Source organism: Babylonia areolata, chromosome 33 (assembly GCF_041734735.1).
Source record: "Babylonia areolata isolate BAREFJ2019XMU chromosome 33, ASM4173473v1, whole genome shotgun sequence".
Classification (NCBI taxonomy): domain Eukaryota; kingdom Metazoa; phylum Mollusca; class Gastropoda; order Neogastropoda; family Buccinidae; genus Babylonia; species Babylonia areolata.
In genome coordinates this window covers 2242763-2386941 of record NC_134908.1, presented here as the reverse complement: position 1 = coordinate 2386941, position 144179 = coordinate 2242763, and positions in this window count along the sequence as shown.

The window sequence follows — 144179 nt, the reverse complement described above, 5'->3', positions numbered from 1 at the left end:
GTCAGTCGTAATGATCCAATAAATTGTGGCTGTATTTACTGTCAGATGCAGCACTGGTTATCACGTCCATTATCTGTTGTGGGCTTCATACCAACGCTGAACTATTCACTGTATGCACAAAAGATACACCTCCAGGATATGTCCCTACAGGTGGACATCTGTGCAACGTCACTGTTCAGTTCTTCAGGACCTTCAGTTTTACGGCTTGAGAAATTTTTGCTATTTAATTGTATTAAATTAACCTCATTCCATACACGAGCTCTTATGTCCCGTATCCTATATGTACTTGTTATCACATCCGTCTGTCACCTGTCCCTGCAGCTGTATCTGTGCAACTTCACCCTGAATAGAGAAATCACATGTTGGCATATTCTTCATGTCAGATACAACATTGGTTATCACGCCCATCAACTGTCAGTTGCACGCTTCATACCAATGCTGAACTGTTCACTGTGTGCACATTGTGTCACCTGCAGGATCTGTCCTTACACGTGCTACTCCTGTACAACTTCACCCTGCACTGGTCCTGATCTCCCCTCCTCCAGACCCCAAAGCCCCCTCATCTGTCTGTGCGCTTCACACCCTTGCAAAACTATTCACTGCATGCACAGGATATACACCTGGCAGGATCTGTCCCCACAGGTGACAACTGCAACTTCACCCTTGGTCCTGCTCTTCTGATACACAGCTGATTTCAATCTCTGGGCAATTCTATCAAATACTAATTAGCAAGTATACGTATCAAAACAGTATGGTGGTTAAGTCTTCAATGCATGATCCACACTTTTCATGTACCATAGTAGTACCATTCCAGTCAGAATGTTTTGAAAGCCAAACGGCAACAATGTTTTCAGTTGTCCGTTTTACCCATCCCTAGAAGCACATTTCTATGTATTCCTAATGCCCCAAAATACAGAAATACACATGACCGATGTTTACGGAATGCACAGTATTTGTCCTGCAGGGTCTGTCCGTACAGGTGGTTCCTCTGAACACCCTGCACTGGTCCTGCTATGCTGAGCTCTCATGGGTATGTCCATGATTAGTAGTCATGTCTAAACCTTTCATGTGTCAGTACAACTCTCTGCCATACTTAGTGCATGCTCTGTTTCACGATATATTCTCAAACGTCAGATACCACATGTGGCTATTAATTTTATAATGTCAGACAGCACTGGTTATCACTGAGCTATCCGTTGTGCGCTTCACACCAATGCTGAACTGTTCACTGTATGCACATGCCGTAAACCTCCAGGATCTGTCCCTGCAGGTGTTCTTTTGTGGAACATGCACTGATAGAGTCCTTAGTGTAAATGTCTTGATTCAGACTCCACTCTACACAAATATACACAAAAGTCAAATACATAGTCGAACCTATTGTATATCATCTGGTAACTAGCAAGAAAATTTGTTATTTAATAAGGTTTTGAAGTTCTTTTTAAAGTAAGTATTCTCTGTAGATCTGTGCATTTCCTACTTTGTTTTCTGTCATGCTCACTGGTTATAACGCCCATCTATCAATGGTGCGCTTCATAGCAGTGCTGAACTATTCGCCGTGTGAACACGTGCTTTACCTCAAGAACACATCCCTGCAGGTGCCATTTCTGTGCAGCTACACCCTTTCATCTGATTAAAGTTAAAATCAGAATCCTCACACATAGCACAGTCTTCCACATGCAAATTTACTGTTATTCCTTGTGTACACCGTGTTCCCTACAAATCTACTTATAATCATCTTTCTGAAGCCAGAGAAATATTTTCAAATGTTCCCGATATTTTCAAATGACAGATACAGCACTGGTAACCACGCCCATAATCATACCGATGCTGAACTATTCATTGTAAGCACAGCTGGGCTACCTACAAGGTTTGTCGCTACAGGTGCTTTGTTATGAATATTGAAGTTAAAAAAAAATACAGCACTGGAGATACCCATCCTCCTCCACTCCATGTATCTGGCAAATTCAAACCGCACTCACCTGTGTGCTGGTCACGTGGTGTGATGACTGCTGAAAGGCTGACGAAGGGAGGTCACTCCACTTTCTCTTCCTCATTCTGGGTCTTGCCTCTTAACCTGCATTCAAAATAATCATACGAAACAAACTGCATATGATTAAATGATGCAACACAAAACATTTGGCTCAGTTGAAACGCACGCATGCTCATACCTACTCATTCCACGAGAAACCAAGCAGGAGCAGTAAAGAGATAAGTCAATACATTGTGAGTATAGAAAATAGATAAATAACCTCAAATGAAAATTGATAACCTCGTACAAGTGCATTCTAGCTAGACTATTATCATTATCATCTATAACTAGCCACGTGTAAGCGTTCTAACCAGTGTTAAAATATGCAGTATTCTGGTAGGGTTATATAAAGATACAGGCAATCATTTTGCAATTTTCTTGGTGTCAGATACAGCACTGGTCACCATGCCCATCATCTATCAGTTGAGCGCTTCACACCAATGCTGAACTATTCACTGTACGCACAGGACATTCACTTGTAGAATCTGTCCCTACATGTGTATAGTTTGTGCACCTTCACCCTGTACTGCTCAGTACAAATCAGCCAGTTAATCGTGCAGTAGTCTTTTTCCCCAGTCATCGTTAGATCTCGTTTTTCATACATTACAGTACAACAAACTTCGTTCTACGTACTCCCGATGCCTGTTTACACTTATCTTCAGTCTTAAGGCTTGAGAAATTGCTGTTATCTAATGACGTTAGCACATGTTAAAAGCAGCACTGGATATCATGCCCATCTGTCAGTTGTGCGCTTCACACCAATGCTGAACTGTTCACTGTGTGCACAGATCTCACACCTCCAGGATCTGTCCCTACAGGAGCTGATTCTGTGCAACGTCACTGTCCTTTCTCTTCACTGAGCTTATGTCAGTCTTTGGAGGGATGGGATTGCACACACACACACACACACACACACACACACACACACACACTCAGTGCACAGATGATAGACCTCCAGGATCTTTCCTTACAGGTGGTGGTATGTGCAACTTCACCTGTACAATGACGAACGCACATTACATATGCATCTGACGACCTGAAGTACAAAATGACGAACGCACATTACATATGCATCCGACGACCTAAAGTACACACTGCGTGCAGTGATCGTTTTTCATGTCTTGCGATATAAAGAAGCTTCCTATTACATAGTCAAGGCCTGTTCACATTTTCAAACGTGAATCATAATAGAGAAATCACATGTTGGCATATTCTTCATGTCGGATACAACATTGGTTATCACGCCCATCAACTGTCAGTTGCACGCTTCATACCAATGTTGAACTGTTCACTGTGTGCACAGTTTACACACCTGCAGGATCTGTCCCTACAGGTGTTCATTCTGTGCAAATTCACTCTGTCCAGTACTTTCTGTTCACTAAGCTTATTTCAGTCTTTGGAGGGACGGACACACACACACACACACACCCCACGTCCACAGAGTAAAGACAGATTCAGACTTCCCTCCACACAATACACAATAGTCAACATAATTGAACCTCATATCTGGTAACTAGCAAATAAGGTTTCAAACCGAAGTAAGTATTTTGAAAATGTTATTCCCTTTCATGTTGCATTTGCTACTTTATTTTCCGCTATAACACCCATCTGTCAGTGGTGCGCTTCATACAATGCCGAGCTATTCACCGTGTGAACACGTGGTCCACCTCAGTATGTCAAGGTGCTATTTCTGTGCAGCTACACCCTGCATTAGCCAGGGTGAAAAGTACTTCAAAGGGTTTAAATCAACAGTGAATATAGCATTTAGCACTGTCAGCACCGACAGCTTTTGTCCCAGTAGATAAGTGTCTTGTCAAATGAACCTCTTTTCTTCGCCGTTTACATTTAATTGATATCGTCCTCTGTAGAAAATGCTAGTAATTATTTAAACTATAGAAAACTATCCCTTTCATCCATTTGATGCAAATCATACATTCTATTAAGTATGCAACTGACGAATTCAAGTTCAGTGTAAACCCGTGCAGCAGCTTTTGTTCTGTGTTTGGCTGTCTTAAAAAAATCGCGGTGCAGCCATAATTCTACATACACTGAGGACTGTTCACAACTGTCATTGTCAGTCCATAGGTTTTGAGATTTAACATTCCTATTTGATAATGTCAAATAGAAAATATGTTCGTTAAAGTCATCATGCCGAAACATCAGACCTATTCATAAACTTCAGAGACGTCAGACATTTAGACAAAGAATTGGAATGGATAATTTCCTGTCAGATGCAGCACTGGTTATCACGCCCATCATCTGTCAGCTGTACGCTTCACACCAATGCTGAACTGTTCACTGTATGCACAGTGTATACACCTCCAGGATCTGTCCCTGCAGATGCTATTTCTGTGCAACGTCACTGAGTTGATAGACATCCAGGATCTTTCCTTACAGGTGGTGGTATGTGCATCTGTTGACCTAAAGTACACACTGCATTCAGTGTCCGTTTTTCATGTCTTGTGATATAAAGAAGCTTCCTTTTACATAGTCAACATTTTCAAACGTCAATCATAATGATCCAATAAATTGTGGCTGTATTTACTGTCAGATACAGCACTGGTTATCACGCCCATCATCTGTCAGTTGTGCGCTTCACACCAATGCTGAACTGTTCACTGTATGCACAGTCCGGACACCTCCAGGATCTGTCCCTTCAGGTGCAACACTGTAACTTCCTGCATTTTTCCTGCATTTTTTTTCCTTCTGGTCAGTTCTAATATGTCAAAGTATGAAGGGATTCTCTCTCCCTTGTTTTCCCTCCCTCCCTCCCTCCCCCTCTCATTGTGCACTGTCAGCACTCCCGGCCTCTGCCTTCATCCCGTTATCTGTCATGCGTGTTTTTCTGTGCCGTTTACGTTTAAGCGTTCTATGCAACATCAATGAAAAATGAGCCATTCATTAGCTTATTATTTGTCTTCAGTGGAAAACAAGTATAAAGCAAATGCCTGTCCTTAGTTATCAGAAGTTTTCACTGGTGGACAAAATCCAAAACGTAATACTGTTCTCTAACAGATACAAATTCTCCCTCCCATGTCTATGACAAATTCCAACAAAGTATCGAAATCATGTCTATGGTTAACATCGAGCCTAAAGCAGTGTTTCATGTTTCGCGGTACTTCATCCTTTCACACACATGCTCTGATGTACTGTACTGTACAAATTCAACGTTGATAAAAAAAAAATAAAATACAAGAAATCATTTCTGGTCTAATGTCAGATAGAGCACTGGTTACACATCCATCATCTGTCAGATGTGTGCTTCACACCAATACCGAACTATTCACTGCATGCACAGTCTATACACCTCCAGGTGCTTTTTCTGTGCAACGTCAATGTCCTGTTCTTTCTGTTTATGTCAGTCTGGAGGGATGGGATCACACACACACACACACACACACACACACACACACACACACACACACACACACACACACACACCCACCCCAGCCCTACCCCCACCCCCCTCATGTCTTGCGATATGAAGAAGCTTCCTTTTACATAGTCAAGGCCTGTTCACATTTTCAAACGTCAATCATAATGATCCGAAAAACTGGCTGTATTTACTGTCAGATGCAGCACTGGTTATCACGCCCATCATCTGTCAGCTGCACGCTTCATACCAACGCTGTACTGTTCACTGTATGCACAGTTGCGTCACCTGCAGGATCTGTCCCTACAGTTGGAAGAAGTGTGCAACATCACCCTGCACTGGTCATCCTCTACACCGATACACCAGTACAACCATACACGTACTATTATGCCCTGTGTCATATGGTGCTGTTATCACGCCCATCTGACCTGTGTCATACCAGGTTCTGTGCAACTACACCCTGTACACGTCCAAGCACAATAGTCATGATACGTGTTAAGTTGTCCCGTATAAACATTCTGACCATGTACCTAAGTGTGTTCTGGAAGTGCAACACGATTCGTGAAATCAATTGCTATCTTGAGATGCAGCACAGGTTATCACGCCCACCTGTCAGTTGTGCGCTTCATATACAGATGTTCTGTCTGCATCAGCCAACACCGCTGACACTGCCCTCTAGAGGGTCGTGAATCGGACCAGTTTAAAAGAAAACGAATGATTACACACCTACATTGTTACTTCTTACCTTCAAACTTAAAGCTGTTTACGTTCAAGCGTTCTATGCAACTTCAATGGAAAAAGGAGCCATTCATTAGCCTTTAATTCGTCTTCAATGGAAAACGATAAGCATAAAGCAAATGCCTTTCCTTATCAGAACTTCACTGGTGGACAAAATGCAGTGTTTTTCATGTTTCGGGGTACTTCATCCTTTCACACATGCTCTGATGTACTGTACTGTGCAAATTCAACGTTGATCAAAAAGATAAAAGAAATCACTTCTGGTTCAACTAATGTCAGATGCAGCACTGGTTACACATCCATCTATCAGATGTGTGCTTCACACCAATGCCGACTATTCACTGTATCCACAACACACCTCCAGGATCTGTACCTACAGGTGCCGATTCTGTGCAACATCATTGTCCTGTTTTTTCTGTTTATGTCAGTCTTTGGAGGGATGGGATCACACACTCACTCTCGCATTCACTCACACACACGAACACAGTCCAAATGAGAAATGTAACTCGTACAGAATAGACAAAATCAAAGGTTGGTTTTTAAATGTCAGATACAGCACTGGTTATCACGCCCATCATCTGTCAGATGTACGCTTCATACCAATGCTGAACTGTTCACTGTATGCACAACAGATACACCTCCAGGATCTGTCCCTAAAGGTGCCAGAATGTGCAACTTCATGCATCACTGATAATTATGCAGACAATTCTTTTCAATGACCTATCACGTCATTTGCAAATGATTACTTAATTTCGAATGATATCTTGTACTTAGATTTTTATGGTCCTTAATATCCCAGTTTTTTTTAATCATGTATTTATACATTTGCGAAAGAAAAAAAACATTTAAATGTGATATACAGCGCTGGTTACCACGCCCATCATCTGTCAGTTGTGCGATTCACACCAATGCTGAACTATTCACGGTATGCACAGCGTGAAACCTCCAGGATCTGTCCGTACAGGTGTACATCTGTGCAACTATCTGCACTGCGCTGCTCTTTCTGTTCACTAAGCCAATATCTGCGGGCAAGGACAGGACCACCCACCCCTAAGAATAAAAGTCACATGCAAACTTTCTAATCAGAATTCAAAATACAAATGTTCCCAAGGCCGATATAGATGCTACACCTGTGCAACTTCACCCTACACTGCTTGTGTTCTACAGTGATAATACAAAAAATGCACATTACTTGTGCATTTGACGCCTTTGAGTACATGACACCATGCAGAGGTCTGTTGATACCCTCCTTCCGATTTGTTTTGGTTTCTGGAAATTTTTTCATACAACCTTCACACATTTATTCTCCGTATTCCTCACACGGGTTACCACCACCATCTGTCAGTTGCACGCTTCATACCAGTGCTGAACTGTCACTGATTGCACAGTATAAACATCTCCAGGATCTGTCCCAGCAGGATCCAGTTCTGTGTAACTACACCTGTATTAGTCCTCTCCTGATACAGATCACAAAGTAAAACTGGCATGTCTAGAATTCTACACCTGTAGAACCTGTCACTACAAGCACATTTCACATTGCTATACCTATCTCAGGACACAGTCTGGTACACATGACGCTCATCGACAATTTTCAGATTCGGGTGATGACTTATCCGATGCTTCTGTTAGCTTCAGCAGTGGACGTTACGCCCATGGTCAGAAAGTATGTACACGTTTTCCTTGACATGTAACACGTTACATGTGACTTCAGGACGGTCAGAGCCAGGATTTCAGGCTGTTACATTATCATGCAGATGTCGGTCATAGTCCTCACGCCCAAACTGTCAATATATTTCATGTATTGCACTATAAACAGTATTCCTACATACTCGTCCTGTTCACATTCTCAAACAGTCATAAGGATACAAGAAATTACATGTGGCTATGTTTTAAATGTCAGATACAGCACTGGTTATCACGCCCATCATCTGTCAGTTGTGCGCTTCACACCAATGCTGAACTGTTCACTGTATGCACAGTGTAGACACCTCCAGGATCTGTCCCTACAGGTGGATGATCTGTGCAACTTCTGTTCATTAGGCCAATATTAGTGTGGAGGCTTAGGATATATCTCCCACCCTCCCCCCCACACACACCAAACGTAAGTCGAACAAATACAAGTAGTAACATGTGGCTTGTTTTTACTGTCAGATAGCACTGGTTAACACGCCTATCATCTGTCAGTTGTGCACTTCACACCAATGCTGAACTTTTCACTGTATGCACAGTCCATTACATCTGCAGAATCTGTCCATACAGTTGGCCTTTCTGTACAACTCCACCTGCACTGTTCCTGCTCTCCAGTGTTAACAGAGGAACCCCTCCCCACCCCACACCACCGTGGACATCTATACACAGACACCAGGACATGCACTGTTTATTGTAAGATCTGTCCCTACAGGTGCGCAACTTGCACTGGTTACCCCCTACACTGACATGTTCAACTACAAAGATACAGACAATACCCTCCACTGAGTTTCAGTTTCAGTTTCAGTAGCTCAAGGAGGCGTCACTGCGTTGGGACAAATCCATATACGCTACACCACATCTGCCAAGCAGATGCCTGACCAGCAGCGTAACCCAACGCGCTTAGTCAGGCCTTGAGAAACAAAACAAAAAGAAAGAAAAAATGAAAAAAAAGTGAATAAATAATAGATACGCTTACATAAATAAATAAATAAATAAATAAATAAATAATAATTATGATATAAAAAGGTAGTAGTAATGGTAATAATAATAATAAAAAAAAAGAAAAAAAAAGACAACAATGATGATAAATAAGCAAATAAATGAGAAGAGGAAGAAGGAGGAGGAGGAGGAGGAGGAGCAGGAGGAGAAGAAGAAGAAGAAGAAGAAAAAGAAGAAGAAGAAGAAGAAGAAGAAGAGTTTCAGTTTCAGTAGCTCAAGGAGGCGTCACTGCGTTCGGACAAAACCATATACGCTACACCACATCTGCCAAGCAGATGCCTGACCAGCAGCGTAACCCAACGCGCTTAGTCAGGCCTTGGGAAAAAAAAAAAAAAAAAAAAAAAAAAAAAAAAAAAAACACACACAACCACACACACAAAACAAAAAAAACAAACAAAAAAACAACAACAAAAAAAACAAACAAAAAAAACAAACAAACGGGGGAATAAATAATAGATAAGCTTGCATAAATAAATAAATAAATAAATAAATAAATAATAATTATAATATAGAAAAAGGTAGTAGTAATAATATTAGTAATACTAATAAAATGATAATAATAAAACATAACTAAATAAATAAATAAGACAACAATGGTGATAAATAAGCAAATAAATGTAAAAAATGAAGACACACATTCACACATACACCCACACATGCATAACAGAAATGCACCAGACATGCAGTTTCACATATATGAAAGCACAGTCAAATACATATAAACGTACATGAGCTCCAACACACACACACACACACGCATTACCGTGCACCTCCTCTACCCCCCTCCTCCACACACTTATTTCTAGTCTAAGTATCGCAGCTTCCACGGCACACACACACACACACACAAACACAAACACACACTCACAGAGATGAACACTTACTTGTACAAGCACATATGAAAGCACAGTCAAATACATATAAACGTACATGAGCTCCAACACACACACACACACACACACACATTACCTTGCACCTCCTCTACCCCCTCCTCCACACACTCATTTCTAGTCTACGTATCGCAGCTTCCACGGCACACACACACACACACAAACACACACTCACAGAGATGAACACTTACTTGTACAAGCACACACACATACGCCCATATCTCCCACCCCCAACTCCACACACGTACATACAAAGATATATATATATATATATATATATATATATATATATATATATATATATATATATATATATATATATATATATACACGTTCCAATATCCTGTTGCTCCCACAGTGTAGGCATGCATACACTCACATACCTCATCCTCTACCCCACCTCCCCCCGCACTCCCACCTCCCCTCACACACACACACACACACACACACACACACACACACACACACACACACGTACACATATCTCTCCTGACACTTGTGTACAGTTTCACTCTCGCGCATTCACAAACGCACTCAAAAGCACACATACACACAAACACACACAGCCGCCACTGACTGGCCGCAAGAGGGATGGGAAAAGATCTCTGATGCCAAGAACGTGGCGTCTAGTGTGTTGCTCGGTCTATTGTGTTTGGAAAGGCCCACAGAGACTCTGTTCCGTTTTGAAGAAATTTGCGCAATGTTGGTTTGGAAATGATGCCGATATTTGTTTGATTTGCAAAGCATCGTGCTCTACCTTTCATGTTAGATTTGCGGCCGCTCCCTCTCTCTGCTTCTATTTCTTTGAGGCGATCGATGGTGTGATGGCCTTGTACCTGTTCTTTTTGGTATTCTTTGACTTTTCTGAGGATTTCCGATTTTCCTAGATGTAGGCCGCTCGTTGGTGTTGCGTTACCAGCAAGTCTGTCAGCTCGCTCATTTCCCTTAACACCTGCATGTCCCGGGCAGTATGACCATGTGAGTTTTTTAATCTGAATACCAAATAACACGCATCACCTCAAACTGGTTTGTAGAAAAACTTATAAAAATCAGGATTCCATACGGAAACCAATCATGGAGATGGGTTATGTTCACTAAAGTCGCAACGCTTCATTTATCGCAGTATCCTCTTTTCATGTAGATTGCTCTTATGACCTGATCACATAACTCAGTTTCCAGAAAAACATGTCACTATCATACAGCACCAAATCATGGAGATTAACACTTATAGTCCTCATGCCAAAACCTTTATGTATGGCGGTACCTTCCATGTGTGCCCGTATGTCCTATTCACATTATTCTAAAACACTCACACAATAAATCAAAGGTTGATTTTTTAAAAATGTCAGATAGCACTGGTTATCACGCCCATCTGTCAGTTTGCGCTTTATACCAATGCTGAACTGTTCACTGTATGCACAGCTGGAACACCTCCAGGATCTGTCCCTGGGTGTGCAACATGTGCAGCGTCACCTGTACATGACCCACTCTCCTCACACACACACACACACTCTCTCTCTCTCTCTCTCTCTCTCTCCAAACGACAAATGTAACTCGTAAAGAACAGACAAAATCAAAGGTACGTTTTTAAATGTCAGATACAGCACTGGTTATCACGCCCATCATCTGTCAGTTGTGCGCTTCACACCAATGCTAAACTGTTCACTGTATGCACAGTCGAAACACCTCCATGATCTGTCCCTACAGGTGATGCATCTGTGCAACTTCACCCTACACTGGTTGTGTTCTACAGTGATAATACAAAAAATGCACATTACTTGTGCATTTGACGCCTTTGAGTACATGACACCATGCAGAGGTCTGTTGAAACCCTCCTTCCGATTCGTTTTGTTTTTTTGAAAATAATTTTTCATACAACCTTCATACAATTATTCTCTGTAATCCTCACACGGGTTATCACCACCATCTGTCAGTTGCACGCTTCATACCAGTGCTGAACTGTCACTGTATGCACAGTATAATCATCTCCAGGATCTGTCCCAGCAGGATCCAGTTCGGTGTAATTACACCCGTATTGGTCCTGTTCTGATACAGATCACAAAGTGAAACTGGCATGTCTAGAATTCTACACATGTAGAACCTCTCACTACAAGCACATTTCACATTGCTATACCTATCTCAGGACAGTCTGGTACACATAACGCTTAACAATTTTCAGATTCGGGTGATGACTTATCCGATGTTTCTGTTAGCTTCAGCAGTGGACGTTACGCCCATGGTCAGAAAATACGCTGTACTGGTCCTGCTCTATGACCCATCACAGCACACGGGCACACACATCCACACACCCACCCACCCACAGTATTTCTGTGCAAACCTGATCGTTTTCACTTCATATGAGTCAACAGATGTTGGTCACTGGTGACATTTGTCCATTATCAAACTGCCTTAAACTGCAGTTATCAAAGCCTTCTGCATGCCCTGAAATCACATTCAATGTTGTTGCCGTCAGATACAGCACTGGTTATCACGCCCATCATCTGTCAGTTGTGCGCTTCATGCTAAACTGTTCACTGTATGCACAGTCGAAACACCTCCAGGATCTGTCCCTACAGGTGATGCATCTGTGCAACTTCACCCTACACTGGTTGTGTTCTACAGTGATAAATACAAAAAATGCACATTACTTGTGCATTTGACGCCTTTTGAGTACATGACACCATGCAGAGGTCCATTTGTTGAAACCCTCGATTCGTTTTTTTTTTTTTTTTTTTTTTTAAACAGCTGCTTAGAAAAGAAAATCACGGTACAAAGAACACAATCATGCCAATGGTTTATAAAGTCCTCATGTCTGTTCTAAATACGTTTGTGAAAGGCGTCAACATGTCAGATGCAGCACTGGTTATCACGCCCATCATCTGTCAGTTGTACGCTTCATACCAATGCTGAACTGTTCACTGTATGCACAGTCAATACACCTCCAGGATCTGTCCCTACAGGTGCTCATTCTGTGCAACGTCCTGTTCGGTTCACTAAGCCAGTAGTGGAGGGATGGTATCTCACAAATACACAACAGCACCCCCCCACACACACACACACACACACACACACCCTGTGTGCTGGTCACGTATGGTGTGGTGAATGCTCAGTGGCTGAAGGAATGTCACTCCACTTTCCACTTTCTGGATCACCACGATTTTAACCTGCAGTGCAATAAATCCAGACAGAATTAACCAAAGAGACATGATCTAAAGAAACTGCCCCTACAAAACAAACCTGAAAACATTGCCTACAACAAGTAAACTGGTTTAAACAAAACCTAACCTTAAAAACAAGGATTGCATACAGATAGAAAATTATATTCGTTAAAGCCATCATGCCGAAACAGACCTATTCATAAACTTGAGACGTCAGACATTTAGACTTTAGATAAACAGTTGGAATGGATAATTTCCTGTCAGATACAGCACTGGTTATCACGCCCATCATCTGTCAGTTGTGCGCTTCATACCAATGCTGAACTGTTCACTGTATGCACAGTGAGAACACCTCAGGATCTGTTCCTAGGTGTCGTATCCTGTGCAACTTAACCCGTCATTTTAAACTTCAGTGAATAAATTCGAATAAGTTTAACCAAAGAAATAAATGGCTGTTTATTCAGTTCAGGTCTGTAGAAAGTGTCCCTACAAATCTTGTCCGTATTTCTCTCAGGTTTCACTGATACACAAAGACCATGACGAATAACAACGGCATCGCCTTCGCTAAAATTCAACAGTATCATAAATTTACATGCTATATATTTTCTTATGTCAGATGTAGCACTGGCTGTTACGCCCATCTGTCAGCTGTGCGTACCACACCAATGCTGAACTGTTCACTGTATGCACAGTACTGACACCTGCAGGATCTGTCCCTAGGTGTGAACTCTTGTGCAACTTCATACTGCGCTTTTCGTCCTGTTGTAACATGTCAAAGTATTAAGGGTCCTCTCTCCATCCCTCTCAGCCTCTGCCTTGTCCCGTTATCTATCATGCGAGATTTCTGTGCTGTTTACGTTTAAGCGTTCTATGCATTATCAGTGGGAAGTATAGATAAAAGAAATGGGAAATATAAATAAACGATGATAAAGCATGCTTCGGGACATCACTTATCACCAACCACCAGAATGCAAGACAGGAACCTGACATTCACCATCAAGTGATGTGTCCATCTGTCTTCCTCCCCTCCATGTCTATGGTAACAAACATGTCATAGTACAACTCCTGCCATATCTAATGCACGCTCTTATTTCCCGATATTCTAAAAGATACCACATGTGGCCATTAATTTTCTGTCAGATGCAGCACTGGTTATCACGCCATCAACTGTCAGATGAGCGCTTTCCACAACGCCCCCCCAAAAAAACAGATTGTGCGCTTCATACCAATGCTGAACTGTTCACTGTATGCACAGCTTGTACACATGCAGGATCTGTCCCTACATGTGGAGATTCTGTGCAATCACACCTGCACTGGTCCTGTTCTGACCATTTCAATCTGTGGGTAATTTTAGATCAAAGTATCAAAGTAGTCTTTACGCCAAACCAGTTTTGTTGTACATTTCCCATACATGCTCACGTTTACATTTTGAAGAGTCATTCATAAAGATTCAAAATCACATTCTGTATTTTTTCGAATGTCAGATACAGCACTAGTTATTACGCCATCACCTGTCAAAAAAATTTGCACTTCATACTATTTACTGTGCACAGTCAGAACACGTGCAGGATATGACCAACACGTGCACAACACGTGCAACACCTTCACTGGTCCTACTCCACACTCGGGATAGAATGTAACAAAACAGGTTAGGATCCCTCTGTTCACATGCACACAGTCTATTAAACAATCACACATTTAGCCACATTTAAATGATCCCATCACAGTGAAAAGTATTGAAAACTGTTTTCGATTTCCAACAACCTACTTAGATGCGGGTCACTGCAGACGTCATTCATGCTATAACTTAAAATGTCATGCACTGCACTATTACAGCAATCTTACAGGTTGTCTTACAGACCTAACCGCCATCATTGCTGTCATTTCAAGTTCTGTTTACACAGAATTTGAACCTACAGATGGCATTTATATAGGTTGATATTCAAAGTACACTGTTCCATTCAAATTAACAGCATGGGAAATGAAACGCTAAGCATACGCTGAAAATATTTGTACACGCACAGTCATGTAATTTGCTCATAAAGTTATGTTTAGGCTCAAAACATTGCAATAATTTGTGTTGGCTTATACTATATTATTAGTAGACAATATTCCATTTTCACAGCTGAACTTACAGCCATACTAGTGAAATTCATTATGTGTAGACTAAAGTCTGAATTTGGAGATTCTATAGCTTGTAATACTAAGAAGCGAATTGAGATGACAATGGAAATAAAACATTCACCAACTGGCAAAAGAGGGCATTAAAAACTTTCTGTTGGGTACCTTCCAACTGTGGAATATCTTCAACTATGTGGGTAGACCAAGCAGCTAGAAGAGCAGCACGTAATTTCGAAGGCACAATACAACTTGACATCCAGTTAGATCTACACGAATGCATTAGTTGTATAGAAAATGTATCTAGAAATCGATTAAAAAAAATTACTTATAGATTCAAATAATATTACCAATGTTGTGTAAACAAAGAATGCAGCTAATCCCAAACATTTTCTAAATTCTACACCAGCAGCACATTCAAGACAAATTACAAGTCTGATGTATAGACTTGTGCCTTTCGTACAAAATTTTCTAAAAATATAAAATGTATATGGGGTAAGCAAATAACTAAGCCATCTACTCATTCATTGTCCGAGATTAAGACAGTTAAGATAAAAAAAAACTTCTCCAACTGGAGAAATTTGGTCGGGTGCATTATCACAACAGACAAGTGAACAACATGGGGACCATAACTGTAAGTCAGCTTTTACGAATATTACGAAGATACAAATGTAAAAAAAAAATATCACATATACCGTTTCATACACTGCAGGTAATAACTAGTATTACTAATGTAAACAAATTAGGAAACATTTGAATTATAAACATAGCCTACTATTAATCAGTTAATTCCAATAGATGTCATTAGCCACTGAAAAGATCGAGTCACTATTCATTGCTTAGAATGGTTTCAGAAATTTTAACTCCAGTCAAGTTGGTATCCTACTTTGATGTATTATAATTAATGCTGTTATTTATATTGACGTTGTTGTAGGTTAATACTTATGCATGTACATATTCTTCCAATGACACCTCATTCAATACACACCACAATCTCTTAAGACTTCCTTATACTTTTTCTCTGATACATAACATGGAACACTTTTACACAAATATTCACATGCATTCCCTTTCCTTTATCCACTACTTCCTTTCCGTCTAAAAAGACAGTGAATAGACGTTAAACTGAACAAAACACACACACACACACACACACACACACACACACACACACACACACACACACACACACAAGCCAGGGTGGAAACATTCAAAGGGTTTATAGGTCTACACGACGGTATAACCCATCCCTACAAGCACATTTCTATGTCTTCCTAAGGCCCCGAAATACAGAACACACATGACCGACGTTTTCTGAATGCACAGTATTTGTCCTGCAGGGTCTGTCCGTACAGGTGGTTCCTCTGAACACCCTGCACTGGCCCTGCTATGCTGAGCTCTCATGGATATGTCCATGATTAGTAGTCATGTCTAAACCTTTCTTCATGTATCACAGTACAACAACTCCGTCATTTAATGCACGCTCTTATTTCCTGATAATATTCTAAAACGTCAACATGGGGCTATTAATTTTCTAATGTCAGATGCAGCACTGGTTATCACGCCATCAACTGTCAGATGTGCGCTTTCCACAACCAAAAAACAAAAAACGAAACAAGTTGGACGCTTCATACCAGTGCTGAACTGTTCACTGTATGCGCAAGAAACACCTCCAGGATCTGTCCCTACAGGTGGAAATGTGTGCAATGACACCCTGCATCGGTCCTGTTCACCTCACACGGACAGACACACACGGACGGACACACAAGCTGCTTACTGATGACGTTGTCCAACTACCTTATGTAGTGCACTGTCATTCTAGTTTCGGTGTGTTTCAAAATCAAACAGCAATGTTTGTAGTTTACACGTCTACGCAATTGCTTCCTATAAGCACATTTCTGTGTATTCATTCGTCCGTTAAGAACTGACCTCACATTACCAACAGCTGCTTAGAGAAAAAAATCAGGGTATAAAGAACACCAGAATCATGCCGATGGTTTATAAAGTCATGTCGTTTCTAAATACAAAAGCATTAAAAATGTCAGATGCAGCACTGGTTATCACGCCCATCATCTGTCAGTTGTGCGCTTCACACCAATGCTGAACTGTTCACTGTGTGCACAATACAAACACCCCCGGAATCTGTCCCTAAAGATGCCTCTTCTGTGCAACTTCACCTGTACTGGTAGTCCAACTATCATACATGAAAAGAGAAAGAGGGGGGTTGCGGGGGGGTGGGGGAGTATGTCCCCATTAGCACATTAACGTACACTGCTATTCTAGACATAGAAGACGTTACTTCTAACTGGCTTCAGGACGGTCAGCGTCAGGATTTCACAGCAATAACCTCATTCACATGTCTGTGCTTGTTAAAGACCATCCCTTGTGTAAACCAGCTTTCATACATTACAGAACACAACCTACGTGCTCTCAGGCCAGTTTACATAGTTGTGAAACGTCTGAGTTGATAAATCATATATCGCTATCTAATGTACCAGTGTCAGATACAGCACTGGTTATCCCGCCCACCATCTGCCAGTTGTGCGTTTCAAACCAATGCTAAACTATTTACTGTGTGCACAGCCACCATTCCTCCAGGATCTGTCCCTACAGGTGTTTTCACTGTGCAACCACCCTGCACTTTTCTTTCCACACACAAAACCACCAGGGTGGAAAAGTATTTCAAAGGGTTTACACCATCAACACTGTTCAGAATTCAGCACTGCGTGGACTACTGGCCTTCGTCCTAGTAAGTCACGTGTCTTGTCAAAGAACCGCTTTTCTTCGCCGTTTACGTTTCAATGTTTTGGTTTGTCCATGGGAAAATGCTAGTATGTAGCATAGAAAATGACTCACGTTCTCAAAATGAATTATCCTGCAGCAAGAACAGAGCTCCTTGCATGTCATCCTGTACTTCGCCACGGTATGTAGCAAAAATAAAAACGAAAATATTTGTATATCTACACAATTTGCAGAATAGCTACGTGTTTGTAGAATATGTCCCATCAACAAATCACAACATATCGTTTTGAATAAACAATTATTGCTTAAAAGCAGACGTAACTTTTGTCTATTAAAAAAAACAGCCACAAAGCCATGATGCTCTATACTTAAGCCAGTCCTTATGCCAAACCACTGTCAACGTTTTCAATAAATTAATGTTCACTTTCACGTCATTATACTGTCATTCATTATTATTCAGATATCACGTGCTTTCTCACTTTTCATGTACCATAGTAGTAACATTATGTCCTGTTCACATAATTACATGCTAAATATTTTCTAATGTCAGATGCAGCACTGGTTATTACGCCCATCAACTGTCAGTTGCATGCTTCATACCAATGCTGAACTATTCACTGTATGCACAACAAACCTCCACGATCTGTAGGTACCCATATTGTGCAAATACAACTGTACTGGTCCTGCTCTCCTTTAACGTATCTCTCTCCCTTCACACACATGGGTTTTATTATGTGCAACTACATCCTGCACTGGTCATCCTCTACATCTATATACCATGTTGAAATGAAAAGTTTACAGGTAATTCCCTCACCCATGTGTTGTGTAATAACCTTTGCTGTACATGCTTTCCATCACAACATTGTCACGCTGCTGTGAAAGATTCGAGAGATCACTTTAAATGTTAATGTCAGATACAGCACTGGTTATCACGCCCGTCATCTGCCATATGTGCGCTTCACACCAATGCTGAACTGTTCACTGTATGCACAGTCTTCTTACCTGCAGGACCTGTTCATACAGATACTGTGCAACAACACCCTGCACTGGCCGTCGGACGCACGCACGCGCATATAGATGAATAGATCCATATGTATAGATAAACATATATATAGATACAGATACATTGATATATTTTACCTAGCGATGGTTGATACCTTTTATACAATCCATACATTGTATTCATGTGCTGAAATAAAACGAAACCAGTTTTTTTATTATGTAATAACATATCCTGGAGGCTCCACTTGATATCTTCCACTAAAAATGAAGTGCTGCAACTGCGTAATGAAGTGCTGCAACTGCGTAATGAAGTGCTGCAACTGCGTAATGAAGTGCTGCAACTGCGTAGTGAAGTGTTACAACTGCACAGTTGTGTTCTTATATCCTGATCACATCAAAGGTCAATTCAATAGAATCACAATTTACTACGTAATTTTCTAATGTCAGAATCGGCACTGATCACGCACATCATCTGTGAGTCATGTGCTTCATACCAATGCTGAACTGTTCACTGTATGCACAACCCTGACACCTTGTCCCTACAGGTGGTGTTTTGTGCAACTTTACCCTGCACTATCCCTGTTTTCCTCGACCCATCACAAAGCAACATGCAGATTTCACTCATTAAATTTGTTTAAGAATATTAACTTGGTTTAAAATCCAAACGTACTCTCAAGACCTGTTCATAGCTGACTTAATTCACCATGGTAAAAGCACACATCCCTGTCTCACTCCAATGGGACACGCACAGACGTGTAGATACTGGTCACAATGCGAAGCATTTTCCCACCAATACTTGCCTGACGTAGATTCTTCCACAATGTTGCTATGTTTACACGGTTAAAAGCTTTAAAATCTACGAAACAGACTTTTCCTGACCTTTCAGATATTGCACGAAAACCGCCCTGTACCTCAATCTTTTGGTTAGCGTCAGCCCAGCTAGATAAACGTTTATTCAAAATATGAGAAAACATCTTTCCCAAAATGCTCAAGAGCGAAACTCCCCGGTAATTATCTGGGTTATCTGGCTCAGCCCCTTTGTGAATTGGCACAATGGCGCCTGACCAAGCCCTTCGGCAAGTTCCAGAGTCAAAAATATGGTTAAACTGGACAATGAATGGGAGTGCACCTGTTACAGACACAGTGTCCCCAAAAGCTACTTTCCGTACACTGCTTTTCTAGACATGGAACACGTTACTTATCTTCAGACGGTCAGCGAAAGGAATTCAAACAGCTATAACCTCATTCAAATGTCTCTACTTTTTAAATACCTTTCCGTATGGTACTCATGGCTGAGACAAAACAGTCGAGAAAACGGCGATCCCGATATGAGGGCACCAGCTGGTCCCAAAACCAAACAGGCACAACCTTCCTCAAAGACGGGATTCAAAGCCTGGAGATTGTAATGACAGAGACATGAACCTCTGCAAAAACCATGACTCAACGACTGCACGTGAAAAACGTACCCGGGAGCTACAATAAATGTGATTGGGAAAAGGCACGCTCCAAACTTCTCACTGTCATGAGCTAAATATATATACATATATAGTGTTTATTTTATACATATATATATAAGTTTTTATTTAATTTTTTTATTACTTTTTTTTTTGGGGGGGGGGGTCATGAAAAAAAATTGGAAAATGTGTCCCTGGATCAGGCTGGTCTTTACTGACGGACAGAATACAGAAAAACTCGTTCACCTACACTAGAGATACCTATCCTACCCTCCAGGTCTATGGCCAGGTAAAATTTTTTTTTATGTGGAAAAACGATCCCTGTATGACTTCACTGGTCACGTGCTGTTTGTCGGGTGGCATCTGGAAACCCTTACCCCCTCGTGTTTTTTTCTGTCAGAAATCATGATTTACCTGTCTGCCAAGTTTGAATCATGGTATAAATGCGGGGGTTAAATATAGGACATTTTCCCATTAAAAAAAAAAGGACTTCATGGAAATGCATCACCTAAAACACTGAATTACACACTTGCTGCTTACCAGTGACGTTGTCAAACTGCCTTGCACTGCAGTTATAACACTGCCTGTCCATTTCCAGTACCAGTCAAAGTATGTAACAAACATCAAACGGTGATGTTTGCTGGCCTACAAGTCCTAAGAACATGTCCCAATGAACACATTCTATGTATTCCCCAGGCCACATGGTAACACACAAACTGTTTTGAAGAACTGATGGTCAGAATCAGGATTCCATACAGAAAATATGAAGATACCTGTAGTTTAGTCCTCATGCCTGAAGCACTAACTTTTCATGTATCATAGTAACCTATCCTGTTCACATAAATCATGAGCATGGAATAAAATGCCATCACTTATTTTACTGTAAAATCTATTCACTGCTTTTCCTCACAAATTCAGATGTTGGTCACTGGTGACGCTGCCCATTATCTAACTGCCCGCCCTCTACTGCTTTCTCCCATATATGTTACGAACTCTTCAAATAATTTTCAAATCTTGGTCATAAAAATACAGCACTGGTTATCACCTGTCTGTTGTACGCTTCATACAGATGCTGAACTGTTCACTCTAACCACAGTATAAACACCTCCAGGATCTGTCCCAGCTGAATCCTGTTCTGTGCAACTACACCTGTACTGGTCCTGCTCTCCTCTGGACACACACACACACACACACACATACACACACACACACACACAAATGTTAAATTAAAATGATACGCAAGTGCTAATACAACACTGGTTATCACGCCCATATCTGTCAGTTATGTGCTCCATACCAATGCCAAACTATATGTTCTGAAGCAGCAGCATCATTCCTGTCTTCACTGCAGTATTGAGGTAGAGCATTGTCCTTTACCCAGTAACGGCACGTTGTAAAAAAATAAACAATGAAATTCTGCTTGATGTATAAGCTGTTACTACAAGCACATTATGGATTCATAGACCCCAAAATACTGAACACATTACCGAGAAGAATAATCTCCTGAATCATTTGTTTCCTGTAATTTTTCATTCCATATTATATGCAGTACTACCTCTGTCCATACATGTGCTCTCATGTCCTGTTTTCATCATTCGCATAAAAATCATTGGTTGAGTTATGTCAGACACAGCACTGGTTATCACGCCCATCACCTGTCAGATGTGCGCTTCATACCAATGCTGAACTGTTCACTGTATGCACAGTGTAGACACCTCCAGGGATCTGTCCAACAGGTGCTGATACCTGTGCAACTTCACCTGTACTGGAATTTGTTCACTGATCCACAATGGTCAGTGTGAAGGGATGGGATCTCACTGAATTATGAACTATTCACTGTATGCACAGTCAATACACCTCCAGTATCTGTCCCTACATGTGCTAATTCTGTGCAGCTTCACCCTGCACTGGTTATGCTCTACACTGGTAATACAATGAAAAGGCACATTAATGACATCTGCATTTGACAACTAAGTACATATCAATACCGTACAGACGTCCATGTTAAAACCCTTATTCCGATTCGGTTTTTTTTTTTCCATACATTCTTCAGACAATTGTTCTCCCCATTCACTTGACCTGTTCTCACAATTGTCAAACATTTCAGAAATTGATTACACCCGTTTCATGCCATATGCAGCACTGCTCATCACGCCCATCTTTGCTGTCTGCTTCATTCTGAACAATTCACTGCATGCTCATATACACCTGCAACATCTGTATCGATATAGGTACTAAGTTTGTGGAATCAATTGCTATCTTGATGTCAGATGCAGCACTGGTTCTCACGCCCATCATCTGTCAGTTGTGCGCTTTATACCAATGCTGAACTATTCACTGTATGCACAGTCCACACACCTGCAGGATCTGTCCCTACAGGTGAGACAATGTGCAACGACACCCTGTACTGTCCTGCCGTCCTCTACACATAACATAATTTAGATATGTGGGTAATGTTCTGTTGAAAGTACATAGCAAATATTGTACATAGATTATCACAAATACAGGAAAACGATTTCACCCTAGAAATTGAATATCCTGGGAATCACCGGAATCTCCGCCTCCCTCCCCCACCCCAACACACGCAGCTTCACACCGATGCTGAACTGTTTACTGCATGCACAGTATGAACACCTCCAGGGTCTAGTAAGTGCAACTGCACCCTGTCCTGGTCCAGCTCTATGAACACACGCGCACACACACACACCACACACCACACCACACCCCACACCGTCCACAGAATAAAGACAGATTCAGACTTCCCTCTACACAAATACACAATAGTCAAAAACATAATTGAACCTCATATATCATCTGGTAACTAGCAAATAAGGTTTCAAACCTAAGTATTTTGAAAATGTAGTTATCCCCCTTCATGTCTGTGCATTTGCTACTTTGTTTTCTGCTATAACACCCATCTGTCAGTGGCGCGCTTCATACAATGCCGAGCTATTCACCGTGTGAACACGTGGTCCACCTCAGTATGTCAAGGTGCTATTTCTGTGCAGCTACACCCTGCATTAGCCAGGGTGAAAAGTACTGAAAAGGGTTTAAATCAACAGTGAATATAGCAATTAACACTGTCAGCACTACTGACATCAGCTTTTGTCCCAGTAGATAACGTGTCTTGTCAAATGAACCTCTTCGTCACTGATTTCGTCCTCTGTAGAAAATGCTAGTAATTATTTAAACTATAGAAAACTCATCCATTTGATGCAAATCATACATTCTATTAAGTATGCGACTGACGAATTTAAGTTCAGTGTAAACTCGTGCAGCAGCTTTTGTTTTCTGTCTTTTAAAAAAAAATCGCGGTACAGCCATAATTCTACGTACACTGAGGACTGTTCACAACTCATCAGTCCATAGGTTTTAAGATTTAACATTCCTATTTGATAATGTCAGATACAGCACTGGTTATCACGCCCATCACCTGTCAGTTGTACGCTTCACACCAATGCTGAACTGTTCACTGTATGCACAGTGTACACACCTCCAGGATCTGTCCCTACAGGTGAGTATTCTGTGCAACTTCACCCTGCACTGTCCTGCTCTCCCTGGTGGGTGGGGTGCATCTGACGACCTAATGTACACAATGACGAACGCACATTACATATGCATCTAACGACCTAAAGTACACAATGACGAACGCACATTACATATGCATCTGACGACCTAAAGTACACAATGACGAACGCACATTACATATGCATCTGACGACCTAAAGTACACAATGACGAACGCACATTACATATGCAGCTGACGACCTTAAGCACTGTCATTCTAGTTTTGATGCGTTTCAAAATCAAACAGCAACGTTTGTAGTTCTACATGTCCATGCAATTACTTCCTATAAGCACATTTATGTATTCATTCGTCCGCTAAGAACACTTCACATTACCAACAGCTGCTTCGAAGAGAAAATACTATCAGGGTATAAAGAACACCAGAATCATGCTGATGGTTTAGAAAGTCTTTTTTTTCTAAATACATCTGTGGCAATTTAATGTCAGATGCAGCACTGGTTATCACGCCCATCATCTGTCAGTTGTACGCTTTATACCAATGCTGAACTGTTCACTATATGCACAGTTTGTACACCTCCAGGATCTGTTCCTAGGTACCATATCCTGTGCAACTTCACCCGTCATTTTAAACCGCAGTGAATAAATTCGAATAAGTTTAACCAAAGAAATAAATGGCTGTTTATTCAGTTCAGGTCTGTAGAAACTGTCCCTACAAATCCTGTCCGTATTTCTCTCAGGTTTCACTGATACACAAAGACCATGACGAATAACACCAACGGCATCACCTTGGCTAAAATTCAACAGTATCAAATTTACATGCTGTGTATTTTCATATGTCAGATGTAGCATTGACTTACGCTCATCATCTGTCAGCTGTGCGTACCACACCAATGCTGAACTGTTCACTGTATGCACAGTATTGACACCTTCAGGATCTGTCCCAACAGGTGGTGGTATGTGAAACTTCAACTGTACAATGACGAACGCACATTACTTATGCATCTGACGACCTAAAGTACACAATGACGAACGCACATTACATATGCATCTGACGACCTAAAGTACACACTGCGTGCAGTGTGTTTTTCATGTCTTGCGATATGAAGAAGCGTCCTTTTACATAGTCAAGGCCTGTTCATTTTCAAACGTCAATCGTAATGATCCGAAAAACTGGCTGTATTTGTCAGATGCAGCATTGGTTATCACGCCCATCATCTGTCAATTGCACGCTTCACACCAATGCTGAACTGTTCACTGTATGCACAGTCGTGACTCCTACAGGATCTGTCCCCACAGGTGGTGAATCTGTGCAAAGTCTGTCCTGTTTTACTATACAATGAGCCAATATTGAAGTCTGGAAGGATGGGAACACACACACACACACACACACACACACACACACACACACACACACACGCACGCACACGCACACACACTAATGCACAGTTGATCCTCCAGGATCTTTACAGGTGGTGGTATGTGCAACTTTACCTGTACAATGACGAACGCACATATACATCTATTGACCTAAAGTACACAATGACGAACACACATCTGACGACCTAAATTACAGTGACGAACGCACATTACTTATGCATCTGACGACCTAAAGTACACACTGCGTGCAGTGTTCGTATTACACACACACAGTCAAATCTTTCAATGGTTTACAGCATCAGCACTGTCAGCACTTACGGCCTCAGCCCTCGTCCCTTTATTTAACAGACTCGCGTTGCGTGTAAATACACATGTGAGCGAAAATCCAACTGACCTCACTGACCTGTGTGCTGGTCACGTGTGGTGTGCTGACTGACAGTCTGACGAAGGGAGATCACACAGCTCTCCCTCATTCTGGGTCACCTTCCTTCCAACCTACAATCACAATGAAAAGTGGAAATGAATTAAGAGCACTCTGCCTCTCCCTTTCCAATACCAGTCATGGAACGTTTTGAAAGCCAAACGACAATGTTTATAGTTGTACATGTCCGTATAACCCCTCCCTAGAGGCACATCCTAAGGCCCTGAAATACAGAATACACATGACTGATGTTTACGGAATACACAGTATTTGTCCTGCAGGGTCTGTCCGTACAGGTGGTTCCTCTGAACACCGTGCACTGGTCCTGCTATGCCGAGCTCTCATGGGTATGTCCATGATTAGTAGGTCATGTCTAAACCTTTCTTCATGTCATAGTACAACTCCCTGCCATACTTAGTGCACGCTCTATTTCACGATATTCTCAAACGTTAAAGATACCACATGTGGCTATTAATTTTCTAATGTCAGATACAGCACTGGTTATCACTCGGCTATCCGTTGTGCGTTTCACACCAATGCTGAACTGTTCGCTGTATGCACATGTCGTACACCTCCAGGATCTGTCCCTACAGGTGGTCGTTTGTGCAACATGCACTGATGAGTCCTTAGGGCAACTGTCTTGATTCAGACATCACTCCACACAAATATACACAATAGTCAAATACATAGTCGAACCTATTGTATATCTGGTAACTAGCAACAAATAAGGTTATGAAGTTATTTTTAAAGTAATTATTCTCTGTAGATCTGTGCATTGTCTTCTGTCACACGTTCACTGGTTATAACACCCATCTATCAATGGTGCGCTTCAAAGCAGTGCAGAACTATTCGCCGTGTGAACATGTGCTTTACCTCAAGAATACATCCCTGCAGGTGCCATTTCTGTGCAGCTACACCCTTCATCTGATTAAGTTAACAAAAATCAGAATCCTGACACATAGCACACAGTCTTCCACATGCAAATTACTGTTATTCCCTTGTATTATAACGCCGTGTTCCCTACAAATCTACTATCTTTCTGAAGCCAGAGAGATTTCAAATGTTCCTGTTATTTTCAAATCACAGATACAGCACTGGTAACCACGCCCATAATCTGTCAGTCCGCTTCGTAACGATGATGAACTATTCATTGTATGCACAGCTGAGCTACCTACATGGTCTGTCGCAACAGGTGTTTTGTCATGAATATTGAACAAACTGGTTTTAATTATTTTCAACATCCAAAAAAGCAAACATACATTTTTTTTTTAATTAAGTAAACACCTAAAGCTCGCCCTGATACCTCAGAAGTTGTCACTCATGACCAAGTTCAAAACACGAATATTTCAACAGCACTGGAGATACCTATCCTCCTCCACTCCATATCTCTGGCAAATTCAACGCACTCACCTGTGTGCTGGTCACGTGGTGTGATGACTGCTGAAAGGATGACGAAGGGAGGTCACTCCACTTTCCCCTCATTCTGGGTCTTGCTTCTAACCTGCATTCAAAATAATCATACGAAACAAATTGCATATGAAAACAAAACATATTTTGCTCAGTTGAAACGCATGCACGCTGATACCTACTCATTCCACAAGAAACAGAAAAGACATCTAAATACATTGCCAGTATACAAAATGGATTAATAACCTCGAATACACAAGACGAAACAAAAAGTTGATATTTTGTTTTAATGTCAGATGCAGCACTGGTTATCACGCCCATCATCTGTCAGTTGAGCGCTTCACACCAATGCTTAACTGTTCACTGTATGCACAGTACAAACACCTCTAGGATCTGTTCCAACAGGTGGTGATTCTGTGCAACGTCACATAATTCTAGAACGTTACTCATACACAATAGATAAATCAAAGGTTGATTTTTTTAAATGTCAGATACAGCACTGGTTATCACGCCCATCATCTGTCAGTTGAGCGCTTCACACCAATGCTTAACTGTTCACTGTATGCACAGCAACAACACCTCCATGATCTGTCCCTAGGTGTGAAACATGTGCAACGTCACCTGTACTTGACCCACTCTGATCTCTCTCTCTCTCTCTCTCTCTCTCTCTCTCTCTCTCTCTCTCTCACACACACACACACACACACACACACACACACACACACACACACACACACACACACACACACACACACACAGCAGTAAGGAAAGGGACAGCTGTGTACCAACAGTTACATTTGTAAAATACAGAAAACGTATCAAGAAAGATTAGCTTGGAAAAGCGAACTTTATAGGAAAATACCTCTACAACATTGTGGAGGTGTTGCTTTTTGTGAATCTTCCACGTGCAAATTTACTGTTAATCCCTTGTATTGTGTTCCCTACCAATCTACTTATAATAATCTTTCTGAGGCCACAGTTTTTATTTTCTAATGATTTCAAATGACAGATACAGCACTGATAACCACGCCTATAATCTGTCAGTTCGTTTCGTACCGATGCTGAACTATTCATTGTATGCACAGCTGAGCTCCAGGTGCTATGTCATGAATGTTGAATAAACTGGTGTTGAAATCATTTAACGTCCAAAATAGGCAAAAACATACAATTAAAAAAAAACCCAAAAAAAACAGCCAAAGCTCGCCGTAAGACCTCAGAAGTTGTCACTCATGACCAAGTTCAAAACACGAACATTTCAACAGCACTGGAGATACCTATCCTCCTCCACTCCATGTCTGGCAAATTCAAACCGCACTCACCTGTGTGCTGGTCACGTGGTGTGATGACTGCTGAAAGGCTGACGAAGGGAGGTCACTCCACTTTCTCTTCCTCATTCTGGGTCTTGCCTCTAACCTGCATTCGAAATAATCATACGAAACAAATTGCTTATGAATAAATGATGCAACACAAAAAATCCGTTTTGCTCAGTTGAAACGCACGCATGCTCATACCTACTCATTCCACGAGAAACAAAGCAGGAGCAGTAAAGAGACATGTAAATACATTGCTAGTATACAAAAATGGATTACTAACCTCGAATGAAAATTAATAACCTCGTACAAGTGCATTCTAGCCAGACTATAACTAGCCACGTGTAAGCGTTCTAACCAGTGTTAAAATATGCAGTATTCTGGTAGGGTTATATAAAGATACAGGCAATCATTTTGCAATTTTCTTGGTGTCAGATACAGCACTGGTTATCACGCACATCATCTGTAAGATGTGCGCTTCATACCAATGCTGAACTGTTCGCTGTATGCACAATACACACACCTACAGGATCTGTCCCTACAGGTGGTTGACTTGTGCAGCTTCACACTGAACTGGTCCTGCTCTCCTCTGACCCATCTCACGAGAAATCACGTGTCAGATACAGCACTGGTTTCCATGCCCATCATCTATCAGTTGAGCGCTTCACACCAATGCTGAACTATTCACTGTATGCACAGGACATTCACTTATAGGATCTGTCCCTACATGTGTATAGTTTGTGCACCTTCACCCTGTACTGCTCAGTACAAATCAGCCAGTTAATCGTACAGTAGTCTTTTTTCCCCAGTCATCGTTAGATTTCGTTTTTCATACATTACAACAAACTTCGTTCTACATACTCCCGATGCCTGTTTACACTAATCTTCAGTCTTAAGGCTTGAGAAATTGCTGTTATCTAATGACGTTAGCACATGTTAAAAGCAGCACTGGATATGTGATCTGTCAGTGCGCTTCACACCAATGCTGAACTGTTCACTGTGTGCACAGATTTCACACCTCAAGGATCTGTCCCTACAGGAGCTGAGTCTGTGCAACGTCACTGTCCTTTCTCTTCACTGAGGTTATGTCAGTCTTTGGAGGGATGGGATTGCACCTCAGTGCACAGATGATAGACCTCCAGGATCTTTCCTTACAGGTGGTGGTATGTGCAACTTCACCTGTACAATGACGGACGCACATTACATATGCATCTGACGACCTAAAATACACTGTTCGTTTTTCATGTCTTGCGATATAAAGCAGCTCTCTTTTGCATAGTCAAGGCCTGTTCACATTTTCAAACGTGAATCATAATGATCCGATTACTCATAAGGAATAGAGAAATCACATGTTGGCATATTTTAAATGTCAGATCGTTGATCACGCCCATCTGTCAGTGGCACGCTTCATACCAACGCTGTACTGTTCACTGTATGCACAGTTGCGTCACCTGCAGGATCTGTCCCTACAGATGAAGGTATGTGCAGCTTCACCCTGTACTGGTCATCCTCTACACTGATACACCAGTACAACCTCATTCCATACACAAGCTCTTATGCCCTGTGTCATATGGTACTTGTCATCACGTCCATCTGTCACCTGTGTGCTTCACACCAATGCTGGCTACTGCTCTACTTTCATGTACAGGCTGGCTGTTCATGTTCATGTAATAAACTTTAGTCCAAAGAATACAAGGAATCACGTGCTTTTGATATGCAAGTGTCAGATGCAGCAGTGATTATCACACCCTTCATCTGCCAGTGGCACGCTTCATACCAATGCTGAACCACTAGTGTGCGCACCTGCAGGGTCTGTCCCTACAGGTGGTTTCTCTGTACAACTTCACCTGTACTGCTCATTTTCATTAGGACAATATTAGTGTGGAGGCTAAGGATTCTCTCTCACACACCAACGTACGTAACTGGTGTCCATCGTATAACTACCTTACACTGCATTATTAACGTAGAGCACTGTCATTCTAGTTTCGGTTAAAATCTAACAGCTACGTTTGTTCTACACGTCTATGCAATTATTTCCTATAAGCACATTAAAATTTTTATACGTATTCATTTGTCCGCTAACTGAGCTCACATTACCAACAGCTGCTTAGAAAAATAAAAGCAGGGTATACACACCAGAATCATGCCGAGAGAGAGAGAGAGAGCATACCTCCACACACACAAGCATGGAGATGTCTACGTTTAAAAGTCATGCCTAAACCACTCATTGTTCATGTATTGCAGTACCGCCTTCTGCCATAATTCTCAAATGTTAGTCATAAGAAATAAATATCAATGACTGGTATTCTTAAAATGTCAGATGCAGCACTGATTATCACGCCCATCTGTCAGTTGTGCGCTTTATACCAATACTGAACTGTTCACTCTATGCACAGTTCTGAAACCTCCAGGGTCTGTCCCTAGGTGTAGACATCTGTGCAACTTCATCCTGCACTTTCCTTCTGTTCAGTTCTAATATGTCAAAGTATGAAGGGATTCTCTCCCTCTTTTACCTCCCTCCCTCCCCCTCCATCATTGTGCACTGTCAGCACTCCCGGCCTCTGCCTTCATCCCGTTATCTTTCATACGTGTTTCTGTTTAAGCGTTCTATGCAACAATGGGAATGAGCCATTACTTTTTAATTCGTCTTCAATGGTAAGTATAAAGCAAATGCCTTTCCTTAGTTATCAGAAGTTTTCACTGATGGACAAAATGCAAAACGATTTACCGTTCTCTAACAGATACAAATCCTCCCATGTCTATGACAAATTCCAACAAAAGTATCAATCATTATGTCTATGGTTAACATCGAGCCTAAAGCAGTGTTTTTCATGTTTCGCGGAACTTCATTCACACACATGCTCTGATGTACTGTACAAATAATTCAACGTTGATAAAAAATACAAGAAATCATTTCTGGTTTGTTAACTAATGTCAGATATAGCACTGGTTACACATCCATCTGTCAGATGTGAGCTTCATAGCAATGCTGACCTATTCACTGTATGAACAGGTATCACACCTCCAGGATCTGTCCCTACAGGTGCTGATTCTGTGCAACGTCACTGTCCTGTTCTTTCTGTTTATGTCAGTCTTTGGAGGGATGGGATCACACACACACATATACACACACACATACACACACACACATACACACACACACCCCATCCCCGCCCTACACACCACACACCACACACCCCCAACACCACACACCACCTGTCCCTATAGTCAAGGACACTGAGCAACGTCACCTGTTCGTCAGAGATACGCAATTTTCTAATGTCAGATACAGCACTGGTTATCACGCCCATCCTCTGTCAGTTGTGCGCTTCACACCAATGCTGAACTGTTCACTGTATGCACAGTAAACACACCTCCAGGATCTGTTCCTACAGGTGGCGAGTTGTGCAACCACACCCTGTAATGGTCCAGCTCTCCTATGTACAACAATAACAACAACACACCCACCGGTTACTGGTGACGTTGCCCATCGTTTGGACATCGTGGAAATATATGCAACTGCATCGGTCCCTCTCTGACACACACACACACACACACATGCACTGGTTACTGGTGACGTTGTCCATCGTTTACCTTACACGCATTATTAACGTAGAACACTGTCATTCTTGTTTCGGAGTGTTTCAAAATCAAACAGCAACGTTTGTAGTTCTACATGTGTATGCAATTACTTCCTATAAGCACATTTATATGTATTCATTCGTCCGCTAAGAACTGACCTCACATTACCAACAGCTGCTTAGAAGAGAAAATACAATCAGGGTATAAAGAACACCAGAATCATGCCGATGGTTTTATAAAGTCATATTTTTCCTAAATACATTTGTGAAAAGCATTTAAAATGTCAGATGCAGCACTGGTTATCACGCCCATCACCTGTCAGTTGTGCGCTTCATACCAATGCTGAACTGTTCACTATATGCACAGTTGTCTCCTGCAGGATCTGTCCCTACAGGTGGCTTAGTGTGCATCTAACACCTGTACTGGTGCTGCTCTTAATTCTGTCATATTAAGCACTGGTTATCACGCCCATCATCTGTCAGATGTGCGCTTCACACCAATGCTGAACTGTTCACTGTATGCACAATGGGAACACCTGCAGGATCTGTCCCTACAGGTGAATGCTTTGTGCAACGTCACCCTGCACTGGTCCTGATCCAACCCGACACAGACAAGAGTGGAAAAAAAAAATCACATCTACACACAAACACCCAATCAGTCAAGCATATAAACTGCAAGCAGTGTATCGAGAGTAACGATTCTAAACACAGTATCAATTCTCATTCCTCCCAGTTGACCGTGTAACTCAAATTAAACCCAACATGACTTGTCAATTCAGGATTTTATACAACAAAATCCTGGACACGTCCATGCTTGCTGAGGTACTCTTGCCTTAATAACCTCGAATCAAAATAACCTCGTACAAGTGCATTATAGCCAGACTATTATTTTTAACTAGCCACGTGTAAGCGTTCTAGCCAGAGTGTTAAATATGCAATATTCTGGTAGGGTTACATAAAGATACATGCAATCATTTTGCAATTTTCTTAGTGTCAGATACAGCACTGGTTATCACGCCCATCATCTGTCAGTTGCACGCTTCATACCAATGCTGAACTGTTCACTGTATGCACAGCTTGAATACCTCCAGGATCTGTCCCTACAGGTGGACACTTGTGCAACTTCACCCTGAACTGGTCCTCATCCACCCCGACACAAACCAGAGTATAAAAGAAAAAAAAAATCACATCACCTTCACACAGATCTTCACTCCAGGATCTGTGCCAACAGGTGTTGATGCTGTGTAGCTACACCCTGCACTGGTCATCCTCTACACTGACACATCGTGTCGAAGTGCAAAGACAGACACAGGGAACGCCATCACACTTCACGTGAATTGAATCAAACTCAAAGACAAAATACCACACACTATCACCTGAAACTGGCTTAAGAAAAAGTCGGGATTCCATGTGGAAACACTTGTTAAGTCATCCTTATACCGAAACTGCTTTTTCCAAGTACTGCCTCCTTTCATATACATGGTCTTTGTTACATGTTTTGAATTATTGAGTTGTGTGCTTCATACCAATGCTGAACTGTTACTGTATACCCAATACGTACACCTGCAGGATCTGTCCCTTCAGGTGGCACTATGTTCAACTTCACCCTGCACTGGTCCTGCTCTCCTGACCCATCTCACGAAGTCTCATGTCAGATACAGCACTGGTTATCACGTCCATCTGTCAGTTGTGCGCTTCACACAGATGCTGAACTGTTTACTGTATGCACAGCCGGTTCACCTCCAGGATCTGTCCATACAGGTGGTATCTGTGTGCAACTTCTGTGCTCTTCTTTTAATTCACCAAGTCAGTGTGTGGAGGGTTGGGTCCCTGTCTGTCTCCCTCCCTCTCCGCGCTGGTAACACAAGCAAACACACACGCTCAAGCAAACATACACGCACACACAAGCCTACTTATTACACTGCAGCAATAGTTCTGCACATGTCATCCAGTGTCAGTCACAGTACAGACCAATATTCATGTCGACATTTGCAGATCTACATATCTGCAGAAAGCCCCCTCCAGCACTATCCCATGCACTGCTACTGTAGACATGGAGCACGTCACTTACAACTGGCTTCAGAACGGTCATTGTCACCATACGTCGTTCCGCTTGACTGTCAAAATCGCCATACCCAAACTATAACAGCTTTTTCATGTGTTGCAGAAAAATCAACTTTCAATTTCAACCATACTTTCATGGCATTTCAGTTTTACTGGTGATCATTATCACATGTGGCTATGTTTTTATTGTCACAGAGCACTGGTTATCACGCCAACCATCTGTCAGTTGTGCGCTTCACACCAATACTGAACTGTTCACTGTGTGCACAGTTCAAACACCTCCAGGATCTGTCCCTAGGTGTAGCTGTTGTGCAGTTTCATCCTGCACTTTTCCTTCTGTTCAGTTCTAATGTCAAATATGAAGGGATCCTCTCGTTTTCCCTCCCACCCTTCATTGTGCACTGTCAGCACTCCCGGCCTCTGCCTTCATCCCGTTATCCGTCATGCGTGTTTTTCTGTGCTGTTTACGTTTAAGCATTCTATGCAACATCAATGAAAAATGAGCCATTCATTAGCTTTTAATTCGTCTTCAATGGAAAACAGTATAAAGCAAATGCCTTTCCTTAGTTATTAGAAGTTTTCACTGGTGGACAAAATCCAAAACGTAATACTGTTCTCTGACAGATACAAATCCTCCCATGTCTATGACAAATTCCAACAAAGTATCAAAATCAGTATGTCTATGGTTAACATCTCGAGCCAAAAGCAGTGTTTTTCATGTTTCGCGGTACTTCATCCTTTCACACACATGCTCTGATGTACTGAACTGTGCAAATAATTTAACGTTGATCAAAAAGATCACTTCTGGTTTAACTAATGTAAGATGCAGCACTGGTTACCACGCCCATCAACTGTCAGCTGTGCGCTTCATACCAATGCTGAACTATTCACTGTATGCACAGTGTCTACACCTCCAGGATCTGTCCCTACAGGTACTCATTCTGTGCAACATCGCTGTCCTGTTCTTTCTGTTTATGTCAGTCTTTGGAGGGATGGGATTACACACACACACGATCTGTCCCCACAGGCAAGGACACTGAGCAACGTCACTTGTTTCTGTTCAACATGTCAGAGAAATGCAGTTTTCTGATGTCAGATACAGTACTGGTTATCACGCCTATCATCTGGTGCACGCTTCATACTAATGCTGGACTGTTCACTGTATGCACAGTTTATTCACCTGCAGGATCTGTCCCAACAGATGGAAGATGTGTGCAGCTTCATCCTGCACTGGTCATCCTCTACACTGATAAACCAGTACAACCTCATTCCATACACGTACCATTATGCCCTGTGTCATATGGTGCTTGTTATCACGCCCATCTGTCACCTGTGTGCTTCATACCAACGCTGAATACTGTGTGCACATGTACACCTCAAGGTGATGTCTACAGGTTGTATTTCTCTGCAGCTACACCCTGCACTGGTACAACAGATCAGAGTAAAACGATTCACAATCCTTACACATCCAAGCACAATAGTCCCAATACATAATTGTACACGATACTTGTTAAGTAGTCCCGTATAAACATTCTGACCTAAGTAAACATATCTGACAGTGCAACACGATTGGTGAAATCGCTTTTCATTATTTTCTTTGTCAGATACAGCACTGGTTATCACGCCCACCATCTGTCAGCTGTGCGCTTCACACCAATACTGAACTGTTCACTGTATGCACTTACCATACACCTCCAGGATCTGTCCCTACAGGTGGTTGCTTGTGCATCTACACCCAAACCGGTCCTGATCACCTCTGACGCGCGCGCGTCCCTTCGAAATGGTACAAAAATGAAATGAAATTATGGTGCTTAGAGCCTCGCCGACCACTAAGGCCATCTCAAGGCTATCGCCGCGTCAATTACTACTACAAGGCTAAAAAAACAACCAATTAAAACGAGTCACCACTTCAAACTTTCCACTCCAAAGTTAAAAAAAAACTTCCATAGTTTAAAACCTTCAAATCTGGTTAAAAAGGTTCACTTCTTTTAAGAAGTCCATCAGCGCCCACGGAGGGACATCACGAAACAGTCTTCAAAGAAACCGCCGTGTAATGTCTGCGTCTAACGTCATGCAGATCCCAACAGTCAAGGAGCACGTGTTTCACGGTGAGAGGCTCGTCACAGGGAACGCATCGAGGGGCCTCCTCCCCCTTCAACAAGAAAGAATGAGTAAAAAAAAAAAGTGCCCCGTACGCAGTCTGCACAGCACAGATTCCTCCTTTCTGTTCTTCACCCCCGAAGGGAGGGTCTCCCCCAGGTCCGGACGGATCTGGAAGAGCTTGTTGTCCATCTGGGTGTTCCACTTCTCTTGCCAAAGATCCTTAACGTAAGTATTGACCTTCCGCTTCATGTCTGGCCAGCAGGTCCGCCCTTTCGTTACCACGAATGCCAACATGTCCGGGAACCCAGGCCAACACAACCTCGTATCCTTTCTTCGTTGCGAGAGTAAAAGTTTCATAAAATTCCAGCAGTTTGGGATGAGTGATATTCCTGCAGGCGATCGCCTCCAGGGCTGATAAGGAGTCGGAAAAGATCATGAATCTCTTCTGTTTGGAAGAGAGAACCATTTTTAACCCCAGGACCAGTGCGGTCAGTTCCGCGGTGTATACCGAGCTGTCAGACAGGATGTGTTCCGTTGAGGGCCGGTCAGGAAAGGCGGGACAGAACGCAGATGCGGCGACTCCGTCCTCTGACTTGGAACCGTCAGTGAAGATGCCTTGAAAGGTGGGGAATTTGTGGCACAGTTCCGAAAAGTAGGTTCTGTAGGCCAGAGAACTGGTGGTGTCCTTACGGTACGAGGCCAGATCGAATCGGACCTCAGGTGTTGTAAAGGTCCACGGGGGGCTGTCAGGGAACTTAGAGAAATCTGAGATGCCACCGACATCCAGATCGGCATTTTCCAAGTGCGGCTGAATGCGGAGTCCGAGAGGAGGTATGCAGTTTGGGTTGTCTGTAAATTTCTTATCGAAAGGGTTGTTGAATACAGCATCGTAAGCAGGGTTTGTAGGTTCCGAAAACAATTTCAAATAATAGTTCAGGGTCAGCTTCAGTCTGCGGTTGGAAAGAGGTGGTTCCCCCGCCTCTGCGTACAGGCTGTGCACAGGGGTGGTGCGGAAAGCACCTAAGCTGAGACGGAGCCCTTGGTGGTGTACAGGGTCCAACAGTTTCAGGTAGGACGGTCTGGCCGAGCCGTATACAACACTTCCATAATCCAGTTTGGACCGGACCAGGGCTCTGTAGAGGTGCAAGAGAGTTCTCTTATCAGCACCCCAGTTCGTGTGTGCCACAACTCGGATGATGTTCAGGGCTTTTAGGCAAGATATTTTCAGCTGTTTAATGTGGCTGAGAAAATTCAGCTTCTGATCGAAGACGACCCCTAGAAATCTGGCTTCCTTGACCGCCGGGATGGTGGATGTTCCCAGACGGATTTCAGGGTCCTGATAGAATTGGCGAAAATTATGAAAGTGGATGCATTCAGTTTTGGAGGACGAAAATGTGAAGCCATTCTCCTCTGCCCAACACTGGATTTTGTTGACGCAGAGCTGAAGCCGTCGCTGGATGCTGGCGTACGTGCTGCCGGTTGCATATAAGGCAAAATCATCCACGAACAGCGAGCTGTCCGATCCTTTCTGAACGGATTGAACGATGTCATTAATTTTGATGCTGAACAGAGCCGGCGACAGGATGCTCCCCTGCGGGACACCCAGCTCCTGCTCGTGAATGTCGGACAGGGTGGTGCCGACTCTCACCTGGAATTGTCTGTCTTGTAAAAAAATTGTGGATAAACTGAGGCAGGTGTCCTCGGAAGCCGAGCTTGTGCAAGTCGGAAAGAATACCAAATTTCCACGTGGTATCGTAAGCTTTCTCCAGGTCAAAAAATATGGCCACCACATGTTTGTTGACGAAAGCATTTCTTATCGTGGTTTCCAGACGAACCAGATGGTCAACGGTAGAGCGATGCTTGCGGAAACCGCATTGTTCCTTCGCCAGAAGGCCGTCGGTCTCTAGTTTCCACATCAGTCTACCGTTGACCATCTTCTCCATCAGTTTGCAGACGCAGCTGGTCAGTGCAATTGGGCGGTAGTTGGAGGGGTTCGAGGGGTCTTTTCCCGGTTTCGGCAGTGGGATTATGAGGGCTTTCCGCCAGGAGGGTGGAAAGAAACCTGTGACCCAGATGTGGTTATAAACTTTAAGCAGGGTGTCCAGACAGGTTTGGGGAAGGTGCTTTAGGAGTTTATAATGGACTTCATCCATTCCTGGACAGGAATCCGTACAGGTCTGAAGGGCAGATTTAAGTTCGTTCATTGTGAAAGGAAGGTTGTAATTCTCTGTGTTGTCGGAAAAGAAGTTACATGGTGTTTTTTCTGACAGGTTTTTGGTTTTAAGAAAGCGAGCAGATTTGTTAGCAGATCTCGAGTTCTGTTCTATTGTGGAGGCAAGCAAATTGGCAACTGCTTTCTTCTCTGTGACCAGAGCGTCTGAAAGTTTAAGATGGTGGAAGGTCGGGCATGCGTTTTTGCCCTTAATTCTTTTTAAAACCCTCCACACTTTCTTCTTGGGTGTGTTGGAGGTTAAGGAAGAGCAGAAATCTCTCCAAGACTTCCTCTTGCTCTTTTTAAAAACATACCTGGCTTTCGCCCTCAGCTGTTGATGGGTTCGAACGCTACCGGACTCCGGTCTCCGAAAGACGCGTCGCTGCGCTCTCTTCCGAGACTTGCGGGCTTCCCGACATTCCGCGTTGAACCAGGGCGTTCTAGGGACCTGAGGCTTGGAGGTAGACGATGGGACTGCTGCTTTGGCGCAATCTAAAACGATCCGAGTCAGAGCGTCAGCAGGGTCCTTGCTTTTCAATACTGTTTCTTCCTGCAGCTCCACTCTTATCTTGGTGGTAAAAAAACTCCAGTCTGCTTTGTCGTAGTACAGGCGGTCAGGCAGAGAGTCACCTTCTCCATCTGTGGGGCGGAGGACGACAGGAAAGTGGTCACTCCCGTGCAGATCGTCGTGCACTTTCCACTCGTAGTCCAGGACCAACGATGGATCGCAGACCGACAGATCTAAACACGAGAGCTTTCCAGAGGACAGATGCAGGTAAGTGGGAGACTTGTCATTAAGACAGCACAAGTCCATGTCAGAGAGAAGGTTTTCTAAGAGAAGACCTCGGGCTGATGTCATCTCACTTCCCCAGAGCGGGGAGTGTCCGTTGAAGTCGCCCAACAGTAAAAACGGACGTGGGAGCTGGTCGACCAGGTTCATGAGGTCCTGCCTCAGAACACGGACGGAAGGGGGAAGGTAGAGAGAGCAGACAGTGATGGTTTTCTCGAGCGTGACTCTGACTGCCACCGCCTGTAAAGGGGTGCTTAAAAGAACTGTACTGTATAAAAGGGACTTTCGAATAACAAGAGCGACACCTCCCGTCAACCCCTCTTGCTTCGGTTGAGCGGGTTTAAAAACGGAGTTAAAACCAGAGAGATAAAACCTTGCCATCTCTTTGCAGAGTCTCCTGCAGTGCCAGCACTGAAGGTTTCAAAGCACGACAAAGCAGCTGGAGTTCCTGGAAGTTGGCATAGAATCCCCGGATATTCCAGTGGATCACTGCCATTAAAAAGGTTGTTTTTTTTTTTAAATAAAGCAGCAGCCTATTCCATCGCTACCCCCTGCTCCTCCACTTGCGGTGGCTCAAGGTCCGCCAGGATGGAATATTTGTTCTTTGACATAAATTTTTCGGGTTCCGACCGGGTCGGAATATCCACCACCTCGGCCCCTCCCGATCCCGCCGTGGCCGCAGCCCTCCCCTCCTTGAGTTTTGGAGGTGCGGGGGGCTTCCGGCCACTTCCGCCAGCCCGAGGGCCAGGCAGACGAGAGGCGGGGCGAGGGGGGCCGGGGGGTGGGGTGGGGCGGGAGGCGGACAACGTGCCTCCGCCCGAGGCTTTTCTCTCCCGCCCAGCAGCCCCCGAGGACTGCCGCGCAGGATGGGAAGGGGTGGACACAGCGCCTCCACCCAAGGCCAACGGTTCCGACGAGGCGGTTAAGTCGTCCGTCTGCGTTCCTGTGGACGTCGTCTGGACTGCGACGTCCACCGTCCCGGATCTGACGACAGAGGCATACGACGTCCTAGGCGACGCGGCCTCAACCTGTTTCCTTGCCTCAAAGAAGGAAATTCTGTTCTGTCTTGACTTTCTGAATTTGTTTTTCTTTCTTCCAGGCGGGGCAGTCCTTCGATGAGGACGGGTGGCCACCTCCGCAGTTCGCACACAGAGCTGCACTGACGCAATCGCCCTGGTGCGCCGCCTTCGAACAGGTGCCACACGCCTCTTCCTCCTTACATCTGTCTCTCACGTGTCCGAATTTCTGACACTTAAAGCATCTCAGAGGGGACGGTACGTACAGGCTGACATTAACTAGCAGGTATCCGACCCGAATGTCCTTGGGGACATCCGGGCAGCAGAAGGTGAGGAAGAAAGTGTTGGTCGGGACTCTGTCCGACCCCTTCCTCACCGTCACCCTGTACACATCGGTCACTCCCTGAGAGGACAGTTCGCTCTTGATCTCGGCCTCAGACACCTTTCAACTCCGGGCATCTGATGACTCCCTTTGAGCAGTTGAGACCTTTGTGAGGGGAAATCTTCACTGCCCTATCCACGAAAGTGGTCGCCTTCAGAAGGAGCTGTGTCTGTCTTTTGGATTCTGTCTGTACTAAAAACGCCCCGCTCCTCAGCCTCTTGATGGATCTGAGCGATCCTGCCAGACACTGAAAGCCCTTCTGGACAGCGAAGGGGCTGAGAGCCGACAAGGGCTTGTCATCAGCGCCCTCCATCACTAGCCATGATGGCCAAAAACCAGAGGTCTCGACGACCTCCGACTCAGAGTCTGAGTCGTCCGTTCCCTGTCGTCGTCTTTTTCCGAGTTTGGGGGGGTGTATTTGTTTAGGATTCATGTTGAAAGAAAAATGTGAATTCATCCCTCCCTTACCCACCCACCATGGGGTCCAACTTAGGGGCCAGGGTCAAGGGAACACCAGCTTGACCCCTTCCAGGTTTCGGGAGGGATATACAACCAGCAGCCCAGCTCCAACGTGCTCCCCCCCGATCATGCCCAGCTCCCGGGGACAGAGAGCCGAGCACTACGGGGGTTACCTTCGTCAGCCACTAAACTGCCAGTCTTGACCCAGCCCCACGAAGGGGTAGCCGATTGACACACACGGGCCAATGTGTGCCGCCTGTCTTAGGAGAGGTCCGAGCCAAAGGGATGTGTTGAGAGCAGCATGCTCTCTCAATCCCCAGGATCTCATTCCCCTCCATCACAGGTCACGCCGCACGGCAAACACGGCGGGCCTAAAGGCCGCAGAGAAAAAAAGAATGTGGAAAAGAAGGCTTGATGGGGAGCTGAGGACAGAAAAGAGGCGGTAAAAAGAATAGCGAAAGGGACAGTGGGTCACATTTAGTTTGGGCCTCACTCACGACCTGTTCGGCATGGGAAGCCCTATCAGGGGCATCAGTACAAAACCACCACTTATTCAGCCCTAACAGCTACGATGGCTATGTAGGCTGTCAATTAAGACCTGGGACCAGAGCACCAAACCCCAAGAAGCACTGATGCCCCCGCCGACATAGCTCGCTCGATCACTGGCCACTAAGCCTCCCGACCACGACAAGGTAGTGACCCTCCCGGGAGTGGGTCAGGAGAACACCAGCCTGACCCCCTCCAGGTTTCGGGAGGGAAATGGTACAAATGCACAAACGCCATATACAATAGTTTTAACAAATTCAGCTCTCCACTGATGTCAAAGTGAGGTAAAAGACAAAGTCCCAATACAGAATCCGACTGACCAGTATCAAAAGAAATCAACGGATAATTACACACCTACATAGACACTTCCTTCTGTCCAACTTTAGGCACTGGTTCAGTCTGTTCAAGCACACTGGTGTTTGTTTTTTTCTTCAGATGTTGAATGCAGGTATGTACAATGTGAGAAAACAAAGGTTACAGAACTTTTCTGAAAGACAAAGTCCCTGATCTAATGAGAATTGAAATAACCTCGTACAAATACATTCTGGCTAGAGTTAAAATCACCAATATCAATTTACTAGCCACGTCTGAGCGATCTAACCAAGGTGTTATACAGCTATTCTTGTAGTAAGGTCTATCTTGAGGACACGTGAATTCACATCGTAATTTTCTTAGATACAGCACTGGTTATCACGCCCATCACCTCTCAGTTGCGGCTGCCTTCACCTCACTCCATCTCACTACGATCGGCTTCGGATCCACTCGCATACCCAGATTCAAACACTCGACTGTTGGCCGCTGTTCTTTGTCTCTGGACTTTGCGATTGACATGTGGCTGTTTTTATATGTCAGATACAGCATTGGTTATCACGCCCATCATCTGTCAGTTGTGCGCTTCACACCAATGCTGAACTGTTCACTGTATGCACAGGTCTTACACCTCCAGGATCTGTCCCTACAGGTGGACCGCTGTGCAACTTTGTATTTGTATTTATTTTTATCACAACAGATTTCTCTGTGCGAAATTCGGGCTGCTCTTCCCAGGGAAGAACCCTTCACCTGTACTGCTCCTGTTCATTAGGTCAGTATTAGTGAGGATCTCTCACACTCTACATACACACACACTCGCCATTCTATTGTAGCAATAGCTTTGCGCATGTCATCCAGGAATTGTCCCTACAGGTAAACCGTCTATGCATCTTCACCTTGCACTGGTCATCCTATCCCGGAGTGTAAAGATTAAAGGAATCCCCCCCCCCCCAACACCTCCTCCCAACAACACACATTCCCCCGAGCTGCTTTTGTTCAAAATATTTCTTCTCCAAAACCACTGTTTTATATCCGAACATTGTAGAACCACCATGTTCCTTACAAATTCCCTGTGTGCACACCTGCAGGATCTGTCCTTACACGCGACTCCGGTACAACTTCACCCTGCACTGGTCCTTTTGTTCACAGAGCCAGAGTGTAAAACGTGTGGAGGGATGGGATCTCACTCTTCACACATGCACAAACCACACAAACACACCACAAAACTGTCGTAACGTTAAATCAACAAATTAAATACTTAAGTGCTAATACAGCACTGATTATCACACCATTCATCTGCCAGTGGCACGCTTCATACCAACGCTGAACTGTCCATACACGTGCAAAGTGTGACTGGTCACATTAATCTCAAACGTTACTCATAAGGAATAGAGGAATCACATGTTGGCATATGTCAATGTCAGATACAGCATTGGTTATCACGCCCATCAACTGTCAGTTGTGCGCTTCGTACCAATGCTGAACTGTTTACTGTATGCACTGTGTCTACCTCCAGGATCTGTCCCTACAGGTGCTCATTCTGTGCATCTTTACCAGTACTGCTCTTTCTGTTCACTGTCAATATTTGTGTTGAAGGTAAGAACACACACACACACACACACACACACACACACACACACACACACACACACACACACACACACACCCATGTCCTATTCATTCTCAAACTTTATACAGATTCAGTAAATAATGCTGCTCTTAATTCTACTGTCAGATACAGCACTGTCATCACGCTGTTCATCTATGCACTTAATCCAATGCTGAACCGTTCACAGTATGCACAGTCAAGTTCACTTCCAGGATCTGTGCCTACACAGGTCCTGTCTGTGCAACCATACCTGTACTGGTCCTGCCCTCCTGACCCTGCGCGCGCGCACACACACATACAGTTGCTATGACATACGTACACGCACGGACGCACACACCAAATCACATTACACTGCAGTAATAGTCCTGTGCATGTCCTCCAATACCAGTCACGGTATACACCAACATTCACATGGCGACAACATAGATGTACACAACTGTAGAATCTGTCCCCACCAGCACATGTCCACACACTGCTACTGTAGACATGGAACACGTTACTTATAACTGGCTTCAGGACGGTCAGCGCCAGGATTTCAGGCTGTTACATTATCATGCAGATGTCGGTCAAGGTCCTCATGCTCAAACTGTCAATATATTTCATCTATTGCACTAACAGTATTCTTTCTACATACTCGAGGCCTGTTCACATTCTCAAACGTTAGTCATTGGGAGACAAATCACACGTGGCTGTGTTTTTACCGTCAGACACAGCACTGGTTATCACGCCCATCTGTCAGTTATGTGCTTCACACCAGTGCTGAACTGTTCACTGTATGCACAACAGGTTCACCTCCAGGATCTGTCCCTGCAGGTGGAGTCGTGTGCAACTACTCCCTGCACTGGTCCTGCTCACCACACACACAAGTAGTACAGCCACCTTAGCTAGAATTCAACAGTATCATAAATTTACATGCTGTATATTTTGCTATATGTCAGCTGTAGCACTGGTGGTCACGCCCATCATCTGTCAGTTGTGCGCTTCATACCAATGCTGAACTGTTCACTGTGTGCACAATAAGAACCTGCAGGATCTGTCCCCACAGGTAAGACGATGTGCAACGACACCCTGTACTGTCCTGCCGTCCTCTACGCATCACATAGAATTTAGATCTGTGGGTAATGTTCTGTTGAAAGTACACAGCAAATATTGTACATGAATTGTCACAGAAATACAAGAAAACGATTTCACCCTAGAAATTGAATATCCTGGGAATCACCGGAATCTCCGCCTCCCTCCCCCACCCCAACACACGCAGCTTCACACCGATGCTGAACTGTTTACTGCATGCACAGTATGAACACCTCCAGGGTCTACTATGTGCAACTGCACCCTGTCCTGGTCCAGCTCTATGAACACACACCACACCACACCACACCACACCCCGTCCACAGAGTAAAGACAGATTCAGACTTCCCTCTACACAAATACACAATAGTCAAAAACATAATTGAACCTCATATCTGGTAACTAGCAAATAGGTTTCAAACCGATGTAAGTATTTTGAAAATATTATTCCATTCATGTCTCTGCATTTGCTACTTTGTTTTCTGCTATAACACCCACCTGTCAGTGGCGCGCTTCATACAATGCCGAGCTATTCACCGTGTGAACACGTAATCCACCTCAGTATGTCAAGGTGCTATTTCTGTGCAGCTACACCCTGCATTAGCCAGAGTGAAAAGTACTTCAAAAGGTTTAAATCAACCGTGAATATAGCATTTAACACTGTCAGCACTACTGACATCAGCTTTTGTCCCAGTAGATAACGTGTCTTGTCAAATGAACCTCTTCTTCGCCGTTTACATTTCACTGATTTCGTCCTCTGTAGAAAATGCTAGTAATTATTTAAACTATAGAAAACTTTCATCCATTTGATGCAAATCATGCATTCTATTAAGTGTGCAACTGACGAATTCAAGTTCAGTGTAAACTCGTGCAGCAGCTTTTGTTCAGTCATTTAGTTTTGTCTTTTTAAAAAAAAAATCGCGGTGCAGCCATAATTCTACCTACACTGAGGACTGTTCACAACTGTCATTGTCAGTCCATAGGTTTTGAAATTTAATATTCCTATTTGGTAATGTCAGATGCAGCACTGGTTACCACGCCCATATCTGTCAGATGCACGCTTCACACCAATGCTGAACTGTTCACTGTATGCACAGTTTTGACACCTGCAGGATCTGTCCCTAGGTGCAAATGCTTGTGCAACTTCATCCTGCACTTTTCCTTCTGTTCACAGTTCATATGTCAAAGTATGAAGGGATCCTCTCCTTTACCCTCCCTCCCTCCCCCTCTATCATTGTGCACTGTCAGCACTCCCGGCCTCTGCCTTCGTCCCGTTATCTTCCATACGTGTTTTTCTGCGCTGTTTAAACGTTCTAAGCAACATCAATGGAAAATGAGCCATTCATTAGCTTTTAATTCGTCTTCAATGGAGAATAGTAAGTATAAAGCAAATGCCTTTCCTTAGTTATCAGAAGTTTTCACTGGTGGACAAAATGCAAAACGAATTACCGTTCTCTAACATACAAATCCTTCCAACAAAAATATCAAAATCATGTCTATGGTAGTAAACATCGAGCCTAAAGCAGTGTTTTTCATGTTTCGGGGTACTTCCTTTCACACACATGCTCTGATGTACTGTACAGCACAAATAATTCAAGGTTGATCAAAAAGAAAGAAATCACTTCGGGTTTGTTAAATATCAGATACAGCACTGGTTATCACGCCCGTTATCTGTCAGTTGCGCGCTTCACACCAATGGTGAACTGTTCACTGTATGCACAGTCAATACACCTCCAGGAGCTGTCCCTACAGGTGCAGCATCTATGCAAAGGTCGCTCTCCAGTTCTTTCTGTTCACTAAACTTGTGTCAGTCTTTGGAGGGATGGGATTATACACACACACACACACACACACACACACACACACACACACACACACACACACACACACACCTGTTAAGTTACTCATGGCTGTGATCACTCATGTCTCTTATCATGGCCTGCGACATCTTTTCACGTACCACAGTCATTTCTTTCCTGTTTGTAGTCTTTGGTCGTGTTCTCATACTTCTCAAAAGCCGACTTGTGAAATTACATGTTACTATTTACTTTCATGCCAGATGCAGCACTGGTTTTGATGCCCACCATCTGTCAGTTATGCGTTTCACACCAATGCTGAACTATTCACAGTATGCAGTGCTGACACTGGCAGGATCTGTCCCTAAAGGTGGGTGTGTGAAACTACACGCTGTACAGGTCCTGAAGCCAGTTGCATTGCTCAGACGAAAGAGCCTAGTATGTCGTAACCTGCTACTAACTGCGTGCAGTATGGAACTGACCAATGGCGTAGTTCGGTAGGCATTTAGTCACGTGTCACTGTCAAAAAGTTAGAACCAAGCAGTGCAACTGGCACCTGGTCTCCTTTGGCCCATCACAGCACATAAGGACACCGCACGCACACAATTTATGTGCAATGAAACCCGATCGTTTTCACTTCATGTGGGTCGACACATATTGGTCACTGGTGACATTTGTCCATTACCAAACTGCCATAAACTGCAGTAATATAGCACTCTGCCTGTCCCTGAATCACATTTAATGTTACTGTCAGATACAGCACTGGTTATCACGGCCATCTGTCAGTTGTACGCTTCATACCAATGCTGAACTGTTCACTGTATGCACAGTGTATACACCTCCAGTATATGTCCCTACAGGTGGTGTTTGCTCTCTGTGCAACTTCCTGTGCTGTCCAGTTCACCAAGACAAGTGTCCTGTTGGAGGATTCTACCCCCCCCCCCCCCCCAACAGTCACACACAGGAAATGGTACAAACACACTAACAAATGATCCTTTGTTTTTCTTTGTCAGATACAGCACTGGGTATCACGCCCACCATCTGTCAGCTGTGCGCTTCACACCAATACTGAACTGTTCACTGTGTGCACAGTAGTCACACCTCCAGGATCTGTCCCTACAGGTGTCACCGTCTGTGCAACTTTACCCTGTACTGGTCATCCTTATTTGAGTGCCCAAGATTCAGGAATTCACCCTACACACCAACATACACCCAAAATAAAAGAAAAAAATCAAGGAGTGACCTTGCCTGTGTGCACAAAATCAGTATATGCATCAACACCAGATTGTTTTACCATCTGAAATAACCACACGGCCGCTAATCACTGGTGACGTTGTCCATCGTCAAACTACCTCACACTGCACTAACAAAAAGCGCTATGTCACTAGTATTGATACGTTTTAAAAACCAATTGGCAATGTTTGTAATTCTACACATCGGTTCCTACAAGTACTGAACACTGAGCATACATCACAAACACCTAGTTTGAAGAGAAAACCCGTGGTGAAAATCAACACCATGTCTATGGTTCTTGATGCTGTCATGTCTCCTTCCATGTTCATGCTCTTAAGTACTGTTCACATAATTCACGAAGTTCCGAGAAATCATGGGTTACTATTTCGTAATGTCAGATACAGCACTGGTTATCACGCCCATCACCTGTCAGTTGCACGCTCCATACCAATGCTGAACTGTTCACTGTATGCACAGAAGTCACACCTCCAGGATCTGTCCCTACAGGTGTTTGAATGTGCAACTGCACCATGCACTATTGATAATGATAATTATTTTTATTAGTGTGTGTGCGCCAGCATGCGTGTAATAGGGGGGTTACCTCATTTGATAGAACTGTGAAGCATGAGTTTGCTGGTCACGTGGTGTGATGACTGCTGACAGGCTGACGAAGGGAGAGCTGAGTTATCTGCGTCACTGATTCAAATCTGAAGCCAACACAAAAATCACTGCAATTAACATGAATGACCACTGGAAATAATGACAAACTGGAGGTGAAGAAAAAACACCACACATGCTTTTATGAACTGATGCCATTCTTCAACTGCTGTTACAAGGATTCCAGAAATCACTTGTGGCAATTTAGCAAATGTCAGATGCAGCACTGGTTATCACGCCCATCTGTCAGTTGTGCGCTTCTAACCAATGCTGAACTGTTCACTATACACATACCATACACCTGCAGGATCTGTCCCTACAGATGGAAGATGTGTGCAGCTTCACCCTGCACTGGTCATCCTCTACACTGATACACCAGTACAACCTCATTCCATACACGTACCATTATGCCCTGTGTCATATGGTGCTTGTTATCACGCCCATCTGTCACCTGTGTGCTTCATACCAACGCTGAATACTGTGTGCACACATGGTACACCTCAAGGTGATGTCTCCACAGGTATTTCTGTGCAGCTACACCCTGCACTGATACACCAGATCATAGAGTACAAAGATTCACAATCCTCTACACATCCAAGCACAATAGTCTAATACATAATCGTACGCGATACCTGTTAAGTAGTCCCGTATAAACATTCTGACCAAAGCATATCTGACAGTGCAACACGATTCGTGAAATCACTTCATTTATTTTCTATGTCAGATACAGCACTGGTTATCACGCCCGTCATCTGTCAGTTGTGCGCTTCACACCAATGCTGAACTGTTCACTGTTGCACTGGTCATCCTCTACATCCTAAGAGATGTAGACAACTTCACTGGTCATCCTCTATACACACACACAACCGAATCAACATACATACAGCAACAAAAGCAGGGAGATGTCTACGTTTAAAACTCATGCCTAAACCACTCATTGTTCATATATTGCAGTACCGCCTTCTGCCATAATTCTCAAATGTTAGTCATATGGAACATAAATATCAATGGCTGGTATTCTTAAAATGTCAGATACAGCACTGGTTATCACGCCCATCACCTGTCAATTGTGCGCTTCACACCAATGCTGAACTGTTCACTGTATGCACACCGTCTACACCTCCAGGATCTGTTCCTACAGGTGGGAAAATGTGCAACGACACCCTGCATCGGTCCTGTTCACCTCACACACAGGTTACTGGTTACGACGTCCATCGTTTACCTTACACTGCGTTATTAACGTTTAACACTAATTCTAGTTTCGGTGTGTTTCAAAATCAATTGTAGTTCTACACGTCTATGCAATTCTTACAGCACATTTATATGTATTCATTCGTCCGTTAAGACCTGAGCTCACATTACCAACAGCTGCTTAGAAAAAAAAAAAGAAAATCAGGGTATAAGCACCAGAATCATGCCAATGGTTTATACAGTCCTGTTTCTAAATACATTTGTGAAAAGCATTTTATATGTCAGATGCAGCACTGGTTATCACGCCCATTATCTGTCAGTTGTGCGCTTCACACCAATGCTGAACTGTTCACTGTATGCACAGGGGAATCACCTGCAGGATCTGTCCCTACAGGTGTTTATTCTGTGCAACGTCACTGTCCAGTTCTTTCTGTTCACTAAGCTTCAGTCTTTGGAAGGATGGGATGACACACCCACACACCCACCCACCCACCCACCCACCCGCCCGGACACACGCACGTACACCCACACCACACACCCCCACACCCACATGCACGCACACAAAATCCCACACATCACGCACACGCTCTGTCCCTGCAAGCAAGGACACCGAGCAACGTCACTTTCTTTTCAACATGTCAGAGACATGCAATTTTCTGATGTCAGATGCAGCACTGGTTATCACGCCCGTCATCTGTCAGTTGTGCGCTTTACACCAATGCCGAACTATTCACTGTATGCACAGTTCAAACACCTCCAGGATCTGTCCCTACAGGTGGTTATCTGTGCAACATGCACTGATAGAGTCCTTAGGGTAATTGCCTTGATTCAGACTCCACTCCACACACACACAAATACACAATAGTCAAATACATTGTCGAACCTATTGTATGTCATCTGGTAACTAGCAACAAATAAGGTTTGGAAGTTATTTTGAAAGTAATTATTCTCTGTAGATCTGTACATTTGCTACTTTGTTTTCTGTCATGCTCACTGGTTATAACACTCATCTATCAATGGTGCGCTTCATAGAAATGCTGAACTATTCGCCGTGTGAACATGTGCTTTACCGCAAGAATGCATCCCTACAGGTGCCATTTCTGTGCCGCTACACCCTTTCATCTGATTTAAGTTAAAATCAGAATCCTCACACATAGCACAGTCTTCCACATGCAAATTTACTGTTATTCCCTTGTATTGTAACACTGTTCCTTATAAATCTATAATCTTTCTGAAGCCAGGAGATATTTTCAAATGTTCCTGATATTTTCAAATGACAGATACAGCACTGGTAACTATTCATTGTATGCACAGCTGAGCTACCTACAAGGTTTGTCGCTACAGGTGTTTTGTCATGAATATTGAACAGGTGTTTTAATCATTTTCAAGTTAAAAAAGCCAACATATAAAATTTTAAAAAAAGTGAACCAAAGCTCGCCGTGAGACCTCAGAAGTTGTCACTCATGACCAAGTTCAAAACCTGAACATTTCAACAGCACTGGAGATACCTATCCTCCTCCACTCCATGTCTCTGGCAAATTCAAACCGCACTCACCTGTGTGCTGGTCACGTGGTGTGATGACTGCTGAAAGGCTGACGAAGGGAGGTCACTCCACTTTCTCTTTGACATTCTGGGTCTTGCCTCTAACCTGCATTCAAAATCATACGAAACAAATTGCATATGAATAAATGATGCAACACAAAACATCTCTTTTGCTCAGTTGAAACGCACGCATGCTCATACCTACTCATTCCACGAGAAACAAAGCAGGAGCAGTAAAGAGACATGTAAATACATTGCGAGTATAGAAAATAGATAAATAACCTCGAATGAAAATTGATAACCTCGTACAAGTGCATTGTAGCCAGACTTATCTATAACTATCCACTTGTAAGCGTTCTAACCAGTGTTAAAATATGCAGTATTCTGGTAGGGTTATATAAAGATACAGGCAATCATTTTGCAATTTTCTTGATGTCAGATACAGCACTGGTTATCACGCCCATCATCTGTCAAATGTGCGCTTCATACCAATGCTGAACTGTTCACTGTATGCACAGTTAAGAACCCTCCAGGATCTGTCCCTACAGGTGGATGCTTGTGCAACTTCACACTGAACTGGTCCTGCTCTCCTCTGACCCATCTCACGAGGAAATCACATGTCAGATACAGCACTGGTTACCACACCCATCATCTGCCAGATGTGCGCTTCACACCAATGCTGAACTGTTTTCTGTATGCACAAAACAGACACCTCCAGGATCTGTCCCTACAGGTGGTTTCCTGTGCAACTTCGCCTGTACTGCTCCTGTTCCTCAGGCCAATATTAGTGTGGAGGCTAAGGATCTCTCACTCACTCACACTCACACACTCACACACACGCACACACACACGCAACTGGTTACTGGTGACGTAGCGTAGAGCACTGTCATTCTAGTTTTGGTAGGTTTCAAAATCCAACAGCTACGTTTGTAGTTCTAGACGTGTATGCAATTACTTCCTATAAGCACATTAAAAAATGTATACGTATTCATTCGTACTGAGCTCATTACCAACAGCTGCTAAGAAAAGAAAAGCAGGGTATAAACACCAGAATCATGCCGAGAGAGAGAGAGACAGAGAGGGAGAGGGAGAGAGAGCATACCTCCACACAAAAGCAGGGAGATGTCTCCGTTTAAAAGTCATCATGCCTAAACCATTCATTGTTCATGTATTGCAGTACCGCTTTCTACCATAATTCTTAAATGTTAGTCATAAGAGAAATAAATGACTGGTATTCTTAAAATGTCAGATAGCACTGGTTATCACGCCCATCATCTGTCAGTTGTGCGCTTCATACCAATGCTGAACTGTTCACTGTATGCACAGTTCTGACACCTCCAGGATCTGTCCCTAGGTGTAGCTCTTGTGCAGTTTCATCCTGCATTTTTCCATCTGTTCAGTTCTAATATGTCAAAGTATGAAGGGATTCTCTCCCTCTCTTCCAGTGCGTGCGTGCATCCATACGCGTGTTTGACGTGCTCCTGTGTCCCGTTCATAAACGTCACACCCGAAAAATCTAGATAAATGGTTGATATGAATAATTTTCTGTCAGTTGTGCGCTTCATACCGATGCCGTACTGTGTGCACAAACACACCTGCAGGATTTGTCTCTACAGGTGCGAAGTTGTGTGAATTTCGTAATGTCAGATGCAGCACTGGTTATCACACCCATTTGTTGGGCGCTCCATACCAGTGATGACCTTCAGTTTTACGGCTTGAGAAAGTTTTGCTGTTATTTAATTGTATTAAATTAACCTCATTCCATACACGAGCTCTTATGTCCCGTATCATATGTACTTGTTATCACATCCGTCTGTCACCTGTCCCAGCAACTGTATCTGTGCAACTTCACCCTGAATAGAGAAATCACATGTTGGGATATTCATGTCAGATACAACATTGGTTATCACGCCCATCATCTGTCAGTTGCACGCTTCATACCAATGCTGAACTGTTCACTGTGTGCACATTGTGTCACCTGCAGGATCTGTCCCTACAGGTGCAGCATCTGTGCAGTTCTGTTCACTAAGCTTATTTCAGTCTTTGGAGGGATGCACACACACACGCGCGCGCACACACACACACACACACACACACACACACACACACACACACACACACACACACACCCACAGCTGTCAAATACTCATGGCTGTGACCCCTCACGTCTATGTATCATGGCCTGCGACATCTTTTCACGTACCACAGTCATGTCATTCCTGTTCGCAGTCTTTGATCGTGTTCTCATACTTCTCAAAAGCTGACTTGTGAAATTACATGTTACTATTTACTTTCATGTCAGATGCAGCACTGGTTTTGATGCCTACATCTGTCAGTTGTGTGCTGCATAGCATTGATGAACTATTTACTGTATACGCAGGTGTTACACCTCCAGGAATTGTCCCTACAAGTGATCCATCTATACAACGTCACCTATCCTTCAGTGTCCAAGATTCAGGGAATCCTCCCCCCCCTCCCCCACTAAACATACCTGCAAGCTGCTTTTCAAAATATTCTTCATCCAAGACCACAAAAATTCCCTATGTGCACACCTGCAGGATCTGTCCTTACACGTGCTCCTCCTGTACAACTTCACCCTGCACTGGTCCTGATCTCCCCTCCTCCAGACCCCAAAGCCCTCATCTGTCAGTTGTGCGCTTCACACCCTTGCAAAACTATTCACTGTATGCACAGGATATACACCTGGCAGGCTCTGTCCCCACAGGTGACAACTGTGCAACTTCACCCTTGGTCCTGCTCTGATACACAGCTGATTTCAATCTCTGGGTAATTCTATCAAATACTAATTAGCAAGTATATACGTATCAAAACAGTATGGTGGTTTAAGTCTTCAATGCATGATCCACACTTTTCATGTACCATAGTAGTATTCAAGTCATAGAATGTTTTGAAAGCCAAATGTGTGCAAGACACCCTGCATCGGTCCTGTTCACCTCACACACACGGACACACGGACACACAAGCTGCTTACTGATGACGTTGTCCAACTACCTTACACTGCATTATTAACGTAGTGCACTGTCATTCTAGTTTCGGTGTGTTTCAAAATCAAACAGCAATGTTTGTACTTCTACACGTCTACGCAATTGCTTCCTATAAGCACATTTATGTGTATTCATTCGTCCGTTAAGAACTGACCTCACATTACCAACAGCTGCTTAGAAGAGAAAAAATCAGGGTATAAAGAACACCAGAATCATGCCGATGGTTTATCAAGTCATGTTTCTAAATACAAAAGCATTAAAAATGTCAGATGCAGCACTGGTTATCACGCCCATCATCTGTCAGTTGTGCGCTTCACACCAATGCCGAACTGTTCACTGTGTGCACAATACAAACACCCCCGAAATCTGTCCCTACAGATGCCTCTTCTGTGCAACTTCACCTGTACTGGTAGTCCAACCATCATACATGAAAAGAGAAAGAGAGGGGGGGTTGCGGGGGGGTGGGGGGTATGTCCCCATTAGCACATTAACGTACACTGCTATTCCAGACATAGAACACGTAACTTATAACTGGCTTCAGGACGGTCAGCGTCAGGATTTCACAGCAATACCCTCATTCACATGTCTGTGCTTGTTAAAGACCATCCCTTGTGTAAACCAGTTTTCATACATTACAGAACACAACCTACGTGCTCTCAGGCCAGTTTACATAGTTGTGAAACGTCTGAGTTGATAAATCATATATCGCTATCTAATGTACCAGTGTCAGATACAGCACTGGTTATCACGCCCATCGTCTGCCAGATGTGCGCTTCACACCAATGCTGAACTGTTCACTGTACGCACAGTCTTTACCTGCAGGATCTGTCCCTGCAGATGTTTTCTCTGTGCAGCTTCACCCTGCACTTGTCTTTCCACACACAAAACCAGCCAGGGTGGAAAAATATTTCTAAGGGTTTACACCATCAACACTGTTTAGAATTCAGCACTGTGTGGACTACTGGCCTTCGTCCTAGTAAGTCACGTGTCTTGTCAATGAACTGCTTTTCTTCGCCGTTTACGTTTCAATGTTTTGGTTTGTCCATGGGAAAATGCTAGTATGTAGCATAGAAATTTTTTAAACATACAATGAAAATTGCATATGCTAATAACTGCATTTGCCGAATTAAAGTGCAGTTTTCAATCATGCAGTGGTGTGTTCGCAGGCAATCTTGTGGCTTTATAACCTATCACTGTATGATAAGTATTCCGAAAATATTTGCATATCTACACAATTTGCAGAATAGCCACGTGTTTGTAGAATATGTTCCATCAACAAATCACAACATATCGTTTTGAATATTCAGATATCACATGTTTTTTTTCTTTTCATGTACCATAGTTGTGACCTTATTCTAATGTATTTCTAAATATAAGTGTTCCTAGGCCGCAAAAAAGCAAAAATATACAATTTAAAAAAAAAAAAAAAAGTAAACAGCCAAAGCACGCCGTGAAACCTCAGTTGTCACTCATGACCAAGTTAACACGAACATTTCAACAGTACTGGAGATACCTATCCTCCTCCACTCCATGTCTGCAGCAAATTCAAACCGCACTCACCTGTGTGCTGGTCACGTGGTGTGATGACTGCTGAAAGGCTGACGAAGGGAGGTCACTCCACTTTCTCTTCCTCATTCTGGGTCTTGCCTCTAACCTGCATTCGAAATAATCACACGAAACAAATTGCATATGAATAAATGCAACACGAAACAATCTCTTTTGCTCAGTTGAAACGCACGCATGCTCATACCTACTCATTCCACGAGAAACAGAAAGCAGGAGCAGTAAAGTGACATGTAAATACATTGCTAGTATACACAAATAGATTACTAACCTCGAATGAAAATTAATAACCTCGTACAAGTGCATTCTAGCCAGACTATAACTAGCCACGTGTAAGCGTTCTAACCAGAGTGTTAAAATATGCAGTATTCTGGTAGGGTTATATAAAGATACAGGCAATCATTTTGCAATTTTCTTGGCCTCAGATACAGCACTGGTTATCACGCCCATCTGTCAGATGCGCGCTTCACACCAATGCTGAACTATTTACTGTATGCACAGTAGAAACACCTCCAGGATCTGTCCCTACAGGTGGAAGCTTGTGCAATTTCAAAACTGGTCCTGTTCTGCTCTGACCCATCTCACGAGAAATCACATGTCAGATACAGCACTGGTTTCCATGCCCATCATCTATCAGTTGAGCGCTTCACACCAACGCTGAACTATTCACTGTATGCACAGGACATTCACTTGTAGGATCTGTCCCTACATGTGTATAGTTTGTGCACTTTCACCCTGTACTGCTCAGTACAAATCAGCCAGTTAATCGTACAGTAGTCTTTTTTTCCCAGTCATCGTTAGATTTCGTTTTTCATACATTACACTACAACAAACTTCGTTCTACGTACTCCCGATGCCTGTTTACACTTATCTTCAGTCTTAAGGCTTGAGAAATTGCTGTTATCTAATGACGTTAGCACATGTTAAAAGCAGCACTGGATATCATGCGCATCTGTCAGTAGTGCGCTTCACACCAATGCTGAACTGTTCACTGTGTGCACAGATCTCACACCAATGCTGAACTGTTCACTGTGTGCACAGATCTCACACCTCCAGGATCTGTCCCTACTGGAGCCGATTCTGTGCAACGTCACTGTCCTTTCTCTTCACTGAGCTTATGTCTGTCTTTGGAGGGATGGGATTGCACACACACACACACACACAACACACACACACAACACACAACACACACACAACACAACACACACCCCTCAGTGCACAGATGATAGGATCTTTCATTACAGGTGGTGGTATGTGCAACTTCACCTGTACAATGACGAACTCACATTACATATGCATCTGACGACCTAAAGCACACAATGACGAACGCACATTACATATGCATCCGACGACCTGTAGTACACAATGACGAACGCACATTACAAATGCATCTGACGACCTAAAGTACACACTGCGTGCAGTGTTCGTTCTTCATGTCTTGCGATATAAAGAAGCTTCCTTTTACATAGTCAAGGCCTGTTCACATTTTCAAACGTGAATCATAATGATCCGATTACTCATAATAGAGAAATCACATGTTGGCATATTTTAAATTTCAGATCGTTGGTTATCACGCCCATCATCCGTCAGTTGCACGCTTCATACCAACGCTGCACTGTTCACTGTATGCAGTTGCGTCACCTACACTGTATACATATACCATACACCTGCAGGATCTGTCCCTACAGATGGAAGATGCTTCACCCTGCTATGGTCATCCTCTGCACCGATAAACCAGTACAACCTCATTCCATACACAACCTCTTATGCCCTGTGTCATATGGTACTTGTTATCACGTCCATCTGTCACCTGTGTGCTTCACACCAATGCTGGCTACTGCTCTACTTTCATGTACAGGCTGGCTGTTCATGTTCATGTTCACGTAATAAACTTTAGTCCAAAGAATACAAGGAATCACGTGCTTTTCGATATGCAAGTGTCAGATGCAGCAGTGATTATCACACCCTTCATCTGCCAGGGACACGCTTCATACCAATGCTGAACCACTAGTGTGCGCACCTGCAGGGTCTGTCCCTACAGGGGGTTTCTCTCTGCAACTTCACCTGTACTGTTCGTTTTCATTAGGACAATATTAGTGTGGAGGCTAAGGATTCTTTTCTCTCTCTCTCTCTCTCACACTCACACACACACACACACACACACACACACACACACACACACACACACACACACGCTACTGGTGTTGTCCATCGTATAACTACTTTACACTGCATTATCAACGTAGAGCACTGGCATACTAGTTTCGGTAAAAAATCTAACAGCTACGTTTGTTCTACACACATCTATGCAATTACTTCCTATAAGCACATTAAAATTTTTATACGCATTCATTCGTCCGCTAACTGAGCTCACATTACCAACAGCTGCTTAGAATAAAAGCAGGGTATACACACCAGAATCATGCCGAGAGAGAGAAAGAGAGCAAGCATACCTCCACACACACAAGCAGGGAGATGTCTACGTTTAAAAGTCATGCCTAAACCACTCATTGTTCATGTATTGCAGTACCGCCTTCTGCCATAATTCTCAAATGTTAGTCATAAGAGAAATATCAATGACTGGTATTCTTAAATGTCAGATGCAGCACTGGTTATCACGCCCATCATCTGTCAGTTGTGCGCTTTATACCAATACTGAACTGTTCACTGTATGCACAGTTCTGAAACCTCCAGGGTCAGTCGCTAGGTGTAGACATCTGTGCAACTTCATCCTGCATTTTTCCATCTGTTCACAGTTCTAATATGTCAAAGTATGAAGGGATTCTCTCCCGTTTTCACTCCCTCCCTCCCCCTCTATCACTGTGCACTGTCAGCACTCCCGGCCTCTGCCGTCATCCCGTTATCTCTCATACATCTTCCACACGTGTTTTTCTGTGCTGTTTACGTTGAAGCGTTCTATGCAACAATGGAAAATGAGCCATTGATTAGCTTTTAATTCGTCTTCAATGGAAAAACGATAAGCATAAAGCAAATGCCTTTCCTTAGTTATCAGAAGTTTTCACTGGTGGACAAAATGCGAAACGAATTACCGTTCTCCAACAGATACAAATCCTCCCATGTCTATGGCAAATTCCAACAAAAGTATCAAAATCACATGTCTATGGTTAACATCTCGAGCCTAAAGTAGTGTTCATGTTTCGGAATACATCCTTTCACACACATGCTCTGATGTACTGTACTGTACAAATATTTCAACGTTGATCAAAAAAATACAAGAAATCATTTCTGGTTAACTGTCAGATGCAGCACTGGTTACACATTCATCTGTCAGATGTGCGATTGACACCAATGCTGAACTATTCACTGTATGCACAGTCAGTATACCTCCAGGATCTGTCCCTGCAGGTGAACCTCTGTGCAACTTCACCTGTACAGCTCCTGTTCATTAGGTCAATATTAGTGTGGAGGCTAAGGATATTTCCACACACACACACACACACACACACACAACGCAAGTCAAATACAAGAACATGCGGCTTGTTTTTACTGTCAGATAGCACTGGTTAGCACGCCTATCATCTGTCAGTTGTGCACTTCACACCAATGCTGAACTGTTCATTTTTATGCACAGTCCATTACATCTGTAGAATCTGTCCATACAGTTGGCCTTTCTGTACAACTCCACCTGCACTGGTCCTGCTCTCCAGTGTTAACAGAGGAACTCTCCCCACCCCACACCACCATGGACATCTCTACACCAGGACATGCAGACTGGCTGAATTCATACGGAAACAAAATCATGGTGATGTCTACACTTGTTTAAATCATCATACCGATACCGTTTTTGTTGGTTTTTTGTACCTCCAGGATCTGTCCTCTACATTCACAAATCGTGTCGAAGTGCAAACACCTACACATGGAATGCCTCTTCACATCAACTGAATCAAAATTATCTAATGAAAGACTAAATACTACACAAGTATCACCTCAATGGTTTGAAGAAAAAGTCAAGACTCCATGCGTAAACAAAATACACGTGTTAAGTCATGCCTTTACTTTGTTCAAGTACGACCTCCTTTCACATATTTGAATTACTGAGTAAACGACTTGAGATTTCAGCTACAGCATCGTACACATGTCTGTACTTGTTAAAGACCCCATGCCCAACATTTGTTTTTAAATTCTGAGGAATTACAGCGTGACAAGTTTTCTCCACTGGCCTTATCAGAAATGATCATCAGGATACGATAAATCACATGTGGCCATACTCCAGATACACCACTGGCTATCACGCTCATCTCAGTTGTGTGCTTCATACGATGCTGAACTATTCACTGTATGCGCAGTGCGTTTTACTGCAGAAACTGTCCCTACATGTGGAGATTGTGCAACTTCACCCTGCACTGGTCATCCTCTACACTGATACACCAGAACATCAATACACGTTGACATGATTCCGTCATATGACAAACAGCACTGGTTACGCCATCATCTCAGTTGTGTGCTACCAATGACTGAATTAGTCATTGTATGCACAGTGGCTACATCAGCAGGATCTGCCCTGTAAGGAGGTACTGGGCAACTGAACCATACACTATAATAACTTAATAGTGAGTGAGTGAGTGAGTGAGTGTTATTGTCAAAGGGGCTGCCTGGTTTGCATGTATTCCATGAAACACGACTTTGCTGTGGTTCTTTCTGTAATGCTTCACATTATTCAAAACTTCCCCACTGACGTGTGTACTAAACACTTGTGGTCTGATGACTGACAGGCTGACGAAGGGAGATAACTCTACTCTTCCTCAGTCTGGGGATTCTAACCTGCAGCCAAAATCCAAATCACTGGAAATTTATATGAATGACCACTGGAAAGACAATGCATTAAGAAAAATAACACGCTTGAGAACGGTAAAATTGACATTTTTCCAACGGTTCTCAGAATCCGATGAATAACTTGTGGCAATTTAATGTCAGATACAGCACTGGTTGTCACGCCCATCATCTGTCAGTTGTGCGCTTCATACCAATGTTGAACTGTTCACTGTATGCACCGTCAAGTTCACCTGCAGGATCTGTCCCTACAGACGTCCGTTCTGTGCAACCACACCTATACTGGTCCTACACACCCACACACAAAATCACACTGCACTGCAGTAAAAGTGCCCTGTGCATATCCTCCAGTCCCGGTCCAAGAATATACCAACAATCACATGGTGACATTTGCAGATCTACACATCTGTGGGATCTGTCCACCACCACATGTCCACACACTGCTACTGACCATGGAACACGTTACATATAACTGGCTTCAGGACGGTCAGTGTCAGGATTTCACACGGCTACATCATCGTGCACACAAGTCCTCATACCCAGGGGTCGTCATTTTATTGTTTTCATTCATTGCAGTATGATGACTTTCCTTTCACTGTTCTCATGGCCTGTTCACACCATCACCTTCAGTCATAAGGTTTAGGGAAGTCACATGTGGGTGTGTTTCATGTATCGCAGTAATACATTTTCCATATGTGCCCTTACATTTTGTTTATGCGATTCTCGAACGTTACACATAAGGAACAGATAGGTCAAATGATATTTTCCTGTCAGATACAGCACTGGTTATCACGCCCATCATCTGTCAGTTGTGCGCTTTATACCAATGCTGAACTGTTCACTGTATGCACAGCCAGTGCACCTCCAGGATCTGTCCCTACAGGTGGCTTTTTGTGCAACTACATCCTGTACTGGTCCTGCTCTTCTCTGACCTATCACTCATGTACATGCACATTTTCACTGATTTTTCTACTGTTTGGCAGAGAAAAAAAAAACGTTCAAGACATGTCCCCATAGAGTTGACATCACGATGAAATAAGAAATCACATGTGGCTATGTTTTAGTGTCAGATACAGCACTGGTCCCTTCATTTGTCTATGCGCATCATTCTAATGTTGAACTGTTCACTGTATGCACAGTCAAGTTCACTTCCAGGTTCTGTCTCTACAGAGGTCCTGTCTGTACAACCACACCTGTACTGGTCCTGCCCTCCTGACCCCGAGCGCGCGCACACACGCACGTTGCTATGACATGCGTACATTCACGGACGCACACACCAAATCACATTACACTGCAGTAATAGACATCCTGTGCATGTCCTCCAATACCAGTCACGGTATATACCAACATTCACATGGTGACAACATAGATGTACACAACTGTAGAATCTGTCCCCACCAGCACATGTCTACACACTGCTACTGTAGACATGGAACACGTTACTTATAACTGGCTTCAGGACGGTCAGCGTCAATTTCAGACGGCTACATCATTGTGCACAGGTATCAAATACACTGACCAAAAACATGGTCATGTCCGGTCCACGTTTAATGTAGTCATGCTGAACTGTTCACTGTATGCACAGTCAACAAACCTCCAGGATCTGTTCCTACAGGTAGCTCGTTGTGCAACCACACCCTGTAATGGTCCAGCTCTCCTATGTACAACCACCACCACACACGGGTTACTGGTGACGTTGCCCATCGTTTGGACATCGTGGAAATATATGCAACTGCATCGGTCCCTCTCTGACACACACACACACACACACACACACACCTTGTTACTAGTGACGTCCATCGACTACCTTACACTGCTTTATTAACGTAGAACACTGTCATTCTTGTTTCGGTGTGTTTCAAAATCAAACAGCAATGTTTGTAGTTCTACACGTCTATGCAATTACTTCCTATAAGCACATTTATATGTATTCATTCGTCCGCAAAGAACTGACCTCACATTACCAACAGCTGCTTAGAAGCGAAAATACAATCAGGGTATAAAGAACACCAGAATAATGTCGATGGTTTATAAAGTCATTTTTTTCTAAATACATTTGTGAAAAGCATTTAAAATGTCAGATGCAGCACTGGTTATCACGCCCATCACCTGTCAGTTGTGCGCTTCATACCAGTGCTGAACTGTTCACTATATGCACAGTTTCCTGCAGGATCTGTCCCTACAGGTGTCCTTTCTGTGCAACTTCACCCTGCACTGTTCATCTTCACTGGGTGGGGGTGTGGAGATTCAGGAGGCAACACTCAAACACAGTCACTAAGACAGTCACACACAAATACAGTCTGATGGCGTCAGTGTAAAATTGTAACTTTGATTTTGTGTGGTGTCGATTACTTAGACACACATCTTTTAAACGCATATTTAAATAGCATGAGCAACACGACCACAGGTGGGTTTTTATTCGGAGATAAAGTTGACTGACCATAAACATCGTGTTATTACATAGAAACGCTGTGTTGAAACATACGTGTGAGAAAGTCCACCTGACCTCACTGACCTGTGTGCTGGTCACGTGTGGTGTGATGACTGACTGACGAAGGGAGATGACTCAGCTCTTCCTCATTCTGCCCCACCTTGCTTCATCTGCAGTCAGTGAAAATCATTGGAAATAAATTCAGATGAACGAACACGCAAATAAAAAATCTAGTAAAATAGACACCGTGCGAAATGAAAATCGAAGTGCACTGCTTGATTGTTTCCAGCACAACATATCGTTCGAAAAATACCAGTTTTTGATGGTTAGCTGAAATATTTGGATCTATACACCAGTACTGCTTCTGCTACTCCTGTAGTGTTTTTCATTTTGTTGATCTACACAAAACAAAAAACATGAGCCAGGACACAGTGCAACCACCTTTTCTGAAAATGCTATCAAAAGAAATTGAGAAATCACATACTATTTAATTACCAGTGTCAGATACAGCACTGGTTATCACGCCCATCATCTGTCAGTTGCGCGCTTCATACCAATGCTGAACTGTTCACTGTATGCACAGTCAATACACCTCCAGGATCTGTCCCTACAGGTGTTCATTCTGTGCAACTACATGTTGTACTTTAGTGGTGTGTTCAGTCGTGTATGATCGATTCAACATACCGATGCATAGTGAAAACATCTCCAGAGTCTGTCCCTGCAGGGCTATGTCTATGCTGCCTCACCCTGCTCTAGTGATCCTCATTCATACATCACATTACAGAGTAAAACACGATTCAGAAACCTGTATCCACAGAATAGTCTAATACGTAACCGTATATATTTGCTATCCGATAACTCGTATCAGATACCTCCTAAATTCTGACGTCCTATGTTCATGTAATTCTCAAATGTCTGATTTTGACTGTCAATAGTTGCAACAGCTGCTCTAACGTCAGATGTAGCACTGGTCACGCCCATCTGTCACGTGTGCACTTCAAATACAGATGTTCTGTCTGTGCATCATATACAGATGTTCTGTCTGTGCATCAGCCAACACCACTAACACTGCCCTGTACAGGGTCGTGAATCCGACTGACTGGTATTAACACACCTTGCCAAGACCACCCTCCGTTTTCTTGTAAAGTGGCACAAACCCCAACGTCTACTGGTCCTGCTCTTCTGAGGCCTATCTCTTAGTTTTCAATTTTTCATACATTGCACTACAACATCCTGAATTCTACGTTCTCTCTAGGTCGTTTCACAACTGTCATGTTGCAAATACACAGAACCTAAATCATGTTCAAACAGAAAATGCATGATTCATTGCACCATCACTCTTGAAATGCTGGCATACTATCACTCTTTACTATCTGCTCTGGTATTCGCGCTTTTATATCCTCCATATGTCAGTACTCGAGTCATCAGGAAGTGTGAAATCATGTTGCTTGTGAATTTGTCAGATGTCTGCTTTCTAAATCCCAGGAACCAAACCACTCATGCTTCATAGAATCCAGTCCCGTGTGTGTCGCGTCCTTTCCACAATTTTCTAATGTTGGTCAAAATACATAGATCATGTGCTGAATATTTTAATGTCAGATACAGCACTGGTTATCACGCCCATCATCTGTCAAATGTGCGCTTCATACCAATGCTGAACTGTTCACTTTATGCACAGCCTTGTCACCTCCAGGATCTGTCCCTACAGGTCGTCATTCTGTGCACCTTCATCCTGCATTGGTCATGCTCTCCCTTATGGGTGGGGCTACAAAGCTACACCCCCCACCCTCTCCTCCTCCCCTCTCCCCTCTCCCCTCACCTCCCTCTTCCCCCTCTCCACCCCCACCCTCACACATTCCCGTTCCAAAAGAACGGTGTCAGTGTACAGAGATGTCAACATATCACGCACACTTCATACGGAATTAGAGCAATACGACATTCTCATTACGTGACTTCAGAGAATGGAAAATCTTTAAAACATTATTGGTATATTAAAAAATCCCTTCATTTGGTTTCATTTCTAAGCTCAGGACTAAAATCTTTGCCATTTTCCATGTCGATCAACATTTTCTTCTGCGAGTGTTGAACGTAAAAATCTGCTTATGCTTTTTATGTACATGTATATACTGGCAGAAAGATGTTAAGCTTTTATGTTTGTATTCCTTTTACCTCTTATTTTCTGTCTTTTCCTCACCTGTTTTGACTTTGAAACCCCACCACCTACGACTGGTTACTCCTTCAAGACCGGAAGACGGACCAGGTCTTTTCACCAACTATATTTTTCCCCCGTCTGTTATTTCCCTATGTCTTCCCTTCTACATGTAATCATCGCTAAAAATAAAAAAAAATAAAAATCGTACATGATACCTGGTAAATATTCCCGTATATACGTCCTGACCACAGTACAACCTCATTCCATACACGTACAATTATGCCCTGTGTCATATGGTGCTTGTTATCACGCCCATCTGTCACCTGTGTGCTTCACACCAACGCTGAATACTGTGTGCACACATGGTACACCAAGGATATGTCTACAGGTTTATTTCTCTTCATCTGCTCCCTGCACTGATACACCAGATCAGAGTAAAAAGATTCAGAATCCTCCACACATCCAAGCACAATAATCCAATACCAAATCGTACATGATACCTGGTAAATATTCCCGTATATACGTCCTGACCACAGTATTTTAAGTATTCTGAAAGTACTTCACGACTGGTGAAATCACATGGTGCTATTCATTTTCTTTGATGTCAGATGCAGCACTGGTTATCACGCCCATCATCTGCTAGTTGAGCGTTTCGTACCATTGCTGACCTATTTACTGTATGCACAGTGAAAACATCTCCAGGATCTGTCCCTACAGACGACAGTTCTGTGCTACTACACCCTGCACAGTCATCCTCTGTACGGATACATCACTGGTGACGTTGTCCATTATCTGACAAACTGCATTACACAGCAATCATGACATCCAGCACTCTGCCCTCCCCATTACCAGTCATGGTAGGTTTAAAAAACAACGTCTGTAGTTCTACATGTCTGTAGACGGAGAAAATCGACACACATAACGTAATGAACCAATCCACCACCACTGATACCAGGTGTATGTGCTCTCCATGTCCTATTCACATCATTCTCAAATTTTATACGGATTCAGTAAATGATGCTGCTCTTAATTCTACTGTCAGATTAAGCACTGGTTATCACGCCCATCATCTGTCAGTTGTGCGCTTCATACCGATGCCGAACTGTTCACTATGCACAGGCATCACACCAGCAGGATCTGTCCCTACAGGTGTCAAAACTGCAACTACAGAGAGACAGAAAGGGGGCGGCGGGGAGACAGAGAGAGAGAGTCCATTCCTCAACACCTACAACAGCATTTTGTCTATGTTTGTCAAAAGTCATCGTCATACATTTTTTTCTGGCATCGCAGTCCTGCCTTCTTTCGGAAACATGAGCCCTAAAGTCTTGTTCACATAATTCTCAAAGGTTAGTCATCAGGAATAGAACAAATCAAAGGCTGGTATTTTTAAAATACAGCACTAGTTATCACGCCCATCATGTTAGATGTGCGCTTCATACCAATGCTGAACTGTTCATTGTATGCACAGTTTACCCACCTCCAGGATCTGTCTGTACAGGTGGGTTGTCTGTGCAACTTGCACTGGTCACCCCCTACACTGACATGTTCAACTACAAAGATACAGACAATACCCTCCACTGAATACCAAATAACACGCATCACCTCAAACTGGTTTGCAGAAAAACTTATAAAAATCAGGATTCCACACGGAAACCAATCATGGAGATGAGTATGTTCGCTGAAGTCGTCACTCTTCATGTATCGCAGTACTGCCTCTTCATGTACATTGCTCTTGTGACCTGATCACATAACTAGTTTCGAGAAAAAACGTTTGTCAGATCCAGCACTGGCTATCGTACAGCACAAGTCCTGGAGATGTCAACGCTTGTTAAGTCCTCCTCTTGCCTAAACCTTTTCTATGTATGGTGATGCCTTCCATGTGTGGCCTTATGTCCTGTTCACATTATTCCCAAACGTTACTCATACACGGATAAATCAAAGGTTGATTTTTTTAAATGTCAGATACAGCACTGGTTATCACGCCCATCATCTGTCAGTTGAGCGCTTCACACCAATGCTGAACTGTTCACTGTATGCACAGCAACACCACCTCCAGGATCTGTCCCTAGGTATGAAACATGTGCAAGTCACCTGTACTCGACCCACTCTGATCTCTCACACACACACACACACACACACACACACACACACACACACACACACACACACACACACACACACACACTTAGCAGTAAGGAAAGGGACAGCTGTGTACCAACAGTTACATTTGTAAAATACAGAAAACGTATCACGAAAGATCAGCTTGGAAAAGCGAACTTAATATAGGAAAATACCTCTACAACATTGTGGAGGTGTCGCTTTTTGTGAATCTTCCACATGCAAATTTACTGTTAATCCCTTGTATTGTGTTCCCTACCAATCTACTTATCTTTCTAAAGCCACAGTTTTTATTTTCTAATGATTTCAAATGACAGATACAGCACTGGTAACCACGCCCATAATCTGTCAGTTCGTTTCGTACCGATGCTGAACTATTCATTGTATGCACAGCTGAGCTCCAGGTGCTATGTCATGAAAGTTGAACAAACTGGTGTTGAAATCATTTAACGTCCAAAAAAAACAAACAAAAAAAAAGTAAACAGCCAAAGCTCGCCGTAAGACCTCAGAAGTTGTCACTCATGACCAAGTTCAAAACCCGAACATTTCAACAGCACTGGATATACCCATCCTCCTCCACTCCATGTCTCTGGCAAATTCAAACCGCACTCACCTGTGTGCTGGTCACGTGGTGTGATGACTGCTGAAAGGCTGACGAGAGGTCACTCCACTTTCTCTTCCTCATTCTGGGTCTTGCCTCTAACCTGCATTCAAAATAATCATACGAAACAAATTGCATATGAATAAATGATGCAACACAAAACAATCTTTTGCTCAGTTGAAACGCACGCATGCTCATACCTACTCATTCCACGAGAAACAAAGCAGGAGCAGTAAAGAGACATGTAAATTGAGTATGCAAAATTAATAACCTCGAATCAACCTCGTACAAGTGCATTCTAGCCAGACTACTAGCCACGTGTAAGCGTTCTAAGCAGTGTTAAATATGCAATTTTCTGGTAGGGTTATAAAAGGTAGATGCAATCATTTTGCAATTTTCGTAAGTGTCAGATACAGCACTGGTTATCACGTCCATCTGTCAATTGTACGCTTCATACCAATGCTGAACTATTGACTATATACACAGGATGTACACCTCCCGGATCTGTCCCAACAGGTGGTGATTTGTGCAATTTCACCCTAAACTGGTCCTTATCCACCCCGACACAAACCAGAGTGAAAAAAAACCACCTCCACACACGTAGGACCCAATCAACAGTCATACATATAAACTGCAAGCAGTGTATCACGAGTAACTATTCTAAATATACAGTATTGATTCTCAGTCGTCCCAGTTGACCGTGTAATTCAAATTCAAACCCACCATTACTTGTGAATTCAGGATTTTATACAACAAAATCCTGGACATGTCTATGCTTGCTGAGGTAGTCTTGCCGAGACCACCCTTCGTTTTCTTGTAAAGTGGCACAAACCCAACGTCACCTGTACTGGTCCTGCTCTTCTGAGGCCCATCTCTTAAGTTTTCAATTTTTCACACATTGCACTGCAACATCCTGAATTCGACGTTCTCTTTTGGCCGTTTCACAACTGTCAAGTTCCATCAAATACAGAGAACCTAAACATGTTCAAACAGAAAATCGGGATTGTTAGTGCTTTAAGTGTTTTGACCACTCTTGCACGATTCATTGCACCATTATTACTCTTGAAATGCTGGCATACTATCACTCTTGAAATGTTCATGTACTATAGTACTATCTGCTCTGGTATTCGCGCTTTTATATCCTCCATATGTCAGTACTCGATTCATCAGGAAGTGTGAAATCATGTTGCTTGTGAATTTGTCATGTCTTTTTAAATTCCAGGAAACAAACCACTCATGCTTCATAGAATCCAGTCCTGTGTGTGTCGCGTCCTCTCCACAATTTTCCAATGTTAGTCAAAATACATACATCATATGCTGAATATTTTAATGTCAGATACAGCACTGGTTATCACGACCATCATCTGTCAAATGTGCGCTTCACACCAATGCTGAACTGTTCACTGTATGCACAGCCCTGTCACCTCCAGGATCTGTCCCTAGGGTCGTCATTCTGTGCACCTTCACCCTGTACTGGTCATGCTCTCCCTTATGGGTGGGGCTGCAAAGCTTCTACCCCCCCCCCTCTCTCTCCTCACCTCCCCCACCCCCTCACACCCCCTCACACTAATCCCGTTCCAAAAAACCAGTGTACAGAGATAACATATCACGTACACTTCATACCTCCACCAGCGGAAGGAGAGGAATATCACGTCACTTCAGAGGATGGAAAACATTTATAAAACATTATTGGTATATTAAAAAAAATCCCTATATATATGTTACGAACTCTTCAAATCATTTTCAAATCTTGGTCATAAAAATACATCACCACTGTATCAGATACAGCACTGGTTATCACGCCATCACCTGTCCGTTGTACGCTTCATACCAGATGCTGAACTGTTCACTAACCACAGTATGAACACCTCCAGGATCTGTCTCAGCTGGATCCAGTTCTGTGTAACTACACCTGTACTGGTCCTGCTCTCCTCTGGCCCACACACACACACACACACACACACACACACACACACGTAAAACAAATCACATGTCAGATACAGCACTGGTTGCCACGCCCATCATCTGTCAGTTGTGCGCTTCATACCAATGCTCAGCTATTCACTGTATGCACAGTTGCAATCCTGCAGTATCTGTCACTACAGGGTCAAGATCTGTGCAACATCACCAGCAAAGGTTATCCTATACACTGATCCAGACCAGAATGAAAGTCCCAGCTACACATGTACAGAGCGGTGTAATAATACATATAATATACTTACTAATGATAGGCAACATGCAAGCCTTCCTATACACTTAGCTCTGATGTACAGTTATATTCCTCACTGGATCTTTCCAGTTGGCTGCACTTATGCAGATATGTAAATCATCCAGTACAAAGACAATACACATACTAATGATAATCCACATTAAAGTGAAATAGACATTTCTGGTATTCTAATCTACACCCCTGTAGAACCTGTCCCTACAAGCACAATTCACATTGCTGTGCATATCTAAGGGCACTGTCTGGCACACATAATGCTCTTCAATGACATCACGGGATTTCAAAACATCCCTTGAATTCTAGTGATGACAACCGACGTTTGTTAGCTTCAGCAGTGGACGTTATGGTGAACAAGTGTGCATGAGTTTCCCTTGACATTAACACGTTACATTTAACTGGCTTCAGGTCAGTCACCAGAGTTGGAAAAAATCACATCACCTCTACACACATACATCCAATCAACACTTGTACATGTAAACTAATTGCAAGCACTGTAACAGGAGTAACTATTCTAAACATACAGTATCAATTCTCAGTCCTGTACATATCTAAGGGTCTGGTCAACATAAAGCTCTCCAATGACCTTACGGCATTTGCAAGCGTTCATTGCATTCGGGTGATGCCTTCTATTTCTGTAAGCTTCAGCTGTGGACAATGGTCATAAAGTGCATACACGTGTAACACGTTACATGTAACTGGCTTCAGGACGGTCAGCGCCAGGATTTCAGGCTGTTACATTATCATGCAGATGTCGGTCAATGTCCCCATGCCCAAACTGTCAATATATTTCATGTATTGCATTATAAACAGTATTCCTACATACTCGTCCTGTTTACATTCTCAAACGTTAGTCATCAGGATACAATAAATCGCATGTGGCCGTTTTAAATGTCAGATACAGCACTGGTTATCACGCCCATCATCTGTCAGTTGTGCGCTTCATAACAATGCTGAACTGTTCCCTGTATGCAGTCTCAACACCTCCAGGGTCTGTCCCTACAGGTGACTGTCCTGTGCAACATGTCATGCACGCCTCATACACTGTTCACTGTGTGCACAGCAAGGACACCAACAGGATCTGTCTGACAGGTGGCGATTATGTGCAGCTTCACCCTGCACATTTAAGTTTACTAATCCAACACTGTGTGGAGGGATCACACACACACACACACACACACACACACACACACACACACATACACACACAAACTATTCTAATGTTAAATTAAATGCTACTTACAAGTGCTAATGCAGCACTGGTTATCACGCCCATTATCTGTCAGTTATGTGCTCCATACCAATGCCAAACTATGTGCTGAAGCATCATTCCTGTCATTGCAGTATTAAGGTAGAACATTGTCCTTTTTCCCAGTAACGGCACGTTTTAAAAATCAAACGGCAATGAAATTCTGCATTATGTATAAGCTGTTACTACAAGCACATTTCTATGTATTCATACGACCCATAAATACTGAATACATTACCGAGAAGAATCATCTCCTGAATCATTTGTTTCCTGTAACTTCATTCCACATTATATGCAGTACTACCTCTTTCCATACATGTGCTCTATGTCCTGTTATTCTCTGAATTTAGTCATAAGCATAAAAATCATTGGTTGATATTTATGTCAGATGCAACACTGGTTATCACGCCCATCACCTGTCAGTTGTGCGCTTCACACCAATGCTGAACTATTCACTGTATGCACAGTGATGTCACCTGCAGGATTTGTCCGTACAGGTGTTTATTCTGTGCAACGTCACTGTCCAGTTCTTTCTGTTCATTAAGCTTCAGTCTTTGGAGGGATGGGATTACACATCCACCCGCCCGCACACACACGCACGCACGCACACCCCCACCACACACCCACACGCTCTGTCCCTGCAAGCAAGGACACTGAGCAACGTCACTTTCGGTTTCTGTTCAACATGTCAGAGACATGCAATTTTCTGATGTCAGGTACAGCACTGGTTATCACGCCCGTCATCTGTCAGTTGTGCTCTTCACACACCAATGCTGAACTATTCACTGTATGCACATTGTGAACACCTCCAGGATCTGTCCCTACAGGTGTGAACTCTGTGCAACTTCACCCTGCACTGGTCCTGTTCTCCCCGATGGGTGGGGTGAGAGTTTCCATCCCCCCTCTCCCCTATTTCTTCCCCCCTCTCCCTCACATTAACCATTAAAGCAAAACTGGTTTAAAGAAAAATAAAATCGTGGAGATGTCTATGCTTGTTATTCCTCATGTCCAAACCACTCTTTTCATGCATCATAGCACATTACATATGCATCTGACGACCTATAGTACACACTGCGTGCAGTGTTCATGTCTTGCGATGTAAAGCAGCATCCTTTTATACAGTCAAGGTCTGTTCACATTATTTTCAAACGTCAGTCGTAATGATCCGATAAACTGTGGCTGTATTTACTGTCAGATGCAGCACTGGTTATCACGCCCACCATCTGTCAGTTGCACGCTTTATACCAATGCTGAACTATTCACTGTATGCACAGTGCATGCACCTCCAGGATCTGCCCCTACAGGTGGATGTTTTGTGCAATTTCACCCTGAACTGGTCCTTATCCACCCCGACACACCAGAGTGGAAAAACAAATTCTCATCACCTCTACACACATAGAACCCAATCAGCCATACATATAAACTGCAAGCAGTGTAACAAGAGTAACTATTCTAAATATACAGTATTGATTCTCAGTCCTCCCAGTTGACCGTGTAACTCATTCAAACCGACATGACTTGTGTCAATTATTCAGGATTTAATACAACAAAATCCTGGCCACCTCCATGCTTGCTGAGGTACTCTTGCCTGGACCACCCTTCGTTTTCTTGTAAAGTGGCACAAACCCATTTCTGTACAACTACACCTGCACTGGTCCTCTCCAGTGTTAACAGAGAACCCCTCCCCACCCCACACCACCATGGACATCTATACAGACACACCAGGACATGCAGACTGGCTGAATTCATACGGAATATAATCATGTCTATGCTCGTTAACTCACTCAGTACGGCCAGCCCTCTCTTCTCTACACAGACCCCTCGGATGTCCAGTGGGTGTCTCAATGACCCAACCTTTAGCTTCTGTCGTCAGAATTGTATTCTTTGTCAACATTCACCTCTTTTCACCTCTTCAGTATAAGAGCCTTCCGCTTGCAATATTTTGATGGTGGTAATTGTGGTGAAACGCTGTTAACGTCTCTTTCGTCGTTCGTATGGAGCGAGTTAAAGTCGTCATGCCGAAACTTTGTTTTTTGTTCCTCCAGGGTCTGTGCCAACAGGTGTTGATGCTGTGCAGCTAGACCCTGCACTGGTCATCCTCTACACTGACACATCGTGTCGAAGTGCAAAGAGACACAGGGAACGTCACACTTCACGTGAATGAATCAAACTCATCCAAAGACTACACACGTATCACCTGAAATTGGTTTGAAGAAAAAGTCGGGATTCCATGTGGAAACAAAACACTTGTTCAGTCATCCTTATACCGAAATTGCTTTTTCAAAGTACTGCCTCCTTTCATATACATGGTCTTGTTACATGTTAATTATTGAGTTGTGCGCTTCATACCGATGCTGAACTGTTTACTATATAAACAATACGTACACCTGCAGGATCTGTCCCTTCAGGTGGCCCTATGTTCAACTTCACCCTGCACTGGTCCTGCTCTTCTGACCCATCTCACGAAGTCACATGTCAGATACAGCACTGGTTACCACGCCCATCTGTCAGTTGTGCGCTTCACACCAATGCTGAACTGTTTACTGTAAGCACAGCCGGTTCACCTCCAGGATCTGTCCCTACAGGTGGTATCTGTGTGCAACTTCTGTGCTCTTCTTTCAGTTCACCAAGTCAGTGTGTGGAGGGATGGGTCACTGTCTCCATCTCTCCACGCTGGTAACACAAGCAAACACACACGCTCAAGCAAATATACACACACAAGCCTACTTATTACACTGCAGCAATAGTTCTGCACATGTCATCCAGTGTCACAGTATAGACCAATATTCATATCGACATTTGCAGACCTACACATCTGCAAAAAGTCCCCTCCAGCACTATTCTATGCACTGCTACTGTAGACATGGAGCACGTCACTTACAACTGGCTTCAGGACGGTCATTGTCACCATACGTCGTTCCACTTGACTGTCAAAATCGTCATACCCAAACTATAACAGTTGGGTTTTCTTTCATGTGTTGCAGAAAAATCAATTTTCAATTTCAACCAAACTTTCATGGCATTTTTACTGGTGATCATTATCACATGTGGCTATGTTTTTATTGTCAGATACAGCATTGGTTATCACGCCCATCTGTCAGTTGCGCGCTTCACACCAATGCTGAACTGTTCACTGTATGCACAGTTTACACACCGTGAGGATCTGTCCCTACAGGTGCAGCATCTGTGCAAAAGTTGCTGTCCAGTTCTTTCTGTTCACTAAACTTATTTCAGTCTTTGGAGGGTTGGGATTGCACACACACACACACACACACACACACACACACACACACACACACACACACCCACCCCCACACACACACACACCCACCCACCCCTGTTAAGTTACTCATGGCTGTGATCACTCATGTCTATGTATCATGGCCTGCAACATCTTTTCACGTACCACAGTCATTTCTTTCCCGTTTGTAGTCTTTGGTTGTTTTTCATACTTCTCAAAATCTGACTTGTGAAATTACATGTTTCTGTTTAGTTTCATGCCAGATGCAGCACTGGTTTTGATGCCCACCATCTGTCAGTTGTGCGCTTCACACCAATGCTGAACTATTCACAGTATGCACAGTGCTGACACTGGCAGGATCGGTCCCTAAAGGTGGGTGTGTGAAACTACACGCTGTACAGGTCCTGGAGCCAGTTGCATTGCTCAGACGAAAGAGCCTAGTATGTCGTAACCTGCTACTTACTGCGTGCAGTATGGAACTGACCAATGGCATAGTTCGGTCAACATAGGCATTTAGTCACGTGTCACTGTCAAAAAGTTAGAACCAAGCAGTGCAACTGGCACCTGGTCTCCTTTGGCCCATCACAGCACATAAGGACGCCGCACGCACACAATTTATGTGCAATGAAACCCGATCGTTTTCACTTCATGTGGGTCGACACATATTGGTCACTGGTGACATTTGTCCATTATCAAACTGCCATAAACTGCAGTAATATAGCACTCTGCCTGTCCCTGAATCACAGCACTGGTTATCACGCCCATCAGCTGATACAGCACTGGTTATCACGCCCATCATCTGTCAGCTGTGCGCTTCATACCAATGCTGAACTGTTCACTGTATGCACAGTGTATACACCTCCAGTATATGTCCCTACAGGTTGTGTTTGCTGTCTGTGCAACTTCGTCCTGTGTCCTGTCCAGTTCACCAAGACAGTGTCCTGTTGGAGGATTCTCCCCCCCCCCCCAACAGTCACACACACAGGAAATGGTACAAACACTAACAAATGATCCTTTGTTTTTCTTTGTCAGATACAGCACTGGGTATCACGCCCACCATCTGTCAGCTGTGCGCTTCACACCAATACTGAACTGTTCACTGTGTGCACAGTTGTCACACCTCCAGGATCTGTCCATACAGGTGTCACCGTCTGTGCAACTTTACCCTGTACTGGTCATCCTTATTTGAGTGCCCAAGATTCAGGAATTCACCCTACACACCAACATACACCCAAAATAAAAGAAAAAATCAAGGAGTGACCTTGCCTGTGTGCACAAAATCAGTATATGCATCAACACCAGATTGTTTTACCATCTGAAATGACCACACGGCCGCTAATCACTGGTGACGTTGTCCATCGTCAAACTACCTCACACTGCACTAACAAAGCACTATGTCACTAGTATTGATACGTTTCAAAAATCAAATGGCAATGTTTGTAATTCTACGCATCAGTTCCTACAAGTACTAAACACTGAGCATACATCACAAACACCTAGTTTGAAGAGAAAACCCGTGGTGAAAGTCAACACCATGTCTATGGTTCTTGATGTTGTCACGTCTCCTTCCATGTTCATGCTCTTAAGTACTGTTCACATAATTCACAAAGTTCCGAGAAATCATGGGTTACTATTTCGTAATGTCAGATACAGCACTGGTTATCACGCCCATCACCTGTCAGTTGCACGCTCCATACCAATGCTGAACTGTTCACTGTATGCACAGAAGTCACACCTCCAGGATCTGTCCCTACAGGTGTTTGAATGTGCAACTGCACCATGCACTATTGATAATGATAATTATTTTTATTAGTGTGTGTGCGCCAGCATGCGTGTAATAGGGGGGTTACCTCATTTGATAGAACTGTGAAGCATGAGTTTGCTGGTCACGTGGTGTGATGACTGCTGACAGGCTGACGAAGGGAGAGCTGAGTTATCTGGGTCACTGATTCAAATCTGAAGCCAACACAAAAATCACTGCAATTAACATGAATGACCACTGGAAATAATGACAAACTGGAGGTGAAGAAAAAACACCACACATGCTTTTATGAACTGATGCCATTCTTCAACTGCTGTTACAAGGATTCCAGAATCACTTGTGGCAATTTAGCAAATGTCAGATGCAGCACTGGTTATCACGCCCATCTGTCAGTTGTGCGCTTCTAACCAATGCTGAACTGTTCACTATACACATACCATACACCTGCAGGATCTGTCCCTACAGATGGAAGATGTGTGCAGCTTCACCCTGCACTGGTCATCCTCTACACTGATACACCAGTACAACCTCATTCCATACACGTACCATTATGCCCTGTGTCATATGGTGCTTGTTATCACGCCCATCTGTCACCTGTGTGCTTCATACCAACGCTGAATACTGTGTGCACACATGGTACACCTCAAGGTGATGTCTACAGGTTGTATTTCTCTGCAGCTACACCCTGCACTGATACACCAGATCATAGAGTACAAAGATTCACAATCCTCTACACATCCAAGCACAATAGTCTAATACATAATCGTACGCGATACCTGTTAAGTAGTCCCGTATAAACATTCTGACCAAAGCATATCTGACAGTGCAACACGATTCGTGAAATCACTTCATTTATTTTCTATGTCAGATACAGCACTGGTTATCACGCCCACCATCTGCGCGCTTCACACCAATGCTGAACTGTTCACTGTTGCACTGGTCATCCTCTACATCCTAAGAGATGTAGACAACTTCACTGGTCATCCTCTATACACACACACAACCGAATCAACATACATACAGCAACAAAAGCAGGGAGATGTCTACGTTTAAAAGTCATGCCTAAACCACTCATTGTTCATATATTGCAGTACCGCCTTCTGCCATAATTCTCAAATGTTAGTCATATGGAACAGAAATATCAATGGCTGGTATTCTTAAAATGTCAGATACAGCACTGGTTATCACGCCCATCACCTGTCAATTGTGCGCTTCACACCAATGCTGAACTGTTCACTGTATGCACACCGTCTACACCTCCAGGATCTGTTCCTACAGGTGGGAAAATGTGCAACGACACCCTGCATCGGTCCTGTTCACCTCACACACACACACAGGTTACTGGTTACGACGTCCATCGTTTACCTTACACTGCGTTATTAACGTAGAACACTAATTCTAGTTTCGGTGTGTTTCAAAATCAATTGTTCTACACGTCTATGCAATTACTTCCTATAAACACATTTATATGTATTCATTCGTCCGTTAACTGAGCTCACATTACCAACAGCTGCTTAGAAAAAGAAAAAATCAGGGTATAAGCACCAGAATCATGCCAATGGTTTATACAGTCCTGTTTCTAAATACATTTGTGAAAAGCATTTTATATGTCAGATGCAGCACTGGTTATCACGCCCATTATCTGTCAGTTGTGCGCTTCACACCAATGCTGAACTGTTCACTGTATGCACAGGGGAATCACCTGCAGGATCTGTCCCTACAGGTGTTTATTCTGTGCAACGTCACTCTGTCCAGTTCTTTCTGTTCACTAAGCTTCAGTCTATGGAAGGATGGGATTACACACCCACCCGCCCGGACACACGCACGTACACCCCCACCACACCCCCCCACACCCACATGCACGCACACAAAATCCCACACATCACGCACACGCTCTGTCCCTGCAAGCAAGGACACCGAGCAACGTCACTGTTTCTTTTCAACATGTCAGAGACATGCAATTTTCTGATGTCAGATGCAGCACTGGTTATCACGCCCGTCATCTGTCAGTTGTGCGCTTTACACCAATGCCGAACTATTCACTGTATGCACAGTTCAAACACCTCCAGGATCTGTCCCTACAGGTGGTTATTTGTGCAACATGCACTGATAGAGTCCTTAGGGTAATTCCCTTGATTCAGACTCCACTCCACACACACAAATATACACAATAGTCAAATACATGGTCGAACCTATTGTATATCATCTGGTAACTAGCAACAAATAAGGTTTGGAAGTTATTTTGAAAGTAATTATTCTCTGTAGATCTGTACATTTGCTACTTTGTTTTCTGTCATGCTCACTGGTTATAACACCCATCTAACAATGGTGCGCTTCATAGAAATGCTGAACTATTCGCCGTGTGAACATGTGCTTTACCGCAAGAATGCATCCCTACAGGTGCCATTTCTGTGCCGCTACACCCTTTCATCTGATTTAAGTTAAAATCAGAATCCTCACACATAGCACGCAGTCTTCCACATGCAAATTTACTGTTATTCCCTTGTATTGTAACACTGTTCCTTATAAATCTATAATCTTTCTGAAGCCAGAGATATTTTCAAATGTTCCTGATATTTTCAAATGACAGATACAGCACTGGTAACTATTCATTGTATGCACAGCTGAGCTACCTACAAGGTTTGTCGCTACAGGTGTTTTGTCATGAATATTGAACAGGTGTTTTAATCATTTTCAAGTTAAAAAAGCCAACATATAAAATTTAAAAAAGTGAACCAAAGCTCGCCGTGAGACCTCAGAAGTTGTCACTCATGACCAAGTTCAAAACCCGAACATTTCAACAGCACTGGAGATACCTATCCTCCTCCACTCCATGTCTGCAGCAAATTCAAACCGCACTCACCTGTGTGCTGGTCACGTGGTGTGATGACTGCTGAAAGGCTGACGAAGGGAGGTCACTCCACTTTCTCTTTGACATTCTGGGTCTTGCCTCTAACCTGCATTCAAAATCATACGAAACAAATTGCATATGAATAAATGATGCAACACAAAACAAAATCTCTTTTGCTCAGTTGAAACGCACGCATGCTCATACCTACTCATTCCACGAGAAACAAAGCAGGAGCAGTAAAGAGACATGTAAATACATTGCGAGTATAGAAAATAGATAAATAACCTCGAATGAAAATTGATAACCTCGTACAAGTGCATTGTAGCCAGACTTATCTATAACTATCCACTTGTAAGCGTTCTAACCAGAGTTAAAATATGCAGTATTCTGGTAGGGTTATATTAAGATACAGGCAATCATTTTGCAATTTTCTTGGTGTCAGATACAGCACTGGTTATCACGCCCATCTGTCAGATGTGCGCTTCATACCAATGCTGAACTATTGACTGTATACACAGTTAAGAACCCTCCAGGATCTGTCCCTACAGGTGGATGCTTGTGCAACTTCACACTGAACTGGTCCTGCTCTCCTCTGACCCATCTCACGAGGAAATCACATGTCAGATACAGCACTGGTTACCACACCCATCATCTGCCAGATGTGCGCTTCACACCAATGCTGAACTGTTTTCTGTATGCACAAGACAGACACCTCCAGGATCTGTCCCTACAGGTGGTTTCCTGTGCAACTTCGCCTGTACTGCTCCTGTTCCTCAGGCCAATATTAGTGTGGAGGCTAAGGATCTCTCACTCACTCACACACTCACTCGCACACACACCTGTCAGATGTACGCTTCATACCAATGTTTAACTGTTCACTGTATGCACATTCTGAACACCTGCAGGATCTGTCCCTACAGGTGAAGGTTCTGTGCAACTTGAACTGGTCATCCTCTTCGTCAGATGTGTACAATTCCACCCTGCACTGGTCCTGATCCTTACTGACAGACCACAGCGGAAAAAATCACATCGTCTCTACACACATATAACCAAATCAACATACATAGAAACTATACAACTGCCAGCAGTGTAACAAGAGTAATCATTCTGAATAAACAGTATTGATTCTTAGTCTAGTTAAGCCTGTAACTCAACCCGACATTGTGTCAATTCAGGATTTTATACAACAAAATCCTGGACACGTCCATGCCTGCTGAGGTACTCTTGCCAAGACCACCCTTCGTTTCCTTGTAAAGTGGCACAAACACATTCTGTAAAAAATAAAAAAATAAAAAACATGCTCCTTTGTCCTGCTCTCGGAATTCTGAAACGTTCATTGTAAGGATTGGAGCAATCACATGTTTTGTTTTCTTGTCAGACAGCACTAGTTGTCACACACACACATACTCAAGTTGTGTGGTATTTCCCAATGCTGAACTGTGAACAGTGTGCACAGGGCATATACCTGAAGGATCTGTCCCTGCAGGTGGTATATCAGTGCAGTATTTGTTCCCAGTCATACATTACTACATTACAGTACAACCTTCATTCTACGTTACTCAATGCCTGTTTACACAGTTGTTACGAGTCTTAAATCTTAAATGCTGAATTGTTTACTGTATTGCACAGCTGATACACCTACAGGATCTGTCCCTACAGGTGTGGATTCTGTACAACTACATGTACAGAGGCAGGGACAGAGAGAGAGAGAGAGACAGACAGAGAGGAGAGCATACCTCCACACACACAACAAAAGCAGGGAGATGTCTACGTTTAAAAGTCATCATGCCTAAACCATTCATTGTTCATGTATTGCAGTACCGCCTTTGCCATAATTCTTAAATGTTAGTCATAAGAGAAATATCAATGACTGGTATTCTTAAAATGTCAGATACAGCATTGGTTATCACGCCCATCATCTGTCTGTGCGCTTCGTACCAATGCTGAACTGTTTACTGTATGCACAGAAAGTACACCTCCAGGATCTGTCCCTACAGGTACTGATTCTGTAACGTCACTGTCCTGTTCTGTTTATGTCAGTCTTTCGAGGGATGGGATCTCACACACACACACACACCCCACCCCCACCCCACACCCAACACCACACACACACCTGTCCCTACAGGCAAGGACACTGAGCAACGTCACTTTCTGTTCTTTCTGTTCAACATGACGGAGATGCGCAATTTTCTAATGTCAGATACAGCATTGGTTATCACGCCCATCACCTGTCAGTTGTGCGCTTCATACCAATGCTCAACTGCTCACTATATGCACAGTTTTGTCACCTGCAGGATCTGTCCCTACAGGTGTGCGTTCTGTGCAACTTCACCCTGCACTGTTCATCCTCTTCACTGGGAGATTCAGGAGGCAACACTCAGTCACAGTCACTAAGACAGTCACACAAATAGTCTGATGGTGTCAGTGTAAATTGTATTGTAACTTTGATTTTATGTGGTGTCGATTACTTAGACACACATCTTTTAAACGCATATTTAAATAGCATGAGCAACACGACCACAGGTGGGTTTCTATTTGGACACAAAGTTGACTTGACCATAAACATCGTGTTATTACATAGAAACGCTGTGTTGAAATACACGTGTGAGAAAGTCCACCTGACCTCACTGACCTGTGTGCTGGTCACGTGGTGTGATGACTGACTGACGAAGGGAGATGACTCAGCTCTTCCTCATTCTGCCTCACCTTGCTTCATCTGCAGTCAGTGAAAATCATTGGAAATAAATTCAGATGAATGAACACGCAAATAAAACAAATCTAGTAAAATAGACACCGTGCGAAATGAAAATCGAAGTGCACTGCTTGTTTCCAGCACAACATATGGTTCGAAAAATACCAGTTTTTGATGGTTAGCTGAAATATTTGGATCTATACACCAGTACTGCTTCCGCTACTCCTGTAGTGTTTTTCATTTTGTTGATCTACACAAAACAAAAAACAGGAGCCAGGACACAGTGGAACCACCTTTTCTGAAAATGCTATCAAAAGAAATTGAGAAATCACATACTATTTAATTACCAGTGTCAGATACAGCACTGGTTATCACGCCTATCATCTGTCAGTTGCGCGCTTCATACCAATGCTGAACTGTTCACTGTATGCACAGTTCTCACACCTCCAGGATCTGTCCCTACAGGTGTTCATTCTGTGCAACAACATGCTGTACTTTAGTGGTGTGTTCAGTCGTGTATGATCGATTCAACATACCGATGCACAGTGAAAACATCTCCAGAGTCTGTCCCTGCAGGGCTATGTCTATGCTGCCTCACCCTGCTCTAGTGATCCTCATAATTTATACATCACATTACAGAGTAAAACACGATTCAGAAACCTGTATGCACAGAATAGTCTAATACGTAACCATACATATTTACCTATCTGATAACTCATGTATCAGATACTACCTCCTAAATTCTGACGTCCTATGTTCATGTAATTCTCAAATGTCAGTGATTTTGACTGTCAATAGTTGCAACAGCTGCTCTAACGTCAGATGTAGCACTGGTCACGCCCATCTGTCACGTGTGCACTTCATATACAGATGTTCTGTCTGTGCTTCATATACAGATGTTCTGTCTGTGCATCAAATACAGATGTTCTGACTGTGCATCATATACAGATGTTCTGTCTGTACATCAAATACAGATGTTCTGTCTGTGCATCATATACAGATGTTATGTCTGTGCATCAGCCAACACCACTGACACTGCCCTGTACAGGGTCGTGAATCCGACTGACCGGTATTAAGAGAAATCAACGGATAATTACACACCTACATGGTCACTTCTTACCTCTGTCCAACTTTAGGCACTGATTCAGTCTGTTCAAGCACATTGTCATTTTTCTTTTTTTTCCCTAATGTCGGGTGCAGGGTATATACACAGAATACAGAAAGGTTACAGGTGACTTTTCTGAAAAAGCCTCAAAGTCGCTCTGAGAATTGAAATAACCTCGTACAAGTGCATGTTCCTGCAGGCATTGAGACTGTGCAACATAACTGTTCTTTCTGTTCACTGAACCAGTCAGTCTGGAGGGATAGGATCACACACACACACACACACACACACACACACACACACACACACACACACACACAGTCGTAACGTTAAAACAAATTGAATACTTAAGTACTAATACAGCACTGATTATCACACCATTCATCTGCCAGTGGCACGCTTCATACCAATCCTGAACTGTCCATACACGTGCAAAGTCTGACTGGTCACATTAATCTCAAACGTTACTCATAAGGAACAGAGGAATCACATGTTGGCATATTTCAATGTCAGATACAGCATTGGTTATCACGCCCATCAACTGTCAGTTGTGCGCTTCATACCAATGCTGAACTGTTTACTGTATGCACAGTGTCTACACCTCCAGGATCTGTCCCTACAGGTGTCTGTTCTGTGCATCTTTACCAGTACTGCTTTCTGTTCACGTCAATATTTGTGTTGAAGGTCACACACGTCGTAACGTTAAAACAAATTAAATGTTACTAAGTGCTAATACAGCACTGGTTAGCACGCCCATTATCTGTCAGTTATGTGCTCCATACCAATGCCAAACTATATGTGCTGAAGCATCATTCCTGTCACACTGCAGTATTAAGGCAGAACAGTCCTTTTCCCAGTAACGGCACGTTTTAAAAATCGAACAGCAATGAAATTCTGCATTTACGTGTAAGCTGTTACTACAAGCACATATTTCTATGTATTCATACGACCCATAATACTGAACAAATTACCGAGAAGAATCATCTGAATCATTTGTTTCCTGTAATTTTTCATTCCATATTACATGCAGTACTACCTCTTTCCATACATGTGCTCTCATGTCCTGTTTTCATCATTCTCTGAATTTAGTCATAAGCATAAAAATCATTGGTTGATAGTTATGTAAGATGCAACACTGGTTATAACGCCCATCATCTGTCAGTTGTACGCTTCACACCAATGCTGAACTGTTCACTGTATGCACAGTACACACACCTCCAGGATCTGTTCCTACAGGTGGCAAGTTGTGCAACCACACCCTGTAATGTTCCAGCTCTCCTATGTACAACAACAACACACCCACACACACAGGTTACTGGTGACGTTGCCCATCGTTTGGACATCGTGGAAATAATGCAACTGCATCGGTCCCTCTCTGACACACACACACACACACACAACACACACAGCTGGTTACTGGTGACGTTGTCCATCGACTACCTTACACTGCATTATTAACACTGTCATTGTTTCAGTGAGTTTCAAAATCAAACAGCAACGTTTGTAGTTCTACATGTCCATGCAATTACTTCCTATAAGCAGATTTATATGTATTCATTCGTCCGCTAAGAATTGAGCTCACATTACCAACAGCTGCTTAGAAGAGAAAATACAATCAGGGTAAAAGAACACAAGAATCATGCTGGTGGTTTATATAAAGTTTTTTTTCTAAATACATTTGTGAAAAGCATTTAAAATGTCAGATGCAGCACTGGTTATCACGCCCATCATCTGTCAGTTGTACGTTTCACACCAATGCTGAACTGTTCACTGTATGCACAGTTCTGAAACCTCCAGGATCTGTCCCTAGGTGTAGACATCTGTGCAACTTCATCCTGCATTTTCCTTCTGTTCAGTTCTGAACATGTCAAAGTATGAAGGGATTATCTCTCTTCCCTCTATCATTGTGCACTGTCAGCACTCCCGGCCTCTGCCTTCATCCCGTTATCTGTCATGCATGATTTCTGTGCTGTTTATGTTTAAGCGTTCTATTCAATGGGAATGAGCCATTTCACTTTTTAATTTGTCTTCAGTGGACAAGTATAAAGCAAACGCGTTTCCTTAGTTATCAGAAGTTTTCAATGGTGGACAAAATGCAAGACAATATTACCGTTTTCTAACAGATACAAATCCTCCCATGTCTATGACAAATTCCAACAAAAGTATCAAAATCATGTCTATGGTTGTTAACGTTTCGGGTACTTCATCCTGTCACACACATGCTCTTATGTACTGTACAAATTATTCAACGCTGATCAAAAAGATACAAATCAATTTCTGGTTTGTTAACTGTCAGATGCAGCACTGGTTACACATCCATCATCTGTCAGATGTGTGCTTCATGCAAATGCTGAACTGTTCACTGTATGCACAGTACATACACCTCCAGGGTCTGTCCCTCCAGGTGTTTGTGCTGCGCAACGTCACTGTCCAGTTTTCTGTTCATTGAGCTTATGTCAGTCTTTGGAGGGATGGGATTCCACACATGCACACATCACGCACACAGCGACACACACACGATCTGTCCCTACAGGCAAGGACACTGAGCGACGTCCCTTTCTGTTCAACATGTCAGAGACATGCAATTTTCTGATGTCAGATACAGCACTGGTTATCACGCCCATTATCTGTCAGTTCTGCGCTTCACACCAATGCTGAACTATTCGCCGTGTGAACACGTGCTTTTACCTCAAGAATACATCCCTACAGGTGCCATTTCTGTGCAGCTACACCCTTCATCTGATTAAAGTTAAAAATCAGAATCCTCACACATCACAGTCTTCCACATGCAAATTACTGTTATTCCCTTGTATTGTAACGCCGTGTTCCCTACAAATCTACTTATCTTTCTGAAGCCACAGAGATTTCAAATGACAGATACAGCACTGGTAACCACGCCCATAATCTGTCAGTTCGCTTCGTAACGATGCTGAACTATTCATTGTATGCACAGCTGAGCTAAGGTCTATCACTACAGGTGCTTTGTCATGAATACTAAACTGTTTTTAATCATTTTCTACATCCAAAAAAGCAAAAATATACAATTTTAAAAAAAGTAAATAGCCAAAGCACGCCGTGAGACTTCAGATGTTGGCACTCATGACCAAGTTCAAAACACGAATATTTCAACAGCACTGGAGATACCTATCCTCCTCCACTCCATGTCTCTGGCAAATTCAAACCGCACTCACCTGTGTGCTGGTCACGTGGTGTGATGACTGCTGAAAGGCTGACGAAGGGAGGTCACTCCACTTTCTCTTCCTCATTCTGGGTCTTGCCTCTAACCTGCATTCAAAATAATCATACGAAACAATTGCATATGAATAAATGATGCAACACAAAACAAAATCTCTTTTGCTCAGTTGAAACGCACGCATGCTCATACCTACTCATTCCATGATACAGAGAAAGCAGGAACAGTAAAGAGACATGTAAATACATTGCGAGTATACAAAAATGGATTACTAACCTCGAATGAAAAATGATAACCTCGTACAAGTGCATTCTAGCCAGACTATCATAATATCTGTAACTAGCCACATGTATGCGTTCTAACCAGAACGTTAAATATGCAATATTCTGGTAGGGTTATATAAAGATGCAAGCAATCATTTTGCAATTTTCTTAGTGTCAGATACAGCACTGGTCACCACGCCCATCTGTCAGATGTGCGCTTCATACCAATGCTGAACTGTTCGCTGTATGCACAATACATACACCAAGAGGATCTGTCCCTACAGGTGTTTGACTTATGCAACTTTACTGAACTGGCCCTGATCTCTGACCCATCTCACGAGAAATCACATGTCAGATACAGCACTGGTTTCCATGCCCATCATCTATCAGTTGAGCGCTTCACACCAATGCTGAACTATTCACTGTATGCACAGGACATTCACTTGTAGGATCTGTCCCTACATGTGTATAGTTTGTGCACCTTCACCCTGCACTGGTCATCCTCTACACTGATACACAGTACAACCTCATTCCATACACGTACCATTATGTCCGGAATCCTCTGTACACATCCAAGCACAATAGTCATGATACGTGTTAAGTTGTCCCGTATAAACAATCTGACCATGTACGTGTGTTCTGGAAGTGCAACACGATTCGTGAAATCAATTGCTATCTTGAGATGCAGCACAGGTTATCACGCCCACCTGTCAGTTGTGCGCTTCATATACAGATGTTATGTCTGCATCAGCCAACACCGCTGACACTGCCCTCTAGAGGGTCGTGAATCGGACCAGTTTAAAAGAAAACGAATGATTACACATTCTGGATGGTGGTCACAGATGACGCTGTTCATTATCTGAATCTCCCATACACTGCAGAATCGATCATGTTTGTTCACATACCAGAAAATGTAGCTATGTTTACCGTCAAATGCAGCACTGGTTACAACGCCCATCATCTGTGCGCTTCAATACCATGCTGAACTGTTCACTGTATGCACAATACAAACACCTCTAGGATCTGTCCGTACAGATGCCTCTTCTGTGCAACTTCACCTGTACTGGTAGTCCAACTATCATACATTATAAGAGAGGGGGGTTGCGGGAGGTGTGTGTGGGGGGTATGTCCCCATTAGCACATTAACGTACACTGCTACTCTAGACATAACTGGCTTCAGGACGGTCAGTGTCAGGATTTCACAGCAATAACCTCATTCACATGTCTGTGCTTGTTAAAGACCATCCCTTGTGTAAACCAGCTTTCATACATTACAGACAGCCTACGTGCTCTCGGGCCAGTTTACATAGTTGTGAAACGTCTCTCAGAGTTGAAAAATCATATATCGTTATCTAATGTACCAGTGTCAGATACAGCACTGGTTATCACGCCCACCATCTGCCAGTTGTGCGTTTCAAACCAACGCTAAACTATTTACTGTGTGCACAGCCACCATTCCTACAGGTGTTTTCTCTGTGCAGCTTCACACTGCACTTGTCTTTCCACACAAAACCAGCCAGAGTGGAAAAGTATTTCAAAGGGTTTACAGCATCAACACTTTAGAATTCAGCACTGTGTGGACTACTGGCCTTGTCCTAGTAAGTCACGTGTCTTGTCAATGAACCTCTTTTCTTCGCCGTTTACGTTTCAATGTTTTGGTTTGTCCATGGGGAAAATGCAAGTATGTAGCATAGAAAATGAGTCGCGTTCTCAAAATGAATTATCCTGCAGCAAGAACAGAGCTCCTTGCATGTCATCCTGTACTTCGTCACGGTATGTATCAAAAATAAAAACGAAAATATTTGTATATCTACACAATTTGCAGAATAGCTACGTGTTTGTAGAATATGTTCCATCAACAAATCACAACATATCGTTTTGAATAAAGAATAATTATTGCTTAAAAACAGACGTAACTTTGTCTATTAAAAAAACAGCCACAAAGCCATGATGCTCTATGCTTAAGACAGCCAGTCCTTATGCCAAACCACTGTCAACGTTTTCAATAAATTAATGTTTCACATCATTATACTGTCATTCATTAATATTCAGATATCACGTGCTTACTCACTTTTCATGTATCATAGTAGTAACATTATGTCCTGTTCACATAATTGTGAAGTGTGAATTCATTTCAGGAATTACATGTTAAATATTTTCTAATGTCAGATGCAGCACTGGTTATTACGCCAATCAACTGTCAGTTGCATGCTTCATACCAGTGCTGAACTATTCACTGTATGCACAAGTTAGAAACCTCCAGGATCTGTTCCTACAGGTACCCATATTGTGCAAATACAACTGTACTGGTCCTGCTCTCCTTTAACGTCTCTCTCTCCCACTCACAGGTTTTATTTTGTGCAACTACATCCTGCACTGGTCATCCTATACATCTATATACCATGTTGAAATGAAAAGTTTACAGGTAATTCCCTCACCCATGTGTAGTGTAATAACCTTTGCTGTACATGCTTTCCAGCACAACATTGTCAAGCTTCTGTGAAAGATTCGAGAGATCACTTTAAATGTTAATGTCAGATGCAGCACTGGTTATCACGCCCGTCATCTGCCAGATGTGCGCTTCACACCAATGCTGAACTGTTCACTGTATGCACAGTCTTTCACCTGCAGGACCTGTCCCTGCATATGTTCTTTCTGTGCAACACCCTGCACTGGCCGTCGGACGCACGCACGCACGCACATATAGATGAATAGATGCATATGTGTACAGAAACATGTATATAGAGACAAAAACAGACATTGATATACTTTTCCTAGCGATGGTCGATACCTTTCTTACAATCCATACATTGTATTCATGTGCTGAAATATAAAACGAAACACGTTTTTTACCATATAATAATATATCCTGGAGGCCCCACATATCTTCCACTGAAAATGTGTTGTAACTGCATAATGAAGTGTAACTACACACAGTATGTTAACTTATTGTGTAATCGAGTCCCACTCACATGAAATGCTCCAATAAACCCCTCCCCTTTTTTATGTCCTTTCTCCATATATCTGTGTGCTTGCAGTAACCCCATATTCCCTTTTGTGTAGTATTGTTTTCGTAATTTTCCGTGCAATTATACATTTCTGTAAGCTGACATTCACAGTACACCATTTCACAAAAACTCATTAAGGAAAACGAAACACTAAGCCTAATCTGAAGAAACTAGAATGCGCACAAAGTCACGTAATTTGCTCATAATTTCAAGTTCTGTTTTAAAGCGCAAAACAATGCCAGTGCAGCAACAAAAGTACGGAAATGTCGCTATTATATATCATCGTGCCATAAATACTCTTCATCTGTCAGTTGTGTTCTTATATCCTGGTCACATACCTTTTTTTAAAGGTTAATAGAATCACAATTTACTACGTAATTTTCTAATGTCAGATTCGACACTGATCACGCACATCATCTGTGAGTCATGTGCTTCATACCAATGCTGAACTGTTCACTGTATGCACAGGTCTGACACCTCCAGGATCTGTCCCTACAGGTGGGCATATTGTGCAACTTTACCCTGCACTATCCCTGTTCTCCTCGACCCATCACAAAGCAACATGCAGATTTCACTCATTAAATTTGTTTAAGAATAATAATATTAACTTGGTTTAAAATCCAAACGTACTCTCAAGACCTGTTCATAGCTGACTTAATTCACCATGGTAAAAGCACACATCCCTGTCTCACTCCAATGGGACACGCACAGACGTGTAGATACTGGTCGCAATGCGAAGCATTTTCCCACCAATACTTGCCTGACGTAGATTCTTCCACAATGTTGCTCTTTTACACGGTTAAAAGCTTTAAAATCTACGAAACAGACTTTTCCTGACCTTTCAAATATTGCACGAAAACCGCCCTGTACCTCAATCTTTTGGTTAGCGTCAGCCCAGCTAGATAAACGTTTATTCAAAATATGAGAAAACATCTTTCCCAAAATGCTCAAGAGCGAAACTCCCCGGTAATTATCTGGGTTATCTGGCTCAGCCCCTTTGTGAATTGGCACAATAATGGCGCCTGACCAAGCCCTTCGGCAAGTTCCAGAGTCAAAAATATGGTTAAACTGGACAATGAATGGGAGTGCACCTGTTACAGACACAGTGTCCCCAAAAGCTACTTTCCGTACACTGCTTTTCTAGACATGGAACACGTTACTAATCTTCAGACGGTCAGCGAAAGGAATTCAAACAGCTATAACCTCATTCAAATGTCTGCTTTTTAAATACCTTTCCGTATGGTACTCCTACCCTCATGGCTGAAGCACACAAAACAATCATGGCACCCGGAGAAAACAGCGATCCTGATATGAGGGCACCAGCTGGCCCTAAAGTCCAAAACCAAACAGACAACCTTCCTCAACAAAGACAGGATTCAAAGCCTGGAGATTGCCATGACAGGACAGAGACGTGACACCAATGTAAAACCCATGACTCAACGATTGCACGTGAAAATCGTAACCCAGGAGCTGCACACAATAAGAGTGGTTGGTGACTGGGAACAAGCAGGCTCCAAATGCTCCAAACTTATCACTTTCGTGAGCTAAAAATAGTTTTTTTTAATAAAAAAAACAAACAAACCCAACAGAATATCGGAAAAAGTGTCCCTGGATCCCGCTGGTTGTCACAGAAGACAGACCAGGAACTCGTTCACCTGCACTGTAGATACCTATCCTACCCTTCAGGTCTATGGCCAGGTAAAACAATTGGGAAACTAAACTATGTGAAAAACAATCCCTGTGACCTGTGCTGGTCATGTGTTTGTCGGGTGGCATATGGAAACCCTAATCCCCCCCCCCCCCCCCCGCAGTTTTTCGGTGAGAAACCATAATTTACCTGTCTGCCAAATTTGAATTATGGTATAAATGCGGGGTTGGAAGGGGGGGGGGGTAAATATAGGACATTTTTCCATTAGTTTAAATTTTGTACTGGAAATGCATCACCTAAAACACTGAAACACACTTGCTGGTTACCAGTGACGTTGCCCATAGTTATCAAACAGCCTTACACTGCAGTTAACAAAACACTGCCTGTCTCCAGTACCAGTCAAGGCATGTAACAAACAAACGGTAATGTTTGCTAGAATACAAGTCTAAAGAACATGTCCCAATGAACACATTCTATGTATTCCCCAGGCCACTTGGTAAGGAACACACAAACTGTTTTGAAGAACTGATGGTCAGAATCGGGATTCCATACAGAACAAAATAATGAAGATACCTGTACTTGTTAAGTCCTCATGCCAGAACCACTGTTCATGTATCATAGTAATTCTTGTGTCCTGTTCACATAAATTTTGAGCATGGAATAAAACGCTACCACTTATTTTACTGTCACTGGTCAGCAATGCAGGACTCAACCTTTGTCCCAATAAATCATGTGTCTTGACAAACTTCTTCGCAGTTTATATTGTTTTAATTCGGGAAAATGTGCTAGTAATCATTTAAACCATATGAAACTATCATTCATACATTTGATGCGAATCATTTGGCGAATTCATGTACAGAGTAAAATCGTGCAGTAGCTTTTGTTCAGTTTTAGTTTTCATTTTTTCGTACATTGCACTACAACATCCTGAATTCTACGTACTCTCGAGGCCTGTTCACAAATGTCCAGTCCCAAGGTTTTGAGAATTTATTTCCTATCTAATAATGTCAGATACAGCACTGATTATCACGCCAATCATCTGTCAGTTGTACGCTTCACACCAATGCTGAACTGTTCACTGTATGCACAGTTCAGACACCTCCAGGATCTGTCCCTCCAGGTGCTAATTCTGTGCAACGTCACTGTCCTGTTCTGTTTGTCAGTCTTTGGAGGGATGGGATCACACACACACACACACACACACACACACACACACACACACACACACACACACCACCCCCGCCCCATACCCAACACCACACACACACCTGTCCTGACAGGCAAGGACACTGAGCAACGTCACTTTCTGTACTTTCTGTTCTTTCTGTTCAACATGTCAGAGATACGCAATTTTCTAATGTCAGATACAGCATTGGTTATCACGCCCATCACCTGTCAGTTGTGCGCTTCATACCAATGCTGAACTGTTCACTATATGCACAGTTGTCTCCTGCAGGATCTGTCCCTACAGGTGTCCTTTCTGTGCAACTTCACCCTGCACTGTTCATCCTCTTCACTTGGTGGGGGTGTGGAGATTCAGGAGGCAACACTCAGTCACAGTCACTAAGACAGTCACACACAAATACAGTCTGATGGTGTTAGTGTAAATTGTATTGTAACTTTGATTTTATGTGGTGTCGATTACTTATACACACATCTTTTAAACGCATATTTAAATAGCATGAGCAAACACGACCACAAGTGGGTTTCTATTTGGACACAAAGTTGACTGACCATAAACATCGTGTTATTACATAGAAACGCTGTGTTGAAATACACACGTGTGAGAAAGTCCACCTGACCTCACTGACCTGTGTGCTGGTCACGTGGTGTGATGACTGACTGACGAAGGGAGATGACTCAGCTCTTCCTCATTCTGCCTCACCTTGCTTCATCTGCAGTCAGTGAAAATCATTGGAAATAAATTCAGATGAATGAACACGCAAATAAAACAAATCCAGTAAAATAGACACCGTGCGAAATGAAAATCGAAGTGCACTGCTTGATTGTTTCCAGCACAACATATGGTTCGAAAAATGCCAGTTTTTGATGGTTAGCTGAAATATTTGGATCTATACACGAGTACTGCTTCCGCTACTCCTGTAGTGTTTTTCATTGTTGATCTACACAAAACAAAAAAACACGAGCCAGGACACAGTGCAACCACCTTTTCTGAAAATGCTATCAAAAGAAATTGAGAAATCACATACTATTTAATTACCAGTGTCAGATACAGCACTGGTTATCACGCCCATCATCTGTCAGTTGCGCGCTTCATACCAATGCTGAACTGTTCACTGTATGCACAGTGTTTACACCTCCAGGATCTGTCCCTACAGGTGGAAATTCTGTGCAACTTCACCCTGTACTGGTCCTGCTCTGCTGTGACCTACCACACATGCACATACAGATTTCACTGGTTGATTTTCTACTTTAAAAAAAGAAAGAAAACTACGTTCTCTCAAGACGTGTAACCATGGGGTTGACAAATCACGATGAAATAAATCACATGTGGCTATGTTTTAGTGTCAGATACAGCACTGGTCATCACGCTGTTCATCTATCTATGCACTTAATCCAATGCTGAACTGTTCACAGTATGCACAGTCAAGTTCACTTCCAGGATCTGTGCCTACACAGGTCCTGTCTGTGCAACCATACTTGTACTGGTCCTGCCCTCCAGACTCTGTGCGCGCGCGCGCACACACACACGTTGCTATGACATACGTACACGCACGGACGCACACACCAAATCACATTACACTGCAGTAATAGACATCCTGTGCATGTCGTCCAATACCAGTCACGGTATATACCAACATTCACATGGCGACAACAGATGTACACAACTGTAGAATCTGTCCCCACCAGCACATGTCCACACACTGCTACTGTAGACATGGAACACGTTACTTATAACTGGCTTCAGGACGGTCAGCGTCAATTTCAGACGGCTACATCATTGTGCACAGGTATCAAATACACTGACCAAAAACGTGTCCATGTTTAATGTAGTCGTCATACCTAAACAAAACATACCTACGCCAGTCAAGTATCGTAGGTATTACCTCAGTTATGAAGATGCTAGATAAATAGTCTGATTTTATGTCCGATGCAGCACTGGTTATCACGCCCATCATCTGCCAGTTGAGCGCTTCACACCAATGATGAACTATTCACTGTATACACAGTTCAGACACCTCCAGGATCTGTCCCTACAGGTGGAACTCTGTGCAACTTCATCCTGCACTTTTCCTTCTGTTCAGTTCTGATATGTCAAAGTATGAAGGGATCCCCTCTCCCTGTTTTCCTTCCCTCCCTCCCTCCCCCTCTATCATTGTGCACTGTCAGCACTCCCGGCCTCTGCCTTCATCCCGTTCTGTCATGCATGCTTTTTGTGCCGTTTACGTTGAAGCGTTCTATGCAACATCAATGGGAATGAGCCATTTATTACTTTTTAATTCGTCTTCAATGGAAAACAAGTATAAAGCAAATGCCTTTCCTTAGTTATCAGAAGTTTTCACTGGTGGACAAAATGCAAAACGATTTACCGTTTAACAGATACACATCCATGTCTATGACAAATTCCAACAAAAGTATCAAAATCATTATGTCTATGGTTAACATCTCGAGCCTAAAGCACACATGCTGATGTACTGTACTGTGCACATAATTCAACGTTGATCAAAAAGATAAAAGAAATCACTTCGGGTTTGTTAACTAATGTCAGATGCAGCACTGGTGTACACATCCATCATCTGTCAGGTGCGCTTCATACAAATGCTGAACTATTCACTGTATGCACAGTCTGTACACCTCCAGGATCTGTCCCTACAGGTACTCATTCTGTGCAACATCGGTGTCCTGTTCTGTTTATGTCAGTCTTTGGAGGGATGGGATTACACACACACGATCTGTCCCCACAGGCAAGGACACTGAGCAAGTCACTTTCTGTTTCTGTTCAACATGTCAGAAATGCAGTTTTCTGATGTCAGATACAGCACTGGTTATCACGCCCGTCATCAGTTGCACGCTTCATACCAGTGCTGGACTGTTCACTGTATGCACAGTTGCGTCACCTGCAGGATCTGTCCCTACAGATGGAAGATGTGTACAACGTCACCCTGCTATGGTGACCCCCTACACTGATAACAGTACAACCTCATTCCATACACGTAGTATTTTGCCCTGTGTCATATGGTGCTTGTTATCACGCCCATCTGTCACCTGTGTGCTTCACACCAATGCTGAGTATTGTGCACACATGGTACACCTCAAGGATATGTCTACAGGTTGTATTTCTCTGCAGCTACACCCTGCACTGATACAACAGATCAGTAAAAGGATTCACAATCCTTACACATCCAAGCACAATAGTCCAATACATAATCGTACGCGATACTTGTTAAGTAGTCCCGTATAAACATTCTGACCTAAGTAAACATATCTGACAGTGCAACACGATTCGTGAAATCACTTTTCATTATTTTCTTTCAGATACAGCACTGGTTATCACGCCCTACATCTGTCAGCTGTGCGCTTCACACCAATACTGAACTGTTCACTGTATGCACTTACCACACACCTCCAGGATCTGTCCCTACAGGTGGTTGCTTGTGCATCTACACCCAAACCGGTCCTGATCACCTCTGACACGCGCGCGCCCCTTCGAAATGGTACAAATGCACAAACGCCATATACAATAGTTTTAACAAATTCAGCTCTCCACTGATGTCACAGTGAGGTAAAAGACAAAGTCCCAATACAGAATCCGACTGACCAGTATCAAAAGAAATCAACGGATAATTACACACCTACATAGACACTTCTTACCTTCTGTCCAACTTTAAGCACCGATTCAGTCTGTTCAATCACATTTTGCTTTTTTTCCATTCAGATGTCGAATGCAGGGTATATACACTGAGAAAAAAGTTACAGAACTTTTCTGAAAGAAAGTCCCTGATCTAATGAGAATTGAAATAACCTCGTACAAATGCATTCTGGCTAGACTGTCATCAATATCAACTTACTAGCCACGTCTGAGCGATCTAACCAGGGTGTTATTCAGATATACAGCTATTCTTGTAGTAAGGTCTATCTTGAGGACACGTGAATTCACATCGTAATTTTCTTAGATACAGCACTGGTTATCACGCCCATCACCTCTCAGTTGCGGCTGCCTTCACCTCACTCCATCTCACTACGATCGGCTTCGGATCCACTCCATACCCAGATTCAAACACTCGACTGTTGGCCGCTGTTCTTTGTCTCTGGACTTTGCGATTGACATGTGGCTATGTTTTAAATGTCAGATACAGCATTGGTTATCACGCCCATCATCTGTCAGTTGTGCGCTTCACACCAATGCTGAACTCTTCACTGTATGCACAGGTCTTACACCTCCAGGATCTGTCCCTACAGGTGGACCGCTGTGCAACTTTGTATTTGTATTTATTTTTATCACAACAGATTTCTCTGTGTGAAATTCGGGCTGCTCTTCCCGGGCAACAACCCTTCACCTGTACTGCTCCTGTTCATTAGGTCAGTATTAGTGAGGATCTGACTATATATATATATATACACACACACACACACACATACACACACACACACACACACACGCCATTCTATTTTAGCAATAGCTTTGCGCATGTCATCCAGGAATTGTCCCTACAGGTAAACCGTCTATGCATCTTCACCTTGCACTGGTCATCCTATCCCGGAGTGTAAAGATTCAGGGAATCCCCCCCCACACCTCCCAACAACAACACATTCCCCCGAGCTGCTCTTGTTCAAAATATTTCTCCTCCAAAACCACTGTTATATCCGAACATAGTAGAACCACCATGTTCCTTACAAATTCCCTGTGTGCACACCTGCAGGATCTGTCCTTACACGTGACTCCTGTACAACTTCACCCTGCACTGGTCCTTTTGTTCACAGAGCCAGAGTGTAAAACGTGTGGAGGGATGGGATCTCACTCTTCACACATGCACAAACCACACACACACCACACACACACCACACACACACCACACACAACCACACACACACAACCACACACACACAACCACAAAACTGTCGTAACGTTAAATCAACAAATTAAATACTTAAGTGCTAATACAGCACTGATTATCACACCATTCATCTGCCAGTGGCACGCTTCATACCAATGCTGAACTGTCCATACACGTGCAAAGTCTGACTGGTCACATTAATCTCAAACGTTACTCATAAGGAATAGAGGAATCACATGTTGGCATATGTCAATGTCAGATACAGCATTGGTTATCACGCCCATCAACTGTCAGTTGTGCGCTTCGTACCAATGCTGAACTGTTTACTGTATGCACTGTGTCTACCTCCAGGATCTGTCCCTACAGGTGCTCATTCTGTGCATCTTTACCAGTACTGCTCTTTCTGTTCACTGTCAATATTTGTGTTGAAGGTCTCTCTCTCACACACACACACCCACACACACACACACACACACACCCACCCCACACCCACACACACCCACACACCCACACACACACCCACACACACAACACAACACACACACACACACACACACACACCACACACACCACACACACACACCACACACACCACACACACCACACACACCACACACACACCCCCACACCCCCCCACACACACACACGCACGTTAAGTTACTCATGGCTGTGATCACTCATGTCTATGTATCATGGCCTGCAACATCTTTTCACGTACCACAGTCATTTCCTGTTTGTAATCTTTAGTTGTTTTTCATACTTCTCAAAAGATGACTTGTGAAATTACATGTTACTATTTACTTTCATGCCAGATGCAGCACTGGTTTTGATGCCCACCATCTGTCAGTTGTGCGCTTCACACCAATGCTCAACTATTCACAGTATGCACAGTGCTGACACAGGCAGGATCTGTCCCTAAAGGTGGGTGTGTGAAACTACACGCTGTACAGGTCCTGGAGCCAGTTGCATTGCTCAGACGAAAGCCCAGTATAACGTAACCTGCCCAGTATGGAACTGCCCAATGGCGTAGTTCGGTCAACAAAGGCATTTAGTCACGTGTAACTGTCAAAAAGTTAGAACCAAGCAGTGCAACTGGCACCTGGTCTTTGGCTCATCACACCACACGCATGCACACACAATCTATGTGCAACGAAACCCAATCGTTCTCACTTCATGAGAGTCGACACATATTGGTCACTGGTGACATTTGTCCATTATCAAACTGCCATAAACTGCAGTAATATAGCACTCTGCCTGTCCCTGAATCACATTTAATGTTACTGTCAGATACAGCAATGGTTATCACGCCCATGTTTAATGTAGTCGTCATACCTAAACAAAAACCTCCGCCGGTTTTTCTTCTTACTTTATGAAGTTGCTCGATAAATAGTTTGATTTATGTCAGATGCAGCACTGGTTATCACGCCCATCTATCAGTTGTGCGCTTCACACCAAAGCTGAACTATTCACTGTATGTACATTGTGCACACCTCCAGGATCTGTTCCTACAGGTGCTGATTCTGTGCAACGTCACTGTCCTTTCTGTTCACTGAGCTTATGTCAGTCTTTCGAGGGATGGGATCACACACACACACACACATACCACCTCCCCCTCCCCCACCAACACCACACATCACACCACCTGTCCCTACAGGCAAGGACACTGAGCAAAGTCACTTTGTTCTTTTTGTTCATGTCAGAGACATGCAATTGTCTGTCAGATACAGCACTGGTTATCACGCCCATCATCTGTCAGTTGTGCGCTTCACACCAGTGCTGAACTATTTACTGTATGCACAGCTGAAAGACATGCAGGATCTGTCCCTACAGGCAAGGATGTTGTGCAACATAACTGTTCTTTCTGTTCACTGAACTAGTCAGTCTGGAGGGATGGGATCATACACTCCACACACACACCATACACTACACCCACCCAATCTGTCCCTACAGGCAAGAACACTGAGCGACGTCACTTTGTTATGTTCAACATGTCAGAGACATGCAATTTTCTAATGTCAGATACAGCATTGGGTATCACGCCCATCATGTCAGTTACGTGCTTCATTCCAATGCTGAACTGTTCACTGTATGCACAGTTGGAACACCTCCAGGATCTGTCCCTACAGATGTCAATTCTGTGCAACGTCACTGACCCGTTTTCTTTTCTGTTCAATGAGCCACATTTCAATATGTGGAGGGATAAGATCACACACACCCACACATGCACAGTTGATAAAACATCCAGGATCTTTCCTTACAGGTGGTGGTATGTGCAACTTCACCTGTACAATGACGAACGCACATTACATATGCATCTGACGACCTAAAGTACACATTGACGTACGCACATTACATATGCATCCGACGACCTAAAGTACACAATGACGAACGCACATTACATATGCATCTGACGACCTAAAGTACTCACTGACGAACGCACATTACATATGCATCCGACGACTTGCATGCAGTATTTGAAGTCACACCACTTACGACTGGTTAATCCTTCAAGACAGGAAGACGGACCAGGTCTTCTCAACTATACTTTTACCCCGTCTGGTATTTCGGTCTTCCCTTTCTTCCACATGTAATCATTGCTAAAAAGCAAAAGTAAAATTAATAACAGATTTTAAAAAAGCGTTTTTCAAGACACTTTTCACCAACCAACAGAATGCAAGACAGGAACTTGACATTCACCTTTCAAGTGATGTGTCCATCTGTCTTCCTCCCCTCCATGTCTATGGTAACAAACATGTGTCAAGTACAACTCTGCCATATCTAATGCAAGCTCTTAATTCCTGATAATATTAAACGTCAAAGATACATGTGGCTATTAATTTTCTAATGTCAGATGCAGCACTGGTTATCACGCCATCAACTGTCAGATGTGCGCTTTCCACAACCCCAAAAAAACAAAACAAAAAAGTTGTACGCTTCATACCAATGCTGAACTGTTCACTGTATGCACAGTATATACACCTCCAGGATCTGTCCCTACAGGTGTGAAATCTGTGCAACTACAGAGAGAAGGGGGCGGGGGGATTGCGGGGGGACAGAGAGAGAGAGTCCATTATTCAACACCTACAGCTACAAAAGCATTTTGCCTACGCATGTCGAAAGTCATGGCATAGCAGTCCTGCCTTCTTTCGTAAACATGAGCCCTAAAGTCTTTTTCACATAATCTCAAAAGGTTAGTCATGAGGAATAGAATAAATCAAAGGCTGGTATTTTTAAAATACAGCACTAGTTATCACGCCCATCATGTCAGATGTGCGCTTCATACCAACGCTGAACTAACTGTATGCACAGTACATACACCTAGGATCTAACGCTGCAAGTGCCATTATATGCAAATTCACAATGTATTATTAATAACGATGCTGATCATAATTGATAAGCAGACAGTTCTTTCCAAAGAACTGCATCACGTCATTTACAATCTGTTACATTTGATTTATTTTTGTATTTTTACTTTTATGGTGCTCAGTGCACCAGTATTTTGTTTTTCTATATTAAGTATTATCATTGATATATATCTAATGAGTGAGCGAGCGAGCGTGCTTGACGTGCTCCTGTGTCCCGTTCATAAACGTCACACCCGAAAAATCTAGATAAATGGTTGACATGGATAATTTTCTGTCAGTTGTGCGCTTCATACCGATGCTGAACTACTCACTGTGTGCACAAACACACACTGCAGGATTTGTCCCTACAGGTGCCAAGTTGTGTGAATTTCGTAATTCAGATACAGCACTGGTTATCACACCCATCATTTGTTGGGCGTTCCATACCAGTGAAGAACTGTTCACTGTGTGCACAGTACCGACAACTACAGGATCTGTGCCTGCAGGTGACCTTTTGTGCAACTTCATCCTACACTGGTCATCTACACCGATACTGATATTTTTCTCCTCTCCCTAAGCTGTGAGATCAGTGTGAACACCCATTAATATATACTTCAACACCAAACTCGTTTCCGATCTGTAATAAACCCCACACACGCTCGTTACTTGTGACATTGTCCATAGTTATCTAACAAACTGCCTTACACTGCAGTTATAGCAAGGTACACTGCCTGTCCCTTTCCAGTACCAGTCAAGGTATGATTTAAACCTCAAACGGTGATGTCTGTACACCTGCACGTCTGTAGAACCTGTCTCAATGAACACATTCTATGCATTCCTCGGGCCACTTAGTAATGAATACATGACGGATTGGTTTCAAGAAAAAACTGATGGTCAAAATCGGGATTCCATTCAGCAACAAAATAATGAAGATGCCTGTACTTGTTAAGTCCTCATGCCTGACCCACTATTACTGTTCATGTATCATAGCAATACAATGTCTTGTTCATATAAATCTCGTACATGAAATCAAATGCTACCATTCATTACTTTACTGTCAGACACAGGACCGGTTCAAGTCCATCTGTCAGTTGTGCGCTTCACACCAATGGTGAACTGTGCACTGTATGCACAGTATATACACCTCCAGGATCTGTCCCTACAGGTGTCTGCTCTGTGCAGCTTCACCCTGCACTGGTCACGCTCTCCCTGATGGGTGGGGTGAGAGCTTCCATCCCCCCTCTCTCCCCTATTTCTTCCCCCCCAACCCCCTCCCTCCGCCTCACATTAACCGATTAAAGAATATATTTGTGGAGATGTCTATGCTTGTTAGCCCTCATCCCTAAACCACACTTACAATTCATGCATCATATTACTGCCTCCTTCCGATGTGCTGTTCACATTAATCTCAAACGTTACTCATGAGAAATGACATGTTGGCATATTTTTAATGTCAGATACAGCACTGGTTGCCACGCCCATCATCTGTCAGTTGTGCGCTTTACACCAATGCTGAACTATTCATTGTATGCACAGCCACGGCACCTCCAGGATCTGTCCCTACAGGTGGAAAAGTGTGCAACGACACCCTGCATCAGTCCTGTTCACCTCTCACACACACACACACACACACACACACACACACACACACACACACACACACACACACACACACACACACACACACAGTACCAAGCGGGTAAAAATATGAATTAGAATAGTAGAGGGTTTAATTAAACCTATCCCGATTAGAAAGGTGTCTAAAAAGGGAAGCTTTTGGGGAGCATTCCATGTGTAAGGAGTTGTGCACTAACTATAAACGGAATGAAGTGTGGTGTGCTTCACGTGAGGCTGAAAACGAAAGTGTACGACGACACAGGGTTTGCATTGTACTTACCGAGACATGAATCCACACGTTTTGCACACACAAATGGATCAAATAAGTAAACGATAATCGATCAAGTTCTCTGTTGAAGTACTCCCCATGCCTTCACAACGTGTATTGTTTTTCATGTACCAGTGAAGGTCTGCTCTCAGTTACGGGCTGTTTGTTCATGTTCACATCATTCTCAAACTTTAATCCTAACAATACAAGGAATCACGTGTTTCTAATGAGTGTCGGACACCTTTCTGTCCGATGCAGCAGCCATTATGTTGTGCGTTTTACCAATGCTGAACTATTTACAGTATGCACAGCAAATACACCTCCAGGAATTGTCCCTACAGGTAAACCGTCTATGCAACTTCACCTTGCACTGGTCATCCTATCCTATCCTTGTGTCCAAGATTCAGGGAAATTCAACAGTATCATAAATTTACATGCTACATATATTTCTATGTCAGATGTAGCACTGGTTATCACGCCCATCATCTGTCAACTTGCGCATTATACCAATGCTTAACTGTTTAGTGTATGCACAGTTCTAACACCTCCAGGATCTGTCCCTACAGGTGGCTTTTTGTGCAACTACATCCTGTACTGGTCCTGCTCTGCTCTGACCTATCACTTATGTACATGCACATTTTCACTGGTTGATTTTCTACTGTCTGGCAGAGAAAACAACGTTCTCAAGACATGTCCCCATAGAGTTGACATCACGATGAAATAAGAAATCACATGTGGCTCTGTCTTAGTGTCAGATACAGCACTGGTCATCACGCCCTTCATTTGTCTATGCGCATCATTCTAATGTTGAACTGTTCACTGTATGCAGTCAAGTTCACTTCCAGGTTCTGTCTCTACAGAGGTCCTGTCTGTACAATCACACCTGTACTGGTCCTGCCCTCCTGACCCTGCACGCGCGCGCGCACACGTTGCTATGACATACATTCACGGACGCACACACCAAATCACATTACACTGCAGTAATGTACATCCTGTGCATGTCCTCCAATACCAGTCACGGTATATACCAACATTCACATGGCGACAACAGATGTACACAACTGTAGAATCTGTCCCCACCAGCACATGTCCATACACTGCTACTGTAGACATGGAACACGTTACTTATAACTGGCTTCAGGACGGTCAGCGCCAGGATTTCAGGCTGTTACATTATCATGCAGATGTCGGTCAAGGTCCTCATGCTCAAACTGTCAATATATTTCATCTATTGCACTAACAGTATTCTTTCTACATACTCGAGGCCTGTTCACATTCTCAAGCGTTAGTCATAGGGAGACAAGAAATCACACGTGGCTATGTTTTTACCGTCAGATACAGCATTGGTTATCACGCCCATCTGTGTGCTTCACACCAGTGCTGAACTGTTCACTGTATGCACAACAGGTTCACCTCCAGGATCTGTCCCTGCAGGTGGAGTCGTGTGCAACTACTCCCTGCACTGGTCCTGCTCACCACACACACAAGTAGTACAGCCACCTTAGCTAGAATTCAACAGTACCATAAATTTACATGCTGTATATTTTGTTATGTCAGCTGTAGCACTGGTGGTCACGCCCATCATTTGCGAGTTGTGCGCTTCATACAATGCTGAACTGTTCACTGTATGCACAGGCTATGCAACTGCAGGATCTGTCCCAACAGATGGACAATCTGTGCAACTTACGCTGGTCATTTTCTACACTGATACATCTTGAATTACAAAGATACAAAGAATACACCCGCCCCTACACATGAAGTGATTGAACTGATTTTAAACAAAGACTACACAGACATGCATCACCTCAAACTGGTTGGTACAAAAACTGATCGAAATCAGGATTCCATACGGAAACTAAATCATGGAGGTGTATATGCTTAGTCGTTATTCTTCATGAATCGCAGTACTGCCTCTTTTCATATACACTGATCTAATTTTGAAGATTCAAGAAATAAACGTTTCTGTCAGATCCAGCACTGGCTATCAGACCATATCATGGAGATGTCAACGCTTTTTGAAGTCCTCATGCCTAAACCATTTCTATGTATGGCGGTACCTTCCATGTGTGCCCTTTCATTCTAAAACGTTACTCATACACAATAAATGAAACAAAAGTTGATATCGTTTTAATGTCAGATACAGCACTGGTTCTCACGCCCATCTGTCAGTTGTGCGCTTCATACCAATGCTGAACTATTCACTGTATGCACAGAACGAACCTGCAGGATCTGTCCCCACAGGTAGAGAATGTGCAACGACACCCTGTACTGTCCTGCCGTCCTCCACACATCACATAATTTACATCTGTGGGTAATGTTCTTTTCAAAGTACATAGCAAATATTGTACATGAATTATCACAGAAATACAAGAAAACGAATCTCCCTCCCCCCCAAAAAAACCGCAAAGCTTCACACCGATGCTGAACTGTTTACTGTATGCACAGTATGAACACCTCCAGGATCTAGTATGTGCAACTGCACCCTGTCCTGGTCTAGCTCTATGAACACACACAGTCCAATTAAGACAAATGGAATTTAGAAAATCCGAGGTTGGGTTTGTAATTCAGATACAGCACTGGTTATCACGCCCATTTCTCAGTTGCACGCTTCATACCAATGCTGAACTGTTCACTGTAGGCACAGGATGAACAACTCCAGGACCTGTCCCTACAGGTGACTTTTCTGTGCAACTTCATGTACAGAGATACAGAGAGAGACAGAGAGAGACAGAGAGAAACACAGAAACAGAGAGAGTCCATCCCCCACACCTCTGCCTTAATTACCTCGAATCAAAATAACCTCGTACAGTGCATTCTAGCCAGACTTAATCATTATCTATAACTAGCCACGTGTAAGCGTTCTAACCAGAGTGTTAAAATATGCAGTATTCTGGTAGGGTTATATAAAGATACATGCAATCATTTTGCAATTTTCTTAGTGTCAGATACAGCACTGGTTATCACGCCCATCTGTCAGTTGTACGCTTCCCACCAATGCTGAACTGTTCACTGTATGCACAGCACGAACACCTCCAGGATCTGTTCCTACAGGCGAGTATTCTGTGCAACTTCACCCTGCACTGGTCCTGCTCTCCCTGGTGGGTGGGGTGCAGAGCTTCTAGCCACCCCGAACCCCCACTCTCCCCCTCTTCCCCATTCCTCGTCTCACACTATTCCAGTTCTAGAAAATAAATCGGTGTTGTGTACAGAGATGTTAACATATCACGCACACTTCATACCACTTCTTACCACCCCACACCTTGGCTGTTTCAGAGTAGCGGTTGTGGGATACAGCGAGCCAGGAAGGCTTTGCCTTCTGCAGTACAACCACCTTCCCTACAGATTCTCCCACACCATTCACAAACTACGATAGAAAATAGTGAAGACATTCCATGCTTGTATTTAATTTTCTTACTGTCAGATAGCACTGGTAACCACGCCCATCATCTGTCAGTTGTGCGCTTTACACCAATGCTGAACTGTTCACTGTATGCACAGCGACGACACCTCCAGGATCTGTCCCTACAGGTGGGAACGTGTGCAATGACACCCTGCATCAGTCCTCTTCACCTCACACACACAACACGCAACACACAACACACAGTACCAAGCGGGAAAAAATTAGAATAGTAGAGGGTTTTAAATTAAACCTATCCCGATTAGAAAGGTGTCTAAATAGGGAAGATTTTGGGGGGCATTCCATGTGTAAGGAGTTGTGCACTTAGAAAACTATAAACGGAATGAAGTGTGGTGTGCTTCACGTGAGGCTGAAAACGAAAGTGTACGACGACACAGGGTTTGCATTGTACTTACCGAGACATGAATCCACACGTTTTGCACACACAAATGGATCAAATAAGTAAACGATAATCGTTAAAGTTCTCCGTTGAAGTACTCCTTCACAACGTGTATTGTTTTTCATGTACCAGTGAAGGTCTGCTCTCAGTTACGGGCTGTTCACATCATTCTCAAACTTTAATCCTAACAATACAAGGAATCACGTGTTTCTAATGAGTGTCGGACACCTTTCTGTCCGATGCAGCAGCCATTATGTTGTGCGTTTAACAATGCTGAACTATTTACAGTATGCACAGCAAATACACCTCCAGGAATTGTCCCTACAGGTAAACCGTCTATGCAACTTCACCTTGCACTGGCCATCCTATCCTATCCTTGAGTGTCCAAGATTCAGGGAAATTCAACAGTATCATAAATTTACATGCTACATATATTTCTATGTCAGATGTAGCACTGGTTATCACGCCCATCATCTGTCAACTTGCGCATCATACCAATGCTTAACTGTTTAGTGTATGCACAGTTGTCACACCTCCAGGATCTGTCCATACAGGTGTCACCGTCTGTGCAACTTTACCCTGTACTGGTCATCCTTATTTGAGTGCCCAAGATTCAGGAATTCACCCTACACACCAACATACACCCAAAATAAAAGAAAAAATGAAGGAGTGACCTTGCCTGTGTGCACAAAATCAGTATATGCATCAACACCAGATTGTTTTACCATCTGAAATAACCACACGGCCGCTAATCACTGGTGACGTTGTCCGTCAAACTACCTCACACTGCACTAACAAAAAGCACTATGTCACTAGTATCGATACGTTTCAAAAATCAAATGGCGATGTTTGTAATTCTACACATCGGTTCCTACAAGCACTAAACACTGAGCATACATCACCAACACCTAGTTTGAAGAGAAAACCCGTGGTGAAAATCAACACCATGTCTAAGGTTCTTGATGCTGTCATGTCTCCTTCCATGTTCATGCTCTTAAGTACTGTTCACATAATTCACAAAGTTCCGATAAATCATGGGTTGCTATTTCGTAATGTCAGATACAGCACTGGTTATCACGCCCATCACCTGTCAGTTGCACGCTCCATACCAATGCTGAACTGTTCACTGTATGCACAGAAGTCACACCTCCAGGATCTGTCCCTACAGGTGTTTGAATGTGCAACTGCACCATGCACTATTGATAATGATAATTATTTTTATTAGTGTGTGTGCGCCAGCGTGCGTGTAATAGGGGGGTTACCTCATTTGCGAGCACTGTGAAGCATGAGTTTGCTGTGGTTCTTTTTGTAATCTTTTTTTCTTTTCTTTTTTTAAAATCAAATTTCCCACTGACCTCACTGACCCGAGTGCTGGTCACGTGGTGTGATGACTGCTGACAGGCTGACGAAGGGAGAGCTGAGTTATCTGGGTCACTGATTCAAATCTGAAGCCAACACAAAAATCAGTGGAAATTAACATGAATCACCACTGGAAATAATGACAAACTGGAGCTGAAGAAAAAAACACCACACATGCTTTTATGAACTGATGCCATTCTTCAACTGCTATTACAAGGATTCCAGAAATCACTTGTGGCAATTTAGCAAATGTCAGATGCAGCACTGGTTATCACACCCATCTGTCAGGTGTGCGCTTCAAACCAACGCTGAACTGTTCACTGTATACACATACCATACACCTGCAGGATCTGTCCCTACAGATGGAAAATGCTTCACCCTGCTATGGTCATCCTCTGCACTGACACACCAGTACAACCTCATTCCATACACAACCTCTTATGCCCTGTGTCATATGGTACTTAGTTATCACGTCCATCTGTCACCTGTGTGCTTCACACCAATGCTGGCTACTGCTCTACTTTCATGTCCAGGCTGGCTGTTCATGTTCATGTTCACGTAATAAACTTTAGTCCAAAGAATCCAAGGAATCACGTGCTTTTAATATGCAAGTGCCAGATGCAGCACTGATTATCACACCCTTCATCTGCCAGTGGCACGCTTCATACCAATGCTGAACCACTAGTGTGCGCTCCTGCAGAGTCTGTCCCTACAGGGGGTTTCTCTGTGCAACTTTACCTGTACTGTTTGTTTTCATTAGGACAATATTAGTGTGGAGGCTAAGGACTCTCTCTCTCTCTCTCTCTCTCTCTCTCTCTCTCTCTCTCCACACACGTACGTAACTGGTGTCCATCGTATAACTACCTTACACTGCATTATCAACGTAGAGCACTGGCATACTAGTTTCGGTAAAAAATCTAACAGCTACGTTTGTTCTACACACATCTATGCAATTACTTCCTATAAGCACATTACAATTTTTATACGCATTCATTCGTCCGCTAACTGAGCTCACATTACCAACAGCTGCTTAGAATAAAAGCAGGGTATACACACCAGAATCATGCCGAGAGAGAGAGAGAGAGAGAGAAAGAGAGAGAGCAAGCATACCTCCACACACACACAAGCAGGGACATGTCTACGTTTAAAAGTCATGCCTAAACCACTCATTGTTCATGTATTGCAGTACCGCCTTCTGCCATAATTCTCAAATGTTAGTCATAAGAGAAATATCAATGACTGGTATTCTTAAATGTCAGATGCAGCACAGTTCTGAAACCTCCAGGGTCAGTCGCTAGGTGTAGACATCTGTGCAACTTCATCCTGCATTTTTCCATCTGTTCAGTTCTAATATGTCAAAGTATGAAGGGATCCTCTCCCTCTCCTTTTCCCTCCCTCCCCCTCTATCATTGTGCACTGTCAGCACTCCCGGCCTCTGCCTTCATCCCGTTATGTCATGCATCTTCCATACGTGTTGTTCTGTGCTGTTTACGTTCAAGCGTTCTATGCAACAAGAATGGAAAATGAGCCATTCATTAGCTTTTAATTCGTCTTCAATGGAAAAACGATAAGCATAAAGCAAATGCCTTTCCTTAGTTATCAGAAGTTTTCACTGGTGGACAAAATGAGAAACGAATTACCGTTCTCCAACAGATACAAATCCTCCCATGTCTATGGCAAATTCCAACAAAAGTATCAAAATCACATGTCTATGGTTAACATCTCGAGCCTAAAGTGTTCATGTTTCGGAATACATCCTTTCACACACATGCTCTGATGTACTGTACTGTACAAATATTTCAACGTTGATCAAAAAAAATTCGAGAAATCATTTCTGGTTAACTGTCAGATGCAGCACTGGTTACACATTCATCTGTCAGATGTGCGATTGACACCAATGCTGAACTATTCACTGTATGCACAGTCAGTATACCTCCAGGATCTGTCCCTGCAGGTGAACCTCTGTGCAACTTCACCTGTACTGCTCCTGTTCATTAGGTCAATATTAGTGTGGAGGCTAAGGATATTTCCACACACACACACACACACACAACGCAAGTCAAATACAAGAACTAACATGCGGCTTGTTTTTACTGTCAGATAGCACTGGTTAGCACGCCTATCATCTGTCAGTTGTGCACTTCACACCAATGCTGAACTGTTCATTTTTATGCACAGTCCATTACATACACGTACCATTATGCCCTGTGTTATATGGTGCTTGTTATCACGTCCATCTCTGACCTGTGTCATACCAATGCTGAATACTATGTGCACACATGGTACAGGTCAAGGTGATGTCTCCACAGGTTCTGTGCAACTACACCCTGCACTGACACACCAGATCAGAATAAAGATACAGAATCCTCTACACATCCAAGCACAAAATCATACGTATTAAGTTGTCCCGTATAAACATTGACCATGTACGTAAATGTGTTCTGGAAGTGCAACACGATTCGTGAAATCAATTGCTATCTTGAGATGCAGCACAGGTTATCACGCCCACCTGTCAGTTGTGCGCTTCATATACAGATGTTCTGGCTGCATCAGCCAACACCGCTGACACTGCCCTCTAGAGGGTTGTGAATCGGACCAGTTTAAAAGAAATCAACGAATGATTACACACCTACATGGTTACTTCTTACCTTCAAACTTAAAGCTGTTTACGTTCAAGCGTTCTATGCAACATCAATGGAAAAAAGAGCCATTCATTAGCCTTTAATTCGTCTTCAATGGAAAACGATAAGCATAAAGCAAATGCCTTTCCTTATCAGAACTTCACTGGTGGACAAAATGCAGTGTTTTTCATGTTTCGGGGTACTTCATCCTTTCACACATGCTCTGATGTACTGTACTGTGCAAATTCGACGTTGATCAAAAAGATAAAAGAATCACTTCTGGTTCAACTAATGTCAGATGCAGCACTGGTTACACATGCGCTTCACACCAATGCCGAACTATTCACTGTATCCACAGTAAACACCTCCAGGATCTGTCCCTACAGGTGCCGATTCTGTGCAACATCATTGTCCTGTTTTTTCTGTTTATGTCAGTCTTTGGAGGGATGGGATCACACTCTCTCACTCTCACATTCACTCACACACACGAACACAGTCCAAATGAGAAATGTAACTCGTAAAGAATAGACAAAATCAAAGGTTGGTTTTTAAATGTCAGATACAGCACTGGTTATCACGCCCATCATCTGTCAGATGTACGCTTCATACCAATGCTGAACTGTTCATTGTATGCACAACAGATACACCTCCAGGATCTGTCCCTAAAGGTGCCAGAATGTGCAACTGCATCACTGATAATTATGCAGACAATTCTTTTCAATGACCTATCAATTCATTTGCAAATGATTACTTAATTTCAAATGATATCTTGTACTTAGATTTTTATGGTCCTTAATATCCCAGTTTTTTTTAATCATTTATACATTTGCGAAAGAAAAAAACATTTCAATGTGATATACAGCGCTGGTTACCACGCCCATCATCTGTCAGTTGTGCGATTCACACCAATGCTGAACTATTCACGGTATGCACAGCGTGAAACCTCCAGGATCTGTCCGTACAGGTGTACATCTGTGCAACTATCTGCACTGCGCTGCTCTTTCTGTTCACTAAGCCAATATCTGCGGGCAAGGACAGGACCACCCACCCCTAAGAATAACAGTCACATGCAAACTTTCTAATCAGAATTCAAAATACAAATGTTCCCAAGGCCGATATAGATGCTACACCTGTGCAACTTCACCCTACACTGGTTGTGTTCTACAGTGATAATACAAAAAATGCACATTACTTGTGCATTTGACGCCTTTGAGTACATGACACCATGCAGAGGTCTGTTGAAACCCTCCTTCCGATTTGTTTTGGTTTCTGGAAATTTTTTCATACAACCTTCACACATTTATTCTCCGTATTCCTCACACGGGTTACCACCACCATCTGTCAGTTGCACGCTTCATACCAGTGCTGTACTGTCACTGTATGCACAGTATAAACCTCCAGGATCTGTCCCAGCAGGATCCAGTTCCGTTTAACTACACCTGTATTGGTCCTGCTCTGATACAGATCACAAAGTGAAACTGGCATGTCTAGAATTCTACACCTGTAGAACCTGTCACTACAAGCACATTTCACATTGCTATACGTATCTCAGGACACAGTCTGGTACACATAACGCTCATCGACAATTTTCAGATTCGGGTGATGACTTATCCGATGTTTGTTAGCTTCAGCAGTGGACGTTACGCCCATGGTCAGAAAGTACGTACACGTTTTCCTTGACATGTAACACGTTACATGTAACTGGCTTCAGGACGGTCAGCGCCAGGATTTTAGGCTGTTACATTATCATGCAGATGTCGGTCAATGTCCCCATGCCCAAACTGTCAATATATTTCATGTATTGTATTATAAACAGTATTCCTACATACTCGTCCTATTCACATTCTCAAACGTTAGTCATAAGGATACAATAAATCACATGTAGCTATGTTTTAAATGTCAGATACAGCATTGGTTATCACGCCCATCATCTGTCAGTTGTGCGCTTCATACCAATGCTGAACTGTTCACTGTATGCACAGTCCATTACATCTGCAAAATCTATCCATGCAGATGACCTTTCTGTACAACTACACCTGCACTGGTCCTGCTCTCCAGTGTTAACAGAGGAACACCTCACACTGCACACCACCATGGACATCAATACACAGACACGAGGGCATGCACTGTGTACTGTAAGATCTGTCCCTACAGGTGCTGTCTCTGCAACTTGCACTGGTCACCCCCTACATTTGATCATTTCAAATGACAGATACAGCACTGGTAACTACACCCATAATCTGTCAGTCCGCTTCGTACCGATGCTGAACTATTCATTGTATGCACAGCTGAGCTACCTACAAGGTTTGTCGCTACAGGTGTTTTGTCATGAATACTGAACTGTTTTGGGTTTTTTTGTTTTTTTAAAAAATCATTTTCAACGTCCCAAAAAGCAAACATAAAATTCTAAAAAGTAAACAGCCAAACCTCACCGTGAGACCTCAGAAGTTGTGACTCATGACCAAGTTCAAAACACGAACATTTCAACAGCACTGGAGATACCTATCCTCCTCCACTCCATGTCTCTGGCAAATTCAAACCGCACTCACCTGTGTGCTGGTCACGTGGTGTGATGACTGCTGAAAGGCTGACGAAGGGAGGTCACTCCACTTTCTCTTCCTCATTCTGGGTCTTGCCTCTAACCTGCATTCGAAATAATCACGAACCAAATTGCATATCAATAAATGATGCAACACAAAACAATCTCTTTTGCTCAGTTGAAACGCAGGCATGCTCACACCTACTCATTCCACGAGAAACAAAGCGGGAGCAGTAAAGAGACGTGTAAATACATTGCTAGTATACAAAAATAGATTACTAACCTCGAATGAAAATTAATAACCTCGTACAAGTGCATTCTAGCCAGACTATCATCATAATCAATATCTGTAACTAGCCACATGTATGCGTTCTAACCAGAACGTTAAATATGCAATATTCTGGTAGGGTTAAAGATGCAAGCAATCATTTTGCAATTTTCTTAGTGTCAGATACAGCACTGGTCACCACGCCCATCATCTGTCAGTTGCGCGCTTCATACCAATGCTGAACTATTCACTGTATGCACAGTTGAGGCACCTCCAGGATCTGTCCCTACAGGTGACCGGTCTGTGCAACTTCACCCTGAACTGGTCCTCATCCACCCAGACACACCAGAGTGGAAAAAAAAAATCACATCACCTCTACACAGATAGAACCCAATTAACAGTCGAACATATAAACTGCAAGCAGTGTAACAAGAATAACTACTCTAAATATTAAGTATTCTCAGTCCTCCCAGTTGACCCTGTAACTCAAATTCAACCCGATATTACTTGTCAAATCAGAATTTTATACAACAAAATCCTGGACACGGTCCATGCTTGCTGAGGTACTTGCCAAGACCACCGTTTTTTTGTAAAGTGGCAGAAACCCATTCGCTTAAAAATAAAAAAAAATGCTCCTGTGTCCTACTCTCGGAATTCTGAAACGTTCATTGTAAGGATTAGAGCAATCAAATGATTTTTGGTTGTGATATTGAAACCAGTGACATTCATTCGTTTGATTTCCAATAACCTGAATTTGATGCCGGTCACTACAGACGTCATTCATGCTCTAACAAAACGTCAAGCACTACATTCATAGAGATACCCCTGCGTGTTAAACTCCGCATGCCTTGACGTGTTTTAGTTTTATTTTCCATATCACAGAACATTCTTCCTGCTTTACAAAGCTGTTTGGTCACACAACTGAGTGCACAGGATCTTCAACTTGACCTCCAAATCAGAGCTACAATAAACAAAGAGAGACGATTGGAAATTGAATCATGACCGGGGACAACAAATCAGAGCTAGAACAAACGAAGAGCTGATTGGAAATTGAATCATGACCGGGGACAACAAATCAGAGCAAGAACTGCATGGGTTGAAGACACGGTACGATACTTTTAGGCTTAGAGGAAAGTAGTGTCGTTTACCATTGTGTTGTGCAGGGAAAACGAGAGCCAAGTAGTAGTACAGCCACCCTAGATAAAATTCAACAGTACCATCAATTTACATGCGTTTTTACACCCATCATCTGCCAGTTGAGCACTCCATACCAATGCTGAACTGTTCACTGTATGCACAGGCTTTGCAACTGCAGGATCTGTCCCTACAGATGGAGACTCTGTGCAACCACACCTGCACTGGTCCTGTTCTGACAGCACAGCTGATTTCAATCTGTGGGTAATTTTCGATTGAATTAAATACACTTACAGCAGAACTGTTTATCACCCCGAAAAAAATAGATACAAAATTACACCTGTTTAGGTCCGCCCAGCCCCCACCAGCCAGCAAGTCTACCCACCCCCACTATTTCCCCTAAGTGTCGTAGAAAGCTAGGGTTGTGCCGGTCGGGTGTATTCCCGGGGACCGCTACGGCAGCCAGATTGGCCCGGCTGGAGATGCTAACACATTAGTGGACTGCTCCCCATCTCCCCTATCAGTTAACAGAACATCCCTCGGTAGCCCAGCTAAACCTCCCACAACACGACAATTTTCATCAGCATACTGATGTTGGTCGTAAAGTGGAAGAAGACTCCCTTAATTTCCATCATCTGTCACTACAGGTGTGTTGGTACATACATTTTCACCCTGCATTTGTCTTTCCACACAAACCAACCAGTCAGAAATAAATACAGTATCAACACTATAGCATTCAGTGGCCTCAGCATTTGGGCCAGTGACATACTATTCAATAATGTCAGCACTGGGTATGACACTCATGTCAGTTGTGCACTTCCTACCAATGCTCAACTGTTCACTGTATGCATTGTAAACAAACCAGCAGGATCTGTCCATACTGGTTGAAACATTGTGCAGGTACATCCTGTACTTTGTTATGGTATATGTATTAAAAAAAATTACAAAATGATATTTGAATATCTCCACAAAGTGTAGAATAGCTACGTATTTGGAGAGTATGTTTCAACCAACAAATTTTGATACATCACTATTCTAAATACAGAACACATCGTTTAAAACAGACTTAAATTGATAGCGCCATAAATGTTGAAGCTCTGTATCTTTACGCCAAACCACTTTTCTTTTGTGGTACAACATTTCCCATACATGCTTCCGTTTACATTCTAAAGCGTCATTCATTAAGATTTAAAAATCACGTTCTACATATTTTCGAATGTCAACACTGGTTATTACGCCCATCACCTGTCAAAAAAATGTGCGCCTCATACTATTTACTGTGTTGACAGAACACGTACAGGATATGACCAACACGTGGACAACACGTGCAGCACCTCCACTGGTCCTACTCCACTCATCAGTAGGATAGAACGAAAACAGGTTAGGTTCATGTGAACACGTGCAACACCTTCACTGGTCCTACTCCACACTCAGGATAGAATGTAACGAAACGGGTCAGGTTCCCTCTCTTCACATGCACACAACAGTCTCACAAGCAATCGCACACATAATTTAGCCACATTTAAGTGATCCTATCAGAGTGAAAAGTATCTAAATCAGTCTCGTAGGGTCTCTAGAGGGCTACTTTTTTTGGCAGTGACCTTGTTAATCCTATTCAAAATCAATATATTTCCAAGCGGTAATAAATCAGTTTCAATCTCATTACCCACACAGATAGTGGTCACTAGTAACGTTGTCTCACTAACAAAGTGCCTCACACTGCAGGAATAAATCAGTTTCAATCTCATTACCCACACAGATAGTGGTCACTGGTGACGTTGTCTCACTATCTAAGTGCCTCACACTGCAGTAATATCACTATGTCTCTGTCCCTGTCCAATACCAACCACAGTATGTTATTCAAACCAGACAGCCATGCTGTTTGTTGTTCCACACGTCTGTAGAACATATCCCAGCAATCACTTCTCTGTAGTGCTCAGGCCTCTAAATACCCAACATACAGAACCTGAAACAGGTTTTATGAGAAACTCGGCATTGTTCATGTTTTCGTGGTTTGACATCTCGCGATTCAAAAGCGTACTATCTGTCACTCTTAAAATGAACGTGTACTTTCTCTTCTCGTATTCACTCATGTCCCAACATCCAAACCACTCAATTACCTTTCGTATCTGGTAAGTCCTCTTCAAATAATTTTCAAACGTTAGATAACGAAATCATATCCTGAATATTTCAATGTCAGATACAGCACTGGTTATCACGCCCATCATCTGTCAGTTGTGCGCTTCACACCAATGCTGAACTGTTCACTGTATGCACAGCCTCTACACCTCCAGGATCTGTCCCTACAGGTGCTTCTTTGTGCAACATGCACTGAGAGTCCTTAGGGTGGATTGTCTTGATTCAAACTCCACTCCACACAAATATACACAATAGTCAAATACATAGTCGAAGCTATTGTATATCATCTGGTAACTAGCAACAAATAAGGTTATGAAGTTATTTTGAAAGTAATTATTCTCTGTAGATCTGTGCATTTGCTACTTTGTTTTCTGTCACATGCTCACTGGTTATAACACCCATCTATCAATGGTGCGCTTCATAGCAGTGCTGAACTATTCGCCGTGTGAACATGTGCTTTACCTCAAGAATACATCCCTACAGGTGCCATTTCTGTGCCGCTACACCCTTCATCTGATTAAAGTTAAAAATCAGAATCCTCACACATAGCACACAGTCTTCCACATGCAAATAACTTATTCCCTTGTATTGTAACGCCGTGTTCCCTACAAATCTACTTATCTTTCTGAAGCCACAGATATTTTCAAATGTTGATATTTTCAAATGACAGATACAGCACTGGTAACCACGCCCATAATCTGTCAGTCCGCTTCGTACCGATGCTGAACTATTCATTGTATGCACAGCTGAGCTACCTACAACGTCTGTCGCTACAGGCGTTTTGTCATGAATATTGAACAAGCGGTGCTTTAAATCATTTTCTACTTCCAAAAAAGCAACAATATATTTAAAAAAAAGTAAACAGCCAAAGCACACCGTGAGACCTCAGAAGTTGTCCCTCATGACCAAGTTCAAAACTTGAATATTTCAACAGTACTTGAGATACCTATCCTCCTCCACTCCATGTCTCTGGCAAATTCAAACCGCACTCACCTGTGTGCTGGTCACGTGGTCTGACTGCTGAAAGGCTGACGGAGGTCACTCCACTTTCTCTTCCTCATTCTGGGTCTTGCCTCTAACCTGCATTCAAAATAATCACACGAAACAAATTGTATATAATTAAACGCTGTAACACAAAACAATCTCTTTTGCTAAGTTGAAACACACGCATACTCATACCTACTCATTCCACGAGAAACAGAAAACATGAGCAGTAAAGAGACAATACATTGCAAGTATACAAAAATAGATAACCTCAAGTGCATTCTAGTCAGACTATTATTATCTATAACTAGCCACGTGTAGCGTTAAATATGCAATATTCTGGTAGGGTTATAAAAAGGTACATGCAATCATTTTGCAGTTTTCTTAAGTGTCAGACACAGCACTGGTTATCACGCCCATCATCTGTCAGTTGTACGCTTCATACCAATGCTGAACTCTTCACTGTATGCACAGGTTTTACACCTCCAGGATCTGTTCCTACAGGTGGTGATTTGTGCAATTTCACCCTAAACTGGTCCTTATCCACCCCGACACAAAATACCAAAGACCAAAAACATGGTCATGTCCAGTCCATGTTAAATGTAGTCGTCATTCCTAAACAAATCTGGTATTGTCATACCTACGGTCTTTTTTTTTTTTTTGGTCAAGTATCGTATTACCTCAGTTATGAAGATGCTAGATAAATAGTTTGATTTTATGTCAGATGCAACACTGGTTATCACGCCCATCAACTGTCAGTTGTGCGCTTCGTACCAATGCTGAACTGTTTACTGTATGCACTGTGTCTACCTCCAGGATCTGTCCCTACAGGTGCTATGCTGTGCATCTTTACCAGTGCTGCTCTTTCTGTTCACTGTCAATATTTGTGTTGAACACACACACACACACACACACACACACACACACACACACACACACACACACACACACACACACACACACACACACAAATGTTAAGACCTCCAGGATCTTTCCTTACAGGTGGTGGTATGTGCAACTTCACCTGTACAATGACGAACGCACATTACATATGCATCTGACGACCTAAAGTACACAGTGACGAACGCACATTACATATGGTTCTGACGGCATAAAGTACACATTGACGAACGCACATTACATATGGTTCCGACGGCAAAAAGTACAATGACGAACGCACATTACATATGCATCTGACGACCTAAAGTACACATTGACGAACGCACATTACATATGGTTCCGACGGCAAAAAGTACAATGACGAATGTACATTACATATCCATCTGACGACTTGCGTGCAGTATTTGAAGTCACACCACCTACAACTGGTTAATCCTTCAAGACAGGAAGACGAACCATGTCTTTTCACCAACTATATTTTTCCCCCCATCTGGTATTTGTCTTTTCCCTTCTTCCACATGTAGTCATCGCTAAAAAAAAATTTTAAACATATAAAAAGCGTTTTTCAAGACATCACTGTTCACCAACCAACAGAATGCAAGACAGGAACTTGACATTCACCATCAAGTGATGTGTCCATCTGTCTTCCTCCCCTCATGTCTATGGTAAAAAACATGTCATTGTACAACTCCCTGCCATATCTAATTCACGCTCTTATTTCCTGGTAATATTCTAAAACGTCAAAGATACCATATGTGGCTATTAATTTTCTAATGTCAGATGCAGCACTGGTTATTAACTGTCAGATGTGCGCTCTCCCCCCTCACACTGTTCCAAAACTGTCGGTGAACAGATGTCAACATATACACACTTCATACCTCCACCAGCGGAAGGAGAGCAATATGACATTCTCATTACGTCACTTCAGAGGATGAAAAACATCTTTAAAACGTATTGGTATCTTAAATCCCTTCATCTGGTTTCATTTCCGAGTTCACGACTAAAATCTTGTTTGCCATTTTCCATGTCGATCAACAATTTCTGCTGTATCATCTGTAAATTCACCCTGCACTGGTCCGGCTCTCATTGTCAATATTTGTATAATCGTGGAGATGTCTATACTTGTTAAAGTCCTCATGCCTAAACCACTCTTCATATTACTGCCTCCTTCTGATGTGCTGTTCACATTAATCTCAAACGTTACTCATAAGGAATAGTGAAATCACATGTTGGCATATTTTTAATGTCAGATACAGCATTGGTTATCACGCCCATCTGTCAGTTGTGCGCTTCATACCAATGCTGAACTGTTCACTGTATGCACAATCCTGACACCTCCAGGATCTGTCCCTACAGGGGTATCGTCTGTGCAACTTCACCCTGCACTGGTCATGCTCTCCCTTATGGCTGGGATGCGAGCTTCTACCCGTCTCTCCCCCCTCTCCCCTCACCTTCCCCTCACCTTCCCCCCTCCCTGCCCCTCTTCCCCCTGTCCCCATTTCCCCTCACACACTATTCCCGTTCCAAAAGACCAGTGTCAGTGACCAGAGATGTCAACATATCACGCACACTTCATACCTCCACCAGCGGAAGTAGAGCAATATGACAAATTCTCATTACGTCACTTCAGAGGATGGAAAACAACTTCAAAACATCTTTTGTATAAAAAAAAATCTCCCTGATTTCATTTATCAAGTTCACGATTAAAATCTTGTTTGCCATTTTCCATGTCGATCATTTTCTTCTGCGAGTGTTGGACGTAAAAATCTTATGCTTTTTATGTACATGTTTATACTGGCAGAACGATGTAAGCAAGCTTTATGTACGTATTCCAGTTTCCCCTTATCTTTATCTTTCTCTTCCTCACCCTTATTTTTTCCCCCGTCGGTTATTTTTCTACCTTTTCCCTTCTACATGTAGTCATCACTAAAAAATTATAAATAAAAGATAAAAGTACTTCAGGACTCCACTTTTCACCAACCAACAGAATGCAGGACAGGAACTTGACATTCACCATCAAGTGATGTCCGTCTTCCTCCCCTCCATGTCTATGGTAACAAACGTGTGTCATAGTACAACTCCCTGCCATATCTAATGCACGCTCTTATTTCCTGATACTATTCTAAAACAGATACATGTGGTTATTAATTTTCTAATGTCAGATGCAGCACTGTTTATCACGCCATCAACTGTCAGATGTTTTGGTTTTTTGGGGGGTTGTGGAAAGCGCACAAGTTGTACGCTTCACACCAATGCTGAACTGTTCACTGTATGCACAGCTTGGACACCTCCAGGATCTGTCCCTACAGGTGGAAACTGCAACTTCACCTGTACTGCTGTTCATTAGGCCAGTAGTGTGGAGGCTAATGATCTCTCACTCGCACATGCACTCCACACACACACACACACACACACACACACACACACACACACACACACACACACACACACAGGGGGGAGAGAGAATCGCCATTATACTGTAGCAATAGCTTTGCGCCTATTTCACAGAACATTCTTCCTGCTTTACGAGCTGTTTGGTCACACAACTGAGTGCACAGGATCTTCAACTTGATCTCAAAATCAGAGCTAGAATAAAGAGCTGACTGGAAACAATCATGACCAGGGACAACAAATCAGCAAGAACTGCATGGGTTGAAGACAACGTACGATACTTTTAGGCTTAGAGAAACGTAGTGTCGTTTACCATTGTGTTATGCAGGGAAACCTAGAGCCAGAAAGTAGTACAGCCACCTTAGCTAAAATTCAACAGTATCATAAATTTACATGCTGTATATTTTCTTATGGCAGATATAGCACTGGTCTTTAAGCCCGTCATCTGCCAGTTGAGCGCTCAATACCAATGCTGAACTATTTACTGTACGCACATTTGATACACCTCCAGGATCTGTCCTTACAGGTGGTGATTTGTGCGGCTACACCTGTACTGTTCTGGATTTTTCCGTAACCATCACACACACACACACACACACACACACACACACACACACACACACACACACACACACACACACACACACACACACACACACACACACACTGTCAACCGATATAGTTGTTTTCTTATCTACATGCATTCTGTGAGAAGGACAGCTCTTCGTACCACTGTTGAACCATTCACTGTAGGCACAGTATCACAACCTCCAGGATCTGTCCCTACAGACGACAGCTCTGTGCTACTACACCCTGCACAGTCATCCTCTGTACCGATACATCACTGGTGACGTTGTCCATTATCTGACAAACTGCATTACACAGCAATCATGACATCCAGCACTCTGCCCTCCCCATTACCAGTCATGGTAGGTTTAAAAAAAAACGTTTGTAGTTCTACATGTCTGTATACGGACAAAATCGACACATACATAACGTAATGAACAAATCCACCACCACTGATAGGTGTATGTGCTCTCCATGTCCTATTCACATTCTCAAATTTTATACGGATTCACTAAATGATGCTCTTAATTCTACTGTCAGATACAGCACTGGTTATCACGCCCATCATCTGTCAGTTGTGCGCTTCATACCAATGCTGAACTGTTCCCTGTATGCACAGTGTACACACCTCCAGGATCTGTCCCTACAGGTTAGTCATCTGTGCAACATGTAGTGGTCATGCACGCCTCATGTACACTGTTCACTGTGTGCACAGCAAGGACACCCAGGATCTGTCCTGACAGGTGGCGATTATGTGCAGCTTCACCCTGCACATTTAAGTTCACTAATCCAGCACTGTGTGGAGGAATCACGATCACACACACACACACACACACACACACACACACACACACCACAAACTATTCTAATGTTAAATTAAATGCTACTTACAAGTGCTAATGCAGCACTGGTTATCACGCCCATTATCTGTCAGTTATGTGCTCCATACCAATGCCAAACTGTGCTGAAGCATCATTCCTGTCACATTGCAGTATTAAGGTAGAGCATTGTCCTTTTTCCCAGTAACGGCACGTTTTAAAAATCAAACGGCAATGAAATTCTGCATTATGTATAAGCTGTTACTACAAGCACATTTCTATGTATTCATAGACCCCGAAATACTGAACACATTACCGAGAAGAATCATCTCCTGAATCATGTGTTTCCTGTAATATTTCATTCCATATTATATGCAGTACTGCCTCTTTCCATACATGTGCTCTCATGTCCTGTTATCATTCTGAATTAAGTCAAGCATAAATATTGTTGATATTTATGTCAGATACAGCACTGGTTATCACGCCCATCACATGTCAGATGTACGCTTCACACCAATGCTGAACTGTTCACTGTATGCACAGCCCAAACACATGCAGGATCTGTCCAACAAGTGCTGATACCTGTGCAACTTCACCTGTACTGGAATTTGTTCACTGATCCACAATGGTCAGTGTGAAGGGATGGGATCTCACTGAACTATTCACTGTATGCACAGTCAATACACCTCCAGTATCTGTCCCTACAGGTGCTAATTCTGTGCAGCTTCACCCTGCACTGGTTATGCTATACACTTTTAATACAATGAAAAAAGGCACATTAATGACCTCTGCATTTGACGACTAAAGTACATATCAACACCGTACAGACGTCCATGTTTATTAAAACCTTATTCCGATTCGTTTTTTGTTGTTTTTTTCCATACATTCTTCAGACAATTGTTCTCCCCATTTGCTTGACCTGTTCTCACAATTGTCAAACATTTCAGAAATTGATTACACCCGTTTCATGCCATATGCAGCACTGCTCATCACGCCCATCTTTGCTATCCGCTTCATGCCAATTCTGAACAATTCACTGCATGCTCTTATACACCTGCAACATCTGTCGATATAGGTACGAAGTTTGTGGAATCAATTGCTATCTTGATGTCAGATGCAGCACTGGTTCTCACGCCCATCATCTGTCAGTTGTGCGCTTTATACCAGTGCTGAACTATTCACTGTATGCACAGTCCACACACCTGCAAGATCTGTCCCTACAGGTGAGACAATGTGCAACGACACTCTGTACTGTCCTGCCGTCCTCTACACATCACATATAATTTAGATCTGTGGGTAATGTTCTGTTGAAAGTACATAGCAAATATTGTACATAGATTATCACAGAAATACAGGAAAACGATTTCACCCTAGAAATTGAATATCCTGGGAATCACCGGAATCTCCGCCTCCCTCCCCCACCCCAACACACGCAGCTTCACACCGATGCTGAACTGTTTACTGTATGCACAGTATGAACACCACGATCTAGTAAGTGCAACTGCACCCTGTCCTGGTCCAGCTCTATGCACACACACACACACACCACACCACACCCAGTCCACAGAGTAAAGACAGATTCAGACTTCCCTCTACACAAATACACAATAGTCAAAAACATAATTGAACCTCATATATCTGGTAACTAGCAAATAAGGTTTCAAACCTAAGTATTTTGAAAATGTAGTTATCCCCCTTCATGTCTGTGCATTTGCTACTTTGTTTTCTGCTATAACACCTGTCTGTCAGTGGCGCGCTTCATACAATGCCGAGCTATTCACCGTGTGAACACGTGGTCCACCTCAGTATGTCAAGGTGCTATTTCTGTGCAGCTACACCCTGCATTAGCCAGGGTGGAAAAGTACTTCAAAGGGTTTAAATCAGTGAATATAGCATTTAACACGGTCAGCACTACTGACAGCTTTTGTCCCAGTAGATAACGTGTCTTGTCAAATGAACCTCTTCGCTGTTTACATTTCACTGATTTCGTCCTCTGTAGAAAATGTTAGTAATTATTTAAAGTATAGAAAACTCACTTTCATCCATTTGATGCAAGTCATACATTCTATTAAGTATGCAACTGACGAAATCAAGTTCAGTGTAAACTCATGCAGCAGCTTTGTTTTGTAATTTAGTTTTTTTCTTTAAAAAAAAAAAAAAAATCGCGGTGCAGCCATAATTCTACGTACACTGAGGACTGTTCACAACTGTCATTGTCAGTCCATAGGTTTTGAGATTTAACATATTCCTATTTGAGTTCGTCCTCTGTGGAAAATGCTAGTAATTATTTAAACTATAGAAAACTCCTTTCATCCATTTGATGCAAATCATGCATTCTATTAAGTGTGCAACTGACGAATTCAAATTCAGTGTAAACTCGTGCAGCAGCTTTTGTTCAGTCATTTAGTTTTGTCTTTTTAAAAAAAATCGCGGTGCAGCCATAATTCTACGTACACTGAGGACTGTTCACAACTGTCATTGTCAGTCCATAGGTTTTGAGATTTAACATACTCCTGTTTGATAATGTCAGATGCAGCACTGGTTATCACGCCCATCATCTGTCAGTTGTGCGCTTCACACCAATGCTGAACTGTTCACTGCATGCACAGTAGTGAAACCTGCAGGATCTGTCCCTAGGTGCAAATGCTTGTGCAACTTCATCCTGCACTTTTCCTTCTGTTCACAGTTCATGTCAAAGTATGAAGAGATCCTCTCCTTTACCCTCCCTCCCTCCCCCTTCTATCATTGTGCACTGTCAGCACTCTGGCCTCTGCCTTCGTCCCGTGATCTTCCACACGCGTTTTTCTGCGCTGTTTAAGCGTTCTAAGCAACATCAATGGAAAATGAGCCATTCATTAGCTTTTAGTTGTGCGCTTCATACAATGCTGAACTGTTCACTGTATGCACAGGCTGTGCAACTGCAGGATCTGTCCCTACAGATGGAATCTCCAACTTACGCTGGTCATTTTCTACACTGATACATGTTGAATTACAAAGATACAAAGAATACACCCGCCCCTACACACGAAGTGATTGAACTGATTTTAAACAAAGACTATGTATCAGACATGCATCACCACAAAAACTGATCGAAATCGGGATTCCATATGGAAACTAAATCATGGAGACGTATGCTTAGTCATTCATGTATCGCAGTACTGCCTCTTTTCACGTACATTGATCTAATTCGAAGATTCAAGAAATAAACGTTTGTCAGATCCAGCACTGGCTATCATACAGCACCCTATCATGGAGATGTCAACACTTGTTAAAGTCCTCATGCCTAAACTATTTTTATGTATGGCGGTACCTTCCATGTGTGGCCGTATGTCCTATTCACATTCTAAAACGTTACTCATACAAAATAAATGAAACGAAAGTTGATATTATTTTAATGTCAGACACACCTGGGATCTGTCCCTAGGTGTTACACTTGTGCAACTTCATCCTGCACTTCTGTTCTTAACACGTCAAAGTATGAAGGGATTCTCTCCCCCTCTCCCTTGTTTTCCCTCCCTCCCCCTCTATCATTGTGCACTGTCAGCACTCCCGGCCTCTGCCTTCATCCCGTTATCTTCCATACGGTTTTTCTGTGCAATGTACGTTTAAGCGTTCTATGCAACATCAATGGGAAATTAGCCATTTATTACCTTTTAATTCGTCTTCAATGTAAAGTATAAAGCAAATGTCTTTCCTTAGTTATCAGAAGTTTTCACTGGTGGACAAAATGCAAACTAATTACCGTTCTCTAACAGATACAAATCCTCCCATGTCTGACAAATTCCAAAAAGTACCAAAATGTCTATAGTTGTCAACATCGAGCCTAAAGCAGTGTTTTTCGTGTTTCGGAGTACATCCTTTCACACACATGCTCTGATGTACGGTACTGTACAAATTCAACGTTGATCAAAAAGATAGAAATTATTTCTGGTTTGTTAACCATGTCAGATGCAGCACTGGTTACACATCCATCTGTCAGATGTGCGCTTCTCACCAATGCTGAACTGTTCACTGTATGCACAGTCATGACACCTCCAGGATCTGTCCCTACAGGAGCCGATTCTGTGCAAGGTCACTGTCCTGTTATTTCTGTTCACTGAGCTTATGTCAGTCTTAAGAGGGATGGGATTACACACACACACACACACACACACTAATGCACAGTTGACAGACCTCCAGGATCTTTCCTTACAGGTGGTTTATGTGCAACTTCACCTGTACAATGACGAACGCACATTACGTATGCATCTGACGACCTAAGTACACACTGCGGGCAGTGTTCATTTTTCATGTCTTGCAATATAAAGAAGCTTCCTTTTACATAGTCAAGGCATGTTCACATTATTTTCAAACAGTCAGTCATAATGATCCAATAAACTGTGGCTGTATTTACTGTCAGATACAGCACTGGTTATCACGCCCATCAACTGTCAGATGTGCGCTTCACACCAATGCTGAACTACTCACTGTATGCACAGTCAGGTCACCTCCAGGCTCTGTACCTACAGGTGTGATATATGTGCAACTTCCCCCAGTACTGCCCTGCTTTCATGACCCATCAGGCTGGAATGAAGATTATGGAAATCCCCTCCCCCTCCACACACACACACAGAGAGAGAGAGAGAGAGAGAGAGAGAGACACACACACACACACACACACACACACACACACACACACACACACACACACACAGAATCTGTCCCCAAAGGCTAATTTCTGCACACTGCTTCTCTAGACATGGAACCAGTCTTCAGGACGGTCAGCGTCAGGATTGCATACGGCTACAAACTATTTAAATGTCTGCTTGTTAAATACCTTCCCGTGAGAAAACTACCTTTCATTCATCACATAAAAACCTTTCTACGTGCTCTCATGGCAAGTTTACATAGTTGTGATTTCTCAAATGTTTATGACAGACGTTTCACACGTTGCTATTTAATTTACCAATGTCAGATACAGCATTGGTTATCACAGCCCATCAACTGTCTGTCGTACGCTTCATACCAATGCTGAACTGATCACTGTACACAGAAAACACCTCCAGGATCCGCCCCTACAGTTGTATTAATGTGCAACTGCACCATGCACTATTAATAATGATTATTAGTGTGTGTGCACCAGCGTGCGTGTGCGTGTGAAAGAGGGGCTTACCTCATTTGCATGCACTCCGTGAAGCACGAGTTTGCTGTGGTTCTTTTGTAATGTTTTTTGTTTTTTTAATCAATTTCCCACTGACCTGTGTGCTGGTCACGTGGTGTGATGACTGCTGACAGGCTGACGAAGGGAGAGCTGAGTTATCTGTGTCACTGTGATTCAAATCTGAAGCCAACACAAATCACTGAAATTAATGTATGACCACTGGAAATAATGACAAATTGGAGCTGAAGAAAAAGACATATGCTTTTATGAACCGATTCCATTTCTTCAGCTGCTATTACAAGGAATCCAGAAATCACTTGTGGCAATTTAGCAAATGTCAGATGCAGCACTGGTTATCACGCCCATCTGTCAGTTGTGCGCTTCAAACCAGCGCTGAACTGTTCACTGTATACACATACCATGCACCTGCAGTATCTGTCCCTACAGATGGAAGATGCTTCACCGTGCTATGGTCATCCTCTGCACTGATACACCAGTACAACCTCATTCCGTACACAAGCTCTCATGCCCTGTGTCATATGGTACTTGTTATCACGTCCATCTGTCACCTGTGTGCTTCACACCAATGCTGGCTACTGCTCTACTTTCATGTACAGGCTGGCTGTTCATGTTCACGTAATAAACTAGTCCAAAGAATACAAGGAATCACGTGCTTTTGATATGCAAGTGTCAGATGCAGCACTGATTATCACACCCTTCATCTGCTGCCAGTGGCACGCTTCATACCAATGCTGAACGACTGGTGTGCGCACCTGCAGCGTCTGTCCCTACCAGGTGGTTTCTCTGTGCAACTTCACCTGTACTGCTCGTTTTCATTAGGGCAATATTAGTGTGGAGGCTAAGGATTCTCTCTCTCTCTCTCTCTCTCTCCACACGTACGTTACTGGTGTTGTCCATCGTACAACTACCTTACACCGCATTATTAACGCAGAGCACTGACATTCTAGTTTCGGTAAAGATCTAACAGCTACGTTTGTTCTACACGTCTATGCAATTAGTTCCTAAAAGCACATTACATTTTGTATACGTATTCATTCGTCCGCTAACTGAGCTCACATTACCAACAGCTGCTTACAAAAATAAAAACAGGGTATACACACCAGAATCATGCACAGAGAGAGAGAGAGAGAGAGAGAGAGAGAGAGAGAGAGAGAGAGAGAAGAGAGAGAGAGAGAGAGAGAGAGAGAGAGAGAGAGAGAGCATACCTCCACACACACAAGCAGGGAGATGTCTACGTTTAAAAGTCATGCCTAAACACTCATTGTTCATGTATTGCAGTACCACCTTCTGCCACAATTCTTAAATGTTAGTCATAAGAAAGAAATATCAATGACTGGTATTCTTAAAATGTTAGATGCAGCACTGGTTATCACGCCCATCATCTGTCAGTTGTGCGCTTTATACCAGTGCTGAACTGTTCACTGTATGAACAGTTCTGAAACCTCCAGGATCTGTCCCTAGGTGTAGACATCTGTGCAACTTCATCCTGCATTTTTCCATCTGTTCACAGTTCTAATATGTCAAAAGTATGAAGGGATTCTCTCCCTCTCCTTTTCCCTCCCTCCCTCCATCCCCCTCCATCATTGTGCACTGTCAGCACTCCCGGCCTCTGCCTTCATCCCGTTATCTTCCATACGTGTTTTTCTGTTTAAGCGTTCTATGCAACATCAATAGGAATGAGCCATTTATTATTTTAATTCGTCTTCAATGGTAAAGTATAAAGCAAATGCCTTTCCTTAGTTATCGGAAGTTTTCACTGGTGGACAAAATGCAAAACGATTTACCGTTCTCTAACAGATACAAATCCTCACATGTCTGACAAATTCCAATAAAAATAACAATTATGTCTATGGTTAACATCGAGCCTAAAGCAGTGTTTTTCATGTTTCGGAGTACATCCTTCACACACATGCTCTGATGTACTGTACTGTACAAATAATTCAAGATTGATCCCAAAATACAAGAAATCATTTCTGGTTTGTTAACTAATGTCAGATATAGCACTGGTTACACATTCATCTGTCAGATGTGCACTTCATAGCAATGCTGAACTATTCACTGTATGCACAGGTATCACACCTCCAGGATCTGTCCCTACAGGTGCTGATTCTGTGCAACGTCACTGTCCTGTTCTTTCTGTTTATGTCAGTCTTTGGAGGGATGGGATCACACACACATACACATATACACACACACACACCCCATCCCCGCCCTACACACCACACACCCAACACCACACACCACCTGTCCCTACAGTCAAGGACACTGAGCAACGTCACCTTCTGTTCGTCAGAGATACGCAATTTTCTAATGTCAGATACAGCACTGGTTATCACGCCCATCCTCTGTCAGTTGTGCGCTTCACACCAATGCTGAACTGTTCACTGTATGCACAGTAAACACACCTCCAGGATCTGTTCCTACAGGTGGCGAGTTGTGCAACCACACCCTGTAATGGTCCAGCTCTCCTATGTACAACACCACCACCACACACAGGTTACTGGTGACGTTGCCCATCGTTTGGACATCGTGGAAATATGCAACTGCATCGGTCCCCCCCTGACACACACACACACACACACACACACACACACACACACACACACACACACACACACACACACACACACACGCAGCTGGTTACTGGTGACGTTGTCCATCGTTTAACTACCTTACACTGCATTATTAACGTAGAACACTGTCATTCTTGTTTCGGTGTCTTTCAAAAATCAAACAGCAACGTTTGTAGTTCTACATGTCTATGCAATTACTTCCTATAAGCACATTTATATGTATTCATTCGTCCGCTAAGAACTGACCTCATTACCAACAGCTGTTTAGAAGAGAAAATACAATCAGGGTATAAAGAACACCAGAATCATGCCGATGGTTTTATAAAGTCATTTTTCCTAAATACATTTGTGAAAAGCATTTAAAATGTCAGATGCAGCACTGGTTATCACGCCCATCACCTGTCAGTTGTGCGCTTCATACCAATGCTGAACTGTTCACTATATGCACAGTTGTCTCCTGCAGGATCTGTCCCTACAGGTGGCTTAGTGTGCATCTAACCTGTACTGGTCCTGCTTTTTCCGTACCCCCCCCCCCCTCCGGGCACACACACACGTCAACTGATATAGTTATATGCTTTCTTATCAGTTACATGCATTCTGTGAGAAGGATAGCTCTTCATACCACTGTTGAATCATTCACTGTAGGCACAGTATCACAACCTCCAGGATCTGTCCCTACAGACGACAGTTCTGTGCTACTACACCCTGCAGTCATCCTCTGCACTGATACATCACTGGTGACGTCCATTATCTGACAAACTGCATTACACAGCAATCATGACATCCAGCACTCTGCCCTCCCCATTACCAGTCATGGTAGGTTTAAAAAAACAACGTCTGTAGTTCTACATGTCTAGACGGAGAAAATCGACACACACATAACGTAATGAACCAATCCACCACCACTGATACCAGGTGTATGTGCTCCCCATGTCCTATTCACATCATTCTCAAATATACGGATTCAGTAAATGATGCTGCTCTTAATTCTACTGTCAGATTAAGCACTGGTTATCACGCCCATCATCTGTCAGTTGTGCGCTTCATACCAATGCTGAACTGTTCACTGTATGCACAGTGTACACACCTCCAGGATCTGTCCCTACAGGTGTCAAATCTGTGCAACTACAGAGAGACAGAAGGGGGCGGGGGGGTATGTGGGGGTACAGGGGGACAGGGGGACAGAGAGAGAGAGAGAGAGAGAGAGAGAGAGAGAGAGAGAGAGAGTCCATTCCTACACCTACAGCTACAAAAGCATTTTGTCTACGCTTGTCAAAAGTCATCGTCATGCATACACTTTTCTGGCATCGCAGTCCTGCCTTCTTTCGGAAACATGAGCCCTAAAGTCTTGTTCACATAATTCTCAAAGGTTAGTCATCAGGAATAGAACAAATCAAAGGCTGGTATTTTTAAAATACAGCACTACTTATCACGCCCATCATGTCAGATGTGCGCTTCATACCAATGCTGAACTGTTCATTGTATGCACAGTTTACACACCTCCAGGATCTGTCTGTACAGGTGGGTTGTCTGTGCAACTTGCACTGGTCACCCCCTACACTGACATGTTCAACTACAAAGATACAGACAATACCCTCCACTGAATACCAAATAACACGCATCACCTCAAACTGGTTTGTAGAAACTTATAAAAATCAGGATTCCACACGCCAAATCATGGAGATGGTTATGTTCGCTAAAGTCTTCACTCATGTATCGCAGTACTGCCTCTTTTCATGTACATTGCTCTTGTGACCTGATCACATAACTTTTCCAGAAAAAAAACTCACTATCATACATCACCAAATCATGGAGATTAACACTTAGTCCTCATGCCAAAACAATTTTTATGTATGACGGTAACTTCCATGTGTGCCCTTATGTCCTGTTCACATTATTCCCAAACGTTACTCACACAATAGATAAATCAAAGGTTGATTTTTTTTTAATGTCAGATAGCACTGGTTATCACGCCCATCTGTCAGTTGTGCGCTTTATACCAATGCTGAACTGTTCGCTGTATGCACAGCCGAAACACCTCCAGGATCTGTACCTGACCCACTCTCCTGATCACACACACACACACACCACACACACCACACACACCACACACACCACACACACACACACACACACACACACACACACACACCACACACACACACACACACACACACACAAATGTAACAAAGGTACGTTTTTAAATGTCAGATGCAGCACTGGTTATCACGCCCATCAGTCAGTTGCACGCTTCACACCAATGCTGAAGTGTTCACTGTATGCACTGTCATTACACCTCCAGGATTTCTCCATACAGGTGTGTAGCCTGTGTGCAACTTCACTGCTCTGATCATCCTCACTGGAGTGTCCAAGATTCAGGGAATCCATCTTCACACTTCACACTTCACACCCCACACCCCAACCCACCCACCCACTTAGGCAATGAAAAGCAATCAAGTGTTAATACTGCCTGTGTCCATGAAATCAGTAACAATATGCATCAATATCATTAGCTCAAATAACACACATGGATGCTGGTGACGTACATCGTTAAGCTACCTTACACTGCAGAATCAACAGAGCACTATTGGTACGTTTCAAAATTTGAGCCAACAGTAGTTCTACACATCAGTTCCTACAAGCACATGTGTGCACTGATACAACTGCTAGATACTGCGCATACATTACCAACAACTGCTTTGAAAAGAAAACTGGTGGCCAAAATCAACACCATGACTATGGTTCTTGTCTCGTTCCAAAGACATGCTCTTTAGTGTTCATGTTCATTTACGTTAACAAGATTCCGAAAAAATCAAGTTACTATTTCATAATGTCAGATGCAGCACTGGTTATCACGCCCATCATCTGTCAGATGTACGCTTCATACCAATGCTGAACTGTTCGCTGTATGCACAATAGAGACACACCCAGGATCCGTCCCTACAGGTGGAAGCTTGTGCAACTACATCCTGTACTGGTCCTGCTCTTCTCTGACCTATCACTATGTACATGCACATTTTCACTGGTTGATTTTCTACTGTTTGGCAGAGAAAAAAAAAACGTTCATGACATGTCCCCATAGAGATGACATCACGATGAAATAAGAAATCACATGTGGCTATGTTTTAGTGTCAGATACAGCACTGGTCCCTTCATTTGTCTATGCGCATCATTCTAATGTTGAACTGTTCACTGTATGCACAGTCAAGTTCACTTCCAGGTTCTGTCTCTACAGAGGTCCTGTCTGTACAACCATACCTGTACTTGTCCTGCCCTCCCGACCCCGAGCGCGCGCGCACACACACACGCACGTTGCTAACATGCGTACATTCACGGACGCACACACCAAATCACATTACACTGCAGTAATAGACATCCCGTGCATGTCCTCTAATACCAGTCACGGTATATACAAACATTCACATGGCGACAACATAGATGTACACAACTGTAGAATCTGCCCCCACCAGCACATGTCCACACACTGACTACTGTAGACATGGAACACGTTACTTATAACTGGCTTCAGGACGGTCATCGTCAATTTCAGACAGCTACATCATTGTGCACAGGTATCAAATACACTGACCAAAAACATGGTCATGTCTGGTCTACGTTTAATGTAGTCGTCATACCTAAACAAATCTGGTATTGTCCTCATACCTACGGTCTCGTTTTTGTTTTGTTTTTGGTCAAGTATCGTATTACCTCAGTTATGAAGATACTAGATAAATAGTATGTCAGATGCAACACTGGTAACCACGCCCATCTGTCAGTTGTGCGCTTCACACCAATGCTGAACTATTCACTGTATGCACAGCTTTCACACCTCCAGGATCTGTCCCTACAGGTGGCGAGTTGTGCAACCACACCCTGTAATGGTCCAGCTCTCCTAAGTACAACCACCACCACCACACAGGTTACTGGTGACGTTGCCCATCGTTTGGACATCGTGGAATTATATGCAACTGCATCGGTCCCTCTCTGACCGACACACACACACACACACGCACACACGCACACACGCACACGCACACGCACAGCTGGTTACTGGTGACGTTGTCCATCGTTTAACTACCTTACACTGCATTATTAACGCAGAACACTGTCATTCTTGTTTCGGTGTGTTTCAAAATCAAACTGCAACGTTTGTAGTTCTACATGTCAATGCAATTACTTCCTATAAGCACATTTATATGTATTCATTCGTCCGCTAAGAACTGACCTCACATTACCAACAGCTGCTTAGAAGAGAAAATCAGGGTATAAAGAACACCAGAATCATGCCGATGGTTTATAAGTCACTTTCTAAATACATTTTTGAAAAGCATTTAACTCAGTACGGCCAGTCTTCTCTACAGACCCCTCGGATGTCCAGTGGGTGTCTGAATGACCCAACCTTTAGCTTCCGTCGTCAGAATTGTATTCTTTGTCAATATTCACCTCTTCAGTATAAGCCTTCCACTTGCAATATTTTGATGGTAATTTGGGTGAAACGCTGTTAACGTCTCTTTCGCCGTTCGTATGGAGAGAGTTAAAATGTCAGATGCAGCACTGGTTATCACGCCCATCATCTTTCAGTTGTACGCTTCATACCAATGCTGAACTGTTCACTGTATGCACAGTCAATACACCTCCAGGATCTGTCCCTCCAGGTGTCCCTCTGTGCAACTTTGGATTTGTATTTATTTTTTTTGTATTTCTTTTTATCACAACAGATTTCTCTGTGTGAAATTCGGGCTGCTCTCCCCAGGGAGAGCCCGTCGCTACACTACAGCGCCACCATTTCTAAAATTTTTCCTGCGTGCAGTTTTGTTTCTCCTATCGCAGTGGATTTTTCTACAGAATTTTGCCAGGAACAACCCTTCACCTGTACTGCTCCTGTTCATTAGGCCAGTATTAGTGTGGAGGCTAAGATTTCTCACACTACACACACACTACACACACACTACACACACACACAACTCCACACACACAACTCCACACACACACAAAACTGTCGTAACGTTAAATCAACAAATTAAATACTTAAGTGCTAATACAACACCGATTATCACACCATCTGCCAGTGGCACGCTTCATACCAATGCTGAACTGTCCATACACGTGCAAAGTCTCAAACGTTACTCAAGGAATAGAGGAATCACATGTTGGCATATTTCAATGTCAGATACAGCATTGGTTATCACGCCCATCAACTGTCAGTTGTGCGCTTCGTACCAATGCTGGAACTGTTTACTGTATGCACTGTGTCTACCTCCAGGATATGTCCCTACAGGTGCTATTCTGTGCATCTTTACCAGTACTGCTCTTTCTGTTCACTAAGTCAATATTTGTGTTGAAGGTAACACACACACACACACCTCTGCCGTAACGGTAAATCAACAAATTAAATGCTACTAAGTGCTAATACAGCACTGGTTATCACGCCCATTATCTGTCAGTTATGTGCTCCATACCAATGCCAAACTATATGTGCTGAAGCAGCATCATTCCTGTCACACTGCAGTATTAAGGCAGAGCATTGTCCCTTTACCAGTAACGGCACGTTGTAAAAATCAAACAGCAATGTAATTCTGCATTTATGTATAAGATTTACTACAAGCACATTTCTATGTATTCATAGACCCCTAAATACTGAACACGTTACCGAGAAGAATCATCTGGATCATTTGTTTCCTGTAATTTTTCATTCCATATTATATGCAGTACTGCCTCTTTCCATACATGTGCTCATGTCCTGTTTTCATTCTCTGAATTTAGTCATATGCATAAAAAACATTGGTTGATATTTATGTCAGATGCAGCACTGGTTATCACGCCCATCATCTGTCAGTGTGCTTCATACCAATGCTGAACTGTTTACTGTATGCACAGGAAGTACACCTCCAGGATCTGTCCCTACAGGTGATGTATCTGTGCAACTTCTGAGATCTTTTAATTCACCAAGTCAGTGTGTGGAGGGATGGGTCCCTGTCAGTCTCCCTCTCTCTCCGCACTGGTAACACAAGCAAACACACGCTCAAGCAAACATACATACACGCATACATATACACAAGCCTACTTATTACACTGCAGCAATAGTTCTGCACATGTCATCCAGTGCCGGTCACAGTATAGACCAGTATTCATGTCGACATTTGCAGATCTACACATCTGCAGAAAGCCCCCTCCAGCACTATTCCATGCACAGCTACTGTAGACATGGAGCACGTCACTTACAGCTGGCTTCAGGACGGTCACTGTCACCATACGTCGTTCCGCTTGACTGTCAAAATCGTCATACCCAAACTATAACATTTTTTTTCCTTTGTTGCAGAAAAATCAATTTTCAAATTTCAACCATACTTTCATGGGGTTTTTACTGGTGATCATTGTCACATGTGGCTATGTTTTTATTGTCAGATACAGCACTGGTTATCAAGCCCATCATCTGTCAGTTGTGCACTTCACACCAATGCTGAACTGTTCACTGTGTGCACAATCGAAACACCTCCAGGATCTGTCCCTACAGGTGCAACTTCTTCCTGCATTTTTCCTTCTGTTCAGTTCTAATATGTCAAAGTATGAAGGGATTCTCTCTCTCCCTCTCCCTTGTTTTCCCCCCCTCCCTCCCCCTCTATCATTGTGCACTGTCAGCACTCCCAGCCTCTGCCTTCATCCCGTTATCTGTCATACATCTTCCATACGTGTTTTTTCTGTGCTGTTTACGTTGAAGCGTTCTATGCAACACCAATGAAAAGTGAGCCATTCATTAGCTTTTAATTCGTCTTCAGTGGAAAACAGTAAGTATAAAGCAACTGCCTTTCCTTAGTTATCAGAAGTTTTCACTGGTGGACAAAATGCAAAACGAAATACCGTTCTCTAACCTCCCATGTCTATGACGAATTCCAACAAAGTATCAAAATCATTGTCTATGGTTAACATCGAGCCAAAAGCAGTGTTTTTCATGTTTCACGGTACTTCATCCTTTCACACACATGCTCCGATGTACTGTACTGTGCAAATAATTCAACGTTGATCAAAAAGATCACTTCTGGTTTGTTAACTAATGTCAGATGCAGCACTGGTTACAACGCCCATCATCTGTCAGTTGTGCGCTTCATACCAATGCTGAACTATTCACTGTATGCACAGTGTCTACACCTCCAGGATCTGTCCCTACAGGTACTCATTCTGTGCAACATCGCTGTCCTGTTCTTTCTGTTTATGTCAGTCTTTGGAGGGATGGGATTACACACACACACACACACGATCTGTCCCCACAGGCAAGGACACTGAGCAACGTCACTTGTCTGTTCAACATGTCAGAGAAATGCAGTTTTCTGATGTCAGATACAGCACTGGTTATCACGCCTATCTGTTGCACGCTTCATACTAATGCTGGACTGTTCACTGTATGCACAGTTTATTCACCTACAGGATCTGTCCCAACAGATGGAAGATGTGTGCAGCTTCACCCTGCACTGGTCATCCTCTACACTGATAAACCAGTACAACCTCATTCCATACACGTACCATTATGCCCTGTGTCATATGGTGCTTGTTATCACGCCCATCTGTCACCTGTGTGCTTCATACCAACGCTGAATACTGTGTGCACACATGGTACACCTCAAGGTGATGTCTACAGGTTGTATTTCTCTGCAGCTACACCCTGCACTGATACAACAGATCATAGAGTACAAAGATTCACAATCCTCTACACATCCAAGCACAATAGTCTAATACATAATCGTACGCGATACTTGTTAAGTAGTCCCGTATAGACATTCTGACCAAAGTAAGCATATCTGACAGTGCAACACGATTCGTGAAATCACTTCATTTATTTTCTTTGTCAGATACAGCACTGGTTATCACGCCCACCATCTGTCAGCTTCACACCAATGCTGAACTGTTCACTGTATGCACAGCCTTGTCACCTCCAGGATCTGTCCCTACAGGTGTCATATCTGTGCAACTTTACCCTGTACTGGTCATCCTTATTTGAGTGCCCAAGATTCAGGAATTCACCCTACACACCAACATACACCCAAAATTAAAAAAAATCCAGGAGTGACCTTGCCCGTGCGCACAAAATCAGTATATGCATGAACACCAGATTGTTTTACCATCTGAAATAAACACGGCCGCTAATCACTGGTGACGTTGTCCATCGTCAAACTACCTCACACTGCACTAACAAAGCACTATGTCACTAGGTCTATATTCAAAGTACACTGTTCCATTAAAATCATCATGGGAAACGAAACACTAAGCATACACTGAACATATTTGTACACGCACAGAGTCATAAAGTTATGTTAGGCTCAAAACATTGTAATAATTTGTGTTGGCTTTTCAGTGAAGTGCTAGTGAATTCATGACATGGCCACAAACCGTGAAGCTCTGTACTTATCAAAGTCTTCATGCCAAGCCACTGTTTCTTCTGTACTACGTTCCCATACATGGATCTTCATTCTAATGCGTCATTCTTTACATTCATAAGTTACACATGCATCTGACGACCTATAATACACTGACGAACACACATTACATATGCATCTACAGGTAGTCATCGCTAAAAAAATAAGATAAAGCGTTTTTCAGGACATCACTTTTCACCAACTAACAGAATGCAAGACAGGAACTTGACATTCACCATCAAGTGATGTGTCCATCTGTCTTCCTCCCCTCCATGTCTATGGTAACAAACATGTGTCATAGTACAACTCCCTGCCATATTTAATGCACGCTCTTATTTCTTGGTAATATTCTAAAACTTCAAAGATACCACATTTGGCTAATTTTCTAATGTCAGATGCAGCACTGGTTATCACGCCATCAACTGTCAGATGTGCGCTTTCCACAACCCCCCAAAAAACCAGATTGTGCGCTTCACACCAATGCTGAACTGTTCACTGTATGCACAGTATATACACCTCCAGGATCTGTCCCTACAGGGGGGTATTCTGTGCAACTTCACCCTGCACTGGTCCTGCTCTCCCTGGGTGGTGTGCAGGACTTCTAGCTCCCCCCGAACCCCCTCCCCTCCCCCCACCCCTTGTCTCATGCTATTCCAGTTCATGCCTAAACCACATTGTTTACATGTGTTTTGGTTCGTCCTCCATGGGAAAAAAATTATAGTAATCTGGAGCACAGAAAATTGCGTTTCATACATACAATAATATTTTAATTAAGTGCGCAATTGACAAATGTTTCGGAAAGTGTTCTCTGCGTATACTAGAAAAAACGCTGACACACTGGTCAATATAAACACAAGTAACCAACTCAATGGAACAAGAAATAAATACAGTACAAAAAACATCTTTTCCCAAAGTGGAAATGGTATCCAAATTACAGATTTGATAAGTTAACGAATCTAGACTGCTCACTGCAGAAGAACTAGGAAACAAAATATATCAAACCCCTGCCAACATTGTATTTGAATACATTCCAAAACGATGGAAGGAATGGATTACAACCCAAAACCAGTCAACCGTTAATCCTTGAAAAGAATGAAGCACACAAATTCTGCATTAAACCAAACGCTATTCTACAATTCTTACATGACCACACACAAGATGAAATAAATCCATGCGCCATTGGCTTCTGGCAAAGAAAGCACGCTGTACTGGTCCTGCTCTATGACCCATCACAGCACACAAGGACACGGGCACACACCCACACACCCACCCACCCAGTGTATGTCTGTGCTAGGAAACCTGATCGTTTTCACTTCATATGAGTCAAACAGATGTTGGTCACTGGTGACATTTGTCCATTATCAAACTGCCTTTAGCTGCAGTAATATCAAAGCACTGTCCATGCCCAGGAATCACATTCAAAGTTGTCAGATGCAGCACTGGTTATCACGCCCACCATCTGTCAGTTGGTGTGAAGACCTACTAACTGCGTGCAGCATGGAACTGACCAATGGCGTAGTTCGGTCCACATAGGCATTAACTGTCAAAAAGTTAGAACCAAGCAATGCAACTAGCACCTGGTCTCCTTTGGCTCACACACACAATTTGTGCAGTGAAACCCGATCGTTTTCACTTCATGTGAGTCAACACATATTGGTCACTGGTGACATTTGTCCATTACCAAACTGCCATAAACTGCAGTAATATAGCACTCTGCCTGTCCCTGAATCACATTTAATGTTACTGTCAGATACAGCACTGGTTATCACGCCCATCATCTGTCACTTGTGCGCTTCATACCAATGCTGAACTGTTCACTGTATGCACAGTGTATACACCCCCAGGATCTGTCCCTACAGGTGTGTATTCTGTGCAACTTCACCCTGTACTGGTCCTGCTCTGCTGTGACCTACCACACATGCACATACAGATTTCACTGGTTGATTTTCTACTTTAATAAAAGAAAGAAAACTACGTTCTCTCAAGACGTGTCACCATGGGGTTGACAAATCACGATGAAATAAATCACATGTGGCTATGTTTTAGTGTCAGATACAGCACTGGTCATCACGCTGTTCATCTATCTATGCACTTAATCCAATGCTGAACTGTTCACAGTATGCACAGTCAAGTTCACTTCCAGGTTCTGCCTCTACAGAGGTTCTGTCTCTACAGTGGTCCTGTCTGTACAACCATACCTGTACTGGTCCTGCCCTCCTGACCCTGCGCGCGCACACACACGTTGCTATGACATATGTACATGCACGGACGCACACACCAAATCACATTACACTGCAGTAATAGACATCCTGTGCACGTCGTCCAATACCAGTCACGGTATATACCAACATTCACATGGCGACAACATAGATGTACACAACTGTAGAATCTGTCCACACCAGCACATGTCCACACACTGCTACTGTAGACATGGAACACGTTACTTATAACTGGCTTCAGGACGGTCAGCGTCAATTTCAGACAGCTACATCATTGTGCACAGGTATCAAATACACTGACCAAAAACATGGTCATGTCCGGTCCACGTTTAATGTAGTCATCATACCTAAACAAATCTGGTATTGTCCTCATACCTACGGTCTTTTTACCTTTTGTTTGTTTGGGTCAAGTATCGTATTACCTCAGTTAAGATGCTAGATAGTTTGATTTTATGTCAGATGCAACACTGGTTATCACGCCCATCCTCTGTCAGTTGTGCGCTTCACACCAATGCTGAACTATTCACTGTATGCACAGTAAACATACCTCCAGGATCTGTTCCTACAGGTGGCGAGTTGTGCAACCACACCCTGTAATGGTCCAGCTCTCCTATGTACAACAACCACCACCACACAGGTTACTGGTGACGTTGCCCATCGTTTGGACATCGTGGAAATATATGCAACTGCATCGGTCCCTCTCTGACACACACACACACACACACACACACACACACACACACACACACACACACACACAGCTGGTTACTGGTGACGTTGTCCATTGTTTAACTACCTTACACTGCATTATTAACGTATAACAGTTATTCTTGTTTCGGTGAGTTTCAAAATCAAACAGCAACGTTTGTAGTTCTACACGTCAATGCAATTACTTCCTATAAGCACATTTATATGTATTCATCCGTCCGCTAAGAACTGACCTCACATTACCAACAGCTGCTTAGAAGAGAAAATACAATCAATCAGGGTATAAAGAACACCAGAATCATGCCGATGGTTTTATAAAGTCATTTTTCCTAAATACATTTGTGAAAAGCATTTAAAATGTCAGATGCAGCACTGGTTATCACGCCCATCACCTGTCAGTTGTGCGCTTCATACCAATGCTGAACTGTTCACTATATGCACAGTTGTCTCCTGCAGGATCTGTCCCTACAGGTGTCCTTTCTGTGCAACTGCACCCTGCACTGTTCATCCTCTTCACTGGGTTGGGGTGTGGAGATTCAGGAGGCAACACTCAAACACAGTCACTAAGACAGTCACACACAAATACAGTCTGATGGCGTCAGTGTAAAATTGTAACTTTGATTTTGTGTGGTGTCGATTACTTAGACACATCTTTTAAACGCATATTTAAATAGCATGAGCAACACGACCACAGGTGGGTTTCTATTTGGAGATAAAGTTGACTGACCATAAACATCGTGTTATTACATAGAAACGCTGTGTTGAAACATACGCGTGAGAAAGTCCACCTGACCTCACTGACCTGTGTGCTGGTCACGTGGTGTGATGACTGACTGACGAAGGGAGATGACTCAGCTCTTCCTCATTCTGCCTCACCTTGCTTCATCTGCAGTCAGAGTGAAAATCATTGGAAATAAATTCAGATGAATGAACACGCAAATAAAACAAATCTAGTCAAATAGACACTATGCGAAATGAAAATCGAGTGCACGGCTTGATTGTTTCCAGCACAACATATCGTTCGAAAAATGCCAGTTTTTGATGGTTAGCTGAAATATTTGGATCTGTACATAGTACTGCTTCCGCTACTCCTGTAGTGTTTTTCATTTTGTTGATCTACACAAAACAAAAAACATGAGCCAGGACACAGTGGAACCACCTTTTCTGAAAATGCTATCAAAAGAAATTGAGAAATCACATACTATTTAATTACCAGTGTCAGATACAGCACTGGTTATCACGCCCATCATCTGTCAGTTGCGCGCTTCATACCAATGCTGAACTGTTCACTGTATGCACAGTTCTCACACCTCCAGGATCTGTCCCTACAGGTGTTCATTCTGTGCAACTACATGCTGTACTTTAGTGATGTGTTCAGTCGTGTATGATCCGATTCAACATACCGATGCACAGTGAAAACATCTCCAGTCTGTCCCTGCAGGGCTATGTCTATGCTGCCTCACCCTGCTCTAGTGATCCTCATAATTCATACATCACATTACAGAGTAAAACACGATTCAGAAACCTGTATGCACAGAATAGTCTAATACGTAACCGTACATATTTGCTATCCGATAACTCGTGTATCCGATACTACCTCCTAAATTCTGACGTCCTATGTTCCTGTAATTCTCAAATGTCAGTGATGATTTTCACTCAGTTGCAATAACTGCTCTGTCAGATGCAGCACACGCCCATCTGTCAAGTGTGCACTTCAAATACAGATGTTCTGTCTGTGCTTCATATACATATGTTCTGTGTGCATCAGCCAACACCACTGACACTGCCCTGTACAGGGTCGTGAATCCGACTGACCGGTATTAAGAGAAATCAACGGATAATTACACACCTACATGGTCACTTCTTACCTCTGTCCAACTTTAAGCACTGATTCAGTCTGTTCAAGCACATTGTCTTTTTTCCTAATGTCGGATGCAGGGTATATACACAGAATACAGAAAGGTTACAGGTGACTTTTCTGAAAAAGCCTCAAAGTCGCTCTGAGAATTGAAATAACCCCGTACAGGTGCATGTTCCTGCAGGCATTGAAACTGTGCAACATAACTGTTCTTTCTGTTCACTGAACCAGTCAGTCCGGAGGGATGGGATCTCTCACACACTCACACACACACACACACACACAAAACTGTCGTAACGTTAAAACAACAAATTAAATACTTAAGTGCTAATACAGCACTGATTATCACACCATTCATCTGCCAGTGGCACGCTTCATACCAATGCTGAACTGTCCATACACGTGCACATTAATGTGACTGGTCACATTAATCTCAAACGTTACTCATAAGGAATAGAGGAATCACATGTTGGCATATTTCAATGTCAGATACAGCATTGGTTATCACGCCCATCAACTGTCAGTTGTGCGCTTCGTACCAATGCTGAACTGTTTACTGTATGCACAGCGTCTACACCTCCAGGATCTGTCCCTACAGGTGTCTGTTCTGTGCATCTTTACCAGTACTGCTCTTTCTGTTCACTGTCAATATTTGTGTTGAAGGTAACACACACACACACACACACACACACACACACAGTCGTAACGTTAAATCAACAAATTAAATGCTACTAAGTGCTAATACAGCACTGGTTATCACGCCCATTATCTGTCAGTTATGTGCTCCATACCAATGCCAAACTATGTGCTGAAGCATCATCATTCCTGTCACACTGCAGTATTAAGGCATAACATTGTCCTTTTCCCAGTAACGGCACGTTGTAAAAATCAAACAGAAATGAAATTCTGCATTTATGTGTAAGCTGTTACTACAAACACATTTCTATGTATTCATACGACCCATAATACTGAACACATTACCGAGAAGAATCATCTGTCCTTTCATCTCCTGAACCATCTGTTTCCTGTAATTTTTCATTCCATATTACATGCAGTACTACCTCTTTCCATACACGTGCTCTCATGTCCTGTTTTCATCATTCTCTGAATTTAGTCATAAGCATAAAAATCATTGGTTGAGTGATGTCAACTGTTCACTGTATGCACAGCACAGACACCTCCAGGGATCTATCCAACAAGTGCTGATACCTGTGCAACTTCACCTGTACTGGAATTTCTGTTCACTGATCCACAATGGTCAGTGTGAAGGGATGGGATCTCACTGAACTATTCACTGTATGCACAGTCAATACACCTCCAGTATCTGTCCCTACAGGTGCTAATTCTGTGCAGCTTCACCCTGCACTGGTTATGCTCTACACTGGTAATACAATGAAAAAGGCACATTAATGACCTCTGCATTTGACGACTTAAAGTACATATCAATACCGTACAGACGTCCATGTTTATTAAAACCATTATTCCGATTCGGGTTTTTTCTTTCCATACATTCTTCAGACAATTGTTCTCCCCATTCGCTTGACCTGTTCTCACAATTGTCAAACATTTCAGAAATTGATTACACCCGTTTCAAGCCATATGCAGCACTGCCCATCACGCCCATCTTAGTTGTCCGCTTCATGCCAATTCTGAACAATTCACTGCATGCTCATATACACCTGCAAGATCTGTCGATATAGGTACGAAGTTTGTTTATTTCGTAATGTCAGATGCAGCACTGGTTATCACGCCTATCATCTGTCAGCTGTACGCTACATTCCAATGCTGAACTGTTTACT